We start from the raw sequence: 144,179 nt of genomic DNA, 5'->3' as shown, positions 1-144,179 counted from the left end.
ACGATATTAATCTGCAAAGAGGAACGGAGGCTGGCAGCGCTAGCTGCTAATGTCAGTCACACCAGAGTCAATCAGGCTAACATCACACTTGCTGACACAATGACCCTGTGAGGAATCTGACTGTTTTCTAAGGATTTTCTATTCTTTAGACCCATCGGTTAAACGAAATTTAAATGAGCATTTAGGCATATAGGGAAATAGATGCTTAGGAACATCCTTACTGGATACAATTTGATACAAAAGATACGATACGGTGCAATATAATTGACATGATACAATATGATGCAACACAATACAAGACAGTCTTATCAGGGTTGAATGCTGTTTGGGTTTTTTTCTGATACTGGTGCTACATCGATACTTTTTATACAGTGCCCGTACCTAAACAATGCCTTTATCGATACTGTGAGAGAAAAAAAGTGTGCTGAAAGTCAGTGGGAGAATTAAAGCTGTTTGGGTGTATTAAATTCGTTTTTTAGAAATGTCTTTGTAAGATGCAAGTCGAACATGGGATGAGGAAAGGAAACAGGTGTAACTTAACAGGTAAATCTCACACAATCCATAACATATTCCTTGCATTTCATTCGAGGTGGCAGAGGGTCACACTGGGGTGGCAGGGTACCATAATGACATATCGATATCTATTTTGTTATACAGCCTGGTAGGTACTGGATGTGTTGGTACCGGTATCATGACAGTAACAGATTTCGAAACTCATCCCTACTTTACAGTGACTCAAAATAAAACGCCCAAAACAATAATCTACAAAAATGCCAAAATTGGACCCTTTTGATTGGCCAGGACAATTATTGGTCAACCCCTAATAAGTCACAAAGTAGTGTTGGGTATGATACGATACAAAATGATTCAATACATGGCCCCACAATAAAGACATCACAATAAAGCAATTCTTCAATAGTTGATATACTGAAAGGCATCATTTCATTTTAGATCCAAATATCTGATTAGCTGAAAAATATGAAATGGCCCTTAACAAGAGCACATCACTGTGCCACCATGAGGAACTGAAACAGGGTTTGATAATCGTATGGTTTCAGTACGATGACATATTACCTCCATGATATAGGTTGCACCTCGGTGACCACATCACCCCAATCCTTCAAAATTGCTCATACTGTATCCCATTTAAAATCCTGCTCCTTATGGCTGTTTCAGACTCTGTACATGCTTGGTGCATGACTGCTGCAGTGCATGGTCCCTACAAGTGACTTGATTCGTTGTATATTCTAACTGAGCAGGGCAAAAATTCGAATAAAAGTATTCTTTGAATGTCAAACAGGGTTCTTACTTTGAGAGGCACACACCAGAATTGCAAACTGTTGCTGTTTATTTTGCCTGTGACATATTCTACAAATGTGGACATACATAATGGCTAAAGCATGGTAAATGTGACTTTCTATTCATCATTTTCCTATTTATTTTGGCCTAGAGAAGCATGCTGCTTGTGCTAAAAATAGGCAAGCTTCTTGAGATTCTCATGTGACACGGGGCTAAGGCAGGGAGTATAAAAGCCCTGATTTTTTAACTTGCATGCTGAAATGAAACTGAGCCATGATGTAGCCACTACGTAGCCTTCACGCACCCAGTGTGACACGGCCGTCACTCAAAGCTGTCATCTCCATTTTTATCCTTTTTCTCTTTTTTAATTGTACCTACTGTACAGTGTCTTGGAGTACCTGTATAGATTATTCATGGTAACCCTGTGTTGCCTTGTTGATATTTTGTCCTACTCCTTATCATCACATTTTAAAACCACAACACTTAACGGATCCTGTATCTCTCTGGGAAGCAGATCTAAGGTAAGTTTCCTCATAGTTCTGCTCCCAGGTTATGGTGCTGTATTCCAGCTGTGAGCAGTTTGATGGTTGGTTGAGTTCAGACAGCAAAAACAACCTCTCCAATGTTTTTCAGGCCAAAGGTACAAGGCTGTGTGAGTCAATGGAAGAGAGGGAGAGGGAAACTGCTCCCATTCAGTGATCCGGGATCTGATGATGCTGTGAGAGGTTACTAAAGGCGACAGGCCACGCCTGAGTAAAGGGGCCCCAGTCATGAAGGAGGAGGTCAATTAGAAGCAAATGTCCTCCATCATGATCAGTCCATTGTAGTATGACTCTCACATTCTGCAGGAGGACTTGAACTGACCCTAGCTGTATCACTATCTCTCCATATCACTCTCAATAACCATCATCCTTCTAAAAGGGGCCATAAAATTAGGAGAAGCATGTAATGTCTCGTTTTTTTCAGAGAGTCACATAGTAACGGTAATGCAATATCGTTGTTGATCCTACGATACAGAGAGTTTAAATCAACCACAGCCTGATGCTTTGGCTTTAAAGGAGGTATGAGGATGGTTTGTGCATGCCTTTTTCCGGCTGTCAAAACTGAACCTCTTACAAAAATGGACAGATCTCTCTTTGTTTTCTCTCCAAGTTGTGGAAACATCCAATGTTTCTGCAAACAGCAGCTCAAGACTGTGGCATAGGATGAAATAAGTCCCATGAGGTGGACAGGTCAATAAAGACATCTTCTTTTCAACCATCGTCTTTTATCATGCTAAAGCTCTCAGCACCAAGAGACCACTTCTCCTTCACACTTGGACACAATTATACTTATAAAACTGTCTCTCGGAAAGGCAGTTATTTATTCACTTGCCCACACGCACACACACGCATACCTCAAAGAAAATATCTACTTCAGATTCAGAACTCTTAAGTCCCAGGATGGTTATAAAAGCTTACAGTTTGTTTCCTTGGCCTCTTGTGGTTTAGGATACAACACTAGCCATCAAAAAACTCACAATCACACCTCTCTGGGGAAGAGGTGGTTTTGGCATGACTCTCTCAAAGCGGTCTGCTTTGAGAGGTACATCCTGTAGCGACACAGTTGTGATGCTCCTGAAGGAAAAACTTCAATGGATTTAGAGTGGAACAGATGACAGGTACAAGGATAGCTGATGTGTTCAGGAGGCACAAAGAGGAAAAAGAGGAATAACGGACTTCATCAAAAAGGTGAGACCATGTAGAAATATGTTGGCAAGGGATATGAAAAGGAAATAAAAAAGGAGGATTGCTGTCAAAGAGTGAGGAATGGAAGCTGATGGGATAGATGAAGAGACACAAGAGAGGTTTTCAAGGGAGAAAGAGATGCAGACATGGTGAAGGAGTCTGTCCGTATACGGTGGATTAAAACCACATGTCTCTGCCTGAGGTGAGGACACTGCATCGCTGCGCACACATGTGAGGAAGAATGGCGTCACTTGCACTCACCAGGGGCACCGCACGCTCGTTTTCCAGAATGTGTTTCTCCTGCCAACTTTCTGCTGCCTGCAAAACTTTTGAACATGTCATCTCCTCTGCGTCCTTCATCTCTTTCCTCCTGCAAAACAAATAAATAAATGCACTTTCTTCCCTCTTGGTTGGCCTGATTACAGAAGAATACTTTAGTGAGCGTTGCCATGACAAGAAGCTCCCTTAAGAAACCTATGCAGTCAGGGAAGTCATGGGAAGAGGGCAAAGAGGAAATGGGCACCCAAGATGCACAGAGGGATGGTTACTTAATAAAGCAATACTGCAATGCTGTAAATTTTTTGTTTTTCAGATTTTTTAAAAAAGATAACATCTTCATCTCCTTTTGGACACATGTCACAACTGGTTCTGTGAAAGAACTGACAAAATATTTCTATCAAAAGGTTTTGGTTCTTCTTTGGAGTTCATTTTGCCTATATCCTACCACCAACACATAATACAACATTCATCATCAAAACGTTCTGTGCCTTATCTTCAGTTTAAACCTATTTAGGACAGCTGAAAGGGAGGGAGAGATGAGAGGAGAGCTGGGGGAAAAAGGGGCGAGACGGCCATGCTATGGGAAAGTGTTTTGGGGAAACCAAATTAAGGGGAAGAAAGGCCGGACACAAAGGCCTTTGAAAGCGGCAGACAGTTCCCTTGACATGTGCCTTAAAAGAGATGCTGCCGCCGATGCCAAGAAAGGGGGGAAAGGACAGAGAGAGAGAGAATGGAGAAAGACCAAGGGAGGGAAGGAAGGAGAGATCAAGGGAGAGATTGACTGGCAATGGAGGCAACACGAGCCAAGGCTCCTAAGTTAAGTTAAGTTTAGAGGGTAATGTTTCTGATAGGTGCGATGAGTCTGAATAAAGGTATCAGTTAAGGTTTGTAATGTGAGCAAAGTGAATGTATGTGTGTGCGGAAAAAAACTTAATAAAGGCTGATCTTGAGTTTGCAACTGGGTGGGAGGGACATCAGAAGAAGGAAATAGCCAGAATTTTAAATGACTCTTAAATGGCTCGCAACCTCAAATCCATTCCTCAACATCTCGTTTTATTTTACAGAGTATTGAAATCAGTGCTAGCCTGCTGCATGTGTTTTACATACATGGCAATGCAAGCTGATGGAATTTTTTTTGTTTGTTTTTTTTTTTAACCATATTGTAGATACTGTTCCAGTCAATTTTTTCTACAGGAACTGGAACAAAGAATATAATAATGCTGTGAAATTATCATCAAGGGGCATTAACTCTCCATTAATGGACGATAAAGATTTGACTTTATTCTAACACTGTAAAAATAAAAAATGAAATACATTTTTTTTGTTCCACACATTCATCCTAGAGATCTTTTCTGGTTAACTCGCACCCTTGAGACACACATGAATGCAAACTGCGTTGCACCCACTGCACCCACAGCAAAAAATATTCACAGGTGGTAAGTGTGAGAATGATGACATTCATACTAGAGCTGATCAGTCATGACAAACTTATGATCATGATCATTGTAATGGTTATTAAGAACAATTGCTAACTGATTTTACATGTCCATCTGTGCGTGGATTTAAAAGGATAAGCCTCCATGGGCCCCGTGCCTCGTGGATTCCTCTGGTTCTTTGGTAAACATGACCTGCTGTTGTGAACAACCTGCTGCTGTAGAACCACCTGACTCCAACTACTACAACTTACCAATCTTGCATGGCTATAAACCCCTTTATTTACTTTATACTTGTTTCTCTTCATTCCCATTGTTTTGCTTCATCTACAAACATCATCCTCACTTCTTTAATCGTTACTAGAACAGTTAAAATGAATCTCAGAGCAACTCTACTTTAGCTGCTATAATCATTCTCTATATATCCTTATCATCCTAGCCGCTAATGCTTATATTAAATTGTTTTATTTTCTATCAATCATTGCTGTTACAGCTAATTCTTCACATATTAGTATCAGCATTACTGATGTTACAGCCATATCCTACAAGATGGTTGATGATGTTGTTTCGTTGTTTCTCTTGTCCCTCTTTCTGCAACCCCCCCCTTCTCTCTTCCTACTTTCCCCTACCCCTTTCCAACCCCTATGCGGCTTCATCAGATGGCTGTCAACATGAGTCTGGTTCTGCTCAAGGTTCCTGCTCATTAAAGGGAAGGTTATTCTTGCCACTGTAATGAGGCTAAATACTGCTAGCGTTGAGCTCATGGCGATTAACGTTGGTCTTTATCATTTTAGGCCACATCAGAGAGTGTAGGCTAGTCCTGCCCTCTTTGTAAAGTGGCTGGAAGAAACATTGGTTATGAACTGGTGCTACAAAAACAAAGATCTATTGATTGATAAGTACATTATTGTGTTGCCTTGAGAAGCAGACACAGATTTGTAACACAGTCTCAAAATTTCATGGTTCTATAAGTTTCACAAGACCCATTTCACACAGGACCTCAACTACATTAAAATCAATGCACATTGATAAAACTTTCTAGCCACTTTTCATTTTACTGGTTGGTCGTTCTACCTTACAGAGATGGTTTAAGTTACTGTATGGATCTCAGGGAAACAATCTTTTTTACATTTAAAAACTTGAGCATAAGAAACAAGACACTGCATGGATTGCGGGAGCCAGAGAGGGATGTAGAGAGTGAGATCTTAAACAAGTATCACCTGTAACTTGATAATTTACATAAATATATACTGTATGTTCTTCGTGATTTATGACTGCTTTTTGCAAAGAAAATTCGACAGGGACCTGAGGACAGGTCCATGCAACTTTGCAGTCAATAACTAAATAAATGTCCCAGAAACAAATTCAGAGGCAGTGAATGAAAGTGTGGGTAGTCTTATCACTGAATTAAAGAGAGTGTGCTTTTATTATGAAATGCAGTCTGAAAGTTTACCATACCTTACATTCTTACCAGAGAAATACTGACAGGCAGGATGCATGGTGAATCTGCGTTAGCACGAGCTGGTTTTCAACTCTCTGTCCGAGACAGATCATGAATGCTCGTTCTGTGACTTCAGATTGAGCTATGCTCACATTGTGGCTCATGACAGGATTGATATATTTAAATCACTGTGAATTAAATGTATCAATGAGTAAGGGTGGGTAAAAATATCGATTAATCGATGCATCGCAATTTTTTCCCCCTCAATTCAATATCGATTCAGCAAATCCTCTGAATTGATTCATCTCCTGGCCAGTGGGGGTCACTGTGCATGTGATTCACGTTGTATGGACGGAGGCCTCACTCGACCAAACAACAACCAACCATAACCATGTTATGTGAGGTTTATCACAATTTCCAAGAGAAAAGAAATAATATTAAAGTTTATATGCACTTTACTTTTTCAGTGTTTAAACAGAACTGGCATGTTTTTTACTTTTGTACTCCTTATGAACAAATAAGTTATTATTGTGCAAATTTTTATTTTCAGATGTTTTATTGCTAAAAATGTGAGGTATGTTTCATGCCCATGTTCACATGGGCATGAAAATAATTATTAAAAATTGTCAAAAGGTCATTTGTGTATTTTTACTTCTTACTGAATCAACACCAAAGCATTTAAATCAATATTGAATCCATATCAAATTGAATCACAACCTAAAGAATCAAAATCGAGTTGAATTGTGAGGCTCTTAGCAATACCCAGCCCTATCAGTGAGCATTGAGTGTATTTAGGCACAACACTGCGAGTGCTCACTGTGCTTTAAAGCAGTGATTCCCAACCTTTTTTCCTTTGAGCCCCCTCCCCCCACTTGTATCTAAGAAAACTTGAACTGAACTGATGGATCAACATCGGTCTTTTTCTTCATTCTCATTCCTTAAAGGTGTGTTATGTGTGTTCTAAGGAATGATGTTTAAGGTCTTAACTACGTTTATATATCTGTCTTGATACAGTTAAATGAATATAAATATTAACATATTAGGTTCAGGCAAAAATCAAGTATCCTGCATCAAGGCCGGATTAACCATTAGGGCAACTGGGCAATTGCCCAGGGACCCAAGCCCCACATGGGGCACATGGCAGTAGCCGCATAACCATATTGCAAACTTCCAACTGCATAAATATGACTGCCCAGTGCTTAACATAATCCTGTCCTCTAGCACTGTAAAGACCTTGCCCAGGGGCACTTCGATGTCTTAATCTGGCCTTGTCCTGCATCCTGATTTCCACTTATTCACTGATACTGTGTATATGTCTAGTTAGACATTGCATTGTTATAGAGCTGAAAAGAGCCATTATAGTATCATCGTAGACACTGTTGTTTTTCCACTAACTTTATGTAGTCTTTTTTATGCGATCCAACAGTGAAAGTCTGCTACTGTAAGGTAAACATATGAGTGGGCAACTCAAGGATTTCAGGGGATTCCTGCCCAGAAATTTTCTGGAAATTTTCAGGAGTGTGTGCTGAGAAAAGAGTTTATGGGTAAGAATAATGGTTGCAGTCCTCTTTTAAAATAGGTTTCAATGGGCGTGCAGTCTCGAAATCGAGGAACTTAAATAATCAGCCAACATCAAACACTCACTTTTTGTTGTACTGCCTGCAGCCGATGTCAACAGCTAAATAGCATCATGCTTTTTCTCATGCAGATGGAGGCTCTTTGATGCAGGTCAGCCCCTCTCTTTTCTGTCTGTCCCTCTCTACTTCTGCCATTGTGCGCCCCTCAGAATTCACACTGGACTCTCTTGCTCCCGCTCTCTTATTTGCACACACACAGACAAACACACACATAATATCCTTTCCTTGAGGCTGTGTCTGACTCTGGCATGAAATCAATTTCGGATGCTGCACCCTCCCAGAAGCCTTTTCGGCGCCCATTTTCCCTCACCATGAAGCAAGACAGTTCCTGTGCCAGCTTGGAAATAAATGCGCCCTCCCTCCCTAACGACATGCCCCAATCCTAAAGTGCTACGCTCGTCTTCATAACCCTCATCTGTGCCAAATATCCCATACTTTGGTCACATCTAATTGTCTGCATCTTTAGATCATGAAAAAAATGCTTACACTTAAAGTTGAGACCACACACTGTGGTATACAGGTACATCTCAAAAAATTAGATGTACCTGTTCAAGTTCAATATTTTTGTCACTCATTTCAGAAAGTGAAACCCATATATTACATAGACTCATTACACAGAGAGTGAAATATGTCAAGCCTTTATTTCTTGAAATGTTGATGTTTATGGCTTACAGATAATGAAAACCCAAAATTCAGTGTCTCAGAAAATTTGAATATTGTGAAAAAGTTCAATATTGGAAAGTCATGGTGTCACATCCTCATCAGCTAATTAACTCAAAATACCTGCAAAGGTTTCCTGAGCCTTTAAATGGTCTCTCAGTCTGGGTCAGTAGGCTACACAAACATGGGGAAGACTGCAGATTTGACAGATGTCCAGAAGACACTCATTGACACCCTCCACAAGGAGGGTAAGCCACAAAAGGTCATTGCTAAAGAAGCTGGTTGTTCACAGAGTGCTGTATCCAAGCATATTCGTAAAAGTTGAGTGGAAGGAAAAAGTGTGGTAGCAAAAGGTGCATCGGCATAAGGGAGAACCACAGCCTTGAGAGGACTGTCAAGCAAAATCCATTCAAGAATTTGGGAGAGTTTCACAAGGAGTGAACTGAGGCTGGAATCTGCACCTCAAGAGCCACTACGTACAGACGAATCCTAGACATGGCCTACAAATGTGGCATTCCTCATTTCAAGCCACTCCTGAACCAGAGACAATGTCAGAAGCATCTTACCTGGGCTGTGGAGAAAAAGAATTGAACTGTTGCTCAGTGGTCCAAAGTCCTCTTTTCAGATGAAAGCAAATTTTGCATAACATTTGGAAATCAAAGTCCCAGAGTCTGGAGGAAGAGTGGAGAGGCACAGAATCCATGGTGCTTGAAGTCCAGTGTGAAGTTTCCACAGTCAGTGTTGATTTGGGCTGCCATGGCATCTGCTGGTGTTGGTCCACTGTGTTTTCTGAAGCCCACAGTCAACGCAGCCATCTACCAGGACATTTCATGCTTTCTCCTGCTTTATGGAGATGCTGATTTCATGTTCCAGCAGGACTTGGCACCTGCACACACTGCCAAAGGTACCAAAAACTGCTTCAATGACCATGGTGTTACTGTGCTTGATTGGCCAGCAAACTGGCCTGACCTGAACCTCATAGAGAATCTATGGGCTATTGTCAAGAGGAAAGATGAGAGACACCAGACCCAACAATGCAGATGACCTGAAGGCCGCTATCAAAGCAACCTGGGCTTCCATTACACCTGAGCAGTGCCACAGGCTGATCGCCTCCATGCCATGCCTCATTGATGCAGTAATTCATGCAAAAGGAGGCCCAACCAAGTATTGAGTGTATAGAAATGAACATACTTTCAGAAGCCTGACATTTCTGCTAAAATTATCCTTTTTTATTGGTCTTATGTAATATTCTAATTTTCTGATACACTAAATTTTAGGTTTTCATTATCTATAAGCCATAATCATCAACATTTCGAGAAATAAAGGCTTGAAATATTTCACTCTATGTGTACTGAGTCTATATAATATAGGGGTTTCACTTTCTGAAATGAGTGACAAAAAATATTGAACTTTTTCATGATATTCTCATTTTTTGAGATGTACCTGCAGTTCAACCATGTCCCTTTTTCCCCTGAGCACTTGTTTTATTATGCTGTACCTGCACAAATTCAAAGATGCACATCAGTTTAATAAAAGGCTTGCTTTGATCAGAAAAGAGCACCACCAAGGCTAAATGGAAACTCATTAAAACTTCACATAAGAAATGAAGCTTAACTGCAGTTGGGCAACATGAAAAGGTTTCAAATCCCAAAATTGGTATAAAGTGACAAACAGTGAGTTAGCTGACAGAGGGGTAGACATGCAGAGGTGCGGCGGCGCTGCTTTTATCACCGTTATTCCCTCTGCTAGCACACACCGCTCCTTCCTAATCCGCACTGACAGAGTTTTCATCATCTGAGGAGGTGGGGACGACGGAGGACTGGAGGGAATCAGGAGAGGTGGGGGACTTCCCTCGACTCTCTCCCCAGTGGCAGTGCACCTCGAGTGGCCGCAGCCGGGACCAGCAAGGCCCCCTTTGTGCCAGTTATCACCAGGTGGTGAGTGATGGCGCCACGGCCTCCCGCTCTCGGGAGAGGGAATGGGGTTAGGAGGGAGGAGGGGGTGAGGAGGAGAAGGTGTACAAGAGGAGTAGATTGGAATGTTCCCAGAAGAGACAGAGAGTGCTAAAAAAGAAAGAAAAGGAAAGATGCTGTTTGAAGGGACGGCGGTTGTATCATCTGTGCTCGTCTCACAGGTGCGCCACAGAGGTATGTGATTCGCCATGATGATTCAATGAACAATCAGGGAAATAGCAAAGAAAACTCTGTATGGGAATAGAGGGGACTTCACTCATTATCTTTCTAGTTCATCACTAAACCTTGCTTTATGACAGGCTTCAACTTAACAAGCTGGTGATGTCATCCGAGTACTAACTAGGCTCACTGCGTGATTTCATGTCTTGACTCAATTACACTGAGCCACATTTGTGAGCACTGAGTGACGGCCAAACGTCTAGACAAAGACCAGACACTGAGAAACATCTGAGTCTCTACAGATGGATCTTGGGAGCTGCCCAGATGACCAAAAGGGTCAAAGGTCAGTTTATCCCTTCACCACTTCTCCTCTCTCCCCTCTCTTTTCCTGGCCTTCTCCCACGCTTTCACCAACACACCTGTGTCCTCAGTAGCACTCAGGTCCATTTTCCCCCCAATATCATCCACACATAGAGAAGCACGCAGACACAGATACCACTGTCTCAGACGTCTCTCTCTCTCTTTCCTTCTCTCTTAAACACACTCACACATGCATGCATTCCTTACCTTCCCAGCTGCCTGTGCACCTGGGCTGGCAGCTGTCATCGCAGTGGTAACTGGCATACAGCTGGCTGTGTCACTATCAGCTGCCTCATCTGCCTCTGAAAGAGAGCGAAGTGGGTAGAAAAGGGAAAAGGATTGAGTGAGAAGAAGTTGAGGGTGTTTTTCAGTGAGAGGAAAGATGAAAGACAAATGTATTCTTACTCTAGAGAGAGGGAAAAATGAGAGACACAAAGCAGGAAGTGTTTTGCCAACATTTTGTGACTGAACAAATAGGATTTCTAAAACATTTTTCTGGTTTTTTTCTCTCCTCTAGCACAAGGTGTCAAGCTTCACCTGCCCACTAGTGGGCAGGGTTGAGCTGTTGAAACTCAGCTAATCAGTGAAGACTGCTCACCAAGCAGCGACTAGACTGCTGATATACACTAGCGCTTCAAATGTAATCAAACCGCAATTGCAATCACAGTGTCAGGCTGTGCAATGTGCACATTATTACAAAGTTGTGCAGCACTAATACCTTTAATGTCATTCAGCTGTAATAGTGGCTGTAAATTGCGGCCCATATCAGCTGTAAATATAGGCTGTATGTATGAATAAGCATGGAGATTTAGGCAGGACCGAGAGACCTACGTTGTCAGCTGGAGTCTTTTACTTTGTTTATCCTCATTCATTAAAATTTAAAGTGTGTTTTAACGACTGAAGTTTTAGGTTTGAATTAAATAAATATATCAATATGGATAATGGTATAAGCTAAAATGAATTTGAAAATATCTGCATTTCTGGTCAACTCTAAAGTCATAAATGCAATAATCTGCATTGCTATAAAGGCATAATGACAGATGGAAATGACAAGGCTGTTAGAGTTCGGTCATTTTCCAAAGATACAAATAAAAAAAGGTTTATGCAAAGTTTTTATAATTTGTTGATCATCCAGGGTAAAGTGACCATCAACAGCATCTGCTTTTTCAAACAATAGCACAGTATGCAGTATATACTCAGACCTCAAAACATGGCTGAACCAAAAGAACCATAATTTACAGCATCTCTGTGACCCTAAAGTTGTTTTTCTGCTGATTATTGAGTTTTACTCCTAAATATTAAAACACCAATAATACAACATGCTGCATCACAGTCTCTCTCTCTCTCTCTCTCTCTCTCTCTCTCTCTCTCTCATTCTCTCTCATTGTCTCTCTCTCTCAAAAATGGATCATCAAAACATCAAAGTCCCCAAAAGTCACACGAATTCCAGGCTCACTCAAAATGCTGCAGCAATGGATTCAAAGGTATCAAAAGTGTCAGTATGGTATGTCAACGGTAAGGCACAATGGCTAGCTTCAAGAGGAAAAACAAGTAAGAGGCAACGATTTATGGTTCAAAAGTTATTTAACTTTTGATAAACTGTGTCACTTCTTGTTGTGTATGATGGCGCCACATTCAGAGAGAAACTGTCAAGCAGCCACCATTCTTTGCTGCCCCAGTGGGTCCTTTGGTTCCTCTTTGCTGCTTCAAAAAGCCCACGTATGCAGTACTTTCCAGCAGCAAAGAAGGATGTATTTCCGGTTTATAGCACTAACATTTAGCATGGCTAAACTAAGAAAAATATAAAGCTAAACCAAACGGTATCAGATCAGTGCATAAACTTGTGTACTCGCCGATACCAATACCTGCATTTTGAGCAGTATTGGACGTATTTCTGATACTAGTATAGGAATCTGAACAACCCTAGTATAAACAGAATAATGCAGAGCTGTTGGAAATTGCAAATGCCTGGAATTTGTGGAAAAATCCAAATACCCTCTGTGAAAGATTTCTGACAAGTCACAGACAAGAGCTGGAATCAAATTGTGTTCTTTTATTGGAAGGGTTCAGCTCATTCAGTTTAAAGTCACTCAATGGCTTCACGACTCTAAGACTGAATGGCACCATTTATATTTAAATGGTTGAATTACACTCTACAGTCTTGAACTGCATTGTTTTTGGTACCAGTATAAATCTTTAAATTGCTTAACACACATGAATAAGTGTTTGGGCTGGCTGCTTCTAAAACAACAGACCACTAGAAGAAAATTCAGTGTTTAATAATGTCCCTTTCCATAGTTGTCAAGAAGGCTCGCCCTCTTCTTTAAAAGGTCAAAATCAGGAGTGTAGCAAAACAAGACTGTCAGAGACCCCCTGTATGGGCGGCTTTAATTACAGCAGAGGAAGTGGCAAAGCTTAACGTGAACCACCCTGCTCGGCTGTTACATCCCATGACTCTGAATGAAAGCAGAAAAGGACTTTAATATCTTTTAATGTGCCTGTGTGTGTGAGAGTTGCACGCTAGCAGTGTGTGGCAAAGGCAGCGTGCAGCATACGGGCCGGCGCGTCTGCACCGCCTGTTAAGCGGGGGGACATCAAAAGGTGTGCTTTAACACACACTCACGCACAAACCCTTTGCCACCCCTCACTATAAATCCCACCCCAAAAGGAGCCATTTATGGGACAATAAGAGCCAATTTATGGGCCCCAGGAAAATGAAGGCAATTCAGAGGTGTAGGATGAAAGATGACAAGGGCTTTCTGGGGGCTAACTGGTAGCTCTGTGTTTCTTCACAACTTTCTCTTTTGTAGCTTTGTACTGGAGATTTAAGCACAAGTCAAAGGTTGTCAAAATTTTCAATACAGTTTGATATATTTTGATTCTTTAAACTTGAAGAATCTAATTTTTTGTGGTCTGTTTGCCCTGATGAAGGCCTACAGTAGGTGGTTGAAACATGTTGATTGATTTAGCCTTTACAGTTAAAGCTTTAACTATTTCCTTGCTCATTTTTTACAATGTTCATGTTTGGAGTGTCTGGTATCCTGATTTGATGCTTCATGATATCAAAAAGTACCAAAGCTTTGAAAGAAAAACAAAACCGATGTATTAATGCACACTTTAATGTCTGTATCGGTCTGATCAGACTCTGATCTGTTTTCATGGTCGAACATGAGAAAAATGATGGAATTGTTAAGTATAACATCAAAATACAGTCAGAAAGAAATACTGGCATTGGCAAAATTGTTATTTTATACATCAGTATTAGCATCAGCATTGATTTTTTACAATCGGTGCATCTCTGCAGAACTCTTAAATTCACAGGCCTACTCACATTTCTGAAGTCCTTCTGGCAAATTATAAAAATGGAAAAGCAAAGTTCTTTTCTCTAACAAACAGATGGAAAGCAGAAGAAGTGACACTAGCCGATGTTTTTATGTGCAATTCAGTCTGAAACGTATCATTCCAACTAGGAATTCTTTTACTGTTTACATGGATGCAGAAAAGGTGATTTGTTTACAACAGTGAACATGCATCAAGCATTTGAAAAGAATAAACTAGGGCTGTCAAGATTAATTGCATTAATCACAATTAATTAAAGGGATATGTCAGTATTTTTGAAGTTGGGCCATATGAGGTACATAGCAATAATAATGGCATTAGCCTCCAGTGATTTCAGTGAGCGTTGCTCCTTTAAGGAAGACTCACTGGTTGTACCGGCCAGGAAGCAAAGCTATACAGCGTAACAGACGGGTACAGTTTCTCCACAGAATTAGCAATACGCACTTTTGAAGAATTTCCTTCTTTTGTCACTATTTTGCAATGCAGGCTTTGACTACAGGTTATGTGATCTTACATTACAAAACAGTGACACAAACCGAGAGGCTTTCTGGGTTTAAAATAAAACACTTCAAAAATATTTGACAGAGCGTACGCTTGAGCCAACATGGTTTTGAGGCCAGTTTTTACCAAAAAAGTGATTAACTCATCCATTACGCTGTATAGCCTAGCTTCCTGGCCAGTACAACCAGCGAGTCCTTAAAAGCCCAATGCTCACTGAAATCACTGGAGGCTAATGCCATTACTACTGCTACGTCCCCACAGCTATGAATTTACATCTTGAGAAAAATACCAAAATTTACTCGCCATCACAAGAAAATCTAAAAAATGTATTGAAATTCTGTTTGTCCATTTGTGGCCTTAACACATATATTTTTGGAGTATGTTTTTTTCCTGGCACTCATTTGCTAGAAACAGCTTTGCAGCCCATTTCTGAGTCCTGCCCCTCCACTTGAGGACCACTGTTTTACACAAGCAAACAACTGTGTATGTCTTATTAAAAATGAGACAACATCAAATAATCATTCCCTTCAATAAATCAACTGGTATCAAATTTGAAAACAGACAAAATATTTGCAATTAGATATCTTTTCAAAATGTTCATCCTTAGTTTAATCTACCAAATATTGTGTTCATTCTAATATAATGATTTATTGCTTGTTTGTTGAGAAATACATTAGATAAGAAACTTAGAAAATGATTGCATATTATAGCAATCACAATATCGGGAAAATTAGATTAGATTGTTTTCTAAAATTACTCAGCCCAAGTATCCAAACATGAAGTCAATTAGACTAAGTTTAAGATGGTAGAAAAATCTAAAATGAAACAAAAACTGTCTTGAATTGAATTTTAAAATTCAATTAAAAGGATGCAATTAATTGTGATTAACTATAGAAATTCTGAGAATATACGCAATGAAAATCTTCAATCTTTTGACATCCCTAGAAGAAAAGCATTCATACACTAAAGAACAGCCAATCAGCCCAAACTGTCACGCAGACACAGAGCTGTTCCTTCCTATTGAAATAAATGAAAAATGCTCTCTAACTTTGATCTAGACTGTAAAAACTCACCAACAAAGTGGGCAGTGGCAACAGACAACAGTTTTTCTTTTTCACCAGGTCTGATGCCCTGCTGTGTGTTTATCCCTCTATTATCATTTTCATTCTAGTTTTTGGTGGCACTGACTTTGTGTTGTAAACTGCTTCCCTGCACGCCTCCTCCACTCACTCCTTTGCTGTGTGACAGATGTAATCCTCGTCCTCCCTCCTGTCTGTGACTCTGAATATCTGCATTTTTTTTTCTTTATTTCAAAAAGCATCTTCATCGTGCACTGCAAGCAGTCCTTTTCTGCTGCTATCTCAAATTAAACCAAAAGCTCAGGGACAACTGCCCTGCGGCTGATGAACTGAAGGGCAGCACAGGTCTGCAGGAGATGGACTTTTAGACATTTAGGCATATGCAGTAAGGGCAGTTTAACCCTGACATAGAGGTCATATGGGGAATAGGTGGATACCTGGACACTGATAAGAACACCAATCAAAATAAACCATCCTTTTATTCAGTATGAATTTTAATTCCCTGTGGGATGTTTGGGATCAGAATCCTCTGAGTGGTATGTTTACATGACACATTTTAATTCTGATCACATTTCCTTTCCAATTATTTATGTCCAAGTAAACATAGCTACTGAAATGCTGTCAAGTAACTGCAATTCACACCATGTACAGGAGTGCAAGTTTGGCAACATTAAAATAAAAACCTGGAGCTTCCATATTTTTTCTGTGGTATTAAAGCAGACATACTGTCCGTTTCTCACCAGTATCATATCTAAATTTTAAATTAAAGTACCAGACTACTGACAACCCCAAGTCTAAGCTGTAATACTACATGGGCATCTTCTATACTAGGCCTGTTTCAGCATGTTAATCTAGATTTTCCATCAGATATCATGTTTTTCTCTTGTGGCTCACCCTGTGCAGATGACCTCTCCTATCCTCCAGAAGTCGAAAAATTCACTCAGATGAATATATACATAGAGACAATGGGATTAACACTATTATACAGGCACATAAAACAGACAAAATCACGTCTGCCTCAGAGTTACTCAGGTGTGGGAAGATTGCTGGAATACTGACACGACAAGACGTTTGGGGAAAACCACAGAAAGGCACTTTGCCATGCCCCAGCCACTCAAGCATACACAACAGCTCTCTGGCCTGTATGCAATGCTGATGGATGTAACAGCACATCAGGCGGATGCTTTTTTATCTCTCTCTGGGTAGACACAAAAACATATATTTTTCAAACTAATTTCCTGTACATCACTTACAGACCGTCCAACTATGAGTCAGCAATGTCTGGAAATAACTTTAAAACGAATCACCGGTTGCTCCTTTCCCCTTTTCTCTCACTCTCGTTGGCTTCTCTTTTATTCATCTAGTTTAATAGTCTGTAATAGTTACCGAGTATCATTAAGGCCAACCTCTGCGGCTTCTAACAGCCCTGTAGGCAAGCCAAGTGTTTGTTGTCGGCTTTTTATTGGCTTGCAGGGAAGAGGGTTGTTGTTGTTCAGTGTAATCTTGGCACGCCAATAACAGGTTTCAATAAAAGCAGCTGCTTTCTTATGGTAGTTAAGCCACTCTTAACCCTCCCCCTTTTTGCAAGTGTCTTTAGTGGAGTAAACAGAGAGCTTCCAGCAGGGAAGACTGGAGGGGTCTTCTTTTTGCCTAACTTACTCAAACTCTGTTTTTTGTTTCATCCAAACATGTAAAAATTAATTTCCTCTCATGTCTTATTTGTCTGTTTCCTCACTCCTTTTCAAAGCAGGTTGCTGAGCCTTTAACTGACATGGTGCTTTTCAACCGCTTTAATTTGACCACACTGCCCCCTTTTGGGACCAACCCGCAGTTGCAAATTGACAAAACTGAGAAGGCAAAGAGGCTGCGGTCTTTGTAAATTAGCTGAACGCACCATCAAATTGATCACATTTTTTTTACTACTTTCAATTGAACATGAACTGCTGATGGATAAGAAAAATGTAAAGAAATATATAAAGAAACTTGTTTGGTAAAAGAAGGTAATCTAATCATACATACTCATCTTAACAAATATGTAGCCTACCTATTATTATATGTACCCATTTAATTCAGAAAACTGTAATAGGATCAAATTGCCAACTCAAAAAAAAAAAAAAAACACTTTACACTTGGAAACAAAACATATCACTGGATGTTTAACCCAAGTATATCTAAATTTTCTATTAAACATGAAAAACACTACGTAAACACTGAAATTAGAGCACAACCGAGGGGTAAAATGGCTCTAATGCTGGTTTGCGTTGGACGCTGACGTGAAAAACAAAACGCTAGAAATTTTTCAGTTAGTTATGAGCATTAAATCGTTGACTTGATTTCATCGTCAGTCGCGACTACTTTGCATTTAACGCCCGCGTGACGTATCTATCCCGATGGCGGCTTGGCTAGCCGCTACTAACTTTAGCTAGCGCTAGCCCGAGGTACACAGCACAAGACAAACGTTTTCAGCTTACTCTCGATACTTACCATCAATACTCATGCAGCTCCCTCAGAAAATCTTATTCTTCATCCTCCATATTGAGAATGTCTATGTCCTTCGCCGTTTTAACAACTGTAATCCTCACTGTTGGCATTAGAAATTCATGTATCGTTGCCTCTGGCTTTAGCACAATATTTCTTACGGTCCACCATCACAAGCTAGAAGAGCTGGAGTCAAAAATCGTTTTTACGTTTGTTAGGCGTCATGGAGTAATACCTCGATGCTGCTACCACTTGCATCTCAGTTAACAATGACACTATTTGGGAAATAGGCCACAAAGATCGTAAAATGGGCAGAACGCCACCTGCCGACAGGAAGGCCTTGCCGCCAGTCCTCATTATTTCCCCCTTTTTTGTGTCTTAAAGAAATACGTCCACATAATATCTGCTTCACCAGAATAAAAAATAAATAAATAAGACCACAGTCATGAGTTTGTTGCCCCTCTTTATACAATATGTTTTTTTTATATTTTGTCAGCTGATAATTTTTCATCACAGAGGGAGGCAGCTTAGACTAACCCAGCAGGAGCTGGGGGCCTCTCTGCATCTTTCCCTCTCTGGGCAATGAATTATATGTCAATGTAGGCTATAGGCTGAAATCAGGTTTTATAAGCTTACATGGGTGGTAAAATAGTGTTTTAAAGGGGTTATAAATTAGGAAGAAGAGCAAAAATGAGAAGGCATTTGTTCTGTTAAGTTTGATTGGATACATGAGGAAAGTTGAGAAACACTTGAAGGGCCAGTGTAAACAGTGTGATTGATTGTAAACAGTCATGAAATTATAATTCAGCAATAACTTCAAAATTTGAGGGGGTTAAAACATTTTCCAGTAACTCTTATGAAAAGGAACATGGGCGGGTTATGACTTTTTAATACCTCCGATTATGTAACTTGAGGTCCTTACAGTACAATCATTTTGAACTGAATGCAAACATGTTCATGCTAAATTGTGAAGTACTTATTAATCCAGCTTGTTTCATCTGAACAGACATGACACAGGCTCAAAGTCTGAATAAAAGTGGAACTCTCCTGTACTACTTTATTCTATATGATCTCTGATTTTTCTTGGCACTGAAGTTTGATTTGCCAACACATTCCACAGTTAAAAGGTAAAGCAGTAGAGTCCCTGTGTGGCTAAAATGTTCCTGTCTCCTATGTAAAATTAAAGCAAACTCAGGCAAACAGAACCTGTTCTAGAGTATGAACATTCCTCGATGTCTGGCCGATTCTGACATAGGTTCATGTTTCCTCCCTTGGTTTAAAAAATGTTCCTTTTTCTGTTCCGTTAATCAGCTTCTATTTTCAAGCCGTCCAGTCGTTATTCAAATGTGCCGGGGTGGTTTATAGCATGAACATACAAGTACAGAGCGGATCATTAGCCATTACAGCAGCATGGCTCTTTTGCATCTAGCAAGTTGGGCAACACTTTGAGCAGAATTAAATATAGTCGCTGATTCTTGTAGGGTGAATTGTAATACTTTGCGATATCCATAGGTCTACTCTGTAAATGTCACAAGCAGGTCTTGAGGCAGGAGGCTTTGGTTCTGTGCGGCCTATGGCTTCTTTCTCATGAGTCCTTCCCTACTCTATACTTTCAAGCTCTATCTACTGTACTCTCTGTATGAAGGAATATGCCCAAAACTAAAGCCTTAAAAAAGAAAATTTTAATCCTTCTCAAGCCCAGCCTCAAATTCTCTATTGGATTAAGATCTTGGTGTTGACTCGGCCACTCCGGAACATCCTCCTTGTTGTTTTTACACCATTTCTGAGTAGTATTTGCTGTATGCTTTGAGTCATTGTCTTGCTGGAAAATTACTCCATTCCAGTCATTTTACTCTCTATTTGTACAAGCTTTCCAGAGAAGCATCCCCACAGCATGATGCTGCCACCACTATGCTTTACATTTGGGATGGTGTTTGGTTGAGTGTCGCACATGCCTTCTTCTTCAACAGTGGCTGTTGAAGCTTGTAACTCCTTCAGAGTAGTCTTAGGTGTCTTGCTGGCCTCTCTCACTAGTCTCCTTCTTGCACGGTCACTCAGTTTGTGAGGACAGTCTGGTCTAGGCAGATGTACACATGTGCCAAATTCCTTCCATTTCTTGATGATGGATGTGTTCTTTTTTCTTCATAGTGTAATGGTAGCCAGGAATACTGATTTACCAGTGACTAAACCTTCCAGACACAGGTGTCTTCATACTAGAGTCACTTGAGACACATTCACCGCATTCATCTGATCTCCATTCATCTCCCCATCTATCTATCTTAGATATATCATGTCAGAAATGTTCTTATAACATCTCACAAGTGAATGTTTCATCTCACAATATAAAGTAGTTAGTTTTGCGTTCCCATACAGTCCCTCAGTCATTAGGCAGTCATTTGGAACACTACAGCCTTTGTCTGTCTACATTAATGCATTTGCTCTATATCTTCTCTGTGCTGTTTTTAAGCCCTTAGTGTGAACCCTGTGCTGTCAGCCTCCTGGGAGGTGAATGACAGCTTTCATATGCCATAACACACGTAACTGATATGAATTAACATGACTCATCCAGAAATGACACATCACTTTCCAAAAAATGTGTTTGAGATGTCCCTCTGCGCCTTGAGCAACTTTTATTTTCCTGTTATCCAAAGGTTTTTTTTTTTTAAACATAAGTTTATTTCCATCATCTTTGGACTGTGTGGCCAGTAGAGTAAAATCTCAAGTGACAGGGCCAAATTAATAAACAAGAATCCACCAAAGTCATTTCAAATGTTGTTTTTGTAAACTGTTTCACAGGTATTTATCTGTCAATCATGTTCCTAACTGGTGCTGCAGCGGTATGATCCCTGAGTGCCAATATGATCCGGTCACATGGAGTGTGTCCGAGTGGAAAAGGTCTCTTGTTCTGCCAATTAACATTCATGAGAGTGTCGTTTCCAAGAAAAACTTTGCATTGATCCAGTTAAAAACAGCAGCCATTACTGGAGCCTTCGTTGCTAACAGCTGTGCCATTTAAATGCAACACCCCATCACTTACAACAACGATTACGGGCTGCAGTTTGGCCTTTACTTGTTATCATTTGGTCCTTTCACAAGCTGTTCTTTAGGCAGGGATGATTGGATAAGCCTGTGTGACCATTTGAGATTTCAGAAATGGAAATGTTCAAATGTAAAACCTCTCTTTGTGTTGTATGTGTGCCAAATCACTGTATATATACAGTATGTTCCATGCTCATATCAACGTGGGGTGTAAAATAACCCTAAGGGGACTCCAGGTCTCTGTAGTTCATGAGGCAGTCAAGGAATAACACAAGAGCTCTGGGTGAAGTGAGTCATCTGTTATGATCAAAATCATTTTAAGTGTAATTTCTTGTAAAATCGCTCAAGAAAACATAATTAATCCTGCACTCTGTGACTTTAATGACACAGAGTATACATCTGAAAGACAAACAATAAGGTTCTGCCTTTACTGGTGGGGGGTATGGATTAAAAATCCAGCTAAGCGGGTTTCCTTAGTCAAAGACAGTTGGGAACCAATGGTTTATATGACAGTATAATCATGGTCATAAGGCTGTGACTTCCCAACGGCATCCAGAGGTTATCCATGATTCACTCAGATAATGAGCCTCATCACTTAGGCTGTCACACGCTCTCCTTTGAGGCCCTGGCTAATATTTGCAGCCAGCAATGCACTGAGGGGTTATATGAGCCGTAATCCCATGCAGCACTGATCAGTATGATATATAACTGTAAGCATATGAATGATTGGATACTTGTTTAGCATAATATTCAAGCGTGTTGTACTGCATAGGATCTGGAACAGGAGAAGAAAGTTAAACACTGAGGATTAAAAGGCTTTAGAGTCAAAGTGCCACTTTCACTTATTTAAATAAACCCATTTCCCTTAAAGTGCATGGTCATTTAAAGACTATTTGCAAAAGGGATCAAGGACAAGCTACAAACACAAGACACCAAGCCTTGAAATCATAATTCTTCAACAGTTTAAGTACTTTTGAAACTACAGTCACAACGTTTGGTCTCCCAATCAATAAATGACATTTCAAACCAAATAAAAGTATATCCAGAAAGTGGAAGCACCCTGTTATATTTTCACAACAGTACCTTTTACCCTGTTGGCACATTTTGTGTCCTATACTGTGTTGAAAGACGACTGAATACTAAAGGCCAAGTTTGCTGAAAATGATAATTCCCCCAGATAATTGGGGCTGAAAAAATGCTTCATTCAAAACATTTCTTTTTGCATAGGATGATATGTAAATCATTAATTACTGATGCTCCTTATTCCATTCAAGGTTGTAGAAGGTTGTAGCCAATCCAAGCAGCCACTGGGGTAGAGTGGGGTTACACCCTGGACAAATCACAAGTCCACAAGAGCCGAAAAACAAGCCAAGTCCCAATTCAGGGGTGGAAACTTTAGGAGGACGCATCTATGGCTACAAACAAGCTTGTGGGCAGCAAAAGCTTGTATGCAGTCATAGATGCGTCCTCTTTTTTGCTCACTCTGAAACCCACATGATGATAAACGGATAAGAAATACTCACTCTTCTCGGTTTGAGGTGCCCGAACATAAACACAAGCTTTTCAGAACATCGGCTGAACATGTGTGTCTCTTTGGACAATTTTTGGTCAATTATTATCCATTCAGCATGCACTGCAAATGGCTCTTTGGCACTGTTGTCATCCTCACCCCTTCTTTTAATTTCCTGAGTTTTTTTTTATTTTCAGTGTTGTTTAGAGGCAGTCAGGGCACAGAGCCACCTGTCCAGGTAAGTGAGCTCTGCAGGGACACAACCTCCGATGAGACAGGTCAGAGCCGGCACAGCTAAATAGCAGAGGCTCCTGCTGGAGGCCACAGTGTCGACCCCAAGGGCTGTAAGAGGGAAACAGGTGGTTGGCTTCCTGCGCTGTGCTGGAGCAGCTGATGCCAAGTCTATAAAGCAGGAAAAAAGTACTTATAATTCACACAAAGACTTTAGTGAATGGCTATTTCAGATTATTATTTTAGTTTAGAAGTTCTAGAGCAGATTTCTATCCATGTGTACCTGCCAATTTCTCACCTGGTGAATGCAGCAGGAGTGTTCAGGTGGTAAAACAGAGCAGGCTCACATACATGGGAGGACCGCCGACATACGCTCACACATGACTGACCAAGGGGACCCAAGTGAATCCTTAGAGCACTTTCAGGAGGCCAAGTAGGAGCTGATTCAGTGCAAAAGTTCTACAAAAAGGGAGCACGAAATAAACAGTCTCTTTTGTCATGTGTCACAAATACTCTTGAAATTAATCTTCTACTTTACCAGATTTACTACTCAGTCAGACTTTAAACCGCACAACATCCACCTGACTAAAGAACTGAGTGACTTGATGCAAACTTTAATTTTAATGGAGTATTTGATGTTATTTTCAGACGTTTTTTTGCAGATTGGTGAACCTGTGCCCATCGTTTCTTCTGTCTCGCTAAAATGCTCCTATTATATCCAGTCATGTTACTGACCTGCTGCCAGTTAACCTCATTAGTTAGCAAATGCTCCTAGCTGTTTTTCATTAGTACCACTTACTTTTCAAGCCTTTTGTTGCCTGTCCCTATTTTTTTTAAATGCTGCCATTAATTGAGCTAATATTTCTCATGAAATGTTAAAATGTCTAAGTTTCAACATCTCATATGTTTTTTGTTCTATTGTTATTAATTTACAGGTGATACAGTGCCCCAACTTCATTAGAACTGGGGTTGTATTTCTAACACTTTATAAATCACTGTGCCATATTTGCAAGATGAAAACCCAACAGGGATCTACAAAGAGGACTAGGGCCACTGAATTTTTGTTTTTTTTCATTGAGAAAAAAGTCAGAATTGTGAGATTAAAGTCCAGATTCTAAGAACAAAGTCAGAATTCTGGATTAAAGTCATAATTTTGAGAAAAAAAAGTCTTAATTCTGAGGTAAAAGTCTTCTGAGTATAATTTCAGAATTCTGACTTTTTTCTCAAGAGTAAATTAAAAAAAAATTTCTTCTCAAAATTTATTTTTTCAGTGGCCCTTATCCTCTTCCGTAGGGATCTAATAAAGGTAAGGCACAACACAAAAGACCATAACAAATCTGTCCCAACATAGCTACAACTTTTTACCTGGTGAGTGATATAACTGTGAACTCTTTCCAGCATGCCTTCACATGTGAACTCCAAAGGAGTGAAGGGCTTCACCTGACAAAAACACACATATCAAAAACTGTGTACACTAATATACAGTATGACTGCAGTTCTGTGATTCACTGGTCACCACCTGTGTTTGCAGAATTGCTTGGACCGCCTGCCGTACATCTGTTTTGTTGGTCATGTCTACTGTCCACACATGAGGTTTACCAATGAAGCTTTCAGCATAAGGGTGCTGAGAGGAGATCTGCAATGACAAGGTGTCTGCTGTTTTAGATTTGAAAAAGAATGGATGACATTTTAAACTAAAATTTGAAGAGTAACTGACCTGTCTTGAGGTGGGCTTTCCTCTGTAGAAGTCATTGTTTTCTGCAGAGTGTGGTGGGTCAAACCGGGGCTGAAGGAAAACACAACCCAGAGCTATCGCCTCGATGGGAGCTGGACCTTCATAGGGGAATCCAAGACCCACAAACACCTGTGAACAGAGACATTTGAGTTTGCATCTTACTTAGGATCCAGTATAAACCTTAGTTAAAGAAGATCAAGCAGAATGAACAAACAATAAATGTACTCAGGCCTGCTCACAGAATTCTCTGGCCCCAGAAAAAAAACAGAGAATGGGCCCTGCCCAGATGTGATATATTGATGATATCACTTGTTTTGGATCAGTAGCATTGGTGCTAGCATCCTGTCTAAGTGTGTCAAGCTTTCAAGATATTTTTTCATGCCACTTTTAAATCCCTTTTATCACTGTTTCTGTTGTTTCACATTTGTATTCACATTAAACCCAGTTTTGCAACATTTAACCTTTTTATGCTGCTTTAACCAGTTTTTGCCACTTTTTTCCCTTTTTACCCCGTTTTACAGCCGTATCTTTGTTTTTCCGTCTTTTAACCTTACTTGTCATTTTAAACCAACTTTGGACACTTTTTAACAGCTTTTCACCATTTTTACCCCCAATTATTACCACTCTAAACCCATTTCTGCTATGTTCGGCCAGGTTCTGCCACTTTAACTGTTTCTTGCCACTTTTTCACTGCTTTTCACCACTTTTTCTGCCCGTTTTTGCCCCTTTCTTCTTCGGTATCCCTTTTTCTGCATTTTTAAAGCCTTTTCTGAATATTTCAATTTATTTTGCTACTTTGAACCCATTTTACCACTCGTTCACCACTTTTCACCAGCAATTTCTGCCCATGTTTGCCAATTTAACCCATTTTTGCCCATTTTAGATTTTATCTTACAGTTATTTTTTCCCTTTAAGTAACTTAAATTCGTTCTACTTAAGTCTCTGGTATCCTGATGTTTGTGCACCCTACGGCTTAGCTATAAAGTCTGACATTAACCTTTCAAATGCTTTAGTTCAGTGTGCCCCTCCATGTTGTTTACATTACATATAAAAAAGGTATGTCTGTTTCAAGAAAGTTGGTTTACATTTTGAAAATGTACTACAGCATAAATAAATAAGATACAATATGCTTATCACAGACTGACATTACAATGGACCATGGTTTTGTTGACTTCCATGGGCCCCCCAGTTGGCTGGGCCCCAGAAAGCTCTCCCCTTTATCCTCCCTTATGGGTATTCTTGAATGCACTTGAAATATTCAGGTTTTCTGTATTCAAACCTTTATTCTATCTTCTGTCTTACCTTGGCTCTGCGAAGAAGCCGTAGAAAGTCCTCCTGAGTCAGCAGGCCGTGATTTTTGATGAAGCTGGGCAGATTAGAGGCATGTCCTGCAAGCTGGTAGACTGTTGCATGGGTCTCCAGTTCTTCATTAATCAGCCCAACATATTCAGATTTACCCTATTATATAAATGGACACAAACATGCACATACCTGACAAAGAGCAACTAGCTATATCAGCAAAAACCTGCAATAGTACATGAAAATCATGCACCTGCCTTCTTGGCATTTTTCAAGCTTTATACCTGCCACATGTAGTCCTGTTTGCCGTAGATGACGGCTATCCTGTCCTTCCTATAGCTCTCTGGCTCCAGCTCTTCCTCTCTCAACTCCCTTCTCGCTACTTCCTCGCTAACAAAGCCAAGGAATGAGTTATCTGGAGTATGCGCTGGAGATGACAAAAGATAAAGCAGTTATTTTACAGGTAAGTAAAATAAGCAGTTGTAATGCTCATCAGTTTCCCTTTGATCTCTTTTCTCTGGTTGCAGGTGGCATCTGAAAACTATAAAGCCTGGCTTCCCCAAGAGTGAACTTTTTTTTTTAGAAAGTGTGAAGAAAATCTTTCTAAGCATTCTTGAGAATTGCATCCACAAGCAAGGGATTATAATGAGGACCAGTGACCTTGACCTTTAACTTTGTGAATCCATAATTTAATGCCAGTTAAATTTTGTGTCACAGAGAAAGTTTGAGCTAAGTTTATAGAAAAGCCTCCTGAGATATCACATTCACAAGGGAGCAGGAACATGAGACCCAGTTACCTTGGTGTTTGCCCTTTGACCTAAAAAATCAAATCAGCTCATTCTCCACTCAGAGTGGACACTGAGTAGATAGCATAACTTCTGGTCAGACATGATTAAAAAGCTAAAATATTTCAGTTTAAAATAGTGAAGATTAAAATCCTGCGAGTGAGGAAGAACCTGCTGTGCAGTATAAAATAAACCGGTAAAGGAAATGAGAAATCTTTTTATATGAGAGCTTAGTGTGGCTGTTTGGATAGGCAGCTGCCACCCTGCTGCCCTATGACATACCAAAGAAGGTGTGAAGGATGAGTATTAACTTTACAAGGAATGTGCCAGCAAAGGTATGGGCGAATGTGATTTTAGCTCTAAAACAGCTGCATGCGTTTGTGTTTCTCTTCTGTCTCGATATATTTGAGATTTGCCCTCAATGACCCTTAATGCAGCTCTGAATTTCCCCCCTCTGCTCCTCTTTTTGCCTCATTTGTCACCACTTGTCTATTACACCTGTCTGGGCTCAAGATATGATCAAGATTTTGCAACACCTAAAGGTTTGATGGGAAGTTTGTGGGAATCTTTTGTATCGGTGATCAACTATCTCCTTCTTCATTTCAAAACAGAAGCATAAACAACCCGCCCGCTCTTTTCTCAAACTTCCTCTCCTTAGTCAGCTAACAGCCATCGCCCTCTCTCTCCTCAGCAGGACAAATAAACAAAGATCCAGACTGAGGCATGGAGGATGGCTCTGGGCCCAGTGTGTCCAGCTTGTCTCCATCCCCTGACGGAGCAGAGAGGATGACAGGAGGAGGTGTTGCAATGAAAGTTCTGTCTAAGTACCAAGTTCATGTAACCTCAGCTATTATTCTTGTCAGTGTGAGGATGCTTAGAGGAGTGTGTGTGAAGGATCAGAGCTGCAGGAGCTAGATATAAGCATGTACTAATGTGTATATATCATGTAACTTCACAGATATGACCTTACACACAATGATGCACAAGGAGACACAATTTATCCATCACAAACTTACGGAACATGGTCATGTACTGCAGAGGCTGCAGGGTCCAGCTGCCCCACAGTGTTCTGTATCCTCTGCTTCGTGCGTAGCTGCCCAAGTTAAAGGCTGGTTCAGTGCCAAAAGAGTCCAGGATCCTGAAGCGACACCTGCAGTGTAGCACAAAATGTAGTCATCATTTAAATGCTACAGCTTAATAGATTAAATAATTACTCCATGGATACAACTAGTATTTAAGGTTCCCAATGTGACTTTATGTTATATAATTGCCAGGCTATTTTCGTACGTTTAGGATCTCACGGCCTGAATGTAGAAACTAAAAAAAGTGGGTTTAGGACACCAAATGTTAAGTCAAAAACCTGACCTGCAAAATTTAAAAAAAAAAAAAAAAAAAAAAAAAAAAAAACGTTTGATAAAGCCAAGTAAACAGTCTGCTTCCAGGAAAAAAAAGTGTGTCCTCCATGAAAATACCCTTATGCAGTTAATTTAGCTAAGGCTAAAGCTAATGAAGCTACATTAGCTACACCAATAATGTAGCTGCATAGCTAATGTGGCTAAAATAAAAAATAAAATTAAGTAACATTAGCTACATTTGCTGCATTAGCTACATAAGCTAAATTAGCTACACAAGCTATGCATGTAGCATAGCTGCATCTAGAGCTAGCAAAGCTAAGTAAGCTACCTAAGCTGAATAACATAACATGGCTATTCAACTAACTTTAGCTAAAGCTAAAACACAAAAAGCTACATTAGCTAAGTTAGATAATGCCACATTTTCTAAACTTTTAAGAAGTTTTTTAGAAGAAGCTATGGGAACGGTGGCTTACTTTAGCTTTGTTAGCTTAGCCAAAGCTGTCTTAAATACTTGTCTTAAAAGCTGTCTTACTTAGTAACGTTAACTAGCTAGCTAGAAGCTAACAGTGAGCCACTGTTAATGTAACTACTTCATAAACAGGTCTGTACATAATTTAATCCCAGATTAGACATCCAGCCTTTTATGTGTTCCATTTATGTAATGCTGTTTTGTCTGTAATGTTTGCAATGTAGTTATTAAATGACTATAACCGCCAGACTTTATTTATAAATAAAGTTAAATTAAAAAGAAGACCATGGTAATGGTCTGCAAGAACAGGCTTCTGAAATCTGCAGCTACCCCTGTCTTATTTTTTTAGACTGTACACCCATGTATTCTTGACTGCAGTCATGCATTGTGGCAATATAATATTTTGAGATTTTTTTGCACTTAGTTTGAATACTGAAGTATTTTAAAGCAAAGCTCAAGTACTCAAATGTCAGTTGTAATGGAGTAATGTTTGACCAGGACTATCAATACTTGGACTTAGTTTTGTATTTAGCTCACCACTGCAACTTTATTGACACCACTGGCTGCACACAGCAGTATCCAATTCTCATGGATCAATTGTCTTTTCTAGGACATGATTACTTACAATGTTTCAACATTTTCATCGCAATGTGTCTTTACACAACAGTGAATATCAGCCATACTAAGCAACTAAAAAGGAAATGAAGTGTTCATAGACAATAATAACCTAGCTACATTATGCACTGGTTTACCTTTGATTAGAAAAAGTACGTGGGTTTAAGAAGGCCTTCGTAAATTGTAGCACTCAGGGGCTGTATAGCCAAGTAAATGGCAAAATAACATATATTATTTAGAACACAGGGGTCAAATAAAAGCATAAATCTGAAAATGGTGGTCATACTTGTAATGAAGGAAAGCCAGTCCCATGGCTCCTTGGAGGTGAGATAGGCCGTGGTAGTCGGTGTAGATGAGGTCAAAGATGAGGGGCCTCTGGATTGGACAGCTGCCTTTGCCTGGAGCAGCACCAATCAGACTGGACCAATCACAGTAAACACATAATCCACATTACTGAAAGTTCATCCACATTCATCTCAAACTACTGCTTTTCTATCTATAGACCTGTCACCTGACTAGATCAATAAATTCAGATCTTTAAATGCTAATAAAGCTGATTTTGTGCCTGGTGTCATGGGACTTTGACTTCAACCTGTGCAGTTGTTCCTGTGAGGTGCTGAAGGTGAGGTTGTGTCCCAGGATCGTCAGACAGGCACTGAGGTCAGCCCACTGGACCAGCTCTCCCAGAGGACCCCCTCTGTTCACCAGGGCTTCAAAACGCTGACCAACACTTCCAGACAGAGTGCCGGGATACAGCAGCACCTGAAGGGTGGGAGAAAGGTGTATTATGTCTAAAAGCGATCTTTATTGAACACAGAATAGTGAATATTAGGACACTTTTAAATTTTGAGAGAATTAGATTTGCTGTTTATGACTCATAGGAAACACTTTGAAGTACAGTGGCCTTTAATCAAATACTTGGTACAAGGAAAATGACTGTTATTTATCAGGGTTGTTTTCTGAAAACCAAACCCATGAAATTTCTAAAATGAATGATGGCAATTATAATGGGAGAGAGTGATGCAGCAGACAAATTGTTTTACTCACTGAAAACCTTGAACAAGAACTTTTCTATAAGTTGTGCATTTAAACATTTGTTTGCTTAATGCGTGTGGAGTTGACTTGCTGATTTTACCCTCATCCTGTTGGAGACTGTCTTGTTTTTACTCTGTCTCATCCTCAGGCCGGCCTGTATCCAGCGGTCAGACATCCTCTCCACCCTGGACTGGATGAAGCTCACGGCAGGACTACTGCTGTCACTGATGACCTCATACAGAGGAGTCAAAGCTGTGCGAATTTCAGCCTGTTCAGTTCAAAGAAGACGCAAGAAGAAGGGTGGAAAGAACAGCATTATAGTCAAGTACAACATGAGCTTCTGCTTTGATACTTTGGGAGCCTTATAAGGACGCACCTTCTCTATATAAGAGCGAGGTTTCTGATGCCAGGGCAGCACAGAGCTGTTCCTTCCAAGTCGAGGAGGACAGAAGTCTTCTATCTGACTGAGGTAAGTCAGTATGGAGCAGATCGTACCATCTACTCCATAGAAGGCATAACAGGGGTCAGCCTGCCATCGAGCCTGCAGAAACTGACAAAAAGACACAAGTTAGATCAAAATAACAAGTTAAATTATTTGATTATTGTCAGCTCACAGTTCGTCCACATATTTAAATTGTGATGAGCAGGCTACTGCTTTTTCAGCTCAACAAATTACAAGAGATCACTGAGGGATGTTCAAACAATAAAAGTCTTAGTGATTTACAAATAAGCAATTTTAAAAACTGCACTTTTTAAAATGATGATTTCATTTGATAACGGAAATATCTACCTGCCCCAATGTGAAAAAGTCATTTCTCCCTAAACCTAATAACTGGTTGTGCCACCCTTGGTGGCAACAACTGCAGGCAAGCATTTGCAATAACTAGCAATGAGTCTTTCACATCCCTGTGGAGAAATTTTGGCCCACTGTTCCTCACACAATTGTTTTCATTCAGCCACAATGGAGGTTTTTTTTAGCATGAATGGCCTGTTTAAGGTCATGCCACAGCATCTCCATCAGATTTAAGCCTGGACTTTGACAAGGCTACTCAAAAACCTTCATTTTTTTTCAAGCCATTCAAAGGTGTACTTGCTCGTGTGTCAGATCATTGTCCTACTTCATAATCCAAGTGTGCTTGAGCTTTAGGTCATGAACTCATGGCCTGATATTCTCCTTCAGGATTTTCTGATAGAAAGCAGGATTACCATTCCATCAACAACAGAAAGCCTTCCAGGTCCTGAAGCAGCAAACCAGCCCCCGACCATCACCTTTTAACACCACCTTCCAACAAGTTCAACTTCTGTCTCATCAGTCCACAGAATATTTTCCCAAAAGTCTCTGGGATCATCAAGATTTTTTTCTGTCAAATGTGAGACGAGCCTTTGGGTTCTTTTAGGTCAGCAGTGGTTTTGGCCATAAAACTCTCCCATGGGTGCCATTTTTGCCCAGTCTCTTTGTTAGTGTTCAGTCATGAACACTGACCTTAACTGAGTCAAGTGAGGCCTTCAGGTCTTTAGATGTTGTTCTGGGATCTTTTGTGACCTCCTGTATGAATCATCAGTGCACTCTTTAAGTAATTTTGGTAGGCTGGCCAATCCTGGGAAGGTTCACCACTGTTCCAAGTCATCTCCATTTGTGGATAATGGCTCTCACCATGGTATACTTGAGTCCAAGCACCTTTGAAAATGGCTTTGTAACCCTTTCCAAATTGATAGATGTCAATGACTTTGTCTCTCATCTATTCTTGAATTTCTTGAGATTGCAGCATGATGTGTTGCTTTCTGAAATCTTTCAGCCTACTTCACTTTGTCAAACAGGTTCTATTTAAGGGATTTCTTGATCCAACAGGTCAGTCAGTAATCAGGCCTGGGTTATCTTTGTCTAATATCAAAATCTGTTTGAAGATCTGAAACATTTTAGGGTGACAAATATCAGGAAGAGGGCAAACACTTTTTTACAACACTGTACATGCTACAGTATATTAACTATTTCTTACCTCTACTTTCTCTGCGCACAGTGGATATGCAGGATCCACTGGTACTTCACACTTCTCACTGGGCCCTGTGGGTGAGACATTAATGATCACATACGTTTTGAATGCTTCTTTTTTCCCTGACTGTACCTGAAGAAATGAAAAGTCACACTGTAGAGTTAACATATAGAACAGAGGATAATAACTTTGATATACAGCCTCTTGACTGAAAAATTCACTATGAATAGCAGCCATCAGCTCTGAGTATGGTGCTGCTGTGCGTATAAGAGGTAGTGTGTTCTCAGAGGCCCCCTTCCTGTAAGTCTCCCACCACCATCTCCAGCCAATGTCAATCAACTGGAATGAACACACACCTGACCCACCTGCCTACCACCCAACATACCCCATTTTACAATGCCAGCCTTGCCAAAACACACAGTCCTTAACTTTGTAAAACAACCTATTAAAAGAGAAAAAAAGATAAGAAAAACCTGAAGGCATAGCTGAGGTGTGAAAGCTTGAAAACAGTGATACTACAGGGAAAGAAAAAAAGAAAAAAAAAGTGCTCCCCTTGCAAAAACAGGAATATGAGTGGACAAGTTGGTGAAAGGACTTGTGGGTAAATCGGTCGTATTTTATGGGTGTTAGGTAATGTGAGAGGACAGGGCTAAGGGGCGAACAGGCTGGTGATGGGAAAGTGTGTTTATGTGTATGCGTGTGGCACATATCACAAGTGTGTGCATGTCGACATGTATTTTAGAGCGTCTGTGTGGTCGGGGCTTTTTTCAGGAAGAAATGCTCACACACAAATATGAACACACACAGATACTCGTGTGCCAACCAACCGGGTGCATAACCCGACCCTCACCTGACACCTCTCAGGAGGGTCGAAGCAAAGACATAAACTTTTTTCCTCCAGAAGATTGGTTCAGGCTTTAAGGGACTTTTTAAACTTCTATTCAAGGACTTCATCCCCCATAACCACCTGCACCCATCGCCCTTTAACCCCCCCTTCACACCCTCCATTATCACAGCTTGTTAATTTCACTGTGTGGTTAACCTCTTTTGAGTCTCTGAACCGTGCCTTCAGCTCTGAGTGTCACTCTACCGCAGCAGTAAACCACAGAGAAGTTCTGCAATTATGTGCCAATTATTGTAGCTGGAAACAGTGAGGTATGGAAGAACATAAAGCATATTATACCTTGAAATAACTCTACAGCCACTCTTTAGGCTTGTGTAATAAACCTATTTATATAGAAAAGTAAATTCACTGCTGAACTGGGTTAGATTTATGTATGAGAGACAAATACATTTGTCCATTCTGTCTGGGTTTGACTGCCCATCAAACTTATTCTAACCTTAGAAACCTCTGTGAGGATGAACTAATGCCTCTACAGGTTTAGTTAGTGGTAAGTCATTACAATTATATTCACAGTTAAAGGAATAATATGTAGAATTTTCACACCGAATTCTCTACATAAATTAAAAAACTTACTGCTCCTATGTTACATACAGTGCTTAACAAATTTATTAGACCACCTGTCATACTTGCCTCAGAGACTATCCAGCATCATGAAGTGATTTAATGCGGACTCTTTCATTTTCAGTGAGCTCTCCACGTTTTACCATTTTGAACAGGAATGAGGAATTTCAAACTGAATTCATCTTTTTATACCCAAGTCTGAGCTGACTCACTGGGCTTCTCTGAGAATTAAAAAAATAATCAAACATAACATTCAACCACTAAAACTAATTTTTCTGTTCAGGAATGCAAGTAAATAACTATAATTTGACATATTAATCAAGAAATATTAATGTGCTTTACTATTCTTTTTCAATTTTTTGTAAATCAGTACATTTAAAAATTCATGGATAACAATAATATATTCCAGTATTAAAAATATCATTTGGGTTAAAGAGCCTCTACATATTGGTGTATTAACCATTGCAGAAACATAGAAAAAGATTTTGGTAATCACCAGTGCTGTTAATTTAGGGCAGCTGTGGCATAAACCTTACTTTGGGTGATGGTCTAATAAATTTGTTAAGCACTGTATATTCTTGTTTTATACTCACACTTGTTTTGTACTGTTGCATTTTGAAACAGGAGAAAATCTTAGGGCCAGATTCACAAAAATTAAGAGAACGCACTAAACGTACCAAGGTTAGTGCCAACTAAGCATCCACAATTTGCCCAGTTTTTGCACCATATCCACAAAAGAAACTGATTTGATCATATGCCAGTGCGAAGAGCACCTACAAAGATGGACAATTGAACACTTTGTGTGAGGAATCAGTAGCAGTGGTGATAGCATCCGTCCTGGTTTACAGTTACTTCATTTTGGAGCCATAAAGTGTGTCAAACTATTATTGAGTTTTGATATTGGAAGTATTAATTAATTTCTTAATTCCTTAGTTTTTAAACCCTTTTTACCACATTTTTAAATAATTATACCAGTTCTTTTTGCCAGTTCTTTTTGCCACTTTTTTACCAATTCTTGCCACTTTTCACCACTTGTGTTGCAACTTTACTGTTTTTTGCCCTTTTTTGAATCTTATAACCCATTTCTGCCAACTTTTCTTGCCACTTTTTGCCACTTGTCACCCATATCTCGCCCTTTGGGCCGCTTTTAACTTATTTTTGCAACTTTCGTCTCTTATTGCCATTTTAAAACCATTGTTTTTTTATTTTTCTAAGAGATTTATTTTTGGGCCTCCTTGTGCCTTTATTAGATAGAGGACAGTGGATAGACTCAGAAACAGGCAAGAGAGTAGGGAGATGGAGATACGGGAAATGGTGCCACAGGCTGGATTCGAACCAGCTGCCCACATACACGGTGCGCGCCTTAACCACTCGAAAACCATTGTTGCCCCTTTTTTTGTTCCTTTTTATCTTATTTTGCAGCTTTTCGCCCTTTTTTGTAACTATTCTGACACTTTTATAAAACTTTTTGCCTCCTGTTGCCCATTTTTACCACTTTTAAACCAGTTTAGCCAGTTTTGCCCCTTTTTTCCTCTTTTAATCCGTTTTTTCCACGCCACCAATTCAGCTATTATTCCCAGGTGTTTACATCTGAATCTGACACACAGATTAGACGATAGCATTATTTGTAATGGAACACCAAATTTTAAAGTGAGTAAAGGTATTGGAACAGATAGACTTAAAATAGATTAAAATGAATAAGACTTAAAATTTAGTTGCAAATCCTTCCTTGCAATAACTGCACCAAGGGACCCACTGACATCACCAAACTTTTGCATTCTTCTTTTTTGTGATGCTTTTCCAGGCTTTCACCTCAGCCTCTTTCAGTTTTTGTTCGTTTTGGAGGGTTACTCCCTTCAGTCCCCTCTTTGGCAGGTAAAATGCATGCTCTATAGCATTCAAGTCTGGAGATTGACTTGGAAAGTCTAAAACATCCACTTCTTGCCCCGGATGAACTCCTTTGTTGTTTTGGCAGTGTGTTTTGGGCCACTATCTTGCTGCATCTTTCTCCTAACTTTTGCCTTTCAATCACTTTGTTAAAGATTAATCTTTTTCTCATTAGTCTATAAATCTTTGTCACAGTTTTTTTTGGCTTTGTCTCTGTACTTTCTGGCAAATTCCAGCCTGGCCTTCCTGTTCTTCTTGCTAATGAGTGGTTTGCATCCTCTGGTGTAGCTTCTGTACTTTAGTTCATGAAGTCTTCTGCCAACAGTAGACGGTGATACCTTCACTCCTGCCCTCTAGAGGTTGTTGCTGATGTCACTAACAGTTGTTTTAGGGTTTTTCTTTACAGCTCTTACAGTGTTTCTGTCCTCAACAGCAGATGTTTTTTGCTTGGTCTACCCATTCAACGTCTGTTACTGAGTACACCAGTGGCTTCTTTCTTCCTCAGGACATTCCTAATAGTTGCACTGGCTATGGCCAATGTTTGTGCAATGGCTCTGATTGATTTTCCGTCTCCTCTCAGCTCATAGACAGCTCTCTGGTTTCCATATTGGTTACACCTCTAACTTTAAATGCAGTCTGCACAGGCAAAACCCAAATCTGAAACTGAGCGTAGACATTCAGAGCTGGATGTTATGTCGAAGAATGTGAACTGCTCGCAGAAACTGCTGTTCTGTTGCTGTATCTCATTCATGTTTTATGCTGCCTACTTGTGATAACCCATAATTATTCTTAAACAAAAATGTAGCATACAAAACTAGAAAAGAACTCAGAGAGCGCAGACCTCAGCCATCAGCCCTATCTCCCAATAGTGAATAATCCTTTAAAAACATTCCTGGATCCAGACGGGGATCTGGATGACTCCCAAAATCTAATTCACAGATTACGCCCACCCCGGTGGGGTGGAGACACGGTGAAGCAAAGCATTGCTTCGCTACGTGTGGAAGTCATGGCAGAGGGTGAATATTCCTCTATTCCTCCCAGCATTGTGGGTATTCTCGTTACAATTTGCTGTCTTTCTCTCTGTTACGCTCTGACCTGTCTCCTCGACCCAGTGTGTGTCTTTCAAACTCTATAAACTCCAAAACTTTGAATAAGTTACTCATGTCTGCCATCTCCTGGTGTAAAGTGGTAACAGCGCAGACCTCTGCCATTAGCCCTATCTCCCAATAGTACAGAATCCTTTAAAAAATTCCTGGATCCAGACGGTGATCCAGATCAGTCTCAAAATCTAATCAGTTCTTCCTTATGCCATTTCTGACATTTCCTGAAAATTTCATGAAAATCCGTCCATGACTTTTTGAGTTATGTTGCTAACAAACGAACAAACAAACGAACAAACAAACGAACAAACCCACCCCATCACAAAGCCTCCTTGGTGTTGGTAACTATGGATAAAACACTATCATATCAGTGGAAGCACCAACTGATCATTTTGCTTCACCTGTGTTAAACCTACTCCAAGATCATGTTGTGTGATGTCATATGTGCTGAATGAAAATGAATGAAAAACTTTTAAAAAAAAGTCAGGCCATTACTTGTGTGTGGTCTGAGGTCATCATGTGTTGTCGGCATGTGGGACTCATGAAGATGATGGTGACGACTGAGCTGGTCAAGCCTTTGGGACACTCTCTTCAGCTCCCTCTCTACCAGGCGGGCCAAGCCCTGTTGGTTCTCCCTGAAGCTGGAAAACAAATACACTGAATGAACTAATGCGACAAGATTTATCTGCACTCATGGTTAACGCTCTTATTTTGATGTTGTTTTATACCTCTGCAGTAACAGGCTGAGATCATCTTTGGTGACGTCTCTCTCTCTGCTCAGTCTCTGCACCTGAGTACTCAAAGCCTCCAGACGAAGAGCCAGCTTTCTGAAGTTGAGACCACGCTGACCTGGAACATGAAAATTAAACAGCACAGAGGATGATCATGTATGTAGAAAACATTACTCCCTACCATAAAGTTAATAAGTGTTTTTGTAAAGTCCTGAAATATTCATGCAGTGTTCTGGTAGCCTACCTGTTGTGCTGTGAACCAAGGTATTTTAGTAAAGAAAAATTTTTGAAAGATGGACTGATTAATAAAATAATGAGGGACTTCAGTTTGTGAATACACATTTGTAAGTATCAATGCTAGTGTTTATGCTGTTTTCAACTACACTTGTGTTAAAATAGATAACAGAGTCTGTTAGCTTTAGCCCTCAGCTAACAGCACAGCAAACAAAACTGAAACTCAATCCCAGGCCGATCGATATGAGATGTTAAGGCACTGACTGGGCCTGTCCCACCACTTTTAACCAAAGGTGACTGACCTTATTACTATGTAAATACTGATAGCTAATAAAGTTAGCTAAATATGCTTTTATGATACCCAAGGCCATGTCGTCATACTGTCCTCTAATCCCTTAATAGTCAAATGGAAAGGGAATAATCACATTAACCTGCCGAGGTGTAACAGATGACAGCCACACATTTTAATCTCCCAGTCACTCTTATAATCAGGATTAGTGCCTCTTCAATATTCAGAGACAGAAGGTAGTGGAAGTCATGCCCAGGAATGAGGTGGATGTGCGGCCAAAAGTCTAGAAACACTGAGTGTGCTTTTCAAAAGCTCATAAGATGTCCCAATTTTTAAAATATATATTTTGGGGCCGTTATTGTAGAGGGCAGGAGTAGTAAGCAGAGAGTCACATGCAGTAATGGACAGAGTGTTATCTATTACTTTTTGAAAGCCCTCTTCCTTAAGGCCTACAGCCTCTGTACACAGGGCACACATCCTAAACCCAAGGCAAACCGTTGCCCCTGGCAACAAGGGAGGTTTTAATAATTTAGAGGCCTCAGGAAAAGACCAATATGAGCCCCTTTAACATTTCGGAATAAATCAATTACAGTGAGTGAACAAAATATTTTGAAGCTTCAGGTAACAAAACCTCATAACTACAGGAAGTGCAAAGTTATAAAATATAAATACTCAAATATCCAACCATACCTCATCAGCTGAGCATCATAACTCAAACTTGCCTCATCAAAGTATTTCTCACGTCTCTAGGCTATGTATAACTTATAATAGAAAACAGCTTTTTTATTTTGTAAAGTGAAGGTTTGCTATGGAAGACAGGGTTGAGTTGAAGGATCCCTCAGGGATAAAGGTGAAACCGATGATACGCAGTAAAATCCCACCAACTGATGATGTCACTTTATCTCTGTTTGTACAGCTGACCGTCAGCGTATCACTACCTACACAAACAGGGCCTTTTGGACAGCAATGTAATGAAAGATGAATGGGGGAGAAAAGGTGGTGCTCCTGAAACAACCTCATACCAGCTGGATGACATGACTACATGATGTGTGCATGAGCTGATAGAAAATATAGTGTAAATTGTGTCTGCATGTTGACATCATGGAGAGAAAATATGCCATGTAAAGCTTCTTATCATGTGTTTCTATAACACAATTATGTTTTTACATTATTTCATAATAGTCCACTGATACTAACTTCCTCACTGTCAGAGAAAATGTATGTCTGCCAGTGAATGAGACAATTTAGATCAATGTTTTTAGATCTTAAAATGCTTACTGATCCCTTTATTAGATACACAGATTCAACCACTCATAAACCCAAAATCTAATCAGCCAATCACATGGCAGCAGCCAAAGGTTTTAGGCATAATGGCATGTCAAGACAATGTGCTGAAGTTCAAACCGAGCATCAGATTGGGGAGGAAAGGTGATTTATGAGACTTTGCATTAATGAGCAGCTGAACAGGTATACCTAATTAAGTGACCAATTCATATTTTACGACTCCTTAAGGCATAAGTACATAAGTATATTCTCAAAGCAAAAGACTATTTTGAGTTTAAAAAAAGAAGGAAATAAAGTCCCTTGGCTTTGTAAGACAGTAGATTTGTACAGAGCCTGGTTGAAAACAGAGTATTTGTTGATAAATTTGAGCTGGATTAACTGCTGACCAACCGCTTCCCCCATGTGACATATTTTCCAACACAACCACTTCTCTGTGTACACAGGCCGCGGTGGGTCCCTCCAAGCTCACAGCAATTGTGGCTCTGTGGCTGAGATGTACCCGTGGGTTACATTGTCTGCTAAAACAATTTTCCAACAATTTGAGAAGAAATGTTTTGGGAAGTTTAGATAAAAAGTAATTGTCTGTGATTATGTTTGGAAACTGATTCATCAGTAGCCACATTTTCTGAGTCTTACACGAGAAGTTTGTTCTGTTGGATTATTAACTCAAACGGGATGCATCTTTTTAATGACTTTAAGCATAAAGGGGGTTTGATATGATGATTTATCCATTTTTGTAATGAATTAAGATGCTTCAGATTAAGAAACGTAAAAAAAAATTCAGCATTTGCATCAGATAAATACCTAGCTACATTTTGAGTGGCTGCCAAAATTATATGAACACTTAAACTATTAATTAAACTTGAGAAAAAAAAGATTTTCTTATTATAACTTCAAATAAACCATTAAAAGTTAATTAGATAGTTCCCCTTAAGCAAAAACCGTGACGCTTGCTGGTGTTTCAAAGTGACTCAAAGGTTAAGAATTCTGGGAGATGTGGTGCCAAAATATGTTAATTTATTCATCTACTGCATGAGAAAAGAATGCTGATTTTACAGGAAAAACATATTTTCTGGAGGAGATTGTTGACAACATTTGTCTCCCCACATGTAAACCAGGGGAAAAGCTTTTACCCAAACAACCTTGTCTGCTGCCTTCTTAGAAACCCTCCTTCAGAGAAACAGTTTAGTCCGACAATTGAATTGGACAAGGTAATATCTTGGCCACAAACCACAACTGTCAGACCCACCACATACTGTTTGCAAAGCTTCATCTAACACCAGAAGATGGTAAATCTTAGAAAAATTATACAAGCTCTCTGCTGTATGTCCCAAATAAATTCTTAGTGTGAGGAAATCTCATCTGATTGAGGTTTATTGTATTATTCCACATATCTTTTATGTATTTCATTCATAATTAGAAGTGTTTTAATGTCAAGTTGTTTAGGTTCATAAGTAATTTAGTGTTTTGTGGTTAAAAGACTCAAGGAAAGTGTTTTTTTTTCCACTTTATAATTCATAACCATGTGTATAAGTTACCTTGTTCCTCAGGTGACCTCCCAGCAGGCTCATCCCTGGTCATCTCAACCGGCACCCAAAGGCTTTGCAGCAGCAGAGTCAACACTGACAGGCACAGACAGAGCACCAGGCAACCACTAGAGGGCACAATTTACAGATACAGATAAACCTCTTCATTGCCATAGCACTCAGCATTCAGCAGGCCTATGTAAGTAGTTCTCAGCCTTTTTTAACCTGAATTAGTCCAGTTTTCATGATAACATTGGGTTATAAATCATGGCTGTTGACTGAAGGTTATTTAACTTTGACTTTTTTATATTAAACTGTTGACATTGTGGTCCGTTGCGTCATGTTTGCATTAGTACTTATGTATTAAAGTAACTTCAGCTTAACTAGTCAAAAATTTATACAGTACATTGACTGAGCTAACAACATCAAGTAGTTATATATAACACCATCTAGAGTAATGTAATATTAGCCTGAAAGTAGTTATTTATTTGGTTTGTGAAGACTATTTTAAAACGTGACCATTTTCTTCTTGCTGTGTCAGTTACTCCTTCTGTGCCTTTAATGTGCCTTAAAGCAATGTGTCATTACTTTTTGCTAGCCATTTAAAAAATGTATTTTTATCTGTTATTTTTAGCAAGTCATTATTGTGCTATTTTTAGCGAGTCATTTCTTCCTCTGTTGCTCTATTCTTATAAATAAACAATTTCGTGCATGTAGTCATTACTTCTATCCATTGCCACAATTTATCCAATGCCTTAAGCATACAATTTCAAACATTTGTCATTTGGCAAACAATTTGAAGCATTAATCCCTAATAGTTAACTCATACATTATTTCAAACAAACAATCTCCGTGCAGCCAGCAACTATTTTTCAGTTTCCAACACTCTGCCATTACTTTTGACTTATTTTTAATTTCAAGCATTTCTAATTTTTATGAATTAAAATGAATCATAATTAGCATCTTTTTTAATGTAGGAAATTAACACTCTTAGCAAACAGTTTAGCCATGCTCCTTTTAAATGTAACACCTAAAGACTAAATTTATGATTTAAATACATCTAGAGTACTTCAAACAATATAGAAATACAGCAAAACATATGGCCATTACCCTGAATCATATCTGCCTTTTTTGCCACAGTCCTTGTTTTGCTTTCTGACTAGATCCACACTGGTGCACGTTCTCAGACATTGATTCAGACATTGCATCTGACTCATTAAGGAATATTTTATACATGCACAGTAAAATTTCACGCACAGAACCATTTTCATTTTTCCAAATGAGCTGAGTCTTTCCACAAACTTTCAAGCAGCAGAGTCTGAAAATGGTACCTATGCCATCTATTGTATTTTCAGAGTATTTTTATTGGTCATCACATCATCACAGGCTGACTTTTGAAATAATTTATATCCTAATAAACCAGCTAAATTTCTTTTACATTTTTATAGAATCTAGATAATACTAAGAGCAGATGTGATGTCAGAGGAGCTTAACCAGACTTTGCTATCAACAAGTTCACTAAGAAATGAAAAGCTAATTTATTCCATGAGGATCCTGTGGAGTAAAAACAAATATCAGAAATGTGATGCACTTTTCTAGCATGTGTCTAGTCACTGTAAATATGAGCTCCATGTCTCAGTTTTACCCTGCCAGAGAGAGTGAAAACTCGTTTTCATCAAGCCAGTAAACTCACCAACCCTTATCCAAAGAAACATGGCATGGCCAACCTCAGCTGAATGCTGGAAAAATATTTCCAGCTCTCCTAGTTCCCATAAAGCCAAAAACTCAGATCAGGTGAAAAGTATTTATTTTAGTCTATCAATCTGTGTTTCATCAAAAATGTCAGGGCATTCATCAAAACATTACAAGTCTATGTTTGAGGTAGAGTTGCTATCAAGAGCCATCCATGCGTTATCTAAACAGCTTAACCCTTTTAGGTTTGTGGGGGGCTGGGGCCAATCCCAGCTGCTGTTGGGTAAGAAGTCCCTTTTACTGAGTACCAGTTGATCACAGAGCTGACATTAAGAGACAGACAGTTTAGAGTCACCAGTTAACCTAAAGAGCATCGTTGTTGTTGTTTTGGTCTTGTTTTTTTTTAAACCATTTCTTTGTAGCTTTTGCATTCATTTTACCCTCTTCCTTTACAAGCTTTCAAGGGCTGACTGCCAAAAGGCCCACAGCATGATGCTGCCACCACTGTGCTTCACAGTGGTAATGGTGTTTGATGTCCACCAAATACTACGTCTTGTCTGATGGCTAAAAAGCACTTTGTTGGTCTCATCAGACCAAAGAACTTTCTTCAACTTGATCATGGAGTCTTCCCCGTGCCTTTTGGAGAACTCAAGTTGAGATTTAATCTGAGTCTTCTTCAACAGTAGCTTTCTCATAAAGCTTTGACTGGTGAAGAACCTGAGCAACAGTTGTTTTATGCACAGTCTCTCCCATCTCAGCTGCTGAAGCTCATAACTCCTTCAGAGTAGTCATAGGTGTCTTGGTGGACACTAGTCTCCTTCTTGCACGGTCACTCAGTTTGTGAGGACAGTCTGATCTAGGAAGATTTACACATGTGCCATATTTCTTCCATTTCTTTATGTTGGATTTAACTGAATGCCGGGGGAATTTTTTGTATCCATCCCTGATATATACTTTTCAGTACATTTTTCTCTGAGTTTCTTGGAGTGTTCTTTTAACTTCATGGTGTAATGGTAGCCAGGAATACTGAATAAACATTGACTTTACCTTCCAGACACAGATGCCTTTATACTACATTCACTGCACTCAGGTGATCCTCCTTTCAGTAATTAGTGAGACCTCTTGCATCAACTGGCTGGACCGCTGTTGAATTAAGTCATTCACTTTAAAGGAGGCGAAAATTTATGCGGCCACTTATTTTACATTACATATTTTTATTGATTGGCGTTACTTTGTAGAAGTATGTTTTCACTTTGACTTTCAAGAGGGGGATTGAGTTGACAAAAAAAGGGAAAATAGCCAAATTATATTGACAATCATTATTTGTAAAATTAATAAAAGAGTTAAACTGCAATCTGCTGTCAAAGTAAAGCACAAGGTTCCTGTTTTAATAAAGCCAAATTAAAGCAAAATGCAGGGATGGACAAAAAGGATGAGCATCCTTTTCTTCATTTTTGTATAATTTCTCTATATCCTGAAAACTGACAAGCCACTGATTTAATGTTTGTTGAGCTTTACTGTACCTCCGTGGCCTCAGTGCAACATGCATGGCCCTCTGGTGACAGGATGCTGGATCTCACTGGGAAAACAAGGATATTGCAAATACATACTCAATAAAAACTTCTGCACAGAAATGCAATTCCACTACTTTTAATTTTTTACAATATAAGATTTTAAAATCCATATTTTTAAACACTATTCCTGCATAAAAGGTCAAACTTTCTACAAATATTGCAGAGGGTAGGCATAGATAGCTTTTAACATACTGTTATTGGCAGCATTTATGTCTAATTATGGTTATGGTTAACTCAGATTCATTAAACCCAACACTAAATGCATCCAAACGGTCCTCATGTGTGTCAGTTTGAGACATAGAGATGTCAGCCGTCTCTGGTAGATAGATGATCTAGCTAATCAACAACGGCACACATGCACACAACAACACAACCCCACAAATCCTCACCTCCTCGAGTCTCTGTCCCAGCCCACTAGCAACCATCGGGCCTGTTTCCAAAACACACAAACTAGAAAAAAAAAGACATAAAGTTGAGTCTGGAAAGGATATTTCCCTCTTTTTGTCTCTTTCTGCTCTCTTTCCCTCCTTCTCTGGCCGGGCCTTTTCTCTGTCCCAGTGCCTATGGGTAGGCATCTTGCCGTTGCCAAGGTAACCTGACTCCCCTTTAAAGAAAACAATACCAAGAGTGCTCTTACGCCTTTCACACGTACAATGGAGCCCACGCTATTGGGTGACACAGTTTCTTTCAGTCTCGCTGGCCAGACTTAAGCAGTGGTTGTGAAGTGATACTCAAGCAGAGTGCTCATTTAAAACCTTAAATGGTTCAAACCTTTGGCAGAGAATGGCAAAGTACAGACAAAAGACAGTGCAAATGTAATGATAGTAACAATAGTAAGCATAAAAAATATCCAGGAAAATGCTAAGGCTCAATTGTAACAGTTAAGTTCAACAGGACATGATGCTTTGTTTTATGAAAGGTCTCATTATCATTAGTGTGAGAATGGACAGTACCAATAAATTAAAGGATCCTAAGTTTTTTGAGTTAGCAAGACAGTTCAGCCTCTTGACATTTTTTTCTTAGTAAAATACATCTAAACCCTAATTCTGAAAAAGTTGGGACATTGTGTAAATTGCATATAAAACATTACATTGGGCTTCTCTGAGAATTAAAAAATTAATCAAACAGAACATTCAACTACTAAAACTAATTTTTCTGTTCAGGAATGCAAGTAAATAACTATAATTTGACATGTTAATCAAGAAATGATAATGTGCTGCACTATTTTTTCAGTTTTTTTGTAAATCAGTACATTTGAAAATTCATGGATAACAATGATAATTATAGAGCCATTCATCAGCAACATTCAGAAGCCCAACCATCTTCTCTAGGCCTGAGCTCATCTGAAATGGCTTATCAAAAGTGATCTGACGAATCCACATTTCAAATTGTTTTTGAAAATAATTGCAGTCAAGTCCTCTGGGCTAAAGAGGGAAAGGATCATCCGGATTGTTATAAATGCAAAGTTCAAAAGCCTGCATCTGTGATGGTGTGGAGGATGTATTATTATCCACAGCATGGGTAACTTGCACATCTGTGGGGGCACCATTATACAGAGGGGCACATACTGGTTTTGGGCCAACATATGCTTCCATCTAGATGGCCTCTTTTTCAGGGGCGTCCCTGCTTATTTCAGCAAGATGATGCTAAGCCACATTCTGCACATTACAACAGCATTACTTAGCAGTAAAAGACGGTGAGTACTCCTGTCTGCTATTTGAAATGCATGGTGCATTATGAAGCACAAAATATGCAAACAGAAGCCACACAATGTTGTGCAACTTAAGATGTGAGTCACAGAAGAATAGAAAAGAATTCCACTTTCAATCCTTCAACAATGACTGTCTTCAGTCCCCAGTTTTAGAGGAAGAGGTGATGTAAGAAAGAGGTAAACATGCTCCTTTTTCAACTTTTTTGTAATATGTTGTTGGCATCAAATGTGCATATATTAGAGTTTATCAGCTTTGTCATTGAGGCTGTGTTTGTATAATATCTTGTCTTTGTGCTGTAATCAGTTGAATACATGATGAAAGGATTTGCAAAACACTGTATTCTGTTTTAATTCACATTTAACTTATCATCCCAACTTTATTGGAATTAGGGTTTGTAATTTATCATTCATTACTAGGAGAGCAGCACTATTTTGCAACATGCCTTGCAAATTGCCCAACATTTCCGCACCACCAACTGATTTAGAGCTTCCCTATTTTGGGCTAGTATTATGTAATTTAAATAGATCATATGACAGTTTCTTCTAAAACATGCTTTTACTACAGCTAGCAATCAACATAACAACCCAGACTCTGTAGCTTTCTTAAGGAGCCTGACTGAAACCTCATTGGCTGACAGACCTAGCCCCTCCACTTTATTTGGTTGCTCCGCAAATCTATGTATTTATTTCAGGACCATTTCCTTTAAAAGCATCTTTATGTCAAAATGAGGGAGAAACGCTGTTTTAGGCAGTTCAAAACATGCTGCATTTTGTCTTACCACTGTCACACAAAAAGTGATGATTTATCACCGGTTTGGAGTGGACACACTATCATGGTTGTGTCTTTGGTCATGGATTTTCTGTGTTTATATTTTTTGCAGGCTGATTGGGGAGGGCAGGAGCACTGAGCAGTCATGGCTGCAGCTCATTAGGCCTCACAGCTGCAGCCAGTCTTTGGCAAATAAGATCTCTTTTTCACCACCTTGTGTTGAACCTTCAGATGCCAGAGTATCTTACAGCTTTTTCGGTGGCAGCCCAGCTCTCTCAATTTCTAATTTTGTGATTTTTTTTCCAGTGTTTTTTAACTTTTCTAATCCCTTTGTGTCCTTTTGTTTTATGGTATCTTCTACTCCCTGTCAGTGCTTTGGCCTATAACCAGCCAGCTTACTCACCATTGTTTGTCCCTATTTACTCCTCCAAAATAAATTCCTTGTCTTGTGCTCTGCCCCTGGGTCCTAGTCAGTAATTAGTCACACATGCAGCTTATTAATTAAACACTGAATGCCATGTGATAATTTACATGCACCTAAAAATATTTATGTCCACCAAAACAGAGTTTGCAATGAGTGAGAAAATGTGCATGGCCGTTTATCTACAAAGATGTGGGTTGGTTTCAAAACAAATGCTTGCAAACATTTCAGAATCCTTAAAAGCCCTCAGATGATTCCTGGGTTTTGTTTGATCGTTCTAGGACACTATATATCTCAGAAAAGAAGTGCCATAATTTGCCGGTGCAATGCATTTCTATTTTCAGATTTTTTTAAATTCAACTTTATTTATAAACAAAGTCTTGCAGTTACATTCATGAAATAACCACTTTGCAAACATAACAGACTGAGAAAAAGATCAGAGGGGTTAGATTATGTATGGACCTGTTTTAGAAGTAGTTTCATGATAAACTTTGTGAGATTTAGCTAAAGTTAACATAGCAACATTAGCTATGTAATTAACATTCCTACATAAGCCAATGTAGCTAAGTAAACTTTAGCAATGTGAGCTTTAGCAAATGTATCTAAAGATAACATAGCTAATGTACCTATATAGCTCACATAGCTACTTTGTGAACTTAGCTTTTGCTATATTAGCTAGACTGCAACATTACCTATGTTATTTATAGCTAAGTTAGTTGTAGCAACATGAGCTTTAGCAGACAAAGCTAAAGCTAAACTAGCTAGGTAGATAACATAGATACATATAGTTGCTTTGTGAGAGTGGCTACCCGATCCATCCCGGAAACCGGATTTGTACTGCGCGTGTGCAAACATGCATCTACATCCGCTCGGCAGCCTATTGAAGCTAGGTTAGGTTTAGCATTTTAATTTCCACTAGTAAGATTTAGGGGTAGCTTATTGGGGTAGGTTTATATTTTAATTAATTAGCTTCCTGGGATTAGGCTTAGCATTTATATTCCACTGGTTAGGGTTACAATTAATTTATGTAGACGCAGATGTAGACGTGTTAGCACATGCGCAGTACAAATCGGGTTTCCGGGACGGATCGGGTAGCGACAGTGAGCTTAGCTTAAGCTCCTGTATATAAGTTGCTCCATTAGCTACGTGGCTCTTTTAGCTACATAGCGCTGTTAACTAAATAGCTTATGCAGCTAACAGAGCTAGGTCAGCTGCGCTAGCTGTGATAGAATGTTTTACAGAGGACGAGCTTTTTTCCTGTTAGCAGACTGTTTATTCAGCTTTATTAAACATTTGGTTGTGCAGGTCAGGTTTTTGACATTAAACGTTTGGTATTCTAACCCTTACCCTAACCATAATGGAAAGTTTGAGCTGTATCTCAGATGAACAGTCTGTGAGAATGGAAGTCAGTGCAGCCAGACTGTGCTGTGGATGAGAGTTCAGTTCAAATCTTTTTACATTTGTTATGAAACACAATTATGGATGTATAATGGAAAAAAAAAGTCTTTGGTAAGGAATTTATTCCAAGATAGGCCAAATCATCTCTAATAAAATTCCCTAGCTTTACCTTAATTGGCTAAGCAGTCTGTGATAGAGACCCAACATGAATCTGCCAAAAAAAGTACCCAGCAACATTTTGCAGATTAACAGGGGTAAGGGGAAACTTCCTGATAAAAGTCAGAAACCTCTGGCAGAACCACACTCAGGTTGAACTGCCATCTGTCATGCCTGTGTTAGAAACAAAACAACATACAAGCAATTAAGTGCTGACATTTGGAAGCTGTCATTAGCAACATAAATAAACTTGAATGGACTTGAATGACTTGCAGATTAACAAATTAATCCCTTTGTTTTGTTTCAGCTATCTGGTAGCTGACATGCACATTTAGAACAGCTGCGAATTCACGTTTTGTACAAGTGCAACTGTGGAGAGTTAACAGAATAACACATTAGCTGGTGCCACCAATGTGGGTTCTAAAACTAATCTAGCAGGATTTGTCACAAGTTAGGCCTGATTTGAGATTGTTTCAGCTCCTGATCTTTAGACCCATGTGTGCACAGTGATTCTCTGTGAGGGAATGTGTAAGTGTAAATGATTGGCAGATGGGGGCGGGACTTGTTCTTACTGTCACGCAGTGAGTGGGAGTGGTAGGATCTAAACCTCCATAAGCTTGAACCTAAAGGCTTACTGGCTTTACACCCATCTGTCTCCCTCTCACAATCACGCATACACTAATACACTCTCGCTGACTATCTCTTTTTTCATTTTGCATCAGTTTGTTCCTAACACACAGTATCACACTTGTGATAGATCACTAAAATATTCACAAACACAAATAGAGTTGTAAAGAACCATATATGTTTCACTTTAATCAAATTGTGTGAACAAATTCAATATGAAATCAGAATGACATGAAGTTCGAACAGATTAAGATGCTTGGAATACTTCATGGGACATGGCTGATGTTTTTTCAAGCACACTTGAAAAAATGAGATGTAAAAAAACATCACTGTGCACAAGTTAGAGGTTACTGATAGTGCTGCACGATGATAAAAAAAAAATCATAATCACAATTATTAAACATGGTTTTACAATCTACATGCATTTATTGAACTTTAAAGGTATTAACACTTTGGGAAAAGTGTTAAGACTGTAAGTGTGTTTTGAGCAGAGAAGCCTCTGCTCAAAAGATGCTCTCTGGGTTAGTCAAGCAGCATGCATTGACTTTCCAAGGAGTGCACTAGAAACCCCTATACAGATGGATACATTAATGCATACTGAAAACAATCAAATTTGTTCAAAAGCAATTAATACATAGCAGCATATAGCAATAAGATGGTGCAACAAGCGTAATGCTATAAAGGAGGAGGCTGGGGTGAAGGAGGTAAAGCTTTGCCAGTGGCGGCAGCATAGTGCATCTGCGTTAATACAAGCAGGGATTAGTGAGAAGTTCGTCATATTTTAATACACTGCTCTGTTGAGAGAAAGAGCTGTGATTGGCTGTAGGAGCTGTAGGGCGATAACTGGGATCAGCTGGCTGTCAGCTGATCATGGCTGGGCATATGATTTCCATGTCCTGCATGTACTAATGCTGAGCTTCTAATCTGGAGAATGGGAGAATTCCAGGTTGGCCAGGCTGGTTTTGGGCCCTGAGGGCCGTGGTAAAGTGGCATTAAACTGCTGTACTCATAAGGGATGGACACAGGCAGAAGCACTCATTGTTCAAGTTGCATTTCCCCTCACAAATTTCTCTCTCTGTCTCTCTTTGGTCAGACAGGGAGGGCTGTCCATGTTCTTCTGAATGGAAACACTACCCTTATTGGTTCCGCATGTAGGCTACCTAATCAAGTGTATTCCATCTGACTGAAGACAGGTGATAATCAACAGGGAAAGGTGAATAATAACTAGAACAAAGATAGAGAAAAGGTTAGACTAAAAAGTTTTAGAAGATTATGCTGCCTAATGTGCACAGTTATTTAGTTATTACAAGCTCACAGCTCAATGTACAAGTCGTAAGCAACAGAGCTGGTGCAACTAAGCAGAGTTGCGCCCCTACACATGCTACAGGACTTAGAAATGTCTAGTAGGGTCACAATGTTGTGGGGGTCAGGGGATAGAAGAGATAGAGTGCTTTACAGGGGAGGCAAAATGAAGCTGCTGAAGTCAAAGAATAAGAGTCGACACATTTGTGTGTCATGCGGCAGTCAAGCTCAAGCTTGATGACATCTCTTTTGTCAGAGCCTTTTCACCCCTAGTAATACGATCAGAGACCGCATACAGTTTTTGGGCCCTCTGGACATCCACAAGCACAGCCAGGACTTGTGACAACCATACTTCCCATCCAGACAGTACCCAAGACCTTGCTTACTTGCAATATGCACCTCTTACTCCACCCTTAAGGTGTGGACTTTGTTATTTATCAACAGATTATTTTCACATGGACCTGCTTAGATGCAAGGACATCCAGAGCATAAGAGGGGTTGTGTCAGTCCTCCTTCCTGCAAAATGGTGCCCTTAGGCAGCTTCTTCGCAACATCTACGCCTTACATCAGCCTCAATTAGCCCAAACATGCCTAAAACATCTGCGCAGTACTGTGAATTACTTAAGATCAGTAATTTTTAAAAAAATTTAAATTACTCTAGTTATTTAAGTGTGAAATATCTCATTTAAGTCAAGCAGAATTGTTCATTTTTTTGTTTTGCTGCAGTGGTTCCAAAAAGGCTATCCTAGCCCCCCCTTAAGGGAACACCAAAGATCACAGGGCACGAGGCTCTGTCTGCTCTGAGGCTGTCAAATTAGATTTGTCCCTATTATCTAAAAAAATGATACCACACTTACTGGATAGTTTTTTCAAAGGCTTGTAGACATAAAAGTGTAAAAATTACATGTTTCTCACCCTGACTACCAGGCTTAATCTGCTATACTTTTATTCTGGGTTCTAGTTAAAGCTGTGACAATTCAAGTTGATTCTTGATAGAAATATAACCCTTCCCCTTATTATGAGAGTCCTGGAGGAGCTAGGATTTTTTAGATACAGGTAGATGGAGATCTTAGCCACACTAAATGTTTAGGATTTTCAAGTTTTGTAGCTACTCTTCCTACACAGTAGCAGTTCTAATGACAGATATTATAAAATGAGGCCATGAAAAACATCAGCTGTGTTTGAATTGGATAAGACAGACTGAACAACATCTTTGCCCAAGCTGTAAGCTTCTGTAAGGCAAAGATGGCTCTACAATTGAATTATCACTAATAACTGTCATGTGTTGGGCGGTTGCTTTGAGTACAGGACAAAGACAGGGTTTGTTGGCCTGCAAGAGTACTTCCTGTCCTGTCTCAATAGTATCACTTATTTCACAGGGCATGTCTGCAAGTAAACAAGAAATCAGAGACTGAGATCTGTCATGCAACCTCTGCATGGTCACAGCAGAGTAAAGATAGCTTCAATAATGGCTGAACGATCAAAGGAATAGACTTTATATGTGTTGAAATGCAGTGGGGAATATTATTTTGGTATTTCAATGCCCCCCTTGTCTGTAAAAGGAGCATGGATAGCCTATTTGCCGTGTAATAAAGCTATTTTTCTCCTTTTGTCGTGTTAAAATTCTGACATTTTCACTGGAAGTTCTAGTTATTGCGTATTAACGACAAAAATGTAAGTACACCGTGTAAAATTAACCCACCTGGGCCCTCTGCAGCTCCTGCTGCACGCTCTCACACTTGGACAGTGACCGGGGCAAGCACCACTACGCATGCGCCAGGCAACTTCATATGAATGCTGCTTCACGTCTCAAGACATCTCCCATCCAGGTGAGGGTAACGTCCGTTTTCTTGCTGTTTGTAATTCAATTTTCGCTCTCCAGCCTCCGCTTCATGTAATAGCGACCACTCTAACTTTTGCCAGGTATGTGCTTTAGTGCTTCGTTTGTCTCACAAATTGAAGCACAAACCTCCACACATCAACTATCTCTGAGACAGCCGAGCACCAAGTCAAATTTGGTTGGTATCATTTATGCTAGCAGCAGCAACGTTAGCGTACATGTTTTTATCGCGTTGTTTTGTCGAGTTTGAACATTTGCAGGGTTTCATGTCCGTCTTGCAGATTGTGATTTTAGCAGCTCGTTCTGTGTGACTGGCTGGGGTTTCCGTGTGCCGCTGACATGCAGTGACAGGAGCAGCTTGCAGCTGGCTAACGCTAGCAATGCTAACTTGGCAAGTGTAAATGGAAAAGGGCGTATCAGATTTAACCCGGCGGTTCTGTTAAATACTTGGTGACCCGTTCGCGTTTGCTTCTATGAACACTTTAGCCCGTCTAGCTTACGTTGATAGATTATTCGACTTAAATATAATTCAAACAGCTTGCGTGCGTTTGCAGCTGTCAGTCCAGTTTGTGTTGACATAAGTGCACCTGTAGTCTTGTTTACAGCTCAGGTACAAGGTGGCATTTATATGCTTATACATCTGCTGTGTCTCCAAAGTAAGATAAACCAGAATTTGCCTATAAAAACGTTACTTAACCCATCCACTTCTGCACACTTAGAATTTCTTGTGCTCTAGCGAACTTCCACTCAAAGCTAGTAGTAGTCTGTGTCCTGTTTTAGGCAGACTGTCATTTCCAATGCATATTTACTACATCAAGCATGGCTTAATGGTAATATTTCGTTCACATATTTGAAAGGGAGTCATGAAATGCATAAAAATCACACTTATTCTGTGTTCATGTAAAATACATAGCTTGCTTTGCACTCACCAGCTCTGCATTTTATGATTGCGTATTACTAAGCCAATTGTCAAAAACCAGCAAATCCCTTTAGGCTAAGACAGACTCAGTAAATATATCCATAGAGACCTGTTAGTCTCAGACTGAGCTTAATCTTAAGACAGGAAACTGGCCCTAAAAGTAAACAGTTAAAGCAATTAGGCTGTAATTTTATACAGTGTTAGGATCCTGTGAATTCAAATGGTCTGGAAGTCTGGTGGCCCATTCTGCACAATCTAAATGTAACATAATGTGTAAGATTTTGAGGTTTTGATTTGTTACACGGTAGTGTCATGTAGGCCTATGCCTATGTGACAAATGTCATTTAAGCATGCTAATCTCTTTAGAGAAATATGGGACATGACCTACAGTAAGGGAATTTTTCTAAGTTTGAATGAGACATGTTGACAGGATGAAAAGATGTTGTTTTACACTCCAAGACAAGGGCTCTAAGGACACATTTAACCATTTTACTAAGCTTTAATGTACAGTATGTTATGCTAATTCATGGTCCAGGTACCTGTTGTCACAATGTTCCATATTTGATACTTTTAGATATACCATAAATAAAAAAAAAGATTTGTATGAAAAGTTAAATATTTTGTTCCATCCCAGATCCAGATTATTCATTAAATGGGTGGACCATTTGAGAACCGCTGATTCAGACATTCCAAGAGTTGTTCCAATTTCTGATCATTAAAAACAAGAAGTTACTAAAAACTGTGCCCAGGGCTTCTGTTTTTGTTGTTGTGGTATTTGAACCGGTATCAGTGTTCTTTGTTCATAACTAATATCATAACAATATGTTTAAAATCTGGTATTTTGGCAACCCTTGTTTAGAATATCATTACTAATTTTGAAGTTGAGCTAATCTTGTTGGTTTTACTATATTACTCAGAAGCGATCTATGCCTACCTGCCTCCTTTTGCATGTTTTCATGATTGGATTAGTCTAGGTGAAAACCATAACGGTCAAGCTCTTGGCTTAGTAGACATTTGTTTTTCCAGGTATGTGTTCTGTCTGAGAATTCATGTGTGCATTTAAATTTCTCAAGTCTAAGAACTTAATTAACTAAAAACATCCAAACCCTCCCTATGACAAAGCCAAAGCATTTTTTTGCTATATCTGCAACCAACAAGGTCACTATCTTTAAACTTTGCATACTTCCACGTTTGCACGCAGTCAGTCATATTGGTGTGCAACCCCATGTGACATGTTTGAGACAGATCTGATGATTTTATGACAGTCATTTGAAATATATAGCAAGTGATCTTTGGACATGCATTTCCGTGTGACTTGTGGAAAAACGCTGTGAAATGATTGGATTATTGTACAAAAGCCATGTTCAGTAAAAAGCAGCTGATCTTTGGACATGCTTCTCTTTGTATTAGTATGTTCACAGACCTGGCTCTGATTACTGAATAACCATTACTTTTTTGATGTAATGTAAAATTACTTCATTCAGAAATGGGAATCACAGTTTAATTGGTTTCATAGCAAACTTGCACTGCCTGTACTCATAAAATCTTAGATACAAGATAATTTCATATCACATGGCAGTTGAAGCTGTTAAGCTGCTATAACCTAGAAAGATTTCCACTTCCATTCAATTCCATTCAAATGTGTCATTAACTGAAGCCTGTCTTATCTTCTTTTGATAGAAAGAAGATAAGAAGACAGCGTTGGGGATAGCAAGTAATTAATCAACACTTGGCTACACAAAAGACTTGTTTTTCAGCTTCCTGAATTTTTAGGCCATGTTTAATTTACTTTTCAGTTTTAATCCTGCGCTGCAGCTCTCACATTTAGTTATTCATCTGTTTTTATGCTGATGGCACTGACTCAAGTCTTCTTTTTTGTCTTCCAGTAACAACCATGGGCAGCTAGTGAAAATGGTCTAGTTGTCTTTTGTGTGGAGGAAAGAAGGTTAGTAATACCCTGGAGAGTCCTTCCTCTTCCCACTCAGACAGTCCAGTAAGTTTCCAGCACCATGGCAGAGGAAGAATACGGCAACTTTGTGGACTGGAACCAGATGGGGGATCTGGCCAAGAGCAGCGGGCCCACCAAGGTAGACTGTAAAGAACTGAAAGAGTTCAAACAGATGGCTCGGCAGGGTTACTGGTCCAAAAACCACAAACTGAGGGCACAGGTCTACCAGCAGCTCATCAAAGCCATTCCTTGCCGTACAGTCACCCCAGATGCAGAAGTGTACCGTGACATTATGGGAAACTCAGGCACAAAGAAGCCCTCCTCCAACATCCCACTTCCAGATTTTGTGGATGATAATCCGGTGCCGCGGTATTGTCTGAAGGTGGAGGCGGTAGCTTCAGCACATCAGATCATAAACTGCGTGGCTGGACAATTTCCCGATATCTCCCACTGCCCATCACTACCTGCTGTTACATCATTGCTCCTGCACTTCAGCAAAGATGAAGCTCAGTGTTTTGAGCACGTCAGCCGCATCCTGGCCTGCAATGAGCCTGGAAAACGCCTGCTGGACCAGACTTTCCTGGCTTATGAGTCTAGCTGCATGACTTTTGGAGATCTTGCCAACAAATATTGTGCAGCCGCACACAAACTGATAGTTGCAACCGCCCAGGATGTGCTGGAGGTCTACTCTGACTGGCAGCGCTGGGTGCTGGGTGATCTGCCTTTCAGCCATATGGTCCGGATCCTGGATGTCTACCTGGTGGAAGGCTACAAAGTTCTCTACCGCATTGCTATCGCATTGCTGAAGTTCTACCGCAAACATAAAGCAGGATCTCAGGGAGGTCAGGGGAGCGGGCAGCCGCAGGATTCTGCCAAAGTTAGGGCGGACATTCAAGCTTTTGTCAGGGGCATTGGCTCTACTGTCACTCCAGACAAGCTGTTAGAGAAGGCCTTCTCCATCCGTCTGTTCAGCCGAAAGGAGATCACACTGCTGCAGCTCACAAATGAAAAGTCCCTGCAGCAGAAAGGAATCACAGTCAAACAGAAGCGGTACAGTCTATTATAATTCATGTGTGCTGAATTTGGAGCATCTTTTTTGCTGCCTTTATTTAGAAACTGTATGACTTCTTGTGACCTTACATGGAAAACAATTTCACTTATGACTGGACAAATTTATGTATTATTGTTACTGCTGTACTATTTCCCCTTAAAACAAGTTATTTTGAGTTGACTAGCAGTGCTATTAAGTGATAACAATACTAGTTTTTTTCTGTGATTACTTCTTACACAAAAAAGTGGTCAAAAATAGTGTTCCTTCAACACACTGAGATAAATAAGTAGAGTTTTTGATAACAACCAAAGGAGGGGTGTCAGTTCATTTTCTTATTGCTTCTACACAGAAGCAAAGTACCAAAATTAAAAAAAAAAAAAACATTCAAGATATAAAAGATATAATAAGTATTTTAAAATGTAACATTATCTAGTGCCTTTATTTTGGTCTAATCTTTAAATAGAATTAAATAAACGCAAGTCATATTGACAAATTGCCTACAGATTTGTAAATCAAGCTCTTTAATGTACAAAATGAAGTGACAAAAAATACAGTTAAAGAAGAAATGTAGTTTATCTGCTTTTACTTTATCTTATGCTTTAGCTTGACTTCACCTCATTGAACTTGACTGACTGTAAGACAAGGTTTCTGGAGAGTAAATTAAATAACAGCGGTATGAAAAGAATGACAAAAATGCGGCAACAAAGTATCTCCAATTTAGGCTTCTTTTCATACAATTAATCGGATGTGTACGCCACAGAATGTACCATAAATCATGTCTGGTTCTTTTTTTAATCTCTGTTATTTTTCATGCTGTCTTTGGGAAGTAGTTTGAATTTCTTTTACATCCTTCTCTGACATTTTGTTGTTGTGTACTTCTCATTGATTTGTGCCTCGTTTTTCCATCCATCTTCTGTTTCATCTGTACTCCACCCCTGTTCACCTCATTGGTTATTTCACAGCTCTAGGTGGGTTCTCTCTTCTCTGTGCTACTTTCTAGACCTATTTCTAATTCTTAAAAATGTATTTAGTTAGAAAAAATGTCATGATCTTATGATTGCACTTTAATCAATTTAAATGTAAAAATGGTTGGTGACATCATCTGCTTTTGGTTACTTTTTATGCTGTTGATGACTAACTCTGTGAACTGTCTCACTTCAGCTCTTCTCTGTCTGTTCTTTGTCAATATATCTCGATCTTCTCCAGGAGGAACGTCCAGCTGGCTCTTAACCCTGACACCTTTTCCTCAGAGATCGTCAGTGCCAAAGAGATGCGGGACATCTGGTCATGGATCCCGGAGCGCTTCGCTCTGTGCCAACCACAACTCCTCTTCACTACGTCCACTCATGGCTGCAGCCTGAACAGGTACATGGTCTGGCATTCACCTTAATACATTAATCCAGCATTTGGCTGCCCATGACTGACATTCATGGTACTCTTTAAAATCAAGTCTTTGAATTTAATTCATTGCTGAAGACTGAGAATACCAATAGAAATACTAAATTAAAGATTTGTTTTGTTTTGTTTTTTTTAATCCAAGAACTGTCTACTTTTAACAAAATACTAAAATTATAATGCAATGAATTGAGTTGCCCTGGGTTCTCGGTGTTTTTAGATAAGGAAGTCTAGCGGTGAGTTAAAACATTAAATAAAGAAAAGGGAAAAAAACCGTACAGTTTTCGTTTATTGTTTTATACATTTTGGTGGTTTTCATTCTCAGCATAAAATTTTTTTAAGTTGGGCCTTTTATATATTTATTTTTTTAATATTTTGTGCCCATTTTTGCCTGTCCATTTAACGCAATAGATTGAACCTGCCTGTATTGACTTGTATTTATTATACCTAGCATGTCTTTTACTCTTCTGTAGGCTGGATTGATCTTTGAAGATAAGCAGAAGTAATAGACCTTTAAAATCTAAATAAGATGTTAAAACTGCATGTGATAAATTTAGCAGCCAAATGTGCATGATTTGGACAATGAAATGATCCATTTCAGTAGGTATTCATCAAAAAGATTTAGTATCCACTAATCAAAGTTGAAGATGACCAAATTTTTCCCATTTTCCCCTAGGTTCTACTCACATTGTGAAGGCTACGAGCCCACCCTGCTCCTCATCCGGACCACAGATGGAGATGTAAGCAACACACCACTGACTGTTCATCAAAAGGAAACTGTCTTCTTCTGTTATACAAAAGTGAAGTAAAAATATGACAGGCTCTGATGATGTAATATGAAGCCAAGACAGGCAGAAAGTAGTTGGCAGGTGGAAGGTTCTTCTAACCAAAGCAAACATTTAACTATCTGATCAAAGATCCCTTAGGTCCGTACGGTCCACAGATGAACACATACTGAACACTCATGCTTGTCTGCCTCTTCTTTGCTGATTTTGTTGACAATGCTGTGAGAAGTCACATTTGATAACAGAGTTGTCTATCATTTTATTAAACATTTTATTGCTTTTTGTATCAAATAATTAAAACAAAACTCTTTAGAAAAATGGTCACTTGGACATGAATCAGCATTTTAAGAACTAACTTTAACAACAGATTACAGGTTTTAAAAATATTTATTTAAAGCCCGTTTTAAATTTTAAGGCATGTGTCCTCTGTCAACAAAGAGGAGGTAACGTTAATGAAGCCATTCACTGCAGTTAGTCAGCAAGGGGAGCTGTGAATATTTTGGCTTCATTCCCATGCAGCTGTCTCTCCCTGTCCATCAATATATTCTTGACATGTTCTGAGGTGAATAATTCAATCTGATTAAAGACAAATAATTGAATTTAGTTGACTAGTCCAAAGTTTAGAAAACACTTGAAATACAAATGAAATTGAGCAATGGTTACTTTAGACTGTCCATGATACTGGTTCCCAAAGTGTGGCTCGGTACCTCCAGGGCATCACCAGACACATTAAGACGTGGGATGCTGTAAAAAAATAAAAGAAATTTAAAATGGTATATTTTATCCAGTACTGTAAAAAAAATCCTTAAATGAGTTTGATTTAAATAAAATGATAGTTTTTAGGTGAGATTTGTGCTTAAATGTAAGTAAAGTGTATAAAAACAGCCATAAATGTAAATTTGTACATATTGCATTTGGCAACATCGTACACATTAACTGCCTCCAGGAACGGTGAGGGTCCCCAGTGTTGGTGCTGTTATTTTGGGGCTCACAGGCTAAATAGTTTGGTTAGTTTCTTACAGTTCCCTGAAACATTGAAAACCATTTTTGTTAACAGAACTGACATTCTATTATAGTATTTGTTATACATTTTATTGTAGAGCTATAAGTTATAAGAGCTATTTTTTGTCAGAGTCCTCCTCATTACTGTCACTGATAACTAACAGTAGTGTTAAATATGAAGTAAATGTGATTTGACTCCCATTTTGTTAGTTTTTCTGTTCTTAAATAACCAGGAAGATCCCCAGTTTTCTATCATTTCTATAGTAGCGCCAGATTTTATTCATATCCTGGACTGTGAAGAGGCGTCAGGGGTCATGATTTCACACATGTATTATGATCGGATTATGGTTTAGATTAAAGACTGCAGCATGAACACTGACAACTTACTGATAGTAATCTCACACAGTCACCATCCTTTTCAAAGTATTCAGAAGAGTCAAGCCGTTGCAGAATAAAAGATGACGATGACGATGACTCTTTCTCATCCGTCTTCAGGTATGTGGAGCCTTCCTGTCCACTGACTGGGAGGAGCGAAAAAGAGGAGGCAATAAATTGAGCTACTTCGGCACAGGGGAATGCTTTGTCTTCAGGGTGAGTTCACTTTTCACAGTCTGGAATTTTAATTCCTTTTGTTTTTGGTTTTAAATTAGAAATTAAAACAGATACTCTGTTTAATTCATATTTGCAATACCTGACATTGTCCACCAGAGGGTGATATTTGCCGTGGTTTAACAGCCTAATCTGCATGACAGGCTGTCATTCGGAAAAGCCAGGCTTGCAAGTCAGAATTCACAACATAATACTGCCATGTTTTTATCCTAAAAATAAAAGACAGCAGGTAAAGATAAATGAATACTTCATTAGAAAATATCTTTGACTAGCTTTCCTGCTTGTGATACTGCTACATAGAGCTTGAGTCAAGATATTACCTGGTCTAGAAATAGTGAAACAGCCTGTATCTTTGAGGCCTTCTGTATGAATAATTCACCTGGCTCCTGCGTGGAGACACAGCTGCAGGCTGTCTGAGACGGCGCACCACAAACCACCGTCATCTCACACACTTAATACTTAAACACACACAGATCGGAAACTCCCGTAACCAGATCTAGTAGTCTCTGACAGAGCCCTTACCTGACACCAGGAGGCACAGAGACAGTCAACAAGGACTGATGACTATGATGGCTATCAGATCTATCACAGGTTTCTGTCCTATCTAACCCTTTTTTCAGCCAGACTCACTAAAACCATGGCATCATAGTCAAGACTTATAGGTTTTGAATTTTACTTCGTTTTCTTAAACATTCCTCTCATACTGGCCTATCAAAAAAATCTCTGTATCAGTCTTTTGTTTTCAAAATCCTGTCCAGTCATGTTAATCTGCAAAAAGATGTTAGAGATATTTGTCTATGAGCACTCTAACGCTGTCACAGAATAAGAGAAGAAAGTGAAAAGACAACACCACAGAAAACAAGGAGGTTAATTAACACTTCATGTTTAGAGATAGAGTTGAGTCTGTTGGGATGAATGCTGTCTCTAAACTTTGTCTCACTTATCTATCAATGAACATTTTCAATTAAAAACTCAAATTTATCATCAGTGAACTATAAGTTCTAATTTGGCTAATTTAATGAAGGCTTTATAGTTCACTGATGATACATTTATCAATTCGTTTATCAAATTTATTTCACAGTTTCTGACTTATGAATGCAAAACAACCCAAAGGGTAAGGGGGGTCATTATTCTTCATAAGCCTTGCCAGGTTATTCCCAAAGTGGGGCCTCTGACCCCTAGAGTGGGCTCGAAGTTGTGACAGGAGGGGCACAACAGGGCTAAATAAAGTCAACAGTGCTACAGAGAGCACGGACAACTTTTAAGGTGTCTTGCCAAGTTAACATTGGGCTAACAATGAACATCACAAGATAGCACAATTACTAAACCAAAGACATGAAATTGTGACAAATTCACCTCTACAATGCTAGATTATGAAGAGTTAGATCCTTCCTTTTGCCACATTTCAAATAGTATATGAATCGATCAGGCAAATAACAAATTATAGCTGTACATCAAAAATGAGCTAAAAGTGGCGGCCTTAACTTGGAATTTTTAGGTTGTAATTGCAATTCTGTACTTTTTGGAATGCAGGAACTTGTCAGCATAATCTGCGACACTGTGTTTAGCATATATCAATATCTGTTAATTTGTGCATGGAGGGGCTTGGGAATATTTTCATACTGAATGTAGACTGACAGAAACCTTTAGGAACAACTGGCCTAACCTAACCCTTGCTTAAATAATGGGGTAGCAGTAGCTCAGTCTCTAGGGCTGGGAACCAGAGGGTAGCAGGTTCAAGTCCCTGTCAGATCAAATCTGAAGAAAGGTTTTGTAGCGGGAGAGGTGCTAGCTCACTTCCTGAGCCAAAGAAGCTCTTGAGCAAGCCACTAAACTCCCCAACAGCTTGGGTGCTCTTTCATGTGCACCCTCACTCTGACATTTATCTGTCAGTGTACTTCCGTAGGATCCTGTTTGTGTGCATGTGCATGTATTTCAGCCTATCTGTGTGTAGCATTTTAGACAAAAGAGTGCACAGTTGATCCTTCATTGGCTTACTGAAAGGATATGATCTGTTATAATTTCATTTATGACATCAGTGGACATATAGATTATTTTTAGCTCTTGTTATTTTACTTTGGTGCAGGACTCCAGTATGAGTCTCCTGTTAATCTGTGAAGCTTTGGTGTGTAACGTCTTGCTGCCCTCTCTAGCTGAAGCCAGAGATGGAGCGCTATGAGTGGGTGGTGATCCGCCACCCTGAGTTGGCCTCATCCATCAAGAGTCAGGAGCAGGAAGACGGTGCTGCCTCTGAAGTCCCAAACTCTGAGAACAACGGCTTAGCGCAGCCGGAGAAACCCATCGGAGAACTGTCACCATTCCTCTCTGCTCGCCACTTCAACCTCAACTCAAAGAATACATCCATGTTCATGGCTGGAAACTTTGACTCCATCATCATCGGTGAGTGGGGTATTTCTCCTCCTTCATTCTTTGTCTTTCTTCACAAGATTTGTTGATTTGAATGTTAGATGTAAATCTTTCGCCACTTTTCACTTATGTTAATTGTCCTTTTTTTGGTTGAATCAGGTGGAGGTGAAGGCAACGCTCTCTACATCGACTCTGAGCTCAACCATGGACGCACCGGCCCATGCGCCACCTTCGACAACCCACCGCTGTGCGCTGAGACCTTCCAGGTTTCACTTCTGGAGTCATGGGGCTTTGAGGATGTCATGTCCAAATAATGCTGTACACATAACACAAACAAAGATACATACGGGAAAAACAAAGAGAGTTTACATAAATATAAATATAAAAACGACAACCCTGGTGTAAAATGACCTGCAAGTGTTTTATGTAACACAAATATGCAAACTAACCTACATCCGTCCGAAAAATCCCTATATAGAATTAACTTTTTAATTTATTTAAGCACTTAATTCTGTTATGTGAATAAAATGTGGTATTTTTGTTTATTTTTGTATTTACAGATTTGTTATATGGTGTACTAATTATATGAAGGTGTCTAGTGTTATGAAGGAAGTTTCAGGATTAAAAACGACGCTTAAGTCGGCTGTTATGTATTCATGTTCACGATGAACAAAACATTTACAAAAGTTCAAATTTCCTGAATGTAAAACCAGTTTTTGATGTTCTGTGGTTTGGGTAAATCTGCCAAATTTACTGTACAGGTGACTCTGCAGTCCGTTGAAACATGTTATTAGACTGAACGTGTTAACAGAGTGAGATTACAAATGTGCAGTCACAAGTTTCTCTGTTTTTTTTTTGTTTTTTTTTTTAAGATAAAGAAAAAGATAGCTTGGATAGACTTTGACCCATTCTCCCACTTTTTCCTCAGCTGTACATACATGGATGGTCTCCTAACTCAGTGACTGTGGTAAATATTTGTGAAACCAGTAGTGAAATGAGTGTTGCCATTTTGCACTCAATGTCAGAGCTTTCTTTTGAACCAGTGACAGTCTCTCCTGTGTATGGTTTATGGATACATGTGAAAAACTCAAGCTTTTAAAGAAAAATTCAAGGTGCTTTTGCTTTATAAGTGTAGTTACATATTGTTCCTTCTTTTCTCACCATTTTCTGCTTACTTCAGCTTCCGTCCTTTTCAGTGTAAAGACAGCAACAAAAGAAGTCCAAAATTGTGTTCTGATGGTAGAGTGTTGTCGGGGGTTACTCCTTGTTTGTAACTGTACATTCAAACGTGAAATATCTGTTAAGAAACTACAAATGTAATGAACGTGAAAATACAGACGTATACTTTCAGCAGCTAAAAAGGCTGATTTTGTTTCATTGCTTCTTCAAAATCTATCACTTCTCTACTTTGTAAAGAGACGAGTTCATTTCTTCACTCACAGAAGTGTGCCACATGCCTTTAAAGTCAAAAGACTGGAAGTCTGAACCCTAATCCACATCCTCTTCTTGTCTTTTACTTGAATCCTCGATTAGTTACAGGTAGCATACTTGCTCCCAAAATTAGTTGTACCATCGTACAAAATGTACACTTTTTATGGTGTTATGAAACCACTAACCTAATGTTTTTTTTTTTTTTTTTAAATAAGTGACTATTCAACATTATTTGAGCAGATACATGAAATGACAGAGTTCTGAGTCTAAAACACTGACTGTATGACTACCGAATTACTCATGCACACTTCTCGATGCTTTCTATTTTTTGTTTGGACATTTTGTGGATGTGTCTGCTTTGTGGAAGCTGACAGAAAACTGCATGACTGGAAAATATTTGGCAGAGATGAGTCAGACATATAACAAATATATCTGCAAACACCTCTTTTTGACCATCAGCCATGCTGCAGAATTCAGTCAAACCTTATAGGAAAATAAGGAACCACCTGAGTGTTATAGTTTAAACACATTTTATTAAAAATTTCAATATGAAGGCGGTTAGTTGGAGATAGATGCTCCATTAATAGACACTGTATCTGCAGCAGATGTGGGCACATCCTAATGCACTTGTAGTAATATTGTATCTTAGAAAGCAGAGCGTCAGAGTACTTCCTTCCTTACAGTAAGAAGCATTGCCCCGTGCTATTCATTTAGGATTCACACTCTGCTAATCGCACATGCACGTCTATATTTAGCCTCTCTGTTGGGTGTTCGTCTGGCGCATCTCCTGAAAACCATGCTTTCCAGCCTCAAGGAGTAAGATGCTTAAGTGTTTAACCCTACACTGAGATGGGTCTCTGCTCGGACAGCCCCCCACCCCTTAGATAACAAAGAGTAGTGGACGGGGATTAGTAGGCAGACTAAGGACGTCCCTCAAGGGTTAGTATTTGTAGAGTGAATATTGCAGTTTGGTTAAAATAGAAAGAGCAGTTCAGTCACACAGACTTTACAGCTGAACTTTGCAGTTTCTTCAATGAGATTTTTGCTCATTTCTTAGGCTAATAACTTAAGGAGGGGAAACAGCTGAAAAAGCGGAATTAAAGCTCCTGTGTGGAGTTTTATTCTGGTTATGACAGATTGAAATTAGCGTTCACCCCTTTTTATAAGCTACCAAAGAAAACAAAAAAATATTGGAAAAGTATTTATTAATATTTAGATTTGTATTTTTAATGCCTGAAACTGTTGCTGAGGGTGTAAGAGAAAGGAAGCAAAAACATGTTTTTGTGACATTTTCCATGAAATATTATTCTTAATAAGTGCTATATTAGGCTGTTTAAATACAGCAGGATGAGCCTTTTCTTTAAAACACTTATAAAGTGCAGGACAAACTCAGTCCCCCCAGCTTGAGTTATAAAGCTTGAAAGTCATGTTTCTAGTCATGCTTAAACCAGCTCATTAACATTAAACGCCACAGAAACAGCTCGTTCTGAGCAGGGCTGAAACAGGTTTTTTTTTGTTTTGTTTTGTTTTTTTAGACACGCAAAAATCCAATTCTGGATTGTTTATTCAGCAACAAACTTCACAGGCATGTTTTGGGGACATCTGAGACCAATATAAACTTGTCTTAAAGGGATAAAATATGTGACCATTTAGTTTGGGACTACTTTAACTCAGGTGCTTTAATTTTTAGGCTGGACAAATCTTGCATTAGTGTATTATGTACACTTTTACTAGTTAGTTTAACAGTATAATATCTTAACAAAAAATAGATGCAAGGAGTGCTGTGTGGGAATGAACAAAAGTTGGAAAACTTGAAAAAAATCTGTCCTGGTGCATTTAGGAGTGAATAAAGAAGTCTGAAGCATTCAGATTGGTATAGTAATCATAGTAATCGAAAGGCCTCAATTAGGATAGATAACTGTTGACATGAATCATGATATGACACAATACGATAGTCAGTGTGATTTGATATGACATAAAATAAAATACAATACAACAACAAAATATGACATACGAGATATGGTACATTACAATGCCACATGACTCGACATGATATGACACGGTATACTTTCAATGCACTTTTTTATTCCCAGGAGAAATTTGTCTTTTGTCTTTCAGCTGCCCCCACCACCACAATACCTGGCTAATAAAGTTGATTTTGATTCACATACAGACTTTTTCTTAAACTATATTCTGTCTCACTCCCCACTGTAATGTCATTTTAGTATGTATTGTGGTTTTAAATGCACCACCTAGTTTAAATGTGTTAACCTTGTATTTTAAATGGCATATATTTGCATGTGCAAGTCAAAGACTTATGACTTAGCATGCAACAGTAGACCATAAAGTACTTCACATACTTTTCTTTGAAGTATCAGGTCTACTTGAAGAAGGAGGATCTAGATCCAGGATGAAATCATCATTGTTTGCCTGTGCATCTTAAACTACATTACTGTAACAGTGAAAGATAAATGTGTTGAGGTGCATCTTGAGTATCTTGATCTAATCACCACCTGGTGAGAGTTTTTTACAGTTCTCTTTTCTACCTCCTTGAAAAATCTGAGCAGTCTTGTTAAAAAAACCTTGTCTTATCTCATCTTATTGATTAATACCACTCAAGGACAAGAGCTTCAGTCAAATCCTTGTATCCATGCACCCAAAACAAACAAGGAGCAGACACATGGGTGATCATGTTACTACTCCATGCTGTCAGATGAGCTGGTTGTTTGCAAATGTCTTCAGAGAACAGAAGCATCATAATCCATTCTGAAGAGAGAGACTACAGTTGTATCCAGCAGAAGGAGTCAATTGTGGATCGATGTTCTGTCAGCAGAGAAAACCAAGAGATCATCCTGTTAATTTTGACCTTTCTGTTATTAATGCATCAACAAACACACACCATCCATGCCTCAAATATGATCCCTTCTTGTTGCATAATTATTTTGCAGCAGCAATGAGATGCGTCCTGAGTAAAGCATTAGAAAGGTAGGAGGCCTCTGATGCTGCTGTAGAAATTGCATCACGAGTGGAGGGGCTTTTCAGTGATATGAGTGGGGGAGGGGTCCATCTCTGGTGCTGACTAGACCAGGCTATGCAGAGGGAGCAGGATGGAGGGATGGATGGAGGAAGAGCACAGGGAGGAGGAGGAGGCAATGGGACTGCACAAGCTCCCTCTGACTCACACACATTTCATCCCTCCTATGATGTCCTAGCTCTCCCGACCCCTCCTCTTTCTGGATCTCTGAGCCTTCACACTTGCTGGGAGCTATACAGTGAAATGGGGATTCTCGGCTCCCTCCCCCACTAACATCACATGCACACTCAACCTCAAATTCTCTCACTTCTCACGCTCCACGTTGCTGCATATCACAGCTGACTGTAAAACCATCCCGTGCGGCGTGGTAGAGTCCTGGTGCAAAATGCAGAAATGTGTCTGGACAGTGGACACATGAAACACTGGGAATTTCAGCAGTTGGAGAGGTCACTTTTGGTTGTCTTTTGGTTCAACTTCTTATTTTGTCTATTTTCTTAATTCAAGCATAAAATAACGTATTTCCCTTAAACCCTTTTATCCTTACTAAAAGTGTTTTGAAATAAAAACAGGGCCTCACACCCTTTTGTCTATTCTCATATTATCCTCCAGCTTCTGAAGGGTGAATGCATTGATATCAAAGGGGGAGCCTGCAGCGGAGCACACCAAAGTGATGCCTGATAGGGGTGACCTTCAAAAAAATTAAAAAATAAACATAAAAATAAAACACGTTCTTTATCCATAGTAAACGTTACATCATTTGAAACATCACCCTTGTGATCACAAGAGTCCTCTTGCAACACTGTATATCATTAACAAACTTGGCTATGGTACGCCCCCCACACCCAGTACATGATAGGTTTTATCCATACGGCCGGTCAGGTGATACATTTTCCGCTTCGCCATTTTGTGCTGCTGCGCCGGGTATTTATCAGAAGAGTCGTGACTATCCGGTTTACACTGCTAGTTAGGTGGTCAGACGGTTCCTGGTATACTCAGTTTTTCATTTCAAGCCTGTGGCCTTCGATAGGGTTCGCAAAGTGCGATTTTCTGAGTCTTCACTCATCATTAATTTTGTATATTTAGTTTATTTTTATATTGTGTGAGTAAGAATGTCGGCCGAAAGCCCAGAATACTCTCCGTTCTTCGGAGTAATGGGAGCCTCTGCGGCTATGGTGTTCAGCGGTAAATATAACAGTTTTATCATCTTTTATATTTAACCTTGTTGTAACAAAATGTTAACTTGTATACATGCTGCTAACCCCTTTATTACTTTACGCTATTTCTTTCAGGTTGCTTTGAATTGTCAACCACAGTGCGTCTTCTGACGTCTTAAAGCCAACGGCTAGTGTTAGCAGTGCTAACGTTAACGTCGCAATGCTAATCTTTAGCTGACAAATATTTAGACTTAACGCCGTATTTGGTTAGCATGTGGTATTTGTTAGACTTTGATATGGAACAGTTTGACTAGTTATAGTACTTTAATACTACAACAGTTCAAAGACAGTTAAAAATATTAGCGAAGAATATGTACCTTAGCTGATGACGATTACATATGTTAGCTTTGATGTTAGCTTTGCTAGCAATGCCATCTGTAGCGTTTTTCTTATCTTGATTGTTAATAAAAACAGTTATATATTCAGTAAATGTGACTATTTTGTAAAAGTAGTGGCTTTCCGGTGATTTATATTTAATGCTGTCTGCAGTTTCTTCATTTATCGCATAGCTTACTGTTTGCTCGTTCGTTGCACTCTGCATGTGGGTTATATTGGTTTCGTTTTTTCAGTTTGAGCTAACACAGTTTTCTTCCAAGGCGTGAAAGCCAGAGGAAGCTAGAAAACATGGCGATATGATAGAAGCTTCAAATCTTAGCCTGCAGGTATACAAATCTATCTACTGACGCACAGTATATGGATTGACGTCGTGCAACGTTCACCGTTGTTCTGCCTAAATATCCAATCTGATCTCTGCTCCAAATTAATATATATTTTCTTATATCTTGATTCTTCAACCGCTTTTTCTCACCACTTATGTGACCACTGGAAATTACCATCAGCTGGTCAACTTCCTTATTGCTGAGGAGAATGACACAATGTCACATGATAATCACATGACGAGACTTCTGACTTGGAATTGCCGTCTGGCCTCTGATCTAGAGAATTACAAATATAAGTTACAAAGTAAGGACTGAATTTGTATCAAAAAAGTATAATATAATGCTTTAAAGATGCTTGATTTCATTGGTTATTAGTGCCTATAACTTGCAGATGGGAAGTGGCACAGAAAGTGAACTTTGTAACTGTATTTTTTTTACAGTTTATCACACTTATTTTATGGCCCCTTTCCTTGTTTATTATTTTCTCTCCCTGAACCAAGATAAGAGCTGCATCATATGTCAGTGGGATGCTGTATCATGTGAACAGGGTGACTGGTGGGATTGATGCAGCTTCAGTGAGAAATCAACAATCTGCTAGTGCTAATTGACCATGTCACAGAGGGCATGACCTGCAGTAGCTCACGGCCATTTGCCAAAACTGGCTATTGTGTGGTGTAAGATGGTACATACTGTTCTATCAAGGAGTTTTTCTTGAAATAATACTATCATTGATTCCTTCCCATGTGCCTATTTAACAGTCAAAGAGGGAAAGGAATTTTTAATCGTCTTTTAGCAAATCACACTGGACTGCATGCTTAACAGAAATCTGATTTACAAGTGTGTTTCAGCTGTAGATTTCAGGAATTTCGGAAATTCTGAGCCAAGCCTAACCTAGTAACTGTGCAAAAACTGTAAGAAACAGCCATTCACGACTTTAAAACCACCTATTTTTAAGCATCCATGCTTGATTTTTACATTGTCCAGTCCTACACGGAAATCAGAGGCAGCTGCTTGTTTGCCAGAGCCAGTGCTGGTCTTGTCATAGCTCAGGTTTAATGTGCAGTGATGGGGAAGGGCAGCGTGGTGGTGGCTGTCCTGGAGGCTTGCTGTACTACTGGTCTGTGGTGGTGAAGGAGTGACAGCTGGGGAATTAGCCGGTAGGGAGGGGATCATGCTGGCACAAAGGAAGGAGGTAGTAGTGGTGGTGGTGGGATGGACGGAGAGACTTGATGATTCAGACTTCAGCTTTTAGGATATTACAGTGTTGTGGTGTCATTTAAAGAACATTATATCTTGTGCTTCTGTGATTTTTAGTCACTTAAATGTAGCTGAAGGACTTTTTCAGCTTTTAACTTGGTATCACAGTTAATCAGTAATATTTTAAGTGTTGGTCCATATTTCAGTTTCTAAATATCAAATAATGTAATTCACTGCACAATTCTCATGTAGCATGTCTATTTTTCATTATTTTTTAGGATTTCTATTCTAGGGCATGTCATTTGCAGCAGTAAGCTTATTTCTGGACTTTTACTGTGTGATGTTATGGCGTCAGCTGATGTTACACTATTATAGTAGTCTGCTGATGGTGACCTGTCATGAGCACTTCCCCTTTACTAAAGTCTGGGTCAGGACAGGAAACATTCACAAGGTGCTATTACCCCTGAGATTAAAACAACCACTTCCATTGTTGCCCTGCTTGCAGCTGTTTTCAATCTTTCGCTTACTTTATCACAATGTCAGTCTACAGTGACATATATTTAATTAGTTTTTCTTTAAGAAAACCAGAGAGAGGCAGATTGGTATACTGACAGTCATGCTGAGAACATTTTTGGATGTATGCCGCCCAGACTCATCAAGACTGAATCTCTTGTTTTTCCAGCATCTTCCTCTCATATAGCCCATGCCACTGTGGGATGTTTCTTTTAAGTAAATGTCTTAGTAAATTTACTTTAAGTATGTGTGTTAATGGCTTTACCTTTAATTCATACTCACAAGGTCTTTCCGTCGTCCTCCTTAACGGTTAGATATAATTGGTGATGGCAGCGCATTTGCTCCCTCATCTCTCCATTTCTGATGCAGATTTCAGATTGCTCAGCGAATCTCCTAATTTCTGCATGCAGTCTCAAATTTTTAAACAATGTAGGCAGCAGCCAGCAAGCTGTAAGAACATTTTTCACAACTATGACCTTCCTCTTTGTTTAATTCCTTAAAAGCACTGTGCTTCCCCTTTCCCCCACTATTCGGAGCAGACCAATATGCTGTGTTATGCGTGGGCTTATTGCATGCAAGATCATCCCTCGCTGTAGGCACCTCCCGCTCTGACATCACAAGACGTCACAAGGGCATCCCATACATGAAATATTCTGCAGGGAGGAAAAAAGAAAAAGGGGAAAAAAGCTGTTCACCTAAGCTGAGGGGATTAGGATTATAAACCCAGAGGTTGTGCTTCCACACAGCTGTAGAAGCCGACATAACCAGCCATCAAACATTTAATCGTCAGGGCAGAATGTTTGAGGACTCAAGCTTTTCTCCATCAAGCCTCACCTGTCACACCTTAGTGAGGCTGAGCTTACTGAGAGAGAACAGAGGTGGAGGATAACATTACTGACGGTAACATACTGCAATGGTTGTTTATGCATGGCTGAAAGTTACAGGTATTTAAAAAAAGCCTTAGGTGTTTCCTGAATATTCTCTTGCAACTGCTAAATTTGATGGGACAAACATCGCATTATTACTTGTGCTATCTTTGTCAGTTTTTATTTTAATCTACTGGTGGGCTTTTATCTGTTTTTGGATGTGATGCACAGCATAGTTAGTACAATTTGGTGGTGTGCTAGCAAATAATTTGGCTCACCCACAAAGTCAGAGGACAAAGTAAGAGATTGTTACTTGGGCATTTGTGAAAATGGTGCCAAGTTATACTCAATGTATCGCTATAAATGGGCAGGAGTGATTTAACCTTGTATTGACGGCATCAGTCTGGTAGTAGATCAATGAAGGGGACGTGGCAGGCTGCCATGAGCACATTTGAAGATTGGCCCGCATCATTTTCCTGTCTGCCTCCCAGATCTTTTTGCCAGAAAGCCTCACAGCTAGTCTCTGAGCTAACCAGAACCATTTCCTAGCTTGTGCAACACTTTGTCCCAAGAAATAGGAAGGAACAGAGGGCAGGACACCTCCGGCTGTGTGCACAAGGCCGCTGCCTAAAATGATATTTCAGGAGGCATTTCAGATATAATCATCATCAGTACATTGGCAATGAAGCTGCGAGAAGCCAACACTGCCTGGTCCTTGTTTGTTATGCCAGTGACATGACAAGATCAGTATAATAATCCAAGAATGTGTATGCTTACTTTTATATTGCATTAGTTGTTGTTTAACTATGTTGCATAAGTTTTTACTGGCCAACCAATCTGACTCATTTTGCAAGTTGCAGACATTTAACAACAAACACTGGTTTGTTAGTGCAATGAAAAGCCACAGAGGGCAGGTGGCTATTTTCTGAGTCAAAGCAGCATTGTAGAACTCTTCAAATAGGTAAATATCGTTCACTGTATAACTACAAATTATGTGTAAAGAAGGCATGTGATGCTGCTAGTAGATAATGAAAGTAATGCTGCTGATTTAGACTAGGTGTTAGTGTCTTGTTTTGCCATCTCTGTTTCTTTGCTGTGGCTGAGGAAATAAATATGCCCACATCAGGAAATGTGCAGATACACACGTGACATAAACTCTTGTCAAACCAGCTTCTGACTCCTGACACACTCCTGTGTTTTGACAGCCATTGTTGATCTATTTCATAAGGCAGATAGTGGTTAATTATGTACACATTAGATTTAAAGCATATCTGGCTTCTCTGTCCTGCAAGAGGGATCCTCCTCTGTTGCTTCTTAGTTTTCTTCCCCCTTCAATTCTCTCATCATTGTACATAATTTAAACATGGGCGTAATTCATACGTGATGTTCTTTATCTAGATACTCACATTTTCTAATTTTGGAGCATAGTGGTATTGATTTTCTCTTTCACTCTTGTCTTGTAGTCAGACTCTTGTGACGTAGGTACACTCTGCTTTCTCCTCAGTGGGCTAAAATGCTGATGTAGCTTTTTCTTCTCCTCCCTCCCCGTCACATTTCACTGATGCAGGCCAGTGTGCACTGGAGATTGCAAATAGCAGCTGTGTATACTGCTAGTCCTCCTATGGTACCCATACTGCTCTGATGCTGCTTCTGGAGATGTAGCATCCTGCTCTTTTATGATGTCAGCAGTTCCCTGTGTGCTTAAGCCTAATGAGGCTTTTTTTCATTCAAAGAGTGATTTACTACTCTACAGCTGTCTGGCAGAGTCATCCCTGAAATAACAAGGGCTGAAGCCGTTTTAAAGAAATGAAAAAGTGCTTTTTGGTCTCAGGACTGTGCAAGAATGTTATTACCATTTCATACTTGCAAAATTCCCCCAGTGGAGCCATGTTGGATTTTTGAGGGGAAGAGAAACATTAGGTTATAGTATTGTTTCACCATCTCTTGTTTCAGTTCTGCTTCATTATTCAGCTGTGCCTTCCACCTTCTGTGGTTTGCCTGCTATCTTATTTCCCTTTTGCATTGTATTGTGTGTACTCTATTTTTTTTTCAAATGTTTATTTATCTAAAGTTACTCTCTCTTTCCCAACAGCCTTGGGAGCAGCCTATGGCACAGCCAAGAGTGGTACGGGGATCGCAGCCATGTCTGTGATGAGGCCAGAGCTCATCATGAAGTCAATCATCCCCGTAGTCATGGCGGGTATTATAGCTATCTACGGCCTGGTAGTAGCGGTGCTGATTGCCAACAACCTCTCAGACAAAGTCACCCTCTACAAGTGAGTTCAATTGACTACAGACGTTTGCACTGTTCTTCTGTTGTCATTATTTTATTATGGAAATAGTAGGAGGGGCTCATTCATGGTTCAAGTGCAGTGTGGGTTCAGTCCTGTCAGTTTTGCAGGGCTTGGCAAAATCAAGGTGTTAATTTTGCAAGTTCAGTTGTGTTAATGTCTTATTTTGTAATGCATCAGTGTTAATTTGGTTGACTAAGACTAAAATTATTAGTCAACTAATTTTTTACTGTGAGGAAGACGAGACTAAGACTAGCTTGAAATAAAATAAAAACGTTACATTTTTCACAAAGCAGACTAAAACAAGACTTAAATGTTAGTGCTAAATGCTTTTGAAAATACATATTTCTCCCCTCTGCATTTAATCTGTGAAAACTCAAGCAGAGATGAAGTGAGAGAGCTGTTAAAAGTATGACAATATTTTCCTCAGTTTATTTCAAAGATTACTATTTATAGTGGATTAAAATGAGTTTTTTCAGTTATATTGTCATTATTTCACAAGATATATTACTTAGACGAAAATGTAAGGACATTTTATTAACTAAAACTGGACTAAAACTATGCCTAAGACCAACAGTAACACTGCAATGCACAAACCTCCTAAAGAAACAGAAGCCAAAACAAAATAGAAGTTTTATCTTTTGAGCCGCCGCCCCAGTGTAGCTCCACTATTCACAAGATCCATTAACCATAAATAATTAAACACATACAAGCACTGTGACATACTGTTTCCTCATAGTTAACACAGCCAGTGCAGTTTAACACCTTAGACTGCAGTTTCAGCCCCATGACAGCATGTGCAGGGGACATAGTTCCTGTGTTTAAACTTATTTAGATGATCGTCTAAGAATTTGTCTTACAATAGATCCATACAAGCTTGTTTGTGTCAGTAGTTTTGGTAAAACACCAGTTTTAGTGCAAAGCTGCATTATCAAAATACAAAAATAGCAGCCATACCTAGTATATAATTTACTCATAATTGCAAATAACTGAATAGTGTGCAAAGTGTTCACTGTAATTCCTGAGAGATGAAGAATCGGTATGCACGATATTATCATCATTGATAATATCATCATTGATATCTGCAGATATTGGCTTGAAAGGGTAAATATCAGCTATATGTACGAATATATTTGTTGACCCTTAGGGAGGATCAACAGAGCTATGTCAGCTCAAGATACTTTTTTTAATCCTCATTTTTTAAACTTTAAAGCCTGTTTTAATGGCTTAAGTTATATTACTGAATCAGCTTTATTGGTCACATATGCTTACGTAGTAAGGAATTTGACTCTACTTAGCTTTGCTCTGAATGGACAGACTTAAACAAAACTTTTTTAAAAATTAAAAAAACATCAAATTTAAATATGTACAAGCTCTTTTAGGTACTTTGTCTAGGATATCCAAGTCTATGTACATTGATAGCATGGTTGCAGGATGTGCAAAGGGTGCAAGGATGCTGACTAGATATGATTTGAAGTCTAAAATATGCAAGGATATAGGCAGATAAGATAAATTAAGATAGTTTACATTATTTAGTGCAAATGTTCATATGAGGTGAGGCATTTTGCCACTGCGAGCTTTCTTACAGTATTGGGGTGATAGTAAAGCTGTAAGAGACAGTGCAGGATATTTTACATTAAGCAGGGCTAAGATGTTTGTTGAATTAAATTAATAATATCCAGTTTGGATCCTTGGGCAAGGTCCTTAACTCATGGAACACCTGTCTACCTGTCAAATGTACGCCATTTTTGAAAGCGTCTACTAAATAACTTGGATCCAGTAAAACCTGTTTGAAATGATCTGACTTTTTAGTTTTTGACAGTTTTCTTATCTGCTGAAATGACTTAAAATCTGTAAAAGTTATTAGTCCTGATATTAACACTGTATTCTTTGTGTTCAGGAGTTTTCTCCATCTGGGTGCCGGGTTGAGTGTGGGCCTTAGTGGGCTGGCAGCAGGCTTCGCCATCGGCATTGTGGGAGACGCAGGCGTGAGGGGCACAGCTCAACAGCCGCGACTTTTTGTGGGCATGATCCTCATTTTGATTTTCGCCGAGGTCTTGGGTCTCTACGGGCTTATTGTTGCCCTCATTCTCTCCACGAAATAAGAAAGAAAACAACCAAACATCTCCACCACAAGATCTGTCCTTTATGTTGCTGCTGGAGAAAAAGTGTAAAATGGGGAAAAAATTGTAAAAAATTTCTGCCACACGAGATGAAAGAAGTGAAGGCGGGGAAAAAATGAATTAAAATGGCTCCATAAATATGGTCTTATCTCAACAATGTGTACAGTCGTCCCGATTTGATAGTCAACTTGTAAATGCGCAATGTAGTGATTCGTCTGTCTTGTGTGTGTGTGTTTCAAAACAGTCGTATGATGAAGATTCCTTTTTTTCCCTCCACTTATGTCAGGCCTTGAGGCCGGCTGAGGCAGCCCAGCCTCTGGTCATAGAGAGCTGACCAAAGGGCCGCACAGCTTTTTCTCCTCCCACATCAACCCGGGAGTTGACACAGTTTCTGCATTAATCTCGAGGATCTATTTGTAAAGAGAAATGTATATGGACTTACGATTTTTTTCCACTGATTTTATTTATAAGAAATTGTTCATTGAACTGTTTAATGCAGCAAAAGTCTTTAATTCCCCAAGATATATTATACATATTATATACAGACATATAAATATCTATATAGATAGATTTAATGCACTGTGGGGTAATTGTGATAAGTGGTTGGAATTCCTCTGGATGTAATTCTTGGTTTAATAATTAAGATTGCCTTTAGTATGTTGCTGGTGAAGTGGGAGTTTTTGTGTGTAGCTGTATTCTAATCATTACGCAAACATTCTCAAACTTCAGTGTTTCTCCTGTAGTACTGCTGTTTGCATTAAAGGTGTGTGTGCCCCATGTTGGGTCTCACAAGTGTAATTTCCAAATTTCCATCTCCTCTCCATCTCATTCACCCCTCTCCCCCCTCTCATCTGTGGCTGTACTTCATCTCTTCCATATTCCAGCCATTAAACTCCTGCATGGGTTTCAGTGTCTTGTTGCTGTTGGATATAAAGGCTGAAGAGCAGACTACTTCCAGAAGATTAAACCAGATCAAAATGTATGTTTTGTGTCATAAAGCTCCTCCAAAAAATGACACAAGACTTGATGATTTCCTTTGTAGCGTGTAGCAGAAATCCACTGGGATTAGTGATCAGGTTTGGCCTAGTTTAATGCAGACTGATACAATTTGATCTGGAGTTTGTTTTCTGAAAATGGACCTGCTGGTGATGCATTTACTGAAGCGCCAATCTACAATCTTGTATTACCGCTGGTATTGAAATTATCCTGATGTGTCGACGTGTGTCACAATCGAATTAAAGAAGATTCCAACTTAGATTTGACTGGCTTCAACACACAATGAGGTGTTTTCAGAACTGTGTATTCTGCTGTGAAACAAGCTTTGAAAGGCATCATGACTTTACAACTTTATTACTAAATGATGTTTCCAAAAATGCTGTAAAAAAGACTCACTGAGTGGCTGTTTTTCACTCTGTGGTAAAGCCTGATAATCTTCACACTGTGGTTTACGCCCTGCAGAACTGCAGCACTGAGAGATAACTGCTAACAAAGGCTGCCTTGTACTGTTAGCAGATAGTGATTTGAAATGACAAGGTGTGAAACAAGAAAATCATTAAAAAGCTTTATATGATCAACTGTACAGGATGAAATTCAACATGGAAATCATTACATTTGCATTATTCTGTACTTTTCACAACATAATCCTGAATAAATTGATGTCTCAAGATGTTTGGAGGCTGTTGAGCAAAGTCTGAGAAATACTGCTGATGGCACTGAAGGTGGCGCTGTCAGGAAACGACTGCAGGAAGTCTTTGCCCTCTTCTATACTGGAGCTGAGTTGGGGATCCAAGGGCACAGAACCTGAAAGACACGACATAATGAACCAATTACTAGAACTACTTCAGCATATTTTACACCTGATATATCAGGGTTAAAAATATTGACCTCTACTTTGATGCTTAAAGTAGCCCTCATTACTGACATGCTTATACCTGATCATCAATAGTGAGAAATAAGTGGATTTTTAAGAGCATTGATTTATCAAATTCTTACATGGCTAAAGCATTGCAGTGTGAACAGCTGCCTCCTCACTGCCACAGGCTAAGCTGAATTAGCTGCATCATTACTCACGAGATTGATTCGCTCTCAAAGCGGATAACCACTGCGTCAAACGTTAAATGATCAATTAATTTGAAAGAGAATTATTGATAAGTATGCATCATGCTTTCACTGAGCTATTTATAAACCTCTGCACTGAAGTCTGGATCGACCATTTTAGCAGCAAGGCAGTGATGTAAAATGCCTCCTAAAACATGAATGGATGCTGGGAGAGGAGTGATGTGTTATCACAGTGTGATGCGACACCTTGTGGCTGAAAGTGAGCATAACATGCAACTCAATCCCACTGATCTCACCTAGGAATACTGATCCAGTCAGCTTGGCTAACTCCTCACCTCCTCCCTTGGAGAATATGTTGCTGCATTCCTGCAAAGACAGAATAATTAAGCCCAGTTTTTAAAAAAGTAAGTATGTAATTTGGTGAACATCTTATTCAGCATGTATTTAAAACAATACTGATACATTCTTACAAACTGACTTAGTCCGATACACTGATAATTTACATATGAACCAATTCAATAAAAAGAAAGGTGGACTTACTGAGCAATGTGGACAAACAAAGCCACTCATGTTCTCAACGATGCCCAGGATTCGTACCCCTGTCTTCTTACAAAAGGTAATCTCTCTCCTCACATCCCCCGTGGACACAGCCTGGAGTCAAAAGACAGAGAAAGAAACTTTCAATTGGTAGTCACGAATCTTACAGAGTTGTGTTAGAAGATCTTAGTATGTTATCCCTCCCAACCCACTAGAATTGCAGACGATCCCAAAGAAGTAGCACAAAGGTTGTTTTCAATATCTCAGGAACCCTAAGATGGATTTCTATGGAGTATGCACTGGAATACCACATTTGAGCAAAATGTGAATTGGTTTTACAGTGATTATTTCTTTTGTGCTTTAGAAAGTTATTTTTTCTCCTGATACACAGGACCAACAGGAACTAAATGCAGATATAAAAAGGTTAGTTCATTGTTGACCAGGGTGTGATTTGTATAAAGTTTTATGAGATTCAAGTAACGTTTCCCCCTTTACTTTGTCTTTCTGGTCATACAACTTTTCATACATTCATCGGGCATCCTTGCAGCACACATATTCTAATAGTCCAGGTTATCTTGAAAAATAGATGTCTGTAACATTGCCATTCTGATATTAAAATTCTCAATGAACCGATTATGTAAGACTAACAAACAGAGCCTTTTATCAGCTGAATCCCTGGATCGATGTGCCAAGCATTCACACTGCTGAGTGTCATCTTGCTCTTAATGACCCTGTAATTATTTTGGGTCAACTTGGTGGTAACTAGGAGGTAAACTAGCATTAAGAAGACGCAAATGAAGGAGAGAATATCCAAGAGGAAAAACTGACGACCTTGTGGGGAAAAAGAACAACTTGGAAGTATTTTGCTTACAGAAGGGATGTGTTATAAACTATCTCACTGCCAGAAAACATGCAAAGTTGCAAGTAAACTGATACAAAAGCTAAAGCTTGTTCACAGCAGGCCATATTGTCATGTTTTTTCTCATGTTGCAGGCCTACCTTGCACAACTTGAACTCCTTTCAGAGCAGTAGTTGGAGTAAGTGCTTTAACATGACAACATAATGTTTGCATGTGTGTTACTGCTATATATCTATGCAAATCTGAGCCACAGTGCTGGTCAATTTCATTTTTCTACACACCTAAGCTGCATCATTTATTGTATGTGACTGAGAGGGGAAGCTTTTTTACACCTTGTGCCTACTCTGTCAACCATACACTTTATTTGGTTGTATTGTTCATACTAATTGTAGATGGTTTCTCCAAAGTGAAAAGTACCTGAGGGGTTGTGACCAAAATGGCTCCATCCACTCTGTGTTTTTTAAGGTTCTCTAGCACGGCTAAATGTTCGTCAGAAGTCCCTGGCGGTGTGTCAACCAAGAGAACATCCAGCTCTCCCCATGCAACGTCTGACACAAACTGGCCAATTAGAGCTGTGGTACAATCAGAGAGGAAAAAATACTGGTGATAAACCAGGAAGAATAGAAGTGTATGTGAAATAAATAGAGAAGCAAAAAAAAATCTATCAGATATTATCAAGAACTAAAATAGTAGACCTGTTTTCTTGGGCCCCCTCCACACAACTGCTTCATCAGGATCCTCCAGCAGAAAGCCGATGGACATGAGGGAGAGGCTCTTCTCTGCATCAGTGTAAACAGGCACCCATCCTGAGTCACACTGGTGAACATCGGGCCGTCCCAAACTCAACATGCGGGGTATGCTGGGCCCACAAAGGTCAACGTCCAGGATGCCAACCTAATGGGGACAGAGTTTAAAAAAAAGAAGTGTCTTTTTATTTTTGATAAATTCAAGATTTCTGTACATAACCCATGGAAGGATTGTCACAAAACAAGAATCTTAAACCCCACATTTCAATGCCAGTAAAATTCACATAATATGAATTCTGCACTCTTAAAAATGATACAGTCCCCCTTATTTAAATGATTGATAGCATCAAAAAGCACCATTTCAAAATGTTTGCAACATTGTGCAAGTTACACAATGTGCAACACTAGGGCTGTCAAAAGATTAAAATGTTTAATTGCAATTAATACGATTTCTGTAGTTAATCCAATTAATCATGCCCATTTAACCCCATCTTAAAATGTCCCTATTGTGCATTCAAAACTGGATTTTTATGGTGTCTTAAGCCAGGGGTAATTGACTTCCTGTTTGGATACAGACATGCTTTTGTAGACAGATTGAAGATTATTACATGAACTTAACCACAAAGGAACTTGTTATGGATCGTACAGGAATTAAGGGAACAGTAAAAAGGTAAAGGTTTGATAACAAGTTCACATGACTTTTGTCTTGTCCACTGAGTTTTTTTTACAAGATAATTTTGTGCTTTTTATGCCTTTATTTAGAGAGAAATACAGCAGACAGAGTCAGAAACAGGGATGAGAGAGTGGGGGAGAGGAATGCAGGAAAGGCGCCACCCAGAACTGGACTGCCCAGTGTACATGGGGCGCCACCTAACTGTTAGGCCATCTGCACCCCTGTCTTAGGCTTTTAAAGTGAAAGGAAACATTGATAAGCAGTGGTGAACTTATTTTGTATCCCTGTGGCAGAAGAGAGATGCTCACATGGCTTCACCATGTGAGTTGAAATGGACAACAAAGCATGCGATTAATCGCATTTAAAAAACTTGAATGCATTAATTGTAGATCGTAGATAACAATGATTAATGCCAGTAATCTTGACAGCTCAAATAAAAACAAATACTAAAAAAAAAGTGGATTCCTGGGGTGTCTACTTTTGTTTCTGGGGTTGAAATAGGCATCACTGTGAACTCATTTATGTCCAAGTTTATAATTGGGGTTTTGTGACAACCATGTTTTATCATCATCCTAGACAGCTGTGCTTTGCTGCTGGTGGCAGATTTTGCCCAAAAAATATGACTAAAGAAAGCTGGGGTTTTCTAAGCTGAAATAACTGTGATTTCATTGCTCTAAAGAATGTGATATCTAAAAGTATCCACATATCCAATATTTTGACAACCAAAGAGCATAACACAATGGTCAAAACAGTGTTTGGTGTGCCTTGAGATTCTGGCTTGACTTTAGGTGTGCCTTTTGCAGAAAAAGGTTGAAAACCACTGGCCTAAAATCTCTTTAATAGCTCCTCTTCCTGTTTTAGTGAGAATGAAAATATGTTAAGTGTATGATGAAACCCTGTATTCTGGTTTGGACTAGCTTGAACTCACCTTCTTGCCTGCATGCCTGAGGGCCAGAGCTAACTCTGTAGTGATTGTGCTCTTTCCCACACCTCCTTTCCCAGACAGGATCAAGACCACATGACGGACCTGCGCCAAGCTCCCGTCTGATAGAAAAACAGAGGAAATGTTTTTACTCAAGAACCAGAACAGCACGTGCAAAAAATATAGTTCAAGGTTCAACTGTTCATAAATCATGACAGAACTGCCGCAAAACAATGTAATTTTAAGTTTTCAGGTGTCCTGCCATCCGAGGGAAGGCTGAGGGAGAAATGTCGCAGTTTTGGACTGATGTCATGTTTCATCACTCGAGTCCACAGGAACAAAATTCAGTCCTTCTCTCGAGTTATGTTTCATGTTCGTTACTACAGTCAAGCTCTTTGAAAGTTATATGACAACAGGTAAATCTTTCCGCTTTCTCCTCGGATGAATATTTCAGCAGCTGACAAATCTTAACTTTGAAACTTGAGCTGTTTTGTAATCAGCCTTCGCTAGCCTGTTAGCTTTGCAACTTTTAACTGTAATAAATGACGAAGGACATTCTAACAGCTGCCATTATTTGAAACATTAACTGACTCCATGTTTGAATAAAACCTCTGTAAAAATTTGCTGAACGATAACGCCATCTTACCATTATTCTGTTCCATATTTTCAATGTGAGGCTTCAATCATGCACGCCGCACAGCTCGATGACTTCCGTATATCGTCATATTCTATCCATCCAATCACACAGCGTGAGTCAAATTTAAATCCCGCCTCCATTCTAAAACAACCAATAGCGTGTCGGTACAAACCATGTTGCGTTCATATGCAACACAAACACAAAACATAATACTTGAAACTTGTAGTGTCTGTCTTCTAAGCATCTAAATCTCGTCATTCAGACAATAAATTCGCCAAATCTTCTTTTTCGTAATTTTAATTCACTTTTTCGGCACTGTGAGAAGGCTTCATTAACTCAATAGGCATAAAGGTGTAGTAAGATAATGGGAAATACAGAAAGGTCTGAAAATAGACTTTTAGTTGATTTTTATCCATGCATTATCCTGCTTTCTTCTTTTTTGGATTCGAATTTTAAGAATTTATATGACATTACAGTGCATAAGACAAAGAAAAGAATACACAAAGCCAAGAGCAAACAATTCATCTTAAAAAGGAACAATAACAAGAAATTTCCTTCCCGTTTAAGCAAAGTACCCATTAATCTCTTCATTTTTTGCACTATGGATAATTTACCTAATTCATTGAAGTTGATAAAGTTAATCAACATTAAACCCGCCCCCTCGTTTCATCCTATCCAACCACAAGACCATGAGGGCGTGGAGATGTACTGTTTACGTCTAGCCTGCTCAGAAGTGGGACAGAGTGCAACCTACACCTGTCACACGGGAGGATAGACTGTAGAGGAACAGGAGCGTCCAATGAGCCACTGCAAGACTGTGTATAAGAAGACTACTGGAAGGTAATGACCGAAACTTTTCATTTAAATGTACATTTATATGACCGACTGCGGTTTAGAGAGTCTTACATAAAGATAACTGAAAACAGCAGCCACAGGCCCGTGTTATGGAATGTAAATGCAGTATGCTGTTTTGAACATCAAACTTCTCTAGAGTGGCTTCCTAGAGATAACCAAAGACAGCACATTTGCTCTGACCTGTTTAAAATTTACCAGCTCTTATCTCTTTAACACTAGCAGATGGCTCTATCTGTTCTTGTACTGTTATGATAGATTTTTTTAAGACTTGAACCATAGTTAGAATATCTGACATGTTAAGAAAAACACACACTGAAGTCCCTGTCACCGCCCTAATATGACTGATATGATCATATCATATGGCTGACCAAGGTAGGCTACTGTAGTGCATCTTCTCTGGGTTGTCCAGATGATGCATTTACAGAATGTAGGGTAAAGACCAATTAAATTGAGACTAGCTCCAGACTAGCTAATCTAAATTAATGGCAGTTATCTCCTGCACCTGCTTGTAAAGCAGTCACCAGCTGCTGCGCTCAGAGGAAGCATTATTAGAGACATGCTATCAGGCTGAGGAAGAAAAGACTTTTCTTGAAGCCATTTATGGGTTATTATTGAATTGAGGGATTTAACATTGCATTTTCTAGAGGGTAAATAAGAGAGTAGGTTGGTTTTTAACCAGGTGTATTGTAAAGAGGGCAACATTTAAGATGATCAAGCTAAGCAGTATTCGGTATTTAAAAAACAAAATTGAGGGTTATGTCCTATCTTTTTCTTGTTACTTTATTTGCATGAACTACACCAACTTTAGTGACTGATTCATCTTCATAAAAACACCCCTGAAATTGTGCAAAATAGTCCCCAGTGTTCACTTTGTCTTATCAAAGTTGCTCATGTTATCACAATGGTGCAAACTTTGAGCTAAAAAATTCCTTTAAAGATCCCATGGGGGACTTTGGGCTGTGTTGATTTGGCAGCCAAACAAGATGTTTTATCTCTTGCTGACTCTTCTCTGTATTTATGCAAGTGTTGTTTCAATTTATAATGAGTTTCTGGCATTAAAACAAAATTAAAAGGGTTAGGCTGTTTATCACATTGTCTGACCCCTACCCCCTGCCAGCAATGCTTTAAGATAATAATAATTATAACTATACAGATATAGATAGCATTTTTCTGATGGTCTTAATTGCTTTTCAGGTCATATATAAGCATCTATATACATTTTTGAATGTTTTTTACTCAATGAAAAGTCCCTAAAGGAGCTTTAAATTTGGTAATACTTCAGCCTTACATGACAAAACTCATAGATTCAACCCATTTACTCCAGAAATACACCCAAACCTTCACACCCATCTGATCAAATAGCTAGGTAATTATAAGTAGTCATAGTCAATATGAGAACAATAAACACAATCCTGCTATGATATTTGATTTAGGATTTGCACTCAAAGCTGTCAATAAGTCTTGTGAACTTATCTGTGTATGAGCTGATGTAGCTTGCTGACGGACATGCTGCCACAGTGGCAGAGCAGAGCGTTGGGTTTAAAGGTTAAACAAGTACATGGAAACACTTCCTGCTGCCAACTGTGGCATATGGGCTGAATGGAAAAAAGTCGAGCTAGCACATGGAGATCAGTCAGTAGGTAGTCTGTGGTTCTCTCTCAAGGTTGTTTTGCAGCTTCACAATCAATATAAGAGCTTGTAAGAAAAGGTGAGGCAAATGAAGAATGTCTCCTGGTCATTGGTTCAGCTGACCTACTTTCAGCTGAGCAACAGGCCTGTGAGAAATATGAGGAACGTGCACACAAGCTCAAGCATGTTGGGAATTTTGAGACAGCATATTGCAGTAAAAGCTTAAAGTCAGCTGTATTTCTCTACAATTTACCCTGTTTAATCAGACAAATGCAGTTGTTGCCTTTATTTCTTGAGAAACATTTAATCGGATATATGTGCTGCAAAGTCACCTATCATCCATGAAATGTAGTTCAGTACTGGCATACATTTTAAAAAAGTATGTGGTCAGTGTTGCACATACCATCTGGTGGTAAGGTGACAGGTCTGTCGTCCACAGAGCTGCCATGCTGAGAAGAGGCAGGAATGGCCGGGCTCGACATGTGGCCCCCAGCGAAACACGGCACGAGACAGATGCCATGGCAGTGATCCAGACGTCGGACAGGGAGGAGTGGGAGGGGCACACGACAAGGGTGAGACACTTTGGGGGGCATGTAAGGGGGGAGAAAAGTGAAGGAAGAAAAGTATATGGGAAAACTTTGACTTAAATATGTTTTCAGTTGCAGGGACTTTTTAAGCTGCAGTGCATGACTATATATAAATTCGTAGCCACACTTTTGCCTTTGCATGATTTGTTAGTTGTAGTGAACATTTGGTTGTTTTCTTTTCCATGTCTTCTTGTGAAAGGGAGTTATGGTAAAATGAAGGTTACAGCTCCTGTGAAGATTTTTGGGCTAGTTTTGAAGTGTACTGAAATGAATACTGATGCCTTTATATAACCTACAAAACCAAACAAAAGCATCAGCTTAAAGATTAATTATGTCTTTTTTAAGTGTTATTATTTCCTCTAATGTCTACTGGGGGGTTTGTTCCAGATAGAATAATGTTCCAAATGCTCACAAAACAACTTTTTTTTCTTTACATTCAGAACAAGAAAGATTTGTAGTGACCTATAAATTTGACTGCTAAAATAATTTGGATCAATTCATAAATGTACAGGATGAAAATTGCAATGACTTAAAAAGGGGCAACTTTGTCAACAACATTAACACTAACCGAAGGAGGAAAAACTAAAAATCCAGTTATAGAAGCGATCCTGTTATTTTTTTGTGCATTTATAACATATTAAAAGACAAGAAAAACAAAAATACACATTTTGCATTTTGCAGTTAGTATTTACTGAAAATAATTATAAAAATAACCCATTATAATAACCATCTTAATAACCCATTGTCATAAGTTTGTATAACCAAAATGTAGAACACTCAAATTGTGTAGATTTATAGTTGTGAAAATTCTCAGCTTTTCTTTTAAAAATCATGATTAATCTCCCCTTTTTATCTAAATTTGATTATTTAGTAATTTCCAGTATTTAGCATATAAAATTAATTTTCTTTCATTTTGGATTCTTCTTCCGTCTTAAAGTAAGGATAACTGACCTCCTGTCTGGATAAGGACCTGCTTTTATTTTGAAGGACATGAGGAACTTTGGGTAGACTGAAGATCATGAACTTAACTGTGGAAAAAGGAACTTTTCATGGATTTCAAACAGCCTGGCTGCAGACCATACATCTTTGAAGGCCACTCTCACAGACTGTTTATTTGAGACACCGTCTGTCTTTTTTTTTTTTTTTTTTTTCAAATTAAACTTTATTCATAAAGTAAGTCTGGCATTTACATTCATGAAGTATCCACACTATAAACATTACAGACCAAGAAACATTTCACAATTGAAACATAGAAAAAGGGCTGGGCTCTTCTCGAGGATTAAAATATGTATTGACCCATCTAAGAAGTAGATACAAGAATGGTGGCTCTCTTTAGCTTTGTTAGCTTGAACTAAAGCTAAAATAGCCACACTGGCTACATAATTAATGCTATTACATAAGCCAGCATAGCGAAGTTGGCTTTAGCAATGTAAGCTCTGGCAAACGTAGCTTAAACTAATGTTGCTATGAAGCTAACATAGCTTACGTAGCTGCTTATAAGCTTAGCTTTAGCCATATAAGCTATGTAGCAACATTTGCTATGTAGCTTATGCAGCTAACAGAGCTATGATAGAAATGTTTGCAGCATTATAAAGTTTTCATCGAGGAAAACCTTCTTTCCTGTAAGCTGTTTCATCAGCTTTATCATACTTTTTTGATTAGGTTTTGCAGGTCAGATTTTTAACTTTTAACCTTTGGTATCCTAACCCTCACCTTAAAGGGGACATATTATGCAAAAATCACTTTTCCAGGCTTTTCTAACAAAAATATGTGCCCCTGGCCTGTCTACAATCCCCTCAAGTACCAGAAAAATCCATTTCCTTCAACCCCTCTTTCTCCACCTTTCAGAAAATGTATGCTAAAACAAGCTGTTCTTAGATTTTACCCTCATGATGTCACATAGGGAGTAAGCACCCGCCCCCAGGTTTGGTCGACCCTCTCTCCGCTTGGAAGAAAGTTCCACACTCCTCTCCCGATCTTCCTCTTGGCTGCCAGCTGAGATGCTGGATAGCTCAGTGGGTTAACCTGCTGACTTTGTCCTGGGAGATTGATGGTTTGAATCCTAGTCAGGTCCTTCACTTTGGATAAAAGTGTCTGTAACATTGTAACATCAGGAGTTCCACATCCATTTCCTGAGAGGGGTGTGGTCAGGGGCGGAGTCAGACAACTAATTACCATTTCAAGCCACAGACACAGAAATGGCTCGTTCTGAGAAGGGCTGAAAAAGAGTGGTTTTTAGACATGCAAAAATCCAATACCAGAGTGTTTTGGAGACCTCTGAGACTGATATAAAATTGTCCTAAAGGGGAAAATATGTCCCCTTTAACCATTACCATAACCTTAAATGGAAGTTAAATCCGATTTTATTTCTAAAGTTTCAGTGTTTATTTCCAATCTCACACAGACGGGACTGTCAAAGATTTACAGTCTGCAGCCAGACCCCTCTTCATGGATTGACAAGGAAACAGGGGAGCAGTGAATGCTGCAATTTTTTTACACCAAAGGGTGCAGAGGAATTTTTAAATGGAATTGAAATATTAAGGGGCAGTGCTGTCCTTATTTTACATCACTGTGGCTGAAGGGAGATGTTGCGATTAATTGCAATTAATTAAAAAAAAAACACATTTTTTATTTTTAGTGTCACGTCAAATGAAAACATGACATTCCAAAATATTGATTGAAATAAATTTGAATAAATAAAGTTAAAGAAAATGTATATTAATCATTATTCATACATTAACTGCAATAACATGTGCTACCTCTTAACTTTCCATTTACAGTTTATACAATAAAAATATCCTCTATATAAAGAGCACTTTTTAAAAACAAAATTACAAGGTGCTTTACAAAACCATGCAAGTTGCAAACACATATAGGAATTCGTATATAAAACATGTTTAAAGGTACAAAAATAATCAGAAAGACCTCTAAAGACATAAATTCTTAAGTTTAGAGGACAGAAAAACTGAACCAGCATACAATCTAATATAAATACTGCCCCCAGGCCCTGACAAGTCTTATGTTGCTCTATTTTGCTCATAGAATTTATTTTAGACAAGTCCAGAGAGATTTTAATGAGGGATATTTAATCTTAAGAAATGCTGGAAACATGGAGGATTTCCCCCTAGGTGCTGGTAGTTTTCCACTGGGACTGCCTCCAGTCTGAAAAGGCTGTGTCGAGGACCAGGTCAGGTCACCAAACGGGGCCTCGGTATATTTGGAAGGGGTCTAATTTTACTTATGGCCACACGTGTTGTCTCTAACCAATAGGAATCAGTAGCAGCTTCTAGGGAAAAGGCCATCTTATTGAGCCTTCGAAACATGGCATATGACTTAGATGCCTCTCATTTTGCTCCCAGTGCAACCCTGTGAAACAACTACCTCAGCTTCTCTCCCTTACAGTCTTTTATAAAATCCTCTGAATCCTCCACTTGATCTAATTCCTTTTCCCTCTTACTGAGCCAACATCCCTGTCTGGACCATGGCCACATCTATGGACTTACCAGATGCTGTTTGCAATGTTTGTGTCAACCAGATCAGCGACCCGCAGGAGTCGGAGATGGATTATCTGGCCAGTTCTCAGATAGTATCTGAGGCAGTGGCCTTGTCCAGCACAGAGCCGGTGATGGGGGAGTCATTCTGTCAGTGTGAGCGACAGGATGAGTTCAGCTTGGGATTCGGTGTTACCACTGACTGCCTCTGTGGGGAGGAGGATAAAGGTGAGCAGAACACAGAGATGAAGTGTATGATCACAGCAGGTCTATAGTATGTCGGGTTTCAGAGCTGAAGCTTGGCAGCCTCATATCACACTAAAGGGCCTCAGTGGTTTATAATGTGGTATGATATGATAGATGATTTGACACAATATATTATATGATGTGTCATGATATGACACTATGCAATACCCTGTAGCAGCCTTTCCCAAACTTCAGTATGTGGCGCCCCAGTTTGAGACCTGAATATCCTCTGGGTCCAGTCAAAACCTTTTTACAACCCAAGTCATGAGACTCAAATATTTACCTTTAATTTATAAGATGCTTGCTCCATAAACAAGGAATTTCAATGCAAACTCTGCTTTCAGAGGCATTAACATTACTTGCAATGAGTATTACCATGGTTATTCCACTAAATGCTTCTAGGTTAAATATTACACACTGTACCTTTAAGAGTAAAATACATCCAAAACTTAGATATATTTTTTAAGAAAGGAAGACTTAAAACACATTTCAGTAACCTCAAACTACAATCCAGCTTAACACAAGCCAAATTAAATTAGTGAAAATGAACCATGCGAAAATTTTGGTCATAAAATTGTCTAAAATGTTGAGTTTAGAGGCTGGAATACTTGGGTTGTTCATGATCAAAACTATTTCATAAAACTAACCATCATCAGGAGGATTGGGAATCCCAGAGTAACTCTGATGTGATGCTACACAAAACAATACAGCACGATATGATACAGAACAATACGATAGCTGTTAGAATTTTGCGCTGTTCTTTGATTGGCAGAAGGACAAAGAGAGCATTAGTTCACACTGCAGTAAAACTTGTCCTGCTGATACACTCATTAAACAGTCCTGTTATGATACATCATGATATTTGATTAATTTAAGAATAAAACAAAAACTCTCCTCAAAAGAAGAAGTGCAGGATTGATTTTTTTTTAACCATAACTGGAAATCACTTCATCTTATAAACTCTTTTTTATTGCTCTATGGCATTGTTCCAGTGATGCATTCTTTGGCCAGTAACGCTTGATCACATTGCCATAAGTAATGTCGGAAGTACCACAGGTGTCATGTCAAATAGAGAGTAAGTGGCAGGAAACTCTCTTTAGTTTTTAGCATTTTTTTTATTCAAAAATAATATTTTGCACCATCAATAATACTTAAAGCATGCTCTAATTTTATTTTTTCACTGTATGACTAATTTCAAGTAACATATATCGAAGTCCATATTCTTGTCCTCAGGTTTTGATTGGGTGTGGGATGATCACTTCAAGTCCTCTGGGGCTTTCCTAAGCTGTGACAGCAGGAAAGTCACTTTTCACTCAGACTATAGCTGTGGTACTGCAGCTATCCGAGGCACCAAGGAGCTCGCAGACGGCCAACACTTCTGGGAAGTCAAGATGACGTCTCCTGTCTACGGAACTGATATGGTGGGTAGCAAAACTCAAGTACTTCATAAACTTAGTTTGGCTCCGCGAATGGTACAATCAGACTTGTACTTAGGGGTTGGTTTTCATCCTATTTAATGGTCTCTTTGATGCAGATGGTGGGAATCGGTACCTCTGAGGTGAATTTGGAGAAGTTCAAGTACAGCTTTGGCAGCCTGCTGGGCCATGATGAGGACAGCTGGGGGCTCTCATACACAGGTCAGAAAACAGAGGGTTAAATGTACCAAAGAGTTATCAGTTTTCTTTTCTCACTGTGGACAAAATGGTACTTTTTTCTTTACTGATACAGTACAGTACTGTCCTGTAAATGTAGATGCAATGTTTTGGTAAAAGATCTCCTCCTGCAGTCTTTGAATAGTAAAATGTAAATCTTTTCCCCTGAAATTAGTTATAAAAAAGATGGTCTCTGCTGTGCATTGTTTATCTCCCCATCAGACATGTAACTCGCTGCATCTGATTCGGTTTTCTAGCTCATACAGAGTCATAAGTATTGATTCCATGTCTGTAATAACAGTAGTAGTACTGATAGTGGTATTTTCAGAAACACAAACTGATCATTTCATTTTAACCTTTGCAACTAAAGTGATAATGAAAAAGGGGAGGTATCCATATCTGATGAGATTAAGTAGCTCTTAAAATCACTTTAACATTTATAACATAATAATAGATGTAAGGTTAAGTTGAAGGGGTAGGGGTTAGGCAGGGCCACAGCAGCAGGCTGTTCTTGCAAATAATCCAAATAACCTGAGACATGGGAGTCCCGGAGATCAAGTTTAGGCATCAGTTTAAGAATTTAATGTCACATATGATCATATTAACCATGCAAAGCAGATGGATACGGCCATTTCCTTGTTTCTCACTGGCGAATCCATCTTGCAAAGTTCCTGTCTGGGCCCGGTTAGAAAGTGACAGGACCAATCAGCATCGAGGGGCAGTACTTTCTGGTGGGGCAGAGTCATGACTTACGCGAGCAGCAACAAGAGACCGGTGCTCAGGTCCAGAGAATTTGGTGGTTCATCTGGATATTGTTTTTATACAGCCATTATTTTACATGGTAGAGGCTTAACTTAGATTTTGCTGGTGTCTGGCCAAACCTCCTAAGATAGTCTGGTTGCAAACCATTCACCTGAGACGTTGTATATCTCAGAACAGAAATACACACTGAAACTTTCAAAATAAAATTAGATTAAACATTCATTTCAGGTTAGGATACTAAAATTAAAAATCTTAAAAGCATGACCTGCAGAACCTTAATACAAAATGTTTAATAATGCAAAGTAAACAGTCCACTTACAGGAAAAAAGCCCTTTTGCTTGAAAACATTCTAACACAGCAAGCAAACTAATGTAGCACTGTTAATTGCATAAACAACATAGATAATGGAGATACATAGCTAATGTAGCAAAAGCTACGTACAAAGCAGCTATGTAAGCTATGTATCTACGTAATCTATATAGCTAATTTAGCTTTAACTACATTTTCTAAAGCTAACATTACTAGAGCTCATGTTGCTATAGCTAACTTACCTATAGATAATGTATCTGCATAGCCAACATAGCTAACGTAGCTAAAGCTAAGCTCACAAAGCAGCCATGCAAGCTATGTATCTACTTTAGCTATGGTTGCTAAAGCTCACATTGCTAATGCTAATGTAGCTATATTGGCTTATATGGTGATGGTAATTACGTAGCTAGCATAGCTTTGTCAGCTTTCTCTAAAGCTAACAAAGCTAAAGCAAGCCACCACTTGTTTAACTTTTTCTAAAACATAATTTAATCCCCATCAGACCACAGACCTTTTGTCTGTTATAGTTATGAAATGTTTCTTAGTCTGCAATGTTTCTAATGTTATTATTTCATGAATGTAACTACAAGACTTTGTCTATTAATAAAGTAGAATTAAAAAAAAATCAACTGGAAATACAATATACTGGCAAATCCCGGTGCTTATGAGATATACAACGTCCCAGATGAAACCAGAAAATCTTGAAATTCCTTGTGATTGTTCATTGAGGAATGTTGTTCATAAACCGTTGAACAATTGCCCACACAACCTTTCACAAATTGGAGAACCTCGCACTGTCACTAATTGTGAATGACTGTGCTCCTTTCACACCCATTCATGGAACTATCACCTGATACCAGTTTAACTACTTACCTGTGGAACGGTTTAGGTGTTTTTTCAATAACTCCTCTTCTTTTGTTGACCCTGTCCCTACTTTTTTGGAACATGTTGCAGGTAGCAAATTCAGATTGTTTGGACCTCTTATAAAATGTTAATTTTAGTTGTTTTAACACAGACTGTCTGAATTTAATTGAATATAGCTAGAAAAGGATTTGCAAATCATTGTTTATTGTCCCAGCTTTTTTGGTATAGGGATGTGTAGCATTTCTACTTCTTTACTTCTCCCATCTCTTTCATTATTGAAGAAAATTTAAGTCCTATTTCTTATCTCTTTGTGTTTAAAGGTCATTTCCAGCACAAAGGGGACAAAGTGAAGTTCTCTTCTCGGTTTGGTCAAGGCTCCATCATTGGAGTTCACCTGGACACCTGGCATGGCACCCTGACCTTTTACAAGAACCGTTACTGCATAGGTGTGTTATTCCTGTTATTAACAGGTCTAAAGCATAAAACACATAAAAATAATCATTTTAGCCTCCTGACATTTTTTCATGGTACCATCTCTTCTTCTCTAGGTGTCGCTGCCACTCGGCTGCAGAACAAGAAGTTCTTCCCCATGGTTTGTTCCACAGCAGCAAAGAGCAGCATGAAGGTGATCCGTGCCTGCTACACTCCCACCTCTCTGCAGTACCTCTGCTGTGCCCAGCTCAGAAAAATGTTACCCTCCAGCCAAGATGTACTCAATGCTGTAGAGCTGCCCCCGGGACTGCGGACCCTCCTCCACATACAGCTCGGCTGGGTCTTTACTCTCAGCGGCAGCCCTGAGCCTGAGATACCTGCTGAGAATGTGGACATGAAAGAGGACTTCCAGGAGGAGATGAGTCTGCCTTCAAGCCCCATCCCGAGCCCGGTATCCACACTGAGTGCCTGCACCTCCCCGAGTCCCTGCACTAGTCCATTTCCTGACTCTGTGCCATACCTGTGCCCATGTCAGACCTCATTGCAGACTCAACCCTGCACATGCCACTGCCCCCCTACTCCACCCAGCAGTGACTACGACAGCTGCTGTTCTGAGCCAGAGGACTACCAGTGCAAAAGATGCCGCTGGACATGACCTGTTATTTCTGAGTGTTTGGTATTCAGGTATCCTGCTATGGCCATCAATCTCCAGAAAAGAGCTATCTCAGCTTTAACTCTAAATTATGAGCAGATAGTTGCTCTTATAACATAATAAATACATGGAGTAAAGAGGAGAAATTTTAGAGGGAGAGGCTTTAAGGAAATTGGGATATTAAAGTTTTTATTATATCCAACATCTATAAGTGGTTTAATAAGAGCCATTCTTGCTCTTTTCTTATTGTTTTTAAATGATGCCGGTCCCCGTGACGGGAAAGCCATTGAAGTTTCAGGTAAAGCTGTTTTGAAAGAGTCCATGCAGGAGATGATCTGCTTTTTGATACCATGGAGATTACTTTTTGTACAGGTAAAGTGTGTTTTGTAATCAGCATTTGGCTGCTTGAATACCAGCTGTGGTTGGCGTTCTTGCTGACAAGATGATTTTCTTTTTCTATATGCAGTTTGTAATGAACTTTCTTACTCAGGAAATTCTATAAAATAAAAATGAGACTTTTCTGTTGCTGCTCATTTTTATAGGACATTTTTCACATTTATGTTTGAACAGAGAATCTAATCAAAATAATGCACATGATTAAGATTCTGTATGAGTAAATTCTTCAAAATTAGTTAGCTGTACTGTTTAAAAAAAAAAGTGCTCTTCTATAAGGTAAACATGATATCTTCAGCTTATTTTTAGCCTGTAAACATCAACACATTAGCAGCCAAGAGGTGACACACTTGTTTCAGTAGACACATTAGTCCAGGACCAGCTGGGGATTCTGTGCAGTGAAGCAGCGGTAGACTCTGGCTGAAATCTCAGGTCCCACACGTCTTTCTTTACCTCCACTTTTCACCAACAGACCAGCCAGCAGCCCCCTTCTCTCCTCCTCTGATGCCAGACTCTGGTATGCCTAAAGTGTTTAAGAGGAAACATCTTCTTAATGAGGGTTTTCCTTCAGGCTAAAATTAGAAAAGCACTTTTGTGTGTGTTTAGGAAATCACACAGAGAATAAAGGAGTACAGTCTGGAGTCAATTTAAGAATAATCTTATTCTAAGACAAATATTTATGCAGAGGTTTCAGTTCATCTTGGACTTGCTGCAGTGCAAAGTGAGGCAGCCTGTCAAGTTCCAAAATGGACTGAGTCTGTTCCTACCAAGTATGATTCATATGAATATTTTGAATCAAGACTCCTGTCTGTGCCCTCTGATCTCTATTTGTGAGTCCCTCCTTGTGGTACCTCATATTTGTTCTGGACGATTGCATCAAAGAAGAAGACAAACTTAAGACAGGCTTTTAGGTGTAGCCCAATACCTGTGAACCTTTGCTCACTTCTTTAATCAATAATAATTCTTCAGTGTGAAGGACTGGAGAGCTTTAAATTGATCTAAGATAACATGCAGTTTTTTTTAATGAAATGCTATTTAAGACAAATTTATCTGTGTCAATCAAAAAAAAAGATTGGTTAAATGGAATGAAACCTCAAAAAACAATGATATGCAATTATATTATTTAAATTCTAATAATTTTTTGCTGTTATTTTTGAGAAAAGGACAATTTTTTTCATTTCAAAAAAGTTTTTGGAATCTTTCAAGTTTGTTTTTGCAGACTCTTCGTTAAAATTTTTAGGAATTTTATGTCACATTTTTCACATATTTACATCTTTTTAAGGAAACAAAAAATGTTAGACATATTATGTGACTTTTATGGTCAAAATAATGTTTTATTTTCTTAGACTTAAATCAATTTAGCATGCACTTAGACTCTGGCCAGTTGCCCTGTACTGTGCTGAAGTACATTTGTCTACTTTTCCCAGTTCCCCACTGGCTTGAATTCCCGTTGCTTCAACAACTGGCACTGAGCAGATATTTTGTCATACTGTCACATGACATACATTTTAAAGCTCAATGGAGAAATACGCAGAAAGCATGGCAGCAATTTTACTCACTTTGTGGCTTATTTAGAGTCTTTTCAGTAAGTTATAATCATAATTACTGCCCCATTGTTTAAAATGATTGCTGACAGCAATGGTTGTGTTGATTATACTTTGTCCACTACGTATACGTGCTAGGGCCAAGTAAGTGTACTGTGCCTGAGCACGGTATGAAGCACCCACACATTGGTCAATCAAACCAGACTTATAGGCTCCAGCATGCTTTGGCAAAGTATTGGTTGTCTAGTTTGAGTGCACCATTAAAGTAATGAGTTAAGTAATATTCCTCCTTTCAAGCCACAAGAAAAGAAAACATCCAAAATAGTGGAAGTACAAGGTCTTGGGATCCCTTACTTCCCCCTTTCTTACCTGCATGAGCAACTGAGGTGAAGGATAGGCATCTGTCACAGCTGAGGCCACAGCAGGACTAACTCTGTTCAGCTGTTGGATCTGTCTGCTCCAGACTTGCATCAGCCCTGAGCCGTCTCTTTCTACCCTAGCCCCGCTGGCCCAGGATCCGTCCACACAGAAAGGGAGTTCTGCTCGCTCCGTCAGCAGTCTTGGAGGACAAGGAAAAAAATCCTTTCAGTGGATATAACTGAATGAACAAACAGGAAAAATGTATGATAGACATTGCTGAAATTTTTTGTCTATAATGAAAGAATGACTCTGGTGGCTGCGTACTTGAAAGGGCGTTTTGATAAGGCTTTGGTGACAGCACACACGTGATCAGTGACGCCCCGCCAGCCTCCCAGGAACAACACTGAGATATTTTTGCAGAGCTGTAAGTAGACGAGAACCTGGGGAAACATGGAAATATAACTTGTGAAAGATCCTTATCTTCTAGACCTTATTAGTTTTAGCCATAGACTGAATGGAGACATGGATGGCACAACAGCTCCCTGAAGAGAGGCAGCAGCATAGGTCAAAAGCTCTGCTTCCACCATGCTAACATAAGGGACATCAGCCAAACTATAAATTCTCAAACATTCAAGGTTTTTCCTTGTCATGCTGACTTATGTCCAAGTGTTAATTCTTTTCCAAACTGGGTATTTGATGCTTTAACCCTTTACCTACTGAGTCTAAAAATGGCGATTTGGACGTATTTTGTTATTATGGCTGTAAAATAGTCAGGAAATGCCCTAAGTCTGTGAGCTTGGGTCCCTTTTCCCAGGAGTACTTGAACTTGACTTTTCAGCATTTGTTTAATGATTATTACACATTATATGGAATTGTCAGCAGTTTAAAAGAAGAAAAACACAAAACAGATTTGTTTTTCATGGCTTTTATGAGAAGAAATTTTGTTATTGATCATGAAGTTTTGATTTGACATTTGAAATGTGAACCTATGCATGTTTAGAACAATCACCAGTCATTTTTTGAGTCTAGGACTCTGGGTGTGCAAAAAACAGTGCAAAAGATAACTATATTTTAAATTAGTGCAAATAAAGGTGGAAAAATGCATTCTCAACATTCTCAAGTAAGATATTGTTATTGCACATGACAGACACACACAAATGCCACTTCTGGTGTTTTGCTATGGTGTTTTGCTATGAATGCCCACGTCATATGGTTGCAAGTACCGTAATGAACCATACATGTGAGCATGCCCACAGTTCTCAGCTTTCCAACACCGTTGGAATTTTTCTGATCGGACAAACTTTGACAGAGTTACGGTAATAATACTCCGGACATATAAAACAGTGCCAGCACAGTAGGTAAAGGGTTAAAGTGGAATAAGTGTCACTTTTTCTTCAAAAATACTAAACAATAATGACCACGATTAATTTCTAAAATCAATGAAAGGGTAAAATCTACGGGGATGAACACTTTTTACAGGCACTGACCTGTTCTGCCATGGAATATAAAGATGTACAGTAAGGGTTCTTTAATGTTTTACTGGTGGGTTAAATGTGTTTTAGCTAGCAGTAGGGGTGTTATATCAGCTCTGCAGCAGAATCTCTACAGCTTCTACCACATAATTATTTGGGCTTCATTTTTGTACAGTGGGAGGAGTTGGAGATGCATTGTCCATACGTATGAATGGTCAATGGTTTCAGCCTAGCTAAAGTGTTATAAAGTGTCAGTCATGTACAATATCAAAACAAATGTGTCCATGGGTTGACTTTCAACCTGCAAAAAATTGTCTGGTACTAAAAATTTAGACAGAGAACACAAAAGATCAACCAGTTTCAATGTTAACTGACCTCCTCCATATCTACAGTCTCCAGTCCCAGTTTGGCTTGGAGTGTCTCATCCAATAAATGCACACGATGAGCTTCTGCCCTGTTGAATGAAAATACGTGTCACTGCAAAAGGAGAATAATGTTAAAAAAATTATAAAGTAACCTGCTTAAGCCAAACACTGACCTGTTGTCCGACTGGAAGTCTATTACTATGAGAGTGAACACCTTCTTAGCATCACGGTTGAGACACTCCAAAAGAGGACTGAGGACAGACCTCGTCCTTGTATCCTCCCCTTCACTGTCCAGCATCTGCAGCAGCAGAAAAAGAATATAGAAAGAATACAACTAGATTAGAGCCATGCATTGAAGGTCATGAATGTATACTTCAGAGGTTGCTTACATTTTTCACAGAGATCACTATGTCCATGAATTCAGACAGATTCAGCACCAGAACCACTTGCTCCTCTTCCACCAAGCCATTTCCATCGTCCCCTTGCTGAAAAAAACATATAGGTTTAATAAAATGCATTAAAAGATGTGCACTTGTTCAAAGCTACAAGGTGTAGAAGAGAAATAAACACGTTTTCTGGTACCTGGGGCAAGTCTCTGGTCCAGGTGATGCTGCATGGGAGCTCCTGGTTCTTGATGCCAAACCTCCATCCAAGTACAACCAAGGTTTTAAATAAGTTGTGGCAACCAACCTGCTGGTAGAGAGCTGAATGGGAAATAGTCAAAATGGTTTTCAGGTGGACAATATGAACACAAGTCTTTACCACAAACTTTTGTGTGTTTTTAAATCTACACTACATTCAAATATCCGTATCAGTATGGGCCACACATAATGAGTAAATATCATAAATCCAACAACGTGCAACCCTAAAAAGGCCTTAGTTATCCATGACTTCGGACGCTGGTCCTCCTGAGGTGATGAAATGATACTTTCCGACAGCACTCGAAAGCAGCACGTTGAACCCGTGTACCTGAATCTATGAGGACTGTCAGACTCTTCAGGCAGTTCTCCGGCCGTAAACTCTTTAGGTTCTCTGCCGCCTCTCTCCTCCTCTGCTGTTCCTGCCTCCTCTCCTCTTTCTCCCGGACTCTGGCTGCTCTCTGCCTCTCCCTCTCCTCCCTCCGCTCCCTGGCTCTCTCTCTGTCCGCCTCTATCTCCTCCTGAGTGCGGCGTTTTCTTGCAGGACTCGGTGTGCCTCCGCGTCCACTTCGTCGTGGAGGAGATAAGGAAGAAGTTTCACCTGACTTTTCAGCTTTGATTGTAGGTTGTTTAAGAGCTTTGCACTTGTGGTCTAAACTTTGAGATTCTTCTGGAGCAGTACTGCTGACTGGTGCTGTCTGACTGCTGTCATGGCGGTTTAAATCGCATTTTGTCTCGGCGTCGCTATCCTCAGATTCAGATATTTCCCATGTTTTAGCTCTGCGCAGAACAGACATTTCCTACGTCTGAGGCATATTCAGAGTCCCATAAACCCCAACATTTATCGTTTCGACGCCACAACTACTGTTAAAACCTGCAATTCGTGGACCACCAATGTTTATATCAACAAGACGGTGACCGATGAGGGACGAATTACTAAAAACGCGTTTGGTATGCCCTAGTTCTACCCGTAGGTAAAGCTGAAGATTATCGTTCTTCCTTCAATCAAGAAAACAGAAGGCAGAGAGACGCAGCAGCTGTCAGCAAAGTCTGCAGACTGACACCTGTACTTGTTTTATTGGATTAAATGTCGGGACACGTGGGCTTGGACGAAATAGAAAACGTTTAAAGAAATCACCTATGCTGTGGTACAGTTACTTGACAGTGCTTTTTGTCAGCCTTAAGCACTTATTCAACTTTGGTTGGTGAAATTACGTTTCAAATATACTTCTTAAGTTTGTTGGAGATTTAAAAGGCTAAAATAATACTTGATTGAAAAAATAAAAGAGTGTAAATTATACACAGACTTAGAAAATAAATGGATTTAGCATCAAAAGACTCAATCATAAACGGCCTTACTTGTTGTTTTATGATTACATGGTATAATTGCTTCAGAATACTTCACACTGTATTTAAAGTATTAATATTCTCCTATTTAATTTAACACTGGGAATTCTATTATTTGTGACAGGGTGTATTTTACTAAACTAGTGCGTCTAAAATTACCTGACTAGTCCCGATCACTTATGAAGTTACAATCAAGGTCCAGATATAAAGAAAACAGCAAAACACATAGCCTTAAAGGACAGCTTAATACATTTTCACAAGGGGACATTAAATCATAATCTTTATTCGGTATTTTGAAAAACTACAAAAATAGTTTCCCTCTTAAAAAAGGCTCTGTACCAACATCTCCATAATGGTGACGTAGACTATCTAACCGTACCGTCTACTGACTAACATATCCGATGCCAACGGGCCATACATAAATCCTTACGCACTATTTCTTAATACAGCATGTAGAGTAGCGTTTTAACTCCTGCAGTACAAACATCAGCTCGAGGCTAGATTCCAGTTGTGAACACCCCATCCCTTCATCATCACCTGAGACAAAGTTAATAAAGTTTACATACTGATATTGGCATAGGAATATTTTTTTGCCCGTAGTAATAAACATTTTTCATATGATGCACAGTGAAATATTAAAAGAGAAAGTCAGTGAAGATTATTTGAGAAAACTACAAAGGGCAAATATATTAAGGAAGTTATTGTATTGTACAGATAGGCAGATATATAGACGGACGGATGTCTTGAGTTCTCCAACGTGAAACAAAGACATTTAGGTGCATCTGTATCTATTAAACCATCAGTTTTCACAAGTGGAGTACCAGTGCTTGTATTCTACATAATGTTGACACTTAGCTGCTCTATCTGTTTTATTTTGAACGCCGTTTCACGCAGTCTTGAAATCTTAATCTCAAATAACTACCTGGTTAAATAAAGGTTGGATCACATAAATAAATTCAAAATGTTCATGGCTCACGTTGGCGCCCCCTTAAGCGTAGATCACGCCTCTCTCACCTATGACAGGGTCCCTGCTGCACCATCTTGTCCTCCTAAGTAACAACCTCGGTGCATGGTTATAGGCTGCTTGTAGCCTCTGCATGCCTGATTCTTATGGTAATGATGCCAATATTTTACTACTGCTACTATCTGACTGGACAAACACATTGACTTTTGACAGCTCTGATAATCATAACACGCTATCACTGTTTTCTGTTATGCAGTTCAGCAAGAAAAATGAAAGAAATGTGTCAAAGAAAACAAGTGGTAACAAGTGGTCAAAAATAACTGAACCAGAGTTGTGTTAAAATGCCAGTTTACTACAGAGGTTTCCATTTTGCACTTTGAAAATACTGAGCTTCCTCTTCTGTCTTTCAATGTCTTTATAAAGGAGGAGGAATTTCTTGGAGCGTAGAGTGTACCCTTCCACAAGGGGCCTGTCTGTGCATGGGTAACAGGTGATGGTGAGTTTCTTTTGATGGAAACGATTTGCTATTTCTACCCAAGACAGTAAAGTTATAAGAGCTATAAGACAGGCAGAAACACTGCGCTGAGCTTGGCCCTTTTCATAGAACACAAGGTTGTATGATTCAATAAGACATCAATATAACTGTAAAGCCTAGCATCAAATCCCACAGATATCGCGATATTTAATTGTAGTTCTCGAACTTCGGATCTTTCGTCTTGTTCTACAATGGACTGTAACGCCATTAGAAAGGATCCGAACATTCTAACACGTTCTTAAACCAGAACAATTCCAAACATAGCTCTCTTTGCGTTCAGACACACAGAGAGAGCAGCAAATAAGACATTTCTGAGTTGGTGCATTTAGCAAACTTTTCCTGAACTTCGACTATAATGTCTCTGTGAGTACCTGACTTGTTTATTTATTGCTTTTAAAACATTTAAGCCTGAAAACTGCCAACCATAAATCTGCAGTAAACTGCCAGTTTTGCTTTAACTGTTTTCTTAGTTAGATTGTAATTTTTAGTCATGACTGCTGTGTGATTTTTCTTTTCACTAACATATTAATGTCACTTTTCAGTAAAACTTCTCAGAACCAAGCTCCCCACACCTGGTTAGGTGTTACTCCTCCCATCAGTGAGTCTCTGCCTAAAGAGGAGGACTTGATCCAGACCAAAAATCTGGTTCAACTGTTGGACTCGTTTGATGTCTTTGAGGATGAGGGCTCTGAGCTCTCTGAGCACAGGTGTGACACATCTTTTACATGACATTTTTATAATGTTAAAAAACACACCTGCTTTTCTGGCACTTAGCTAAGTTAGTTTAAAAAATTGACATTTGTTTGAGTCAATAAAAATGTTTGGATCATCAGAAATGGAAGAAATTGTGCATATTCTATATAAAAAATACATTTGATTGTAAATGCTCTTTATGTTTGATTTGCAGGGGGTTGATTGTCAACAAACTGGAGTTGCTCTTTCAAGAATGGATCACTGAAATGTGTGAATATATGGTAAGGCATCTTTCCTATTTGATACCTGCATTGCTGTCTCATTGTTGAAAACATTTGGTTGCATGTTTTTCAAACAACTTTTTTTGATTTTAGAATTTGCTTGAAGAGGTTAAAGCTAATGCTAGAGGCAAGGTCCTTCCTTTTGGCTCTTACCGTCTGAGAACTCACAGTAAAGGTATGCAGCTGTTTCCCTTCCTATTTTAAAAGCATATTAGGAATTATGAACCTTGTGGGGTGCTGGTAGCTAAGTGGTTACGTCTGTGCACCCTCATCAATATTTGCCTCTTTCTACTGTGCTTTATCTTATCAAGGCATAAAAGCCTAAATACATCTTAAAAAGAAGAGATTGGTTTACTCTATTGTTACATTATGACGAGGACTTTGCATTCATATGAGTCTGTGCTCTTTTGACAGATGCCGATATTGACGCTGTCTGCATTGGCCCTCAAATTCTTGAGAGAAAGGACTTCTTCAGCTCCTTCTATGAGAAGCTTAAAACTCAGGAAGAAATTAAATACCTTAATGTAAGCCATAGAAGCAATCCAGTGCATGTAATTCAAAAAATGTTCTTTCCTTGTACAAGCTACTTACATGTTGTTTCTTTAGTCTACTGAAGGTGCTGTCATTCCTCTGCTGAAGTTCATCTTTGATGGGATCGAGGTAAGTTAGCCAAGATAAAAAGGAAAACTCACATTCATCTGTATTTCTAAGTTTGAGTTTTGTTTGCATGCATTGTAGTCACTCCTTTGGGTTCTTGTTACATTCTAGGTGGGCTTAGTTTATACCCGTCTGGGACAGCAGAGCATACCTGAGGACATAGACCTCCTGGATGACGACATTGTTAAAGGCATGGATCCAGTGTGTGTCAGGAGTCTTAATGGTAAGTATCTGATGAAGACCTGGATTACCAGACTGTTCTGTGGATATTTAGATGATCATTTTTACGGTGGCTATGTTGACCTTCCCTTATTTTTGTGTTAAAGGCTACAGGACCACTGAGGAGATCCTGAAAAGTGTGCCAGATGTTTCCACCTTTCAACTGGCTTTAAGAACCATCAAGCTGTGGGCTAAACGTGAGTTACACCAAAACATCCAGCTAAGCTTTCCCTGTGTGAACAGATTGATGCATATTTAGAAGTTTGTCATGTAACCATAATGACACATAAACATAAAAACATTTAACCCTTTTCTAGCATTGAACAAGGTCTCCAGAGCATGTCTTTCCATTTTTACATGCTGTAGTGCCATTTTTTGGAGTAATTTATTTGGCTACACATTGATATAACCCTTAAAATGTGATAAGTCTACAGTAACTAATTAAATTGCTCAAAAGTGCAACAAAACACTAGACAAATTAAAAGTGTTTTTTGTTTTTTTGCACATTTTCCTTAATACAGTGATGTCATGGCTGTATCCCTCAAAGTAGTGATTGTAAAAAAGTTGCACAAGATCATTTTTAAACTACAAAAAAATATTTTGAGTATGGTCATAACTTCATTTTTTAAATAAACTGATCTTTGTACACTGTGGCTAAAAGGAAAATAAAATGAAATTGTGCTCAACTTGCAAAAAGACATCATCTTTATAAGAAATAAACTATTTACAGTAGTGAAATCAAATCTCTAAGTGTGCCAGATACTTCTGAGCATGCATATGTTTGCAAAAGACCATATTCAAACTATAACAAGTGCGACTCATAACCTGCACGAAAACAACACATTTATAGCCCAAATTATATTATATTACATTGTTTTTGATGTGTGTGCTTTGTACTACATTTCTGCAAAAGAAGGAAGGATATTTCTAGAAGGAAACAGAACTCTGGAACACATTGAATGTGTGTTATGTTAGTATTACTCCTCTGGTTTTATATGCAAAAAGAATTATTGCTCTATCTCATTTGGTTACAATTCTACCCATGGTTGAAAATAGATATGCAAATGGGAGCGCTGGCGATCCCATAGGTTTTAAAGGGTTAAAGTGAAAGCCATTGACTGAATCTGAAATCATGACCTGTTGGCAACAACAAAGTTGTCAAAAATCTTAATACTTTGATACTTAGATGCTATTTGTTAAACAATTGTATAATCGCTGCTTTGTTGATCCACAAAATGAATTTGAAAAGAAAGTCTTTAACCCAAAGCTGCAACAAGAGAGAAAAGTGAAGCAGCAGTGGTCCATTCAAATTCCCAGTTTTGAAAATGCTGATCCATCTCATGTTGTTTTGGCATCTCATAAAGATGAAATAGCTACAAACTTATAGAGAGGAAACAAAAAAATACATCAGAAATCATGTAAAGCAGTTATATCTGTTCAAGTTGTCTGTTGGTTAATCCAAATCAGAACAGGCCTTACAGGAACACAGTGAAGTGGAGATCTCAAACCTTTGTCTGCTTTTCTTCTTCTGCCTCATCAGGCCGCAGCATTTACTCCCACGGGATGGGCTTCCTGGGTGGAGTATCATGGGCAATACTGGTGGCTAGAGTTTGCCAAATGTATCCAAGAGCCTCAACATCAACTGTGGTGGCCAAATTTTTCATGGTCTACAGTAATTGGTGAGTTGTCTTATTTCTGATATTCATTTAGATAGAAATAGATCTTACTTGACAATGAATGTGACGAGATAAAATCTTGTTTTGCATGTTAAGATTTTCTAAGAAATGCTCTAGAGAATGAGATGATCTGAAAATTTTCCATTTTCCATCAGGAGGTGGCCACTCCCAATTACACTAAAGAGAACAGTAGACCCTGGTTTTGGTTTCTCTGTGTGGAATCCGAGGGTAAGTCCTCAGCAGAGCTTCTATTTGCTTTTTCAGCTGCAAGTGTAAAACTGTCTGCCATTCTATCGTCACATTTCCTTAAAGGTAATAGGTAACATGAAAATGGTGTCTTTTATCTGCATTTCCAGGAAAGCAAGGCTGACCGCTCTGACATAATGCCAGTCATCACTCCAGCATACCCAAATCAGAACACCACATTCAACGTGACACCCTCCACTGTAGGGGTGATAAAGGAGGAGATAAAGCGAGGTTAGTAGACATTGATCTATGTTGTGTCTTAAATCACCGAAGGAGTGTTTTCTTTCTCTGATACTAAATCACTCAGTCAGGTTTCCAAAAATCTGCTTTTATTTGGGATTAAGGTGCCAGGAAACTATGTCGGACTGGTTGCTGCTTTAATTCTACAAATCCTGAATACAAAAAACTCAAGATTTAAACACTTTCTTTTCCTCTACTACAGGCTTTATCATCACTGGAACGATCTGGCAAAAGAAAGAAGAGTGGTCCAAACTGTTTGAAACATTCAACTTTGTAGATCAGTACAAGTATGTATTATTTAGTCCAATAAGGAACATGAAGATTTACCAGTATAAAATCTCAAATACACACTACTTTATACAACAGTGGCCCTGAAGTGGTCTAACCTCAGGATCAACTCCTTCAGAGAAATTACAGCCCAAATTTCTGATCTTTTTCAATCAATCACGTTTATCTAGTGAGATATTTACTGAGATAGTGCTGTTTGAATGTCAGATTGTGAAAACCTGACAGAGGGCATTACAAAACACGTGTTAAAAGAGCTTTTTGACACAGTTTTTAGCCCCATAAAAAGTAACTGTAAGCCAGGGTGCTAGCACCAATGCTACTGATCCAACACACACCCATTTATACTATCAATGAATCACAACTTGGAAGGGCCCATTCACTGTTTTTTCAGGGTCCAGCCAATTCCATGGGTAGGCCAGTATCACATGTACATCTATCTCTGATTACTTGATAAAACTGAAGAAAATGTGATGTCGAATGATAAGACTAAAGCTGAAGGTTGGATGTAAGCAGATTGTTCTATTGCTGATTTGAATGTACTCTGCTGTTTTGTGTTCTGTCACAAATAAATTACTTTATTCACATTAAGTAACATTTATGCACTTTGTTTTGTGTATTACTATGACTTTTGTAGACTCAATCAAATATTGTGCTGTCATGAATTATGTATGGACGTGTATTTTGTTTCTTTTAAAATTCATGTAACTGAAATGTGTTTGGTGTAAAAATTGAACATATTTGTGTCTTACTTGAGTTTTTGGATAGCTGTGCCTGTTATGTTGTAAAAGTGCAAAAACATTTTTTTTTTTTGCTGTTTTATTTATTGGTGGATTGTTTTTCGTGTACTGCTGTAAAATATGGACTTGTTCTGACTTTTTACAATCATGACATGGACTCTTTGTGTTTGTGTGGATTTGAATATTATTGAACATCAGACCTGAATGTTTGAACCAAATAAAACCGTTGAATATTTATTGTTTCATGGATCTGGAGATCATTATGATTGAAAATATAGACTAATAAATGCTCAATTGTGGATAAAATGGATTGATGACCAATTGAATTAGTTAAGGACTGTAATGTGTGATGTCTGACTCACATTTGTTCCTCTGGACTTGACATATAGATGAATCTGAAGTATCTGTGACCTTGTTTGCTTTTATTAAATTGTCCTGTTTGAATAAACATGAACTGTGTTTGGAGCTCTTTGTAATGATACTGTTTATTTTCTATTAGACAAGATTTTAACCATCATAGGATCAGAATAGACAGCATGTGTTTATCGTAGGGATAATGATATGATTAACAGCAGATAGTGAGCAGTAATTTACAGACCCTGGTGGAGATTTTTATAATTACGCTTCTGAGATTGAACCTGAAATACACAAAAATTGAGCTAGACACATACAAAATCAGACATTTGCAGCTTACCCTGTTTAAAATATGGATCATAAATTCCTTTGATAATAAGTAAGATGAAAATAAGAATTATACAGTATAGTTTAGTAAGACCCCAGCCTTGTACAATTGTTCTGTCTCTTTACTTTTTAAGACATTTCTTTGTGGTGGAACTGACTTCATCAGCACAGGAGCACCATCCCAAATGGTGAGTACACAGCGAAGACATGAGAGGCCAACCTTAAGACAATCTCACATCTTTGGGTCTCTTTGAAAGAAAGTTTTAATATTGTATTCCAGCTACTGCTCTGCTTTTGTCTTTATGAAAATCATGTTTTGTTCTTCAGGGTCTGCCTGTGTGCCTCTAAAATCAAACACCTGGTGAGATTCATGGAGAAGAACTGGCAAATTTCTCAGGCCCGTGTGAACCTGCAGTCCTGTCCATCCCAAACTAGTGATGGAAAGTAAGTCATGGTTCTATGATTACATTGTAAAAATGACCAGAAGCTGCTTTGAGAATTAGCCTTTAGGCCAAAAATGCTTGTGATACCCAAAAGGTATTTATGTTTTGTTTTTCTTGTCCTCTCATTGGTCTCTGTCTGTTTCAGAATCACCAAACGTTGGCTGATTGGACTAGTCCTTAACATGGACATGTATAAGTTCAGGAATGTGGACCTTGACGCTGAGTTCCAGTCATACAGAACTCATGGTGTGTGTTTTTTATAATATCCCTTTAACAATACAGTAAATTGGGTTAATGTTCTGTGACATTCATGACCTTTTAACTTGTGTTGCTGCAGTTTTTGAATGTGCGAAACGTAGCAATATGTGTACTGAGGACATCACACTAACAGGTCGATATATGAGGAGAGAAGACCTGACCTGGCTTCCTGATGAGAGGAAAGAGGTTTCCAGACCAGTCCAACATGTATCACACGCTGTGGTACCACAAGGAACAAAGACGCAGCTTCCTGTTCTAGATCAAACCTCAACTAAAAGGTTTAAAAATGAAAAAGAACAGAGCCAAAACACATTCAAAGAGTCCTGTCCGGGTTCTGTACTCAAAGAGGGAAAAGAAGTCAAGTCTTGTCCTTCTCCAAGAAACAAGAAACCTCGCAGCCCTGAGCCTGAGACAACAAAGCAACCTAAACTTGACCTGGTATGTCAAACTCTTTTTTTCTTTAAATCATCTATACATAGTAAAGCTTCTCAGCTTGATTTTGGTCACAAGAATAACTGCTGACACAGAGAATGTATTATGTTTAATAGAATGCTCTAACCTGGCCAACCCAGACTATCTCTGATGAGGAGCAGTCCTGCTGATGTCCTGCAGCCTCCAGAACCGTCAAACGCAAATTCAAACTTGTCAGGTACAGCCCAGCATCACCAATACAAAATTTATACATACTTCCCTCACACTCCTCTTTTTTAATTTGTTCTTTATGGCTGAAATCCTGATGAACAGTATTCATGGTGAGATTCAGTGTTAATAGAACTGCTTGAGTGTGAAATTTTTCAGCCACCAGAGGGCAGTGATGCCTCAGAGCTGACCTTTAACTCTCAGAGAAGCATGAGGGCAAATCCCCTGGTATAGAGTAGAGTTAAGGCAGCATCTTTACTCTGTTATCTTCTACCACTGATTTATCACAGAAAGGAAACAAGTATTTTTGCACTCAAGATAATAGTGGAAAGCTACTGATTCATAATTTTGTCACTCATCTGTGAATTTCCATGTGTTGTTTGATTATTTTTTCTGGAAGTGCTGAAACCAGAAGATAGTTTTGGTTTTCATTTGACCTGTGTGATGTAGTCACAGAGTGAGGGTTTTAAAATCATCTGTGATTAACCTTGATTAAAGACAGTGTAAATAAACATCACTCAATATCGCACCGTAATTGTTTCTAGGCCATTGATGATGAGGATAATATCAAGTGTGCTTCACACTAACATGCCAATCAATAAACTTGGAAGTCTCACATCCATATTCCTCTTCCTTTCAGACGGTTATTCAGTCAAGCTCTGTCCTAAATGGAGACCAACAACATCACCTTCCCTGTATATGTCCAGGCAGCCCCCTGTGACCCGGGTGAGAGGCAGGGTGCACCCTGGTCAGTCAATCACAGGAACAAATATACTCCCAGCATCACCAGTTAACCTAACAAGCTTGTGTTAGGAGGAAGCTGGAAAGAAGCCATGTATGCACGGGGAGAAGTTGCAAACTCCGCACAGAAAGGCCCTGACCAGGACCCTTGTTGCTGTTAGGCAACAGTGCTAACCCCTAGACCACCGTGCAGTGTATTGTGTTTACAATAAAAAATCAATAATTGGCATTTAAAGTGTTTAAAATGTACTTCTGTATTTTCACAGTATAAAATGTCAGGGCATTGTCATCCACTCTTATAGAAAGCTTAACAAAATTATTTTTCTATGAAAATAAAGCTTCAAAAATACAATTCTGCATCTTTCATGATTTGAGAAAAGAGTATCTCTTGGAAAAAAATGGTACAAACCACATTTGGTTGCATGGATTCAGATGTGATGGTTTTTAATGTCAGGTTTATTTCATTGTCATTCATGAACTAATACTCTCAGCGCCTCCAAAAAACTGTGAATGGTATCCAAAAAAGTAGTCCTTGCCTGCAGTCTCACGTGACTGATGAGAGTCAGTGATTTATAAGGAAGCTGTTCTTGGTGGATGTTTAGTTCAGGTATTAGGATGCCCATTAGTTGCTGCATTCCTGCTGCTCTGCTGTCTGGCAGAAGAAGACCCTTAACAGTGTTTCTGACTTGCCTGCAAAGTATTCATGGAGAATGGCTGACTGATGCCAGTCTGTTTATACAGACCATTAAACACAGGAAAGAGAAGAAAAGAGAATAAAAATATTAAAACCAAGAGGACCTATTGAGAATATAGGACAGGTTTAGGTATAGAAACATAATGTTAGAAACCATTTAAAAGGGTTGTAAAATAAGTCCTGGATCAGACGGATACGCTGGGTTTTATGAAGAGAAAAATAAATAATAACACCATTCCTTCTGAAAACGTTTCATGATTCATCAGAATCTGTAGTGATGACCCCATCCTGGAGAGAAGTAACACTAGTGATTCTGTGCAATGACCTAAAGACTGGACTCATTGTTGAACAGTAATCTTCACATACATCCATATTATCAAAATGGGTAAACCAAATCCTCAATCATATTCACCTGGATCAAACTGGGTTTGTAACAGAGATTATGGGGACTACCTACACAGAGTACTGACTATGAAGTTAAATCTAAAGGAGAGAAAGCCATGCTTTAGTCACTTCATATAAAGCATATGATTGTGTTTCAAGGTCTCAAACGGTTCAATTTTGGGCCTAATTTCAATAAGTGGGTACAAACACTCCTTTCAAATCCACTCCACTCTGTTAGAGTTAATAGATGCAGATCCCAGAACTTTGCCTTGGAACAAGGGTCCTGACAAAGGTGCTCACTATCATCATCATCGTTAGTCTTTGTCATCATATCATGTCATAGCATGTAGGGCTGTAGTCAACCAAAGAAAAACTACAACTAAAATCGCACCAGATCATCAATTAATTGATTGGTCGTGGGATGGACCAAAAAAAAAACAAAAAACAAAACCTTCATGTTATTTCTACATCAAACTTATCACTGACAGTGTAGTCAGTGCATCTAGCTGGTAATTAAAATTCAAAATGAAGCCAAAATGAAGTGAATGAAGTAAATTGTATTTGAATAGATATATTCATAGTTTTTTTTTTTTTTTTTTTTGTAAATTATATTTTGTAACCCCAGACAACTGAAAAAATAAAACACATGACGTCTCCCTTCTCACCCCTGCAAAAAATGGATTCTTCCAATTAAAGTAGCACGTGCGATTGTTCGACCAATTGTATTTTGGTCGAACATGAGGTCATCAACCAATTAATCAACCAATCAACTTGAGGCTGTCAGCCCTAATAGCATATTCCATAATCCTACAAAACCTGCGTGCACCTCTCAGTCTTAACGAGGCCTTCAGATATGCCAGACTTGAAAAGCCTTCTTATTTCCTTCTTTAGGTCCAGTCAAGTCTTATAAATGAATCCTGAATGTCACAGCTGATGAATAAACAAACTGTATATTCTGACATGATTTAAGGGTACTGAGAACTGCGTTTGGTGCTTTCAGATATTAATCAAACTGGATAGCACAGGATGGAGTTATTTTGTCATGTTAATGCGTTACAGATTTCTTTATAGACCAAAAACTGAAATGAACCACTGGAAAACTATGCAGAAATATTTACAGCCAATTATACCAGTGATCAAAGATTATAAGAGAAATGTTCCTATTTCCATGTTTTCTTTATAGATTTAGTTGTTTTCTTCATGTTTATAGTTTATTGGTTGTTGCAGCACAAAGACCTTTAGTAGAGTGGAGAGCATTGCACCATCATTATGTATAACTAAGCCTCTCAGAAGTGCTTCTTTTATGCCCAATCAGGGCACTAACGACTGTTATCCATCAGTCTACTTACCTCTTGAGGTGTATTTTAGCATTTTAGAATTTTCCAAGCATTTTCTTGCTCCTTTCCCAACTTTTCTGAAAATATTTCAGATATTAAATTCAGAATTTGTCTCTGTTTGAAAAAAAAAGTCTTTGGTTTTAATATTTAGAATATGGCTTTTGCTGTATGCAACTGAAATTTGGTTTAAATGATTTGCAAATTCCTGTTCCCTGTTTTCCATCACATTTTGCACCCATCTGTCCCAACTTTTCTGGAACTTCACTTACATGAACTTGCCACCAGAGTCCAGCATTGCACCAGTTTTACTAGAAAGATATATGGATGAGGCCTCCAAGCAGGTCAGTGTCCATATTTTAGTGAGAGTGTCTGTGATCATTCAGCCCGCTGTAGGGCTCTTAATATGAGAATCACTGTTGTCTGAGTTCAACAGAAAGATGTGAGTCTGTTTTTTGAATGTATTATTTCTAGTTTTGCTGAAAATTTATTGAAAGTTTTGGAAAGTTCCTGCATGGAAATGTAGATCATTTTATATTTCAGGGCTTTCACTCTCTCTGAGTTTGTGTTTCATGAATCAATAACTGCTCTCATTCTGCCCTCCTCTCCTGTCTCTTCTTTTCCTCAGACTCTTCCTCGCCCAAAGTAAAGAAACTCTGCTCGCTAAAACACACAGAAAAAGAAATCATAGCCAGTATAATCTTACAAGTGTTTGCTCCATCTGCCCGTGACCCACTTTTCTCTCATTGCCTGTGGCATGAAAGCCGCTAACACAGAGAGAAAGAGGAAAGATGGTTTTCTAGAATCAGATCGTTCGGCTGTAAATGTAGAAGATGTGAATTTGGTGAATGCACACCATGCAGAAGTGCACCATTAAAGAAACTCATCCATAAGAGCTCTTATCAGTGTGTTATGTCCTTAAACGGTTAGATCTGACAGGATTCATCTACATCTCTTTTCAGAGAGCACTACAGTGTGCATTAATGTATTTCACCAAGCTCGCCTTCCTCTGTCCTCTAGTCTTCTCGTCAGTACACTCTAAAAGCAACAGTGAGGCACAAAGGTAGGGTTCACTAGAACATTCAAGTTGCTTAAATGTAACTGGAACAGAAATTTTATATAAACTTAATTTGCGTCATCACAAATGTTCCACACCAGAGTACTGTATGTATCATTTCCTGGATAAGATTTCCAACTCTTTTCCAACTTCTACTTTTTATTTTTGGAGATTTCTGCATTTTTTTTTGGTCTGTATTAAAGAGCTTAATTCTAGAATATTCAAATAGACAAGATTGTCAATGAGCTACGTTATTGCTTGTAAATATCAAACAATATTGATACCTCTTTTGTTATTAAAACAACGAAAAATGGCCTCCTGTGCACCCAAATATCATGAATTTTGTTGTGTTTAATTTCCAAACAGCACATTAGAGTGTCATTGAACACCCACCATAATCAGATGTGGCCTCTGCTCTCAAGCTGTCTGCAATAGTCGCTATCATAAATGTGTGCATATTGATGAAGCTAAGATGTGTATTAAAATGTTTTTGCTGACTGGTGAATTAAATAATAGTCAGTGCAGCTGTGTGTGAGAGTGCAGCTAGCAGGAAAGAGTTAATCTTTAGCAGCAATCAAACAAAGCCAGCAGCTTCCTGCACGTTTGCGCTGGTGTGTTTATGTGTTTTTATTCTCTTTTAAGTGTAACTGCGAAGAATCAATCAGAAATAACATCTCATTTCTTTGTATCACCGCTTTGTTTGTCATTACCAGCAAACGCTTTCTAGTTGACTGCCTCATGCTCTCTCACTCACTTATTTGATCGACTTTTAGAAACAGGAAACTCAGGGAGATAGTGAGGGGAGACATGCAGAAAATAATGCAAGGACCAGAACTGAAACCTGCGACCACTATGCCCTCTGTTTATGGAGGCCTGTTCTAAAAATGGCACTGGACTGGTGTTTATCATAACTTCAGTACATTTTTGGTACCACCAAACCTAAAAACAATGGTTATTGTTGTAAAACGGGTTGTACGGAGCCTTTCCAGTTGTCTGACCACTAAACGCACTCTACCAAAAGTAGCCACAACATACTTGTGAAGTAAAGTAAAGTTCTGTAATTTGTTATTGTCCTTCCTTGTGTCATTCTGCTCTTCCTTGAACTGTTGACTGCCCCAGAATGTTCCATCTGTATCTGCAGTGGATCAAATCATAATATTGTCACATAGCCCTTCAATTTGGGGGGGTGCTGGATGGCGAGTGTCTGGTGGCTGGGCTTGTCTCACAAGGCTCGGTTGGGCCCAGGCAGAATGAAATACATGGAGCTGCCACCCTGTGGGCCCACCACCCGCAGGACTGATAGGGGCAGGGTGCTCTGCAGGCTGGGCAGCCAGCAAAGGTGGGGACGCCGGCGTTCTGACTCTCAGTGTCAGAGACTGGCTCTGGGGACATGAAACATCACCTCTCAGGCAGGGAGGGAGCCAGAGCTGGTGTGGGAGGTGGAGCGTTACTGGCTAAATATAGTTGGCTCACCTCCACGTACAGCTCTGGTTCTGGAACCAGACCCCTGGGGAAGGGCTGGACGCTCTTCTACTATGGAGTTGCACAGGGTGCTCCCAGCTGGCAGTCTCTGTGTTGGAGTTTTTGGACGGGGGGTTGCTTCTCTGCGGCTTCAGGGTGCAGGGAGGAAGGCTCTGACTGTTATCGATGTATATGCGCCGAATAGCAGGTCGGATTATAGCCTTGTTTGAGGTGGTGTCCTGGAAGGGGTGCCACCTGGAGACATTGTCATACTGGGTGACTTCAAGCTTATATGGGCAATGATGCAGACACCTGGGGGGGGGGGCTAGGAGGAACAGCCTGACCAATCTGTACTAGTCATGGACTGCCATAACGAACACCATGTTCGAACATGGTGGAAACTCTGGAAACTCAGTTAAAGAGAGGAGCGGAGCTGTCAACTGATCACCACCTGGTGGGGAGTTGGATCTGATGCCTGGGGAAGCTGTCAAACCTACACATGTAGTGAGGGTGAACTGGGAATGACTGGTAGAGACCCCTATCCAAGAGGTCTTCTACTCCCACCTCCAGAAGAACCTGTGCATCCAGGGGGAGGTTGGGGACTTGGAAGCCGAGTGGTCAATGTTCAAAGCCTCCAGTGTGGAAGCAGTCGCTAGAAGTTGTGGCCAGAAGACCATTGGTGCCTGTTGGGGGGGCAACCCCAACCAGGACCCACTAGTGGACACCAGCAATGAAGGAAGCCATCAAGCTGTAGATGGAGGCCTTTGGGCCTGGTTGGCCAAGGGATCTCTGGAAGCAGCTGACAGTTATCAGGAGGGCTATAGGTTTAGCAGTTAAGGAAGTGAAAACCTGGGTGTGGGAGGACTTTGGGAGGCTAAGGAGAAGGACTTTCGGTTGGCCCCAAGGTTGTTCTGGCAATGGGGATGGGGACGCAGGGCTTGGCTCAGGCTGTTACCAGCAGGAGTGAAGAACTGCTGACCTGGGCTGGGGATATTGTTGGTAGGTGGATAGAACACTTTGAGGAACTCATGAACCCGTCTAACATGTCCTCCTCCTCCGAGGCAGAGTTTGATAATCCAGGGGGAGACTCCGATATCCCTGTCCAAGGTTGCTGAGGTTGTCAAAAAGCTCTTCTGTGGTTCAAGTGATTGAAATGAGATTTCTCCAGATGGTGGCTAGGCTCAGCCATAGAGATAGGGTGAGGAGCCTGGGCATCTGAAGGGATCTCAAAGTGGAGCCACTGCTCCTTTGCATTTGGGCATCTGATTAGAAGGCCTCCTGGTCACCTCCTAGTGGAGATCTTCCAGGCACGTCCAGCTGGAAGGAGACCCCAGGGTAGACCCAGAACCCGCTAGATATTTCATCTCCCCTGGGAACACCTTGGAATCCCCCTGGAGGAGCTGGAAAATGTTGCTGGGGAAAAAGATATCTGGGTTGACCTGCTTAGCCTGCTGCCACCATGACCTGACCCCGGATAAGCGGGAGAAAATGGACAGATGGATCTTATTTATCACAACTAACCTTCTATTGACCAGAATATTTCAATGTCATCTGCATAAAACTGAAATGCCATTCAGCTCCTCTGTACAGCGATACCTCCAGGCGTAGCAGTGATTTATGTATAAAGGCTTTCTAAATGACAGCACATCAGTCCTCCAAGTTTGCTCAAAGTCAAAGCAGCACTCGGTCACTTTCTCTGCAGATTCATGAATGGCATGAAAACCCAGTATCTGTCAGCATCTTTTATTTGCTCTGCTCAGGTGATAACGAGATATTTTATGAATGGAAAAGGCCTGAACAGTTTGTCTCCATTTCATGATCACAATTTGGGAAAGACATAAGAGGAAAGGGAAAGTGGCCTGATTCCAACCACTGTACGCATGAGAGAGGGAGATGAAAGAGTGGAGTCATATCATGGGACGAGTCTGTGCATGTTTGGTTGATAGAGTGACAGAAATAATGAGCGAGAGGGAGGAGAGGGGAGATTATGGTAAAATACTGAGAGGCAAAAAGACAGAGAGTGGGCGAGAGATGTAGAAAATTGGGGATAATTGAGTGGAAGAGTACTTGGGTGCGAAAAAAAAAGAAGGCGTCAAAAGGAGGGTGAAGAGTCGGTGCACTGTAGAAGTACAAAGAGAGGACAGAGAGCAGAGGAGAGAGATCAATCTAACAGCTGAAGCAAGAGAGAGAGATGGAAGCTGGGGCTGGAGAGATTACATGAATGTGTGTGTTAGAGAGAGAGAGAGAGGGAGAGAGGGAGAGAGAGGGGAGAGAGAGAGCTTTACCAGGGCACACAGTAGGTGAAAGTGTGTATGTGAATGAAAAGAGAAAGAGAGGCTGCACAGTACAGCGGCTCAGGCTGCCTCTCACCGAGAAGGCATAACAATGTGATTTCTTCTGAATAGCAAATCACTTTTTCCTATTTTTCCTCATCTACATTTCATCACCTGGATCTTTTGTCTTGTTTTGCTCTTTTTGTGGCTTATCAAAGAGGTCACTGCGGATAACACCAGGAGCAACATAGCCTGAACTGCAGACTAAAAGGTATTTACTCTTAACTGTTTGTTCTTACTCTAGGAATTCATATGAATGAGAACTAATGCTGCGTTTGCCTCATAATCAAAGTGGAAAGTGTTTATAATACAAAAATGCCAAAAAAAAAATCACGAAGCACATTGAATAAGTGATATTTGAGTTACTTTGAACTGAAAATGAAAGAAATGGCATTTTGCATTTGAAGAAAGAAGAATTTATCTAGTGAAATGAATGAGCGTTTTCATAAAGAAAAGGGTGCTGCTATAATTGTGGCAGAGAAGCAGGGAGTTGGGGGGGCTTGTCCTCTGGGGTCCCAGAGATGGTGCGAAGAGCAAAGTGGGACAGAGAAAAAAATTACAGAGATCACAGAGCCGGCAAAGACACTCTACAATAACCACACATGTAACTCCAGAGCAGCTTCAAGACCGATGAGTGAGAGCAGTACGCTCCGCTTTAGTGCATTTAAGCTTTATTCACAATAATGTGCTGCATGAGACAGCTGTTATAGAGGCCATGCAAATTTGTAAGGTTGCAGTTATGAAATTCAAATAAAAAAGGGCACATGGAAGTTGACACTCTGACCATTAGGACATTTTCAAGTAGACACAGTGGGTAGTGGTGGTGAAAAAGTTCTCCAAATGAGGCCCTGAGGATGAATCCACGTTTATGTGCATAACTGAATCCCTCGGTACAAGTTAAAGTCCTTCATGTAGATTATTTTATATTCATTCTAAACTAGGATAAAAAAAAAACACATTAATATGGAAATATATCATCAACCCCATTTCCTTTTACTGAGACAATTATCGTATAACTTGCGTCAAATTTTCATATTTTTATTTGAAAACAAATAGCATTTGACTTACTGCATCACTGCTATATTATTCATCACAGTGGTGTTTATAACATCACTGAGGGTAGCATGACCGAGGTGTCACGACCAAAAAAGAGGCTGGTGGGGGGACAAAAGAAGAAGAGGACAGAGGGTTTATGTCAGTGAAACAGAGTCCAAAAAAATTAATCCAACACTTAACCTTTAAAGGAGCGTGTCACATCGTACCACATCGTACTGTATTGTTTTGCATCGTATACCATATTTGGTATTGGATTGTATCATGTATTACATCATATCATATCATTTCTTTTGATCTTCTATCTTGTATCATATCATTTATTGTATTTTGTTTTGTTTGATAGCCTATCATGCATTGCAAGACTAACCAAACCACTGTGGCTCAAATCCAGACCCAGGTTTATTTTGATGAGCGTTTCTATGTCAACAGTACAGATTTTTCTGAATAGCAAAGCTTTTCTTGCCTTTACAGTAGCTATTTTGTCTTTCTTGTTTTCTTAAGGTTGCTTAACATTAACATCCTTTTACTCACTGTTTGACACATTCATCTCAAATTGAAGACCCTGACAGGGTGACATTAAGCTTGTATTTTTGAAAGTGTGAAAATGAGATATAAGAGGAAAAGAAAAAGAAAAGTGGGTGATAAAGCGGTTCGATTTTCAGAGTTGAGGTAGATCATGGACTTGGTTTTCAGGAAAAGCGGAACTTCAGACTTCAACTTTCAATCAATTTTCTTGGACTCCTTCTTTTTAATAACGGCATTTTCAGTGGCTATCTATAATGTTTTGTCCAGTGGTGTAGACCGGCTCTCGGCGCTTGGAATGTCACCTCTCTTGTAAGGAAGGAGTCCGAGTTGGCACAGAGGGTGTTCAGGTACCATTATTTTGTTGTCACTTCTTCAGGTCTGCAGCTGTATGTCTTGGACTCAACTGATCACCACCTAGTGGTGGGTTGGATGAGATGGTAGGGGAGGTTGTTAGAAAGACATGGAAAACCTAAACAGGTTGTGAGGATGAATTGGGAACATCTGGTGGAAACTCACACCTCCAAAAGAATTTCTTCTGCATTCTTGGGGAGGCTGGGGATGTGGGGTCCAAGAGGTCTTTGTTCAAAGCCTCCATTTTGGAATTGGCTGCTAGGAGTTGTTGACAGAAGACCACTGGCGCCTGTTGTGGCAGCAACTTAAGACTGTGCTGGTGGACACAAGCAGTGAGAGAAGTCATTTGCTGAACTTTATGGCCTTTTTGCCTTGGCTTGGGGTCTCCAAGAGTGGCAGACAAGTATCAGGTGGCTCGGAGGGCTATAACTTAGGTAGCTGTGGAAGCAAACACCTGAATGACTATAGAGAAGGGGCTTTTCAGGCTGTGCATACTATTGTACAGTGGAAGGAACACCTTGAAATTCCTTAATCTAACACATTCTTCAAGCAGGAGGCAGAGTTTGATGACATACTGTAAGGGAAGACTCACCTAAATCTTTTGCAGAGATCACTGAAGAAGTCAGTTGGCTCTTCAGTGGCAGGAGACCAACTGTAGATGAGATTCAGCCAGAGACACTGAAGGCTCTGACACTGTCAGGCTATCTTGGCTGGCATTCATCCTCAATGTCACATGGAAGTCTGGGACAATGCCTGTGGAATGGCAGACTTGCAGGTGGTCCCCATTTTTTTTCTTTTTTTTTACAAAGGGAACCAGAGGATTTGCTCCAACTGTTTTGGTATCACATTACGATCCGTATTTCGTCCTGGCCACAAGAGGATAAACCAGGTCCTTATCCACACAGGCCTTCTTTGGAGTGCATGGGAGTTTGTCCATCCAGTCAGCATGTGTTTTGTAGACTTGGAGAAAGCTTATGATGGCAGTACGCCATCACGTCCCTGTATGACCAGAGGTTTGGAGTCCTCAGATTTTCATCTGAGCCTTTTGCTGATGATAGAGTTCTGTTGGTTTCTTCAGCTGACAACCTCAAACAAGCATTTGGATGGTTTACAGCCAAGTGTGAAGTAGTCAGGATGAGGGTCTGCACTGTAAAGTTGGAGGCCATGGTGGACTGCTTCCTTTAGGTGGGGAGAGAGTCTGCCTCAAGTAAAAGAGTTCATGTATCTCTTGGTAATGTTCACAAGTGAGAGTAAAATGGAGTGTGAGATTGATGAAAGGATTGGGGCAGTGTCAGCTTCAGGCAATGCAAGCATTGTGAAGGAGTTTTCCTTGGAAGGGGGCTGGGCTCAGCCTTAGAGACAGGTTGAGAAGTTTAGACATCTGGAGGAAGCCAGGAGTAAATTCTCAGCTTCTTTGCTTCTGAAGGAACAACTTGAGGTGGTTTGGACTTCTGATCAGGATACTTCCTGGGTATTTCCTTTTGGAGGTCTTCCAGACACACTCTGTTGTGAGAGGATCTTGGGGTATAAGCACTCACATGGATAGTATATCTCTTCTGGCCTGGGGAAGCCGCAGGATCCCTCAGGAGGAGTTAGGAAGAGGGAAGAGGGATGTCTGGGCCAATTTCCTGAGCCAGCTGCCACCCAAGCTTGACCCTGGACAAGCAAAGGAAAATGGATGGATGTTACTCTTTTACTTGAAATCAGTTCTTATAAATTATGATGAGCCAGACCTTACCTTAAGAATTTGTTTTAAAAACCAGATCTATTCAAATTTTAATTGATGACGCCTGGCATATTGTGTCATATCATAACGTTTTGTATTGTATCATGTCTAATTGTACCGTATCGTGTTGCACTATATTGTTTTGTCCTGTACTGTATTGTATCTTATCATACTGTATCATAGCAAATTGTTTTGTATTGTATTGTATCATATTATATCAGACTGTACTATATCATATTGTATTGCACTGTATTGTTTCATACTATAGTGTATCACAACATACTGTATCATACCATTTAATATCATATTGTATCATATAATTTTATATCACAATTTTTTTGTATCATTTCTTATCATACTGTATGGTTTCGTACTATACTATATTGTATTACATCATACTCTATTTTTGTATTTTTGGCAACCTCCGGTCCTCAAAAATGAAGGCAATGTGGGAGTCAAAAAATTGCTAAACCACAAGTGTCCACTTGAGGCTGGCTGCAGGAAGACCAGAAGTCCCGTACACAACACATGTTAAAAAGCTGTAGTTTTACACTAGAAATAAACTGGGTTACAGCCTGGTTCAGAAAACTAGATGTGTCTCATTGGCTTATGTCTTCATGTCCTCTCGCTGTGGGGGGAGGTTCAATTATATTTAGGAAAAACCTCACTGCACACCGATTGTTGCGTCTCATTTGATTGACAGATAGCTTCACTGGCAGCTAGTTAGCTGACAGGAAGTCAAGTTAGTGGGTGGGCCATTAGGGTTGATCCAAAGTTTGGTTGGGTCAGTGATTTCAATATGGAAGCTGCCCTAGATTGGCTTCAAAAGCTGTTTGAGTCTGCCTATTGTAAGCAGATGGCTGACATAAGATACTAGCCTGACACACCAGATGTATTTGTTTCACACATCCATCTGGTAAACCTCTCATAGACAGCATTTGGGAAACAGCAGAGCCTTTGAAAAAAAACTCGGAGTGTAGTCGGATAAACATCCTGTCTGTCACATCTTACAGGCCAATCAGAGCAACAAAACATGTGTCGTGGCCGCTAATGAGGTGCGCCCCTATCGAGGAGTAAGCTCCATAGAGAACTGCATAACCCGAACCATGGCGACTGTCGACATGTCAGTGCACGACTTTGTTGATTTTGAAAAGAAAACAACTTATTGCTGTTTTTTGTTCTTCTTTTAACAAAGAAATGCCATCAAGTTCTGATAAAATTGGTGCTTTAACAGTATCCGCGTTAATGTCTTCCACCATAACTGCACCAGCCTCTTGTTGCTGCTGTCTGTCATGACTTCGCCACACCTGAAAGTACTGCCTCTCGATGCTGATTGGTACTGTCACTTTCTAACCAGCCCAAAAAGTTCAGATGGGAGCTTTGCAAGATGGATTTGCCAGTGAGAAACACAGAAACTGGCATATCCATCTGCTTTGCAGTGTTAAGGATTAACAGGATTTGTCCAATTCTTTTTACAGTCCATAATCGTATCGTATATAGATTTTCCCAATTCCTATTTAGCTAAACCCCCATCTAACCTCTGTTTAACCTACTGATCTAAAGGCACAAAAAGTCTTAGGGAACAGTCAAATTCATCACAGGCCACTGTGTCAGCGGGTATGATGGGAACCTGATACGCTGTGTAAAGCGTGGCTTATATTAGCAGCTAGCTCCGCCAGCCTTCATTCCTCTTTGCAGAGTAATATCGTGTTTACTCATCACTTTGGTTCAGTTGTTACTTTACTGAAGCCACAATGGCTACTAGTGGCGGGAGGCTTCATGGCGACTCCACAAAAGCATTTGACCAGGATTTCAGGCCTGTTTTAAAAAAGATAATTTATTCAGTTGACTTGTAAATCTTGTGTTGGCTAATTTGATATATGAATTTAACTGGTCAACCAGATAATTTCACGCATCCCTAGTATCGTGCCACACTGTATCGCAATGTATGATGTATCAACACATACAATCAAATGTCACATCTAAAGTGTTGTATTGTTTATTGTATCTTACTGTCTCATGTCATATTGTATTATATCATATCTTTAGATATGATCTGTTGTATTGCTCCTTGTACTATTTGATATATTAATGGTACTGCATTATATTATATATTTTCATAATGGATTGTGAGTTATCCTGCTATTCCCACCCCACAATGTACTACAGAACATATAAACACCCACAGATACAAAGTGGGTTACAACCTGTTGTTACTAGTGATAGATACACAGAACAAAGAGGTGTCATGGAAGTAAATAAAAGGCTGGAAATCACTCTGAAAGTTTGGAGAAAAAAATCAAGCTTATGTAAAATCCACTTTTATGTAATACCTATTTAAATACTTTGCAGTCACTTAAAGCATTGTTTCAAATTTATACAGAATCAAACAAGAGCTCATCAACACCCACATTTCACACACTTCTCCAGCTACGAGCTGTCAAAATCGTTACCTGTTCACAGTATTTATGGTGTCAGCTGGAGGAAAGGTGGAAACTCTCTCAGGACTCTGGGGAACTGACTCACACACAACTGAAGACAAATACACACTGAGACACAGCGCGTTGTGTTCCAGCTTTGTGCACTTTCATCCTATAGATACAACATAATTGACTTTGCACAGCCTCCAAAGACTAACCCCACACAGACACAAGGTAATGCACAACAAGCAACACTGGCTTTAAAAGCATATTTTGCTGTGAGAGAAGTGCACCTGAGGGAATTCATTTGGGGAGGGAAGAAAATAACCAGGCAATTTAGAGCAGAAGGGGCACGCTAAGATTAATGGCCTCCCAAACAACACAGAACAATTGATCACAATGGAACAAAGCCTTGTGACGTTATCACTAGAGAGGGTACTGGAGGATTAGACATAATCTGTGACTAATGCCAGAAAAGAATGTGATTATGAAACAATTGAGTGAAAGATGAAAGACTGCAGGAATACACCGAATTGGCTGGATGCTCCAATGTCTCGTCGGAGATGTGAGCCCCTCTGATTACGAAAATTTCCGACAGCTCTGCCCACTTATTTCCACTTCTTCCTGCTTTGTCTCATGCCGTTTCTTTCCTGCCTGGTCCTTTTCTGTCCTCTCCCGTCTGCAGGAAGAGCAGGAGTCGATATAAACAGGCCGGTCAGTGAAGCAGATGTGACAGTGCTATATGGTCCACTTATTCTCCAGGGTTGGGTATAGAGGGAGTGTAGGACAAAAGACAGGCATGCTGAGAGAATACTTACACTGACAGCTTCAGCTGTGGAGCAAGACAGCCAAGCTCTATTAAACTGCATGCCACTACTGTACCTACGAAGCAGAAATGCAAAACCAACAGCAAAACGCCCCTTTAATAAGTCCCACGGGAGTATTAAACTAGGCTACAGCTTTAAGGAGCAACAGAATTATGATTTCTAAGCAAAAAATACACATGTGCACTTTTAAAACACTTGCATCCAGAATGACTCATTCACTTTAAATTCAAGGACAAATTGCAAAATCCACACAAATTAACACCTCATACTTGACATTCAAAGTGGCATCAATAAATAACCTTAAGAGATAATTCCATGTTTAAACAGAGATTACCATTTCATATGATTTTTAATGAATATTAATATGTGGAGCGGCATGAATCTCCTTGTTGTGCTCATTAAGATGGAATGCGAGAGAAGAGCAGTTTCTCCTGACTCTGCAGGCTTTTTCATTATTACATAGAGAGAGATTTCTCCCTGGGGAAAGATCTGGAGGATTGCCGTAAGCCACAAAAAACAGCAGCTAGTAACACATCCAGTATGATGAGGAGCTCAAAGTTTAGCTCCAGTTTTGCAATTTATGAACACAACTTGAAGGTAATGAGCGAAAAAGTGGAGCCAAACTTCTTGCACAGATGGTCATGTAAGCAACAATTGGGATAAAGTGATTACAGGAATTTTCAAGCACACCTATGTAGCTGGAAGCTTTTATTTCAGTCACCAGTTAGAATGCATCTAAAGCTACCTTATGATATGAAACAGGAGTAAAGCCTGATTTCAATTCATGCTTTGAATCAACACCTTATACTCTGTAGCACCATGCACTGTAGCTCTGAACCTATGCAGAGGCCTAAGCTCACAGTCCTACATGCACTTACTCAAAAATGTACCTACATGTGGAATCAGTACAGACTGCAATCCCTGTGATTGGTCAGCTGGGTAGCATCAGGTAACAGCCAGTTTCTGAATGATGTACAGGCATATTAAGTGCTCTCTAGAGTGAGATAAACAGCTGCAGATGACAATGCAATGACTCAAATAAATATAGACAGTCTGACTTCAGACTGCAGATCTCAGATGCCCCCCTTGCAGACCGCTATGGTGGTCAGAACAGAAAAACACAAAAGCTTTCAAAATAAAATCAGATTAAACTTCCTGTCAAGGTTAGGGTTATGGTTAAGGGTTAAGCTACCAAAAGATAAAAGTCAAAAACCTGACCTGCAAACCTGATTAGAGAAATTTCAATAAAGCTAAAAAAAAGACTCTGCTGACAGGAATAAAGCTTGTCCTCCTTGAAAACACTAACACAGCTAAGGCTAAAGCGAACAAAGCCACGTTAGCTGTGTAGATAACATATTTGCATAGCTAACGTAGCTAGATATAAAGCTATCGAGGGTATGTTAGATTACGCTATGTTTGCTAAAGCTACACCAGTCTTAGAAGTAATAATTATATGAATGGTAGCTTGCTTTAGCTTTGTTAGCTTTAGCTAGGTTATCAATTCTATAGTGTATGCCTTATGTTTCAATAGTAGTAATGTTTACTATATAGCTAGCAGAGCTATATTAGCTTTAACAAAGCTAAAGCAAGCCACAGTTGGTGTAACTACTTCTAAAATGGGGGAATATGTAATTGAATCGCAGATGAGCCCTCTGACCTTTTTCTGTTTTATTTAAAGTGCTTAACAAATTTATTAGACCACCACCCAAAGAAAGGTTTATGCCACAGCTGTCCTAAATTAACAGCATTGGTAATTACCAAAATCATTTTAGATGTTTCTGCACTGGTTGATACACCAATATGTAGAAGTTCTTTAACCCAAATGATATTTTTAATGCTAAAATATTATTATTGTTGTTATCCATGAATTTTCAAATTTACTGATTTACAAAAAAAAAACCCTGAAAAAATAGTAAAGCACATTATTATTTCTTGATTAATATGTCAAATATAGTTATTTACTTGCATTCCTGAACAGAAAAATGAGTTTTAGTGGTTGAATGTTATGCTTGATTAATTTCTGACTTCTCAAAGAAGCCCAGTGAGCCGGCTCAAATTTGGGTATAAAAAGGTGAATTCAGTTTGAAATTCCTCATTCCTGTTCAGAATGGTAAAACATGGAGAGCTCACTGAAGATGAAAGAGTCTGCATTAAAGCACTTCATGATGCAGCTGTGGCATAAACCTTACTTTGGGTGGTGGTCTAACAAATTTGTTAAGCACTGTATGTCATGTTGCTTGGTCTATTTCATGAATTTAACTGTTAGAGTTTATTTATGAATAAGGTTGAATTAAAAAAAAAATCTCAAACATTGTACCAGCAAATTATGTCCCTTCTGTTCTGACAGATATGGCGTCTCACAGTAGTAGTCTGCAAGAGGTGGGGGGGGCTGAGACATCCGGCCTGCAGCTGGACCCCCTTTTAAACCTACTAACACATCTTCCATGCTTTGGTCAGCCATGTTTCTCAACTGCCAAAAGAGAGAGAAAAAAATCACACTGCCCAGTCACATATGGCACCATGTTACAGTGTCGTAGCTATAGCATAGATCCAGTGCAGAAGTATAAACCAGGCTCTATATACAGAAATACCATCAAACATGTGGGTGCTCAATAACTTTAGTTAGAGTGTTATGTTTCCACCTCATTAACCTCACTGTTCACTGATGGAACTTACACACTAACCGACTCGTAGGTTTCTCTTTGAGTTGGCATGGCCAAATCATGCTTTTGCCTTAATCTTTGTTGCATTGTGGGTAAAACCAGTGTGAGAGTGCCTTTTTTCTTCTCTCTATTTTTCAGCAGAAGGGGACACTATTGGTTGCAAAAAGAAAGTCAGATTGCTTGCTAATGACCTTAATCCTTACTTGAATTATGAACTAAGAAACATGGTTCCTTTAACTTTATGCTCTAATCTGCAAGTTCAAAGTCTATGTCAGGATTTTGAATGGCATAATTGATTAATAATCTCAATCTCTGAATGAAGAGATGATGCCTAATGATGCTCTTGGTTCTTTCATGATACAGAGAAGCACCAATTAAATTGTTGGAGGGGTTTTTAACTGTAAATAATATGCCACACAGAGACTTTATGCTGGCATTATTCAATGGTATGAGCCCAAAAAAGAAACTCTAAAAAACTTGAAATTAAAAGGTCCTAATGTGAAAATAACAAGATTCGATAGGGTTAGAAAGTGAAAATGCAAGCTTTGTCATACCTGTTCTCAGAGAAGAAAAAAATAAATAAAACATTTATTTAGTAAATGGAGGTCAGATTGTACATTCCAGATATATTTCTAGAAGTCGGTATTAGCTAGATTTTTTTTTTTTTTGCTTTCACAACAGTGTCTTACAAGTTTGCCCTTTAAGCAGATATTTTGAAATCCAAGAAAAGATTGTTAGCCACACTTGCATGAAGATATCTGTTCCTGGAGATAAATGAATCATCCTCAGACTAAAAGGAAGTCATTACAAGAGGCTTTGTTCAGCCAGCTTTTTCCATCTACACAGACTGGTTTTTGTAAGGTAATGTGTGACTGGTCAGCAGTACTCAGACTACACTTCAACCCTAAAATTACGCACAAGTACAGATTCTACATTTGAAAGTAGCATCTATAGACAGAAATTAACCTAAAATCCAACCATCCGTTTTCATCTAAAATGCTGGCTGTGACATACAGTACTGTGCAGAACTTTGAGGCATGTTTGGGCCATAAACTGAGGCTGCAGTAATGCATGTAATGGCAAGTTAGCCCACCCATGGGCACTATCAGGCAGGAAGGATTGACACAATCCCTGTCGTGTTCTGGATGTAGTGGAAATATTACCAGTGGCATGGAAAAATAACCTCTTGAAAAAATAAAGTCTCCACCTTGATGGTTGAGTAAGGGGTGGATGTGGCTCATTAGCATGGTCTACTTTCAACTGGTACTGTCTGGGCTGGCAGTAGGGTTGCCACCAGTCCCTGGCTGTGCTCTGGATGTCCAAAGGGCTTGAAAACTGCCGGCATTGTCCCGCATATTGCCAGAGTTGAAAGGGCAACGAGTTACATAGTAATGCTGACCAGGCTAGCAGAAATTGATGCTACTTCCCAACTTTTCTCCCTTATTTGGTCAGAACAGCGCAGAAATTGGAGGTATGTCATCATGCTAATTAACATTGGGGGTAGACGGTCTAAGGCCCTGTCCACAGGGAGATGGAAACAATATATTGCCCTTTCGTTTTGAAAAAGTTTTCAGTAAAGACGGGGTCGTTTCAGGAAATAGCCTCATAAGCACGGAACAACTAAAAACAACTGATAACGCTGTAGTGCATATGCCAAGCCTGTATGTGGCGCTGTATTGCTGCCAAGGAAATGCACCAAAAGAGAGAAGATGATCACAGAAAACTGACACAAACGTTCTACTAGTTGCCCTTCTGGTTGTTCTCTGTGTTGGATTTAAGAACATACGATGTGTGCGTTTCGGGCTGGTGGTAAAGGAGCATCAGATTTTGCTGTAAAAGCCATAACAAGCTCAGTATGTAACCCTGTAATCAACCATTGTTGTTTTGGCCGGACCCATGCATGTGTCTTAAGAGAGCTACGCTATGTGTGACATAATCTTTCAAGAAAGATGTGGTTGGCCGTCCACACGGAGACAAAACGATAGTTTCTGGGACCTGTTTTCTAAAAGTATCGTTTACAGTCACCCAAAACGCTGCTTCATGTGGATGAAACTCCGATACAACAAAAATCTTTCGTGTATACTCCTGAATTTGTCTCCGTGTGGACGGGGCCTAAAAGAAAAGGAGCGTAATTAAAGGAGGAGGTTGGCTACAACTCGTAGGCTGTGGGTCTGTCAACTTCACAACAACCGCTGCAGGTAGAGAGCACAGCTATTGTTTTATAGCTAGCAGAAGAGCTAACTGGAAGGCAAAACACACATTACTAAAAGAGCTACACAACTGACTGCAACTTACATAATGTTGTGACGTATAATCTTGATTAGTGGTGCCGTCACTGCTATGTCTTTCTTATACAAAGTTTGACATTTAGAGGGATAATAATATAATCCAGGCGGTGGACAGGAAACACTTTCCAAAATGTGTCTTTGATAGAAAGTGAACATTTAACACTCATTGCTTTTTCCATGTACATCTAACCCTGATCTCTAGAGATGCTCCCCATCAAAGGTTGTTCGATTTGAATCCAAATGTGGCTGTGTTGATATTTTAACATTTCCTCTTGCCTTTTAGCTATAGCCTCAGGATGAAGTTTATTTAGTTAAAGCTGTTAGAGCCTGTCTGTAAAGTTTGTCATAAGTTTAAAGTGCAAAGTTAAGATTGATGGCTGTAACTAATTCCACCCTGTTACATGGTAGGGGGACTATAACAGGGTCTGATAGGCGTTGACATGGCCCTTACTCTGTCAGCCATGTCTAACAGCATTTATTAGTTTCTTGTTGACTTTTGTCTCTCAGTGTTACCTTTATTTTGATGGACGTTAAAGGTAAGTGAAGCTGTCACTGGTGCACAGTCTATTTGTGGCTGTTTATCTGCCGTTAAATCCACCTCAAAGCCTTCAACCTGCACTCATATCCGTGTGTCTGACAACTTTGTCTGTGGCCTGCTTTCATTGTATTCGAGGCCTGCGGTGTTTGGTCGAGAGCTCTGGGATAAGTATAAAAAGTAAAAGGTGTAGATGAAAAAGTTCCCTGATTCTGAGAGCTCTAAGGATTGTCTCTTTTATTAGGAATGTTTGAACCTGCATCTGTGCTTCTTTCCTTCTTGTGTTGTTTTGAAACAGAAGGCAACCTGCTGCTCAGCTACCTTTGTTTTCATGACATTTTAATGCACTTCCTGTCCTATCATGTGTACTGAGGAATAGAAAAGTTTGCGCTACATGAAATTGGCTAGAAATTCAGAATATTACTTTTGAGCCCAAAGGATTGCACCAACTTTGTTTTGCACCCACACATGTCAGTGTTTCTCACTTCAGTTTGATTTCAGTGCTGCTTACATGGGCCAGGGATTTGGCCTCATTTAATTTATTACTAAAGGGATGAGCTAATAACTAAATGAGCAATAACAAGAACATTATGTCTGACATATTCGCCCACATGGATTGGCTCATTAGCCTGCCTTAATAACCTCCAATAATGCAGGTGAAATATTAAGTTGTTCTGAGAGATTATTGCAAATTATTAATATTGTATAAAGAATAAGGGTGGAGATGAAACCATGTTTGCAAGATTTGAAGCTTTATGTTTTGATGGAGGCGACAATCTTTCGATTATTTTCCATGGAGTGCAGACATTAAAGGACATTTCTGTTCATTCATCAGTTGGCTTTGGACATTATCACAAAACAAGTCAAACTTTATCTATTGTCATGTTGACCATATAAAAGTATAATCAGGGAAAATGATGTGTCATACAGGAATATCAGAGGAGATGCATCAGTAGTGCAAGAGAAAGCTCCTCTTTAAATCCATTGAGAGATCAAAAATCACTGTCACTGTCAGTGTCTGATTTAGGGTTTTCTGTAGCAAAGCAGAACAAAGTAAGCTTAAGACCAAATATCAACATTATAAAGATAGGGCTATCAATAAGGCTGTCTTCACTGCATGCAGGCCTGCCCAAAAAATTGTCTGGGCCCCTCAAAACTCAGAGACTCAGCCCTCCGCTGTCTTTGATATGAATATCATAATGCTCAGGATGTGTCGTAGCATTGGTGCGAGCATCCTGGCTAACAGTTATTCTATTCTGGAGCAGAAATGTGTGTCAAGCTATAATGGGGTCCAATGTTGAAATTTTTTACTTGTGCCACTTTGTTAACAATTTTTAAATCCTTTTTAACCACTGGTTCTGCTCATTTTTTTCCAATTTAGGGCCTATTTTTCCAATTTAACACATTTTTGCCTCTTTAAAACCCCTTTTACTACTTTATCTGGCAATTTTTGCAGTTTCCTTCTTCAACCTATTTTTATTGTTTTCTTTTTAACTCATGTAAGCCAATTTTCCCACTTTTAGCTATGATTTTCCATTTTTAGCCTTTTTCTTCCACTTAACTTATTTTTGCCCATTTCAACCAATTTTATCCAAATTTATCTGATCATGTTTGCAACTTCCTTCTACTTTAAAGGCCAATTTTTGCTTCTTTTAACCCATTAATGCCGGTTTTTGGCCCATATTTACAACGTTAAACTGATTTTTTCCACTTTGGCCAATTTTTTCCACTTAAAGAAATTCTGCCTATTCTTACCCCTCTTTACTACTTTATCTGGCAATATGTGCAACTTTTTGCTACTTTGAACAATTTCCTAACATTTTTTTTGCCTATTGTAGGCCAATTTCTGCCCATGTATGCCACTTTTAAATCTTTTTTATAACTTATTTGAACCTTTTTGCCTCTTCTCTTTTAACCTGTTATCACCTCTTTTTAACAACTTTCCACCCATTTACGCATTTGTGCATCCCATTTCTGCCTTTTTAACCACTTTTCACCACTTTTTTTTGCCACTTTTAACTCATTTATCTCCCTTTCACCATTATTTAATTATTTTTCACTTTCTTCTTTATTTTCTGGCATCCTTACACATATGTACTAAATGAAATATGGTTATCACAGATTAACTTTATAATGCACCATGATTTTGATGCCTCCCATTTGGCTGGGCCCCAGAAAGGTATTCAAATTTTCCAAGAATTTCAATCTGAGTCCCCTGGATGTAAAACTCACCAGTATGAAATAACACTTTCCTTTATGCTATTATAATAATTATTTCTAATTCACAGAATAAATGAAACGTCTGCCCTCCTCCCTGGTCAACCTGGCCGAGGAAAGGGAATGGTGCAGGACAAAATCATGACAAAGAGAAATAAAACAGTACGGACTGGGCCATTACACACAGAAGAGGAGGAAAAGAGACAAAAACTTCATTTGATCATCAGTTACAATGTACTTTAGTTTGCCATTGGACAGTGCAAACAACTTTTGCAGCATTATATTACAATGTAATTGATTTATTTATTTAAAAATCACTGCTCAGGATGTGAACAGAAAAGGGTCTTAAAATTGACATCTGACTTTGGTAGAAAGAGTTGTATGGACTGCATGGACATTCAGACCACCTAAAGAAGTGACAGAATGATCGGATCTCATTGCCTTGTCATCACTATCAGACCTGAACACTGTCTCCTTCACTCATGACGGGCTCTGTCAGGATGCGTTATCACCAGGTGAAAACCAGGCTTTAGTTACTGTACCAAACAATGTTTACTGAAAGGGGAGCATCTTAAAAATAGCACAGGGGATGTTCACTCCTATATCTGTGCTGCATTGAGGTCTCCCAGCCCATTCAGCCAAGTTTAGCCTGAGAGAGGCCCACAGCGCATGCTCCACCTGACCCAATTATATCCAGTCTGAGGGGAAAGATAGCCCACTTTGATCAACACGAGACTGGTAGCCAAGCTCAAGCTGACTGGTCTGACACTTCACATTGGTTTATGGTGGACTTTTTTCCAGGACAGATGTGAAGTGTCAAACTGTGGTGTAATTCAGCATCAGTGGAACATCTGACGGGCAGCGTGTAACCTATGAAGCAAAGCTGTGGCCCATTTTTCCTAAAAAGAAGCTCCTTTGTTGAGCTGGGAATCTAGCTGGAAAACAAATCCAAGGAGGAGGGTGTTTATTGTGAAACGAGGAGCTGGGAGTAATTATTTTAATTATCTGCATAATTACTGAGTAGCAGCGTTGTGATTTGTTTTTTGATTGGCGTCAGATATGCAGTTGACTGAAAAGGCATTTGTTCATGTCAGATTGGAGCATCTCTCCTCCTCTTTGGCAGCAAAAGGATGGATCAATTGGTTTTTCATCTGTAAAATGAATCAAGGATGCCATGACTGTCAATTAAGCTCTTGAATTTGATCAGATTTCTGATTCAATAGCTGCTGCAAAATGGCAAGCTTTGTCACCAAGAAAGAAAACAAATAGATCATAGAATTAATTAAACACTTTAAAGACTACTTCAACAAAACACAGACAAAGACGCATCAATGATTTGTCCTTTAGAGTTAACTTTATGGAGTGCTGATGCCATGAGCAAAAGGGGTACCCACTTATCACTGGGCCGCCCACGTCAGGGCGCCACTCCCACACCTGAAAGCGAGTAATGTGCCATTCATATAAAAACTAATTCTCCTCTCCTCCCCTTGGTTCAGTGACTCATCCCATCCACCCTGTGTTGGAGCAGGTTTAAAGAGTTCTCTGCTGTTCCCCATCGCTGGCGGTGTGAAAGAGGCTGAAGGGTGGAGACCCAGTGAAAGAGTGGGATATAGAGGACACAAGTTGGCCGCTCCACTTTCACAGGACGTAAAAGTGGGACAATCTGTTCCTTGGATGATCTCCAATTCTACTTTCTGGGGACCAATACACTGAAAATATATCTATACACATGCTCTGTCCTACATAGGGAGAGTATGAGTGACAGAGGGAAGGAGATGAAGGGAGAGGGTGACAAAAAAGAGGAAATATATGTTTGATTTGAACCATAAGGTCATTTCTGAGACTGTTAGGATTCATCTGGGACTCACTAAGAGAGAGAAAATACCCCTGCAGCTCACACACACATAGTTACAGAGAGTTATACAGCAAGATAATGTGTGGAAGATGTAAGGAGGGTTCTCACAATCTAATTCAAGGAGAAATCAAACATTATTCACACATTTAAATCATGGCAACAATACTAGAATGCTGGCACCTCATACTGAGTATTTTCTTGTTTTTGTTACTATAGATTGCAGGCAGACTTCTTGACATGGTCTTGCACAAATACATTGGCATTGTCTGGTGTTTCCATTACATCTATGCAATTTAGACAGATGTTTCAACCAAATATGGCTTAATATCTGTAGGTTTCTTTAAAAATCTCTCTTTGTGATCCATATTGGTCATTAAAATTGGGAATTGTATGGTTGAAATAATGTGGCATTTTAAAGTATGGAAAAATCTGACAAGTGAGATTTTTTTACAGAAAGTCTTAAGATAGCTGACAAATTAAAGAACATTGTAGTATGTACAGTAAATTCTGCCACCAGGGGGCTGTCAATCAATCTCAGTCTGTTTAACTCATCTCACAGCCCATCTCCACAGCTGATTTCTTGTCTTGAACTGAATGAATGAAAACAGCACAGCATCTTTACTAAACAGTAAACACTATATTCATTTCACAGATTAATTTCACATACACCAGTTTCCACAATTATTATGCAAATGACAATTTTCTCTATTTTTCTAAATATTAATGCAGATGACAGTCAAAATATTTTTCAAGTCATCAGCCGTTAGTAATTCAAACGTTTTTGAACAAACTTCTAACCATTATCTTTTTAGAAATAAAAACCTCAAGATGCACTGTTCCACATTATTAAGCAGGCCACAGGTTTCAGTAATATGAGAAAGAAAAAGGATCTCTGCTGCCAAAAAGTGTCAAATAGTGCAATGCCTTGAACAAGGAATAAAAAAATTAAATATTTCACAAAAAATGAATCATGATCATTGTACTGTGAAGAAATTTGTGGCTGATTCAGATGGGTTCGAGCAGATAAAGGCATAATGAGGAAGGTTTCTGATGGACAAATTCATCGGATAAAGAGAGCAGATGCTAAAATGCCATTACAAAGCAGCAAACAGGTATTTGAAGCTGCTGGTGCCTCTGGAGTCCCACCAATCTCAAGGTGTAGGATCCTCCAGAGGCATGTAGTCAAGTATAAACCTACTATTCAGCCACCCCTAACCAGTGCTCACAAGCAGAAACAGTTGCAGAAACTCTCCATAAACTCACAAGTTCATTGGATGCAAGAATTGTGAAGGTGATATCAAAGAAGGGCTCCTATGTTAACATGTAACTTTGCCTGTTAAGATGTTTCTGATTGAAATAGCTTTTGATTTCAGTAAATATGACCTCCTAATGCTGCAAATTCAATGAATGACCATTTTCAGTTCTTTACAACCTATAAAATCTTTTAATACTCTGTTGTGCATAATAATGTGGAACAGTGCATTTTGAGGTTTTCATTTAAAAAAAATAATGGTTATCATTATGAAGTTTGTTCAAAAACATTTGAATTACGCTCTAATGGCTGATGACTTGAAAAATATTCTGTCATTTGCATTAATATTTAGAGAAATAAGAGAAAAATGTCATTCGAATAATAATATGGAGAGCGGTGAATTTAGGAAGAAAAGCCGTTAAAGTTGGCCTTCAGTGTTTGAGCTATGACGTATTTGTGCTCTGGGATTCCGTGCACCACAAAACCAGGAAGACCACTTCTAACAGCTTTCCTCCCTTGTCAGGGGGGATTCACATTCATCTTAGAAGCCATATGAAGCCTTTTCAGCAGAGCATATTGGTGGCTAAAATTTATGCCTAAGCCTAAGGATGCAGAAATGATGCTAAGAGAAGCTTTCCTGTGGCGCTTTTCTCTTGTTTTAATAAAGAAATGTGGTGTGATGTGATGAAACTGCCGCTTTTCTACAGCTACATCCAAAGAATCACTACCATGGTAGTGATTCTTTGGACACCAGCTTACAGCACAACTCAACTCCAGCCATAACCATCGCAAACTCATGCCAGAGCAGGACATCAGAAGAGTGGAAACATCTTTCCTATCATGAAAAGCTTTCGGTGTGGCTCTTTGCCCTTTTTAAATAAAGAAATCTGGTCCAGTTCTGATAAAACTGCCGCTATACTAAAGATACATCCAAGCTAGCCACTACAGTGGTGGCAGCCATTGCTAATGACTCACTACAACTTGACCATTTTTGGTGATGGATTGGAGCTTTTCAAGATGGACTTGCCTGATGACAGACTGACAAATCCATCTGCCTTGCAAGGATAAATAAATGGCAGTTTTAATTGAATAGTCCTCAATTCAAAATTACAAGTAAGCACTGGAGGTGGGTGGAGTTGAACAGCTTGTCTATGTAGCTTAGAAATGTCTAGTGGGGCCACACGGTTACAGGGATGGGGAGAAAGATGGTGACCATTGTTAAGAAATTTCTTTATTTTTTGAATTACTTTAAATGTTTCTACAAAAGCACCGAACAGCAACAGCTACATAAAAATTCAGAGTAGAGACTACCACCTTCAGCTCATTTTTAATGGCCAGCTGGCACGTGTTCACAGGTTTCAGAGGCTTTATTGGCATGAGTAGCAACAATCATTGTTGCTTGGTTTTGAACAACACCAGCTCTGCTCTTTATTCTGTCTTGATTGAGGTAGCAGCTGAAAAATCTTTCTCAGACTGGTGATATGTGGCAAATGATAGGAGCTGTCTCTCTTCATTACACAGACTTGTACACAAGCCAATTCTGAGAAATGACACCTCATATTTTCTTGTCTTTGTTTTAGTAATTGCGATGTCTGGTATATATTCATCGTTTTCCTCTTGTTACTTGGAAAATCCTCTCACAGCGTGTGCCATGCTTTGGTAGCAAACATGTAAGTGTTGCACTTTGACTTTATTTAGCTACAAAAGCCTCCTTAATAATTGAGCAATGATAAATTTTTGCATTAACTGTCATAACTGTAAAAATGAATGTTTTTTGGCTTTGAAAACTATTTGAGATACATGACATATATTTGAGGTAATATAAGTAATCAGCTAAGCTAGTGATGGTGATGTTTTAATAAATGCTGGCATATTAGTGTAAAAATTCAACATAATGGACCTTTAAGATAAAGTTAAATAGGGATGAAACTTTCATAACAGCTCACAGATGCTTAGTTATTTTAAATTGTGTTAAATTTGCATCTCCGGAACCTTAATTCAACTAAATAGCCCTTGCATAATGTTTGTTTGTAAGAACCCTAAGGACTTAAGCAACCAAATGAGCCCAGTGTAATTAGTGCTGCTTTGCAAAATGCAATATGCTCAAATAATAAAGAAGACAAAAAAGAAACAGAAGAAACCAGTGATCCCTCTTTGCATCTCTCTCCCTCCATCTATCATTTCTTTCCAGGTGCTCAAGGACAGTATCTATCTCTGTCCTCGTTATCGTCATTAATCAGTTCCTGATCCTTCATCTTACTTTCACTCTATTTCCTTTACCAGCTGTGGACCCGGATCTATCAAAATCCTCTCTTTGACTCTCCACATGGCTTCTAATCATATGAAGTAAAGCGGCTGGATTGGCTTCCCATGGGTAGACCGACTCGCCAGCTTCCAAACTCTTCAGATGTCCTTCTTTTTTCTCACATTGCATGATTGCTGAATTTTTCATCCAAGATTTGGGTTAGGAGCTCATAAGATCAGAAAAAAAGGCAGCTGAATAACTTCATGATTTATGTTGTCCTACTGATGAGGAACGATTTTAGAACCAGCCGGGTTGTTGTACACTGTCTTTGAGTTTTATGAAAGCGCTATATGAATAAATTGTATTATTATTATTATTATTATAAAAACATTGGATTATATGTTACTGGTTCTGTTTGGATGTTACAGGATAGGTCCAGTGTTAAAGATGTATTAGCAGGTCTAACTTTCTCAATAAGCAAGAGTGTAGGGGATCAGGCTTTAGCTTGACAAGAGCAAATCCAGACCAGTGCTTTAACTCAACGTCACCATTTATTAAAAAAACAACACATCTCAGTCTCTCTGGACCTTTGAGACGTGTGTGAGAACACTCAAATACATTGCATTATTTTCTAACAAATGGTGTTGCTGAGCTGGAGCTGTTCCTGAGATTTTGTTTCATCAAAGGATGGGTCCACATGTTGAGATCTAGACCCAGGTGCAAATAGGATTTTGTGGCTTGGTCTTGTCTTTTACCCTGTTTCATAAAGGTTATTTACAGAACAAGATGAAACACGTTTTTGTTTTAATGTTCAAAAAGACTAGCCTCACATAAAATATTTAACTGAAATGAGTACTCACTTTATCCTATTTGTTACAAATATAATCACAACCACATGGTGTTATTTTCAGCCACTCTTATGCTTGAGGAAATACCAAATGATACAACAGAAAATAACCTGACACACCAGATAGACTGTTTCATATATCCAATGTCTCCCATAAAAAGCACTTGGGAAGGGCAGGACTTCTCCAAAAATTCTTGAAAGATGATTGGACGGATGTTCTGTCTGTCACAGCAACACTCAGTGCAACAAGACAAAATGAGGTAGTAGGCATGCTCACCACTGTCTGAGCTCAGCAGACAGGCACAGTCGCAGATTAAGAATGGCGGAGCTTGTTGTTGGATAACACTCATGCTCAGGTTGGGAGAGGTACAAAAACATCTTCCCCACCAAAAGATGCTTATTGTGTATGCAGAAATATGGCCCAGTTCTGATAAAACTGCTGCTATACAATAGTGGAATTCGCGCTTATCACTGCACTGGCAGCAGCCATTTATACCAGGTTAAAGAACAACTATCCCCCCATGTAACTATCACAGACTCATGTCGAAGCAGATTGGCAGAAGAGTGAAAAACATCTTTTTCGCTGTGCTGTTCTTTGCTCTTTATTGGATAAAGAAATGTGGTCCATCTCTGATAAAACAGCTGTTATAATAGAGTTACACCCAAGCTAAACGCTAAACTGTCGGCAGTCATCTAAATGCCGCGTGCATCTACCGTCTCATTCTCCTCAATTGATGCTGACTGGTCTGGTCTGTTCTCAGACCTGGCATCATTTCTGACTGGAGCTTAAGAGGGATTCCCCTGATGGCAGACATGAAATCTGGCCAATAAATCTGCTACCATCAGTACCACTTGAAGTCACTGAGCTCTTCAGAACCCATTAATTGAGACTGCATGGCTAAGTGTTTGATTTTACACACCTGTGTCAACGAGTCTGATTAAAACACCTGCAATACTTATGTTACAACCATATCAAGGGACTGTTTCACCTAACATGAAAACAAAATACAGTCACAAATAAGCTTATAAACTCTACTTACCACAAGAGACTGGGGTAAAATGAGTCTTCTGACTCTAACGGAGGAAGCAGACAGACAGCTCAGTCAAGAGAATAGAATTTATTCCTCCCTCCATGTGTTTTTCTTTGCTTCCCAAAAGAGAAAGGAGTCAGGCCTACTTGAAAAGATGATGGCCAGCACAGGGACAGCAGAGCCAAACAGCTGGGAAAGAGGAAGCTGAGAATGTCTGAGTTATTGTTTTGGCAGAGCGTAGGAGTTGAGTGACATGACGGGGAGGGCTGGGATGAAACAAGTTGAGACATCCATGATGGCGGAGGAGAGCGTTTGAGGAGACGTGATTGGATGTGCCATAGTTAGACTCTAAAATCTAACAGCACTTCTTACCACGCAGAACTCCTGAACCTCCTTCCTTCCTGTTTTCATCTCAACGTTTGTCGATTTTGGCTTTGTTATGCTCTCACTCTCCTCCCCCCTGTCCTCTCACCCCCTCCTTTTTCTCCCATTCTGATTACTCTGCTTTATGCAAACTACAACTCTCTCCATCCTCCTCTCTTGTGTATACCCCCTTTACTTTTACATCCCAATTATTAGGCTCCCGTCTTCTCTCAGCGTGTCTTTCGAGCTTCTTATCTGGCCTTGTGCAGACTCAATGTTGTTCAATATTTGATGAGACTTTGTTCATAAATCAACCTCCTCTGTTCTCTCCTGGTGTACTTGAATGATAGTGTTAATCTCCCAAACACACTGTTAACACACTCGTCTTTGTCAGCCTCTGATAAGTGAGGTTTCAGGCTCAATAAGACACATTATTTCAAATATATGGATCTCACAAACCATTCTGGACATAAGTGGGTCAAGCAGTGGGATATTCCATAAAAACACTGCAGTATAAAGGTTTTCTCTCTTATATTTACTTGTAGCAGCAGAAAACATTAATGAAAAGACCTTTATATACACCTTAAAGCTACTGTGCTGAGCAAGACTCACATATTGTTAGATACCACCACATTGGCTTTCAATCATTTTTATTCCAAACAATTTTTTATTTCCATTTCTATTTTCTTAGTTGGCTTTCTCTGATTTACATAGCCCATGCACATGTGGGGCCTATAAAATGTATTCACCCCTTGGATGTTTTACCTTTTTATTGACCTTATAAATCAGTCAAAGTGTCAAACATTTACTGCACTCATGTGATCTTCATCTCACTGATTGTGCGACTACTACCACCAACTGGTTGGACCTCTGTTGAATTATGGCAGTCACATTAAAGGGGGTGAATATTTATTCAATCACTTATTTCACATTGCATTTTTTATCTAATTGACGTTGCTATGTAGAAATCTGTTTTCCCTTAACTTTTAAGAGTTTTTTGTATTTTTTAAAATAAAAAAGTCAAATTATATTAACCATGATTGATTTATAAAATCAACAAAAGAGTTAAACATCCAAGAGGGTGAAAAAATATTCATAGGCACTGTACATCTCGTACCTTTTTCCACACAGGAAGGCTGAACCAGCAGACCTCCTTTTCGGTTTCTTCTTCATTCTGATGCTCAGTTAGAATTTCAACATGTTATCTTAACGACCACTAACCACTTGACCTACTCAAAAGGGCGTCTGCTGTATGTGGTGGCAACAGCACACAGAAAGTTGATATATAGTTGTCATAATGTTAACATAATACCTTTTTGAATTTCTCCCCTATTAGACATGTGCCACAGAGGACACTTTTTTCAATTTTCAGGGCACCAAATAGAGCACTTTGTCAAATTTTGTCCACTAACAGGGCACCAAAGAGTGTACATCACCATTTTTTTCTCCCAAAAAGGCATCCAAAAGGGCACTAACTATCATGGCATGTGCTAAAGGGTTAGATGCTGCCATGTGATTGACTGGCCAAGTTTTTTTGTTAATAAGCAGCTAAACAGCTGTACCTAATAAAGTGGCCAGAGAGTGAATTTTTACAGTGTCAAATGTACAACTCTACTTATGGCTGTTTTTCTACTTGTAGAACAAGTTTTCTATGCAAAGGTAATTATACTTTTTCAGCACTGCCATGCTCAGTGATGTTGCCTCTCCCTTATGAACCAATCAGAACTTTTTGAGAGGACCATTTCCAAGCTTTAGAGTTTTCAGTGCAACCATTCCTTTACAATGTCATTACTTTTTTGTAGATTTTCCTTCAGTGAAATTAAAAAACATGTAAAGCTTTCAATGTAGTTTTAAAAAGCACCATAAAAAAGGGTTTACTTTAGCTCTGTTGGGAGAGCAGGTGACCATATCCAGAGACTTGACAGTCTGCAAACAGTACTTGACACACTGGTCACAGGATCACTTCCTAATCTTGGCGCTGTTGCATGTCTCCCCATACTCTGTCTCCCCATATTTCCCATCTCTCTTCAGCTGTCTCTTCTTTTCAGTCTATCAAATGAAGACAAAAACAACAACAAGAGGCAACTTTAAAAACGTTCTAACTTTAAGCACCAACCTGAAATGTTCTGAAACTGAGGTTTTTGTTCCTGCCAGCACAACCAGCACCATTAATGGACACAAACCCTTATTCCCTAAACCCAGACTCTGAAATTTAGCTTCTCCTAGACACTTCACAACACCACCTGCAGACCAGGACTCTCTTAATGAGCTATTAGATACATTATAGGCATAATTTGATGCAAAACAGCACAAGAAAACAGAACAATACAGTAACTAAAACCTTTGATAAGTTTGCCACAAAGCCTTTCCCTGATTTTGTATTTTTCTTCATTTTAACAATCTGTAGACATACACAAATACAAAGATGCATCTAACCAGACACTGCTGCATTAAACATAACCCCTTTCCTCTCCTTTTTGGCTACCCTATTCTGTCTTGTGTTTGAATTTACTATTTTCATTGATTTAAAGAAAGTTTAATTATGTATTCTGAAGAAACAGCAGGAATGATGAATCTGAAATCATTACAATGAGTGAAATAATAAGTAAAAAAGGGCTTACAAATCAAAGCACTGCTTCACCACATAAAAGTATGCTGCACCTGATTAAACACTGATTAGAATTAGCTCAATCAACAAAGCAGCTCTTACATTTTGAGGTTTCTTCTTCACCAGAGCTCTGATGTGAGTATGTATAGTCCTAACAAAGACACGCAAATACACAAATTTAAACAGATCTCAAAAGATATTTTCTACCCTTCAATAGAAAGAAAGCTAGCACTGGTAAACCAGTAAACAAGCCAGAAATAACAATATTCCTTTTTTTGTTTTATGACCCCAATCCCAAAAAGTTGGTCTGCTGTGTAAATGAAAACAGAATGCAAGTGAAGCCATGCTGTTGTGATGGATGAGGTGTGTAGGTTAGCATTCCCTGAGAGAGATGTCTAGATGGAAGCATATGTTGATCAAAAACCTCTATACTTTTCAGTATTGACAGTGCCTGACAGTGCCCTTAAGAGATGTGGACTATTGATCTGTGCACTGAAAACAGGCTGGATGGTCCCTCTCCTCATTTGTCCACAGGACTTGTTGTCTCTGGTTTCCAAAAAAAGGGTCAAATTCTGATTCATCCGACCACAGAACAGTTTTCCATTTTACCCCATTCTAAATGAGCTTTGGCGCAGAGAAGAACATTTCTGGATCGCATTTACATATTGATTTTTCTTTGCATGATACAACTTTAACTTGCGTTTGTGGATGGCATGGCAAATCATGTGAATAGATGAGTCCTAGCGCATGCAGTGATTTCCTGTCCAGAATCATGACTGTTTTTAATGCAGTGTCAGCTGATGGCAGGAAGATCACAAGCATCCAGTACTGACCTTTGGCCTTGACCCTTGTGCACAGGGTTTTCTCCAGATTCTCTGAATCAGGTTTGTGGAACCTCTGCCCATATTTACTTCTGAGGGACTCTGTCTCCCTGTAGTGTCCCTTTTATTCCCAGTGATATTATTGGCCAGTCATGTTATTGACCTGTTTCAAACTCTTCAAGCTGTTTTTCATTAGTATAATTCAATTTTGTTTAACTTTAGCTGCCTCGTCCCTACTTTCTTGAGATCTGAATGAAATGGGTTTATGAGATTTGCAAATCATTGGATTCTGTTTGAATTTACATTTTACACAGCATCCCATTTTTTTTTGGAATTGGGGTTGTACTTTTTGACTGAGTATGCACAGTGACCCCTTCTTTAAATTTTTATGTTAACTCTCTGACAACTGGTTGGCCTCTTCATCTCCGTCTTCATCCTTTATGTTCAGTGTCAGTGAGCTGCTCCAAACACCTCATTGGTACTAGATAAAGATCTGTAAGTTGGTGGTAATGGATCACATAATGGGCTTTAACCTCCATTACCACCGTGTTTGCAGAACATTTCATATTAACCATTTAGTGATCTGCATGTCTGTAATTGGGAACAAATAAGTCTAGAATTTTGTCTGATTTTGAATTATCTCCCCATTGTCTCATCTCATATTTTATAGACAACCATCCAACTGATAGCCTGATTCTCATCTATTTTAAATGAAGCACCACACCACTAGTCCCATTATTGGAGGTTTCCGTTCACCATCATTACCCCGGCTCATGGCAGTGATCCAGATCTACATGATGGCATAGCCCTGTAGCCACAGTTCACCACAGAATAACCAGGGCAGAACATACGGAGGCGCCAGTATGCCAAATGTGAAACAGGGTGAAACAGTGAAACAATCCTAAAGCAAAAATCTGCCTGGAGAAACCCTAACATTGACTTCAAATAGCTGAAGGTGCTGAATGTTGTATTTTGGGATATTTTTCATGTATTTTCAGTCAAAATTTGCTGCAGGAAAAGTTCTAGCTATTCAACATTTTGATGTCAAGCCCTCAAGATGAAAGGCCAAGGTTCCTCTCAGAGAGAAAAATCAATTACACATAAAGCAGTGTTTCCACACAGAAGAGCTCAAACCAAGACTGGTTAAGTTTTAATTTAAGGTCATGTGGGTTGCTGAAAAAACCCACTGCATCCTTCCAAGGTACTTTGATCAAACTGAATTTGGCATCTCTATCAAACAAGGTCAACTACACACTTAGTGAATCCCTCCATTTTTTGTTCAGTAACTGATTTATTTTCAAAGAAAAACCTACAAACCATGTAGAAGGAACAGGCTGTAGCTAAAAGACTCAGACTCAAAACCTGTTAGTACATCAAGTAACTGAGGTAAACTAAGAACACACAGACCCATATGATTTACAGAAACTGTATTGTATCAAATGATTCTTTCCAGCTGCAGGTAGGGTGACTACAGGTCAAAGCAGACCAAAGATCTGCCACACAACAAGACCAGCTTGGGGCGTGACAGGGGACAGTTGCTGAGTGTACCGTACTAATTTCTACAGAATGCTTTTAATAGAAATTTTACTGCCATTGTTCTATGATGAAACAAATCCCTTGTAGGGAGATTTATCAAGGTAAAACATGTGAAGAAAGGCAGGACTATGCAGAAAGATGCAGCCAACACACTGCACACATGTGCCTGCTATAAAGCTGCGTGTGAGCTGAGCCATCAAGCAGCAAGCATGCACCCTCACCCATAACAGCAAGTTCAATCATGAGTTCAAATGTGTTATAGAAGTCCAGTTTTAGTCAGACTAACACAATAAATTGATTTTTTCAAACATCATGTCAATGTAGTGACAGACATTCACTACAGGTTGTTGTCAATCACATGATGTTTGTATGGGGTCAGGTAGTGGGGGACAGCCGCAAGGAATGAACAGGATCAGAGGAAAGTTGGTACTCAGCAGCTCTAAATGGACCTGTATTAATCCACATTGAAAAAGCCAAACTGGTACCAAATGAAGAGCTGCTTCAGAGCTGAACAACCAGCTCTGTGGCTTTTTATAAACTTTTTGCATGCATATTTCAGGACACAAAAGTAGCTTAAAAATTA

At 39.3% G+C, this 144,179-nt stretch overlaps 7 protein-coding genes across 11 annotated transcripts; 4 read left to right on the top strand and 3 right to left on the bottom strand.

The window, feature by feature from the left end:
• Positions 1 to 23,117: 23,117 nt before the first annotated feature.
• Positions 23,118 to 44,186, bottom strand: LOC121528805 (alpha-1,6-mannosylglycoprotein 6-beta-N-acetylglucosaminyltransferase B-like). Its single transcript, XM_041816415.1, has 17 exons — positions 44,161 to 44,186; positions 40,958 to 41,073; positions 37,610 to 37,730; positions 37,377 to 37,522; positions 32,436 to 32,500; positions 30,815 to 30,988; positions 30,539 to 30,706; positions 29,996 to 30,165; positions 29,690 to 29,821; positions 27,981 to 28,114; positions 26,464 to 26,606; positions 26,183 to 26,338; positions 24,863 to 25,009; positions 24,665 to 24,781; positions 24,511 to 24,585; positions 23,444 to 23,604; positions 23,118 to 23,316 (listed from the first exon to the last, which is right to left on the bottom strand). Exons 1-17 carry the CDS (start codon positions 44,184 to 44,186, stop codon positions 23,118 to 23,120), a joined length of 2,250 nt encoding a protein of 749 aa, XP_041672349.1.
• An 8,175-nt stretch (positions 44,187 to 52,361) lies between these two features.
• On the top strand, positions 52,362 to 63,860 carry tbc1d24 (TBC1 domain family, member 24). Of its 5 annotated transcripts, none has more exons than XM_041816585.1 (9): positions 52,376 to 52,424; positions 55,035 to 55,068; positions 55,241 to 56,352; positions 57,316 to 57,321; positions 57,560 to 57,718; positions 58,425 to 58,488; positions 60,031 to 60,126; positions 62,298 to 62,544; positions 62,671 to 63,860. In XM_041816585.1, exons 3-9 carry the CDS (start codon positions 55,364 to 55,366, stop codon positions 62,823 to 62,825), a joined length of 1,716 nt encoding a protein of 571 aa, XP_041672519.1. In that variant the 5' UTR covers positions 52,376 to 52,424; positions 55,035 to 55,068; positions 55,241 to 55,363; the 3' UTR covers positions 62,826 to 63,860. The 5 variants fall into 5 exon arrangements, with proteins under 5 accessions (XP_041672520.1, XP_041672519.1, XP_041672518.1 ...); XM_041816584.1 differs by lacking the exon at positions 52,376 to 52,424 and adding an exon at positions 52,431 to 52,518; XM_041816586.1 differs by lacking the exon at positions 55,035 to 55,068 and having other exon boundaries at positions 52,362 to 52,424.
• A 4,018-nt stretch (positions 63,861 to 67,878) lies between these two features.
• On the top strand, positions 67,879 to 77,505 carry atp6v0cb (ATPase H+ transporting V0 subunit cb). The gene is made up of 3 exons (XM_041815640.1): positions 67,879 to 68,158; positions 73,518 to 73,701; positions 75,617 to 77,505. Exons 1-3 carry the CDS (start codon positions 68,086 to 68,088, stop codon positions 75,819 to 75,821), a joined length of 462 nt encoding a protein of 153 aa, XP_041671574.1. The 5' UTR covers positions 67,879 to 68,085; the 3' UTR covers positions 75,822 to 77,505.
• On the bottom strand, positions 77,388 to 82,395 carry nubp2 (nucleotide binding protein 2 (MinD homolog, E. coli)). The gene is made up of 7 exons (XM_041815639.1): positions 82,281 to 82,395; positions 81,641 to 81,756; positions 79,989 to 80,187; positions 79,711 to 79,865; positions 78,438 to 78,548; positions 78,194 to 78,263; positions 77,388 to 77,639 (listed from the first exon to the last, which is right to left on the bottom strand). Exons 1-7 carry the CDS (start codon positions 82,294 to 82,296, stop codon positions 77,500 to 77,502), a joined length of 807 nt encoding a protein of 268 aa, XP_041671573.1. The 5' UTR covers positions 82,297 to 82,395; the 3' UTR covers positions 77,388 to 77,499.
• A 619-nt stretch (positions 82,396 to 83,014) lies between these two features.
• Positions 83,015 to 94,271, top strand: LOC121528900 (SPRY domain-containing SOCS box protein 3-like). The gene is made up of 7 exons (XM_041816544.1): positions 83,015 to 83,111; positions 85,195 to 85,327; positions 88,878 to 89,061; positions 90,313 to 90,500; positions 90,614 to 90,716; positions 92,987 to 93,112; positions 93,215 to 94,271. Exons 1-7 carry the CDS (start codon positions 83,071 to 83,073, stop codon positions 93,751 to 93,753), a joined length of 1,314 nt encoding a protein of 437 aa, XP_041672478.1. The 5' UTR covers positions 83,015 to 83,070; the 3' UTR covers positions 93,754 to 94,271.
• On the bottom strand, positions 94,267 to 99,440 carry LOC121528898 (probable crossover junction endonuclease EME2). Its single transcript, XM_041816543.1, has 8 exons — positions 98,854 to 99,440; positions 98,467 to 98,588; positions 98,274 to 98,369; positions 98,058 to 98,182; positions 97,895 to 97,973; positions 96,372 to 96,487; positions 96,057 to 96,246; positions 94,267 to 94,666 (listed from the first exon to the last, which is right to left on the bottom strand). The coding sequence occupies exons 1-8, from the start codon at positions 99,317 to 99,319 to the stop codon at positions 94,511 to 94,513; spliced, it is 1,350 nt and encodes a 449-aa protein (XP_041672477.1). The 5' UTR covers positions 99,320 to 99,440; the 3' UTR covers positions 94,267 to 94,510.
• Positions 99,441 to 100,830: 1,390 nt separating this feature from the next.
• LOC121528592 (poly(A) polymerase type 3-like) lies at positions 100,831 to 109,220 on the top strand. Its single transcript, XM_041816106.1, has 18 exons — positions 100,831 to 100,922; positions 101,911 to 102,075; positions 102,276 to 102,342; positions 102,436 to 102,517; positions 102,757 to 102,866; positions 102,949 to 103,002; positions 103,111 to 103,222; positions 103,326 to 103,415; positions 104,759 to 104,897; positions 105,050 to 105,122; positions 105,251 to 105,371; positions 105,583 to 105,667; positions 107,221 to 107,274; positions 107,414 to 107,530; positions 107,675 to 107,775; positions 107,867 to 108,225; positions 108,586 to 108,654; positions 109,134 to 109,220. Exons 1-18 carry the CDS (start codon positions 100,831 to 100,833, stop codon positions 109,218 to 109,220), a joined length of 1,977 nt encoding a protein of 658 aa, XP_041672040.1.
• The last annotated feature ends 34,959 nt before the right edge of the window (positions 109,221 to 144,179 follow it).

This window comes from Cheilinus undulatus, linkage group 20 (genome assembly GCF_018320785.1).
Source record: "Cheilinus undulatus linkage group 20, ASM1832078v1, whole genome shotgun sequence".
NCBI lineage: Eukaryota > Metazoa > Chordata > Actinopteri > Labriformes > Labridae > Cheilinus > Cheilinus undulatus.
The sequence above is the reverse complement of the archived record's forward strand: the minus strand, read 5'-3'. Positions and strand labels throughout refer to the sequence as shown.

Excerpts from the sequence above, each read along its gene's own strand:
- nubp2 (XM_041815639.1), bottom strand. Across the intron at positions 80,188-81,640 it reads TCAGGCATGCAGGCAAGAAG|GTTGGCATCCTGGACGTTGA; the intron begins GTGAGTTCAAGC and ends TGTCCCCATTAG. Across the intron at positions 79,866-79,988 it reads GAGGGGGCCCAAGAAAACAG|CTCTAATTGGCCAGTTTGTG; the intron begins GTCTACTATTTT and ends ATTGTACCACAG.
- LOC121528805 (XM_041816415.1), bottom strand. The coding sequence starts at position 44,186 with ATGCATGTTGCACTGAGGCCACGGAG. Across the intron at positions 32,501-37,376 it reads TGACCTCAGACCACACACAA|GGCCCAGTGAGAAGTGTGAA; the intron begins GTAATGGCCTGA and ends TCTCACCCACAG. Across the intron at positions 29,822-29,995 it reads TCACAGGAACAACTGCACAG|TCTGATTGGTGCTGCTCCAG; the intron begins GTTGAAGTCAAA and ends TGATTGGTCCAG.
- atp6v0cb (XM_041815640.1), top strand. The coding sequence starts at position 68,086 with ATGTCGGCCGAAAGCCCAGAATACTCTCCGTTCTTCGGAGTAATGGGA. Across the intron at positions 68,159-73,517 it reads TGCGGCTATGGTGTTCAGCG|CCTTGGGAGCAGCCTATGGC; the intron begins GTAAATATAACA and ends CTTTCCCAACAG. Across the intron at positions 73,702-75,616 it reads GACAAAGTCACCCTCTACAA|GAGTTTTCTCCATCTGGGTG; the intron begins GTGAGTTCAATT and ends CTTTGTGTTCAG.
- LOC121528898 (XM_041816543.1), bottom strand. The coding sequence starts at position 99,319 with ATGTCTGTTCTGCGCAGAGCTAAAACATGGGAAATATCTGAATCTGAG. Across the intron at positions 98,183-98,273 it reads TAGTGATCTCTGTGAAAAAT|ATGCTGGACAGTGAAGGGGA; the intron begins GTAAGCAACCTC and ends CTGCTGCTGCAG. Across the intron at positions 96,247-96,371 it reads TTATCAAAACGCCCTTTCAA|ACTGCTGACGGAGCGAGCAG; the intron begins GTACGCAGCCAC and ends TTGTCCTCCAAG.
- LOC121528592 (XM_041816106.1), top strand. The coding sequence starts at position 100,831 with ATGTTCATGGCTCACGTTGGCGCCCCCTTAAGCGTAGATCACGCCTCT. Across the intron at positions 102,867-102,948 it reads AAGAAATTAAATACCTTAAT|TCTACTGAAGGTGCTGTCAT; the intron begins GTAAGCCATAGA and ends TTGTTTCTTTAG. Across the intron at positions 108,655-109,133 it reads GCATGAGGGCAAATCCCCTG|GCAGCCCCCTGTGACCCGGG; the intron begins GTATAGAGTAGA and ends GTATATGTCCAG.
- tbc1d24 (XM_041816586.1), top strand. The coding sequence starts at position 55,364 with ATGGCAGAGGAAGAATACGGCAACTTTGTGGACTGGAACCAGATGGGG. Across the intron at positions 57,719-58,424 it reads CATGGCTGCAGCCTGAACAG|GTTCTACTCACATTGTGAAG; the intron begins GTACATGGTCTG and ends ATTTTCCCCTAG. Across the intron at positions 62,545-62,670 it reads CTTTGACTCCATCATCATCG|GTGGAGGTGAAGGCAACGCT; the intron begins GTGAGTGGGGTA and ends TGGTTGAATCAG.
- LOC121528900 (XM_041816544.1), top strand. The coding sequence starts at position 83,071 with ATGAGCCACTGCAAGACTGTGTATAAGAAGACTACTGGAAG. Across the intron at positions 85,328-88,877 it reads GGGAGGGGCACACGACAAGG|ATCAGCGACCCGCAGGAGTC; the intron begins GTGAGACACTTT and ends TGTGTCAACCAG. Across the intron at positions 93,113-93,214 it reads CAAGAACCGTTACTGCATAG|GTGTCGCTGCCACTCGGCTG; the intron begins GTGTGTTATTCC and ends CTTCTTCTCTAG.